This window comes from Emydura macquarii, unplaced genomic scaffold, assembly GCF_026122565.2.
Source record: "Emydura macquarii macquarii isolate MOO-44397 ecotype Brisbane River unplaced genomic scaffold, CSIRO-AGI_Emac_v2 contig_629, whole genome shotgun sequence".
Lineage (NCBI taxonomy): Eukaryota > Metazoa > Chordata > Testudines > Chelidae > Emydura > Emydura macquarii.
This window is the reverse complement of record NW_027130766.1, coordinates 3,911,781-4,050,615: the sequence shown is the minus strand read 5'-3', so window position 1 is coordinate 4,050,615 and position 138,835 is coordinate 3,911,781. Positions and strand designations below refer to the sequence as shown.

General features: G+C 58.7%; 3 protein-coding genes across 3 annotated transcripts in view; 2 read left to right on the top strand and 1 right to left on the bottom strand.

The window, feature by feature from the left end:
- The window catches only part of ITGA3 (integrin subunit alpha 3), a 39,540-nt gene extending 3,035 nt beyond the window's left edge, over nt 1-36,505 (top strand). Inside the window, exons 2-27 of the mRNA XM_067541083.1 lie at nt 16,158-16,285; nt 16,899-16,981; nt 20,719-20,968; nt 21,647-21,730; nt 22,728-22,935; nt 23,206-23,399; nt 23,768-23,856; nt 24,199-24,335; nt 24,983-25,069; nt 25,316-25,383; nt 25,754-25,890; nt 26,461-26,607; nt 27,714-27,811; nt 28,110-28,275; nt 29,120-29,188; nt 29,576-29,655; nt 30,278-30,355; nt 30,924-31,026; nt 31,135-31,345; nt 31,644-31,663; nt 31,720-31,803; nt 32,341-32,454; nt 32,916-33,014; nt 33,207-33,332; nt 34,904-35,058; nt 36,371-36,505. Coding sequence (XP_067397184.1) covers nt 16,158-16,285; nt 16,899-16,981; nt 20,719-20,968; nt 21,647-21,730; nt 22,728-22,935; nt 23,206-23,399; nt 23,768-23,856; nt 24,199-24,335; nt 24,983-25,069; nt 25,316-25,383; nt 25,754-25,890; nt 26,461-26,607; nt 27,714-27,811; nt 28,110-28,275; nt 29,120-29,188; nt 29,576-29,655; nt 30,278-30,355; nt 30,924-31,026; nt 31,135-31,345; nt 31,644-31,663; nt 31,720-31,803; nt 32,341-32,454; nt 32,916-33,014; nt 33,207-33,332; nt 34,904-35,014 — 2,971 coding nt within the window. The 3' untranslated portion in view covers nt 35,015-35,058; nt 36,371-36,505. The remainder of the gene's footprint in view (nt 1-16,157; nt 16,286-16,898; nt 16,982-20,718; nt 20,969-21,646; nt 21,731-22,727; nt 22,936-23,205; nt 23,400-23,767; nt 23,857-24,198; nt 24,336-24,982; nt 25,070-25,315; nt 25,384-25,753; nt 25,891-26,460; nt 26,608-27,713; nt 27,812-28,109; nt 28,276-29,119; nt 29,189-29,575; nt 29,656-30,277; nt 30,356-30,923; nt 31,027-31,134; nt 31,346-31,643; nt 31,664-31,719; nt 31,804-32,340; nt 32,455-32,915; nt 33,015-33,206; nt 33,333-34,903; nt 35,059-36,370) is intronic.
- Nucleotides 36,506-42,717: 6,212 nt separating this feature from the next.
- On the top strand, nt 42,718-59,672 carry PDK2 (pyruvate dehydrogenase kinase 2). The gene is made up of 11 exons (XM_067541082.1): nt 42,718-42,918; nt 45,524-45,665; nt 48,219-48,290; nt 50,565-50,749; nt 51,894-51,983; nt 52,581-52,658; nt 53,011-53,087; nt 53,688-53,786; nt 54,400-54,507; nt 54,849-54,962; nt 58,137-59,672. Exons 1-11 carry the CDS (start codon nt 42,798-42,800, stop codon nt 58,275-58,277), a joined length of 1,227 nt encoding a protein of 408 aa, XP_067397183.1. The 5' UTR covers nt 42,718-42,797; the 3' UTR covers nt 58,278-59,672.
- A 2,846-nt stretch (nt 59,673-62,518) lies between these two features.
- PPP1R9B (protein phosphatase 1 regulatory subunit 9B) lies at nt 62,519-134,101 on the bottom strand. Its single transcript, XM_067540958.1, has 19 exons — nt 132,380-134,101; nt 113,990-114,122; nt 111,275-111,395; nt 107,204-107,308; nt 105,570-105,705; nt 102,856-103,008; nt 101,626-101,679; nt 100,321-100,550; nt 99,311-99,407; nt 98,027-98,077; nt 78,808-78,859; nt 68,552-68,709; nt 66,610-66,931; nt 65,939-66,017; nt 65,274-65,348; nt 64,694-64,847; nt 64,300-64,419; nt 63,863-64,018; nt 62,519-63,353 (listed from the first exon to the last, which is right to left on the bottom strand). Exons 1-19 carry the CDS (start codon nt 133,742-133,744, stop codon nt 63,195-63,197), a joined length of 3,720 nt encoding a protein of 1,239 aa, XP_067397059.1. The 5' UTR covers nt 133,745-134,101; the 3' UTR covers nt 62,519-63,194.
- Between the last annotated feature and the right edge of the window lie 4,734 nt (nt 134,102-138,835).

Here is a 138,835-nt window from a genome sequence, read left to right as displayed (position 1 = left end):
TGGCCCGGACGTGTTGCTTGTCTGACACGAAGATGCTTCTTCCTTTATGCGAAGAGGAGAACTGATCACTTGGATCCTCTTCCCTGGCGCTTTACAGACAGACTCTGGGCGTCTTTCTCGCTGCCCTGTGGCACCACAGAGGGTCTCCTGAAATCCTGGCTTGGACTCAGAAGGGACAGCTGGTTCTGCTGCTGTCTGTGCTGAGCTTCCAGGGGAGCAGTCTGACAAAGATGGGAGAGGCTGCCTGTGTGGAGAGGGAGCATTGGCTCTCTGAACCATTCATCCCCTTGTCAGCCACATTTCCAATTCAGCTCATCATGTGCATACTAAGGACGTACAGTCAGCATGCTTGATCAGACCAGTGGCCCACCTAGCCCAATAACCTGTCACTGACCATAGTTAGCAACTGCTGCTTCTGAGGACGAAACCTTGGAATGGATAATTATGAAACAATCTGCCCATAGGGGAGGTTTCCTCCTGACCCTTGTCGGTTTGCAGCCGGTTTATGCCTTGAAGCATAAGTATTATGGCTCTGATCCAGCAAAACACTTAAACACATGCATATGTCTTAGCTCAATTCATGTCAGTGAGACAAGCCACATTACTTAACATTACGCCTGTGTTTAGAGTGGCTTGCTGGATTGGGCCTGTACTAAGATGCACTTTCATCCACTTGCATTTTGTTATCTTTTTAATTTCATCCACTGTCCTCTTCTTCCTTTTGCTGGGGAAGAGGGAAAGTAGAACTGACAGGTGTTCTCTGCACCGGTCCTTATTTTCTTAACACTTCTGCCATGTCTCTTCTGTTCCCGTATTAAATAGCGCCTGGGGAAAATTTCCTAAAGCACCTAATTTGAAAAGTGACGTTGGCATTTAGGAGCCTGATCTTTACTGCTAGCAGAAGTGCAGCTTAAGTTCACTTTTGAAAGGGACATCATAGATTCCAAGGCCAGCAGGGACCCCTGTGATCATAGTCTGACCTCCTGTCTAGCACAGGCCAGAGAGCTTCCCAGAATAATTCCTACAGCAGATCTTTTAGACAAACATCCACCCTGGCCCTTCGTAAGTTGTTCCAAAGGTTAATTACTCTCTCGCTGTTACAAATTTACACCTCATTTCCAGTCTCAATTGGTCTAGTTTCAGCTTCCAGCCATTGGATGGGTTGTGCTGTTCTCTACCGCATTGCAGAGTCCATTCTTAAATATTGGGTCCCCGAGGGCCGAAGTCACTTCAGGCACTCTGGGAAATGTTACCCTTCACCTTTTCAGTCTCTCCTTGCATAAAAGCCACTGATGCCTCTGATCAGTTCAGCTGCCTGTCCCTGGACCTCTTCTGTTTCTAGGTGGTCTTGTAATTAAAGCACCGGTCTGGTATCCAGGAGTCTCCTGGGGTCTCTTTCTGACTGTGTCGCCGAGCTGCTGTGTGACCATGGGCAACTCACTTAGGCCTGTGTTTTCAAACCAATTCATTAAGTTTGGTTGCTTCCACTGCTGGGTGCCCGCTCCGAGATACCAAAGGGCTGGATTTGCAGAGGTGCTGAGCGCCCCCCGGTTGCAGCTGACGTCTGTGGGAGCTCCAGGGGCTGAGCCGCTCTGGAGATCAGGCCGTCAGCATCCCAAGCTGGGCGCTCAAAGGCAGAGGACGCTTCAGAAAATCAGGCCCATAGCCTCCTTGTTTCCCCATCCGTGAGATGGGAATAACACCGCTCATCCCCTGCTTGGTCCTTCCCTCTCTGTGATGCACTGTGAGACCTGAAGATGGGCTGGGTGACACCTGCTGCCAGATGGTGGTGGTATTTTGAGGCAACCTAAACCAAACACTCTTGGGGCAGGCTGGTTCTCAGGTGGATCCAACAACTTCCCAGGATGTGCCGAGTTCATTCCCGCCCTCCAGCGGCCCGAGCAGACACCTGCCTTGACCCATCTGTGATGAGGTCTGCTCATGGTTCTGGACCGGTTGCCGCTAATCCAGAACTCCCTCTCCTGCCGTCTTGTCTCCACTGCTCCCTCTCTAGCTTGCCTTACGGACGTGGCGGAGGTACAGATTTGCCAGGGTTTAAATAAGAGGTTCAATGACAGGCACGTCAGAGAAAGCTCGGGGCCTCCGCGCCGGGCTGGATGGTCACCTCCCCGATTCGCCTTGAGGAAGGGTGGCCACGCAGGTGCACGGAGCAGAGAGCCAACCGTGACTCCCCGAACCCATAGGGGGTGTTCGGAGCTGGGGGTCGTTAACCTGGGTTCACGTTGCGGCGAAGACACAGCCACTCTAGCTTGAACGGGAGCCGCTAACCCGTGTTAAGAGCTGAGTTGCCCCGTTGCCTTCAAGGCTGTTTGAATCCAAGTTTCAGAACGCTGTGTAGATGCAGCCTGAGAGTCTCCGTCCCTCCCTTGGTTTGGATGATCCCCTTCCCCCCCTTTTTATACAGCAGCTGATGCCCCAGTAAGTGCCCAGCCAGCTACACTGGCCAATGAGTAGAAATTGGTGGAGCCTGGGCCCCCTCACCCCTCCCAGGGTGGAGGTCATGGCGTCCTTGGGCCTTGCACAACCAGTCTAGCTCTAAGGAAATGGTTCTCTCGAGTCTAGGCGTTTGGTATCTCCAGTCCCCCGTCGGGTTGTGCTCCCCTCCCACCCCCACCAGCAGGTGGGCTGGTGCCCAGGGAACCGCTGCGTGGAAATCTGCTTTCTCCACAGCTGGACTAGAAATGCACATCTGGATCCCGCCTCCGGAGCAGAGTGAGGGTGTCTTGTTTGCCAGGGCCCTCCCCTTCCCTGCCCACCCTGGGGGAAGTTGGGGGGGGAGGGTCAGGCTCATTGACCGTAATTGAGCCTCAGGCCTGCCCTGAAAGGCTAGACTGGGCAGCAGCAAGGATAGCTCTCGCCTTGTTGCCAACTGCCCGGGACACAGAGGGTTTGCTCCTGTGGGAGCCAGGCCAGTAATGTGCTGGGGAGGGCGTACAGCTGGGTGGCCGAGCCTAGAGACACGAGCTTGGCATTGCTTGTGCTCCAGGCAGTGACATCCTGTGTAGGGGAGAGGCTCCCTCTCCATGTGGATATCCAGCTGGTATCCAGAGGGCGCGTTGGCTCCATTACCCCCAAGCTGTGAGAAGTGAGGCCTATAGATTTGGAGGGGAGGGGAGGGACAACCCAGGGATTGCCCAGCTGGTCTGTCCCAGTCTGTCTTCCACACTGGAGGCTACAAAGGAAGGTGCCCAAAAGAAACCACAAACCCTAGTGCGCCCGACGTGTACAATGCTAGACAGTGCATCCAGGAGGAGGGGAAATTCCTGCCTGACCCTATGCCCTGAACCATGAGGATTGACACCCATATAATAGTCGCTGTAGATTTCTCTGGTCCAGTCCAATAGCTTAAGCTGTTAGACCTTTGCTTCCTTCTAGAGAGACAACGTAGCCCAGTGGGGAAGGCGATGGGATGGAGGAGACATTGGACAACCCATTTGTCCTCTGTGTGCCAACGCTTCCCTCTTCCCCCTCCCCCACGCCTTTGGTCTCGACCATTTAGACCGTGAGCCCTTCAGGGCCATCTCTTACTATGGCTCTGTACGTGCTGGGGCCCTGATGTCTGCAGAGATACTGTAATATAAATAATAAAAGTGAACATGGGGACGCAGTGTCTGGTCGTTGCAGAGGATGTTCTTTTTTGTATCTGGAGTAGCAGAAATTTGTTTAATTTCTCCGGAACAGCACCGCCTCCCCCACCCCCAAGAGAATCTTGCTAATTCAGGAAATGCTGTTACAAGCCTTTTGCAAACAGCCAGAATTCATGTGGCTGTCAGTCATTAGCCGACATTTCTCACTCCCACCTCTTCTGGGGCCCGAACCCTCTCGAAAATCGCTAGGTGCTTAAAAAGCTGCTCGTCGTCTGTCTTCCAGCCGTCTCTTGGCTTGTCGGCAGGCCGGTAATGCGTCCTTTCCAGTAATTACAAAGCCTATACATTGATTCACTCTCTTTATTGTTGCTCCGGGATAGTGACAAGCAATAGTGAGCTTCAAGGAAGATGCTTTTTTTTTTTTTTAATTCCTTTTAGAGGAGTGTGGATCCGTTTATTTCTTTTAACGGCACAGATGGTAAAAGCCCCAAGAAAAGCTCTGCAAACACAGGGATGGGTTGGAAGAGGAGGAGGAGGGAGAGAGAGTGTGTGTGTGTGTGTGTGTGGGGGGGGGGGGGTCTTAACTTGCCCTCTGGACAGCAGGCAAGGGAGGAAAAAGACCTGATGAGCTAATATGCCAACTCTGTGGGCAAAGCAGCCCTGGACTGTTCAGGGTGCTATGATAATGGGATCAGATGGGTGCTGGCTATATAGCCCTAGTAGACATGGGTGGTGAGACTAAGGCCTGGTCTACACTGGAAAATTAGGTCAGCATGACTACAGCCCGCAGGGGTGTGAACCGAGCCCAGCCCTGTGCGACGGGCGCTCGCCCGTCCCTCGTTGGGTGGGACAGTCCCGAAATGGACATTTCAAGTCCCGGTCCCGGGCTGAATGACTCTGCGACTGCCTTTCTTCCGGATTCCCTGCTCTGCACCAAACCCAGACGGAGGCTCTGGGCGGGGACGGTGGAGTGGAGCTGAGGTGGCCTAAGCCGGAAGCTGGAACCGGTGGGGATCCCTGGACCTTCCACCTGTCCTGGGAGGCAGGGACACAGGCCGTGGGCTGCTCGTGGATGCACCGATCCCCCACCCAGGGCAGCAGGAGGGTCCGAGGCGCCCCACAGCGGTTCCCTGCGCAGTTCTTACTACTGCCTGGCTCTGGCCTGGCTGGGTCAGGGCTTCGGGGAGGGGGAAGAGGAGTAGCAGGGGCAGGACTGCTACATGTGTCCCGCTTTTGCAGTTTGAAAAGCTGGCCACCTGTGCAGTGCATTTAAGCTAGCGCAAGTCCCCGTGGGGACGTCGCTCGGTTAGAACCTAAGAACGGCCACACCGGGGCAGACCAAGGGTCCGTCTGGCCCAGCGTCCTGTCTCCCGACAGTGGCCAGTGCCAGGCGCGGCAGAGGGAATGAACAGAACCGGCAATCGTTGAGCGCGGGCAGTGACCCAGTGTGTATTTCCACAGCAAGGCACCGATCCTGCCTGGGTGCTGGGCCCAAACCAAAACGCCTGGCTCAGATCCCGCGCCAGATTTTGGGGAAGTCCGCCTCTAAGCTGAGCTAGGGCCTGTCTAATTTTAGATAACCTCGTTTTCTCTTTCTCTTCCCTGTCTGTCACTTTCCTTCCCACTCGCTTTGGCCTTCATAGCAACTGGCAAGTGAGTATCTCCTGAGTGATGGATGAGCTGCGGCTCTGAACCCTGGCAGACGCTGCGTGGGAGCCCAGGCTCTCCAGCCGGCCCTTCGGGGATGCATGGAGCAGCCGAGACCCTGCTGCCGCCTTTGCTCTGCATTTCCTCCTCGCCCCTGTGCGGTCGGGTCTGTCACGTCCCCGGGAGCCTCAGGGTAGCTGAGTGCGTTTGATGGACAGGCACTAAAGATAAAGGAGGCTGGGGTGGGGCTGCCTTCCATCCCTGCGGTGTGTCCTTGGCAAAGGGGAGCTGTTGAGACGTGCCGCTTGGATCTGTCGTCACCTGGACCCAGGCTGTCAGGGTTGGGGGGCACAGTCCAGGGTAGCTGGAGGCCTCTTAGAGTGGGGACTGAAAAGTAGCCCTCAGAGCTGCTGAGGCAGGGGCTTCAGGGCCTGTGGCAAGGGGATGGCAGGGATTCCGGGGCCCTCCTGCCCCATTGTTCGCTCAACCCCTTGGCTTCCTTCCAGTCCACTTGCAAGCAGGCGTGGCTTTGCCCCGGCTTGTGCGCGGAGGGGGAACGCCGCTCAGTTTAAGCACAGCAGGGACGGGGTCATGTGCGCGGTCTCTGCTTCTGATTTCCTCCGGCCGGGGCTCTTGTGAGGTGGGAGAACGCTGGGCTGGCACCCCCGAGGAATTGCAGACGATAAGGGAAGAGATCGCAAGCCCGGTGTAAGCACAGATCAGGGTGTCCAGGCCAAATCCCAGCTGGGTCACTTGTCCCCCCCCCTTCTGAGTGAATACAGCACTGGCCAAAATGTGTACACACACCCCCCCCACGCCCCCCGTTTGGGGGCCCTGTGTCTGCATCTTGCTGGCAGGATTGCTGTTTGTCAGGTGCATGGGGTGGGGTGTAAGATGTTAGCACTGGCAGGGGGTGCTCGGTCTCCGGGGTGGATGTGGCTGGCTCACCGGAGAGCCCGGCCCGGCAGTACGATAGCCATCTGGCTGCGGGGTCCAGCCCATTGTCCTCCTGCTGACGGGGCTGGCCCGACCCACGCCCCTTCGGCTACTCCGATGCCCACGTGCTCGTGGCTAATCTGGCGCTCCAGACGCTGTCAGGTGTTGGGTGTTTGGTTTTGTTTTTTTTTCTAGCCGGGAGCTATGGGGAATGTCAGCGGCTGAAGCGTGCGCTGGCCTGCCGGGGCGGCACCCAGCCCGGGCCTTGAGCGGGAGTCGGGAAAGAATTCCATGGGCTGGGGCCAGATGGGAGCCTTGCCTCCCTCCCCGAGCCCGGGCCGGTGGGGGAGTCCACGCCGGTCCCTGCCGTACCAGCCAACACGGGATTGAGGGCAAGGAGTGGCTGGCGCGAGGGGGGAGGCAGCCTCTTGCATTCCTGCCTGCTCTTCCAGCCCGCTGAGGCCCTGCCTGCGTCAGGATGTGAGCCACACCCCGTCTTCCCCCTCCACCGACCTGCAAATCCTTCTGCAGCCTCCCCCCAGATCTGTGTGTACCCTGACAAAACCACCGGCACTGTCTGTCCTGACGTCCCTGCGCCCCTCGGTGCTGGAGGGGTTCCCGCCTCTGTCCGGCCCCCTGTGAAAGCAGCTCATGCAGGAATCTGGTACGCTTCAGGAGGCCTGTTTAATTCATGGGGAGCTCACCCCCTAAATATATCGGAGGCTTCTTGGAAAGGTTGGATCTGGGTCCAAACTCCTTAACTGGGCCGGGCTCCCACTGCCCTGCCAGAGCCAGGACTAGAACCCAGGCATCCTGGCTGTGTCCCTGCTGCTCTAACCACTAGACACTCCCCTCCCCCAGCCAGGAACGGAACCCAGCTCTCCGGGCTTGTCCTCTGCTCGGAACCCGTCACGCTAAAGGCCCAGCTCTGAACTTGGGGCCCAGAGGCTGACGGGGACTGGCCTAAATCATGGCTTGTCGCCTGTGTATGTTTCCCTGCTGCCCTCTTCCTCTGCACCCCCACTCTGAAGCTGGGGCTTCCCCATTCCCGGAAGGAGACCTACGAGCTTTTGGGGCCGGGCAAAGTTTTAACCTCCTGCCCTTAGGGAAGGCAGTTGGGTTTTCCCAGAACGCCCTCCCCAGCGGCACTGCCAGAGGGGAAGAGCCGCTCCAGGCCTCCCTTGGCTGGGAGCTGGGCCGCAGGAGGCGGGCTGTGTCTGCATCCGTCCCCAATGCACCTGCACTCGGCCATGTGCCCCCCGGGGCGGCCGGTGGCCTGGCTGGAAGGGGAGCTGGCCTCTGAGCAGCAAGAAGGTCTCTCTCTCCAGAAGGCCTCGTGCAAACGGCAGCCTTGGATCGGAAGGTTCCTCCCCCTGCCAGCCTGTCGGTGGCCCCGGGGATCTGTTTATAACCGGGAAAGGAGTGAATGATAGTCCTGCAGCGGGGAGGAATGCGCTCGCTCCACGCCGGGCTGCTGTCCATGCCGCTCTACCGCTAGATTCCCCTCCTCCCAGCCAGGACCACCCACTCTGGGGGTAGGAGGGGAATTCAATCCCTCACCTTTGCACAGCCTTGAGATTCCTCCTCACGAGGCCCCCCACCCCCTCCGCAGGGGCGGGAAAGGAATTTGTGATGTGCGACCTTTTGAGCCTTATTTATCCTCCGTATTGTGGGAGTGCCGGGGAGCCGCCGTGGTGGGCCATGCCCTGGCCCCCGCTGTGCTAGGCGCTGTACAAAATGACAGCTTGGGGCTCCAAGTGCCAACCGAGGCGATCCACATGCATTCAGTCTTGTTTGCCCTTCTCTTTCCACTCTCCCTCCCAGTGGATCCCATCCTTCCTCTGCAGAGGCTGCTCCCTTTTGGGTGTGGGGTGGATTTGTTCCTTTTCAGGCTGGTCTTGAGGGCAGAGGAAGGGGGGGAGCCAGAGGCAGGCAGGTGTCTCCTGAGCAGGGACATGGGTGTTTCTCTGGGGGAAGGTGAAGAGGGTCTTCTGTCTGAGGGGCTTCTAGGGCCTCCATCAAAGCATCCAGGTTCCACATATTTATCCCCCAATGTGAGACAGGGCAGGACAGGGCTATTATCATCCCCCATTGCAGAGATATGGGGGCGGGGGATTGGGGCCAGAGAGATTGAGTAACTTGCCCAAGGTCAAACAGGGAGTCTGTGGCAGAGCCAGGGGGTTGATTCCAGGCCTCCTGGGTACCAGAGTAGTGCTCTAACCACTGGACTCCCCTTCCCCCTTCAGTATCTTTCTCTTGAGGGTTAGTTTAATCCCTGTTTATGCATCCCGCCCCCTCCAGCCCAACTCACCCCCAACTCCAACCGTGCCCCTTTTCTCCCGGGGATGGGAGGCGATCCACGTGCATTCAGTTGTGATTGGTATTGTCTCTCCACCCCACTTTTGGCAGTGGATGCCGTCCCTGTGCTGCAGAGGCCCCTTCCCCCCCAGCATTGACCCTAAACCTCCTCCTTGGACTCCCAGCTGCCTGGGAGATATCCCCCTCCCATTCCCTGGGTGAAGTAGTCATTGTCCTTTGGTGTGTGCGGGTGGATGAGCCCTGGGAGGAAAGGTTCCTGTTTTATCTTGCCCTGCCAGACGTGTGCCCACAAGTTCCTGCGCGGACGGCATCCTTCCCCCCTGACATCACTGCCTGTGCTCTCTGAGCCGCGTGGCTCCTTCTCCTGACAAATGCCCCACTTTCTGCTTGGGGTATGTGAGTGGACCTGAGGTTAGTGGCCTCGATCCTCCAGCCTGGGCTAGGGGTTAGAGCAGGGGACTCCAGGACCCTGGGTTCTAGTCCCAGCTCTGCCACTGGCTTGCTGTGCAACCTGGGGCAAGTCCTTTTCCCAGCTCTGTGCCTCAGTTTCCCCTTATGTAAAATGGGGACGATAGTGAGCTACCTCCCACAGATGAGGGGTGGGTGTGAAGCTAAAGTCCTTAATGGTGGCAAAGGAGATTCTGGTATGGAAGCAGCCAGAGATGGACAAACTGCCTTCTTGCCTCCCTCCCCCCAACCCGCTCAGCTGCCCTCAACCTGTCGCCTCCAATCTCTACCCCAGAGGGTTTCTCCCCAGCGGGGTGGCGGAGTTCGAGAGCTGGGGTGTAGGGGTGAGGAGCCACACTCCTTTCTCAGAGGAAGGGCGGGGGGTGACGGCTCTTGCCCAGCGGATGATAGGCTGATCTCCAAGCAGATGTGGTAATAACTAATGACGGCTGGCGTCGGGCCACAGCCCAGTGCCTCACTTCATGCCCAGGGCTTGGCCTGGCCCCAGGGCTTGATTTGAACAGTTCGCTCCTGGCTTCGCTCCTACCGGGCAGCCTTTTCAGCCCGGCTCTGCAATCGGCTCTGCTGAGAAGATGCCCTGGAGGTTGGCCTTTCTCCTTGCGGCCCAGGAGGTGACCACTGACTCCTGCGGGCTGATTCTCACTCCATCCACTTTCTCCTGCTCTGGGGGGCAGCGGGCATGGGGGATTGCTTCCCTGGGGAAGAGAAGGTGTGTGTTGTGGGGGGATGAAGACTCCCCGTGGGTCCCTGGCCCAGCTACTCTGGCCCTGGCACCTCCAGGCCGCCCGTCTCCTGGAACGGGAGGGCAGGAGCTGTCACTTCCGTGCCTGCTGGCTGTGTTGGTGCCAGGGCAGGCAGGAGCTGCCTTGAGGCTTCGCATTCCTGCCCTGAGTCAGCCTGCTGGGAATCTGCCTCTGCCATTCTCCACCCCCCACCAGAGCTCAGAGCGTTGCATTGTTCTGCCCCTGCCCCTCCTTTGGCAGAGCCGCACCCCTGGCCTGCTGTTCCAAGGCTGCCGCCCGCCTTCCTGCAAACCCAACCCCCCCCCCGCCCGCCGCTCCCCAGGAAGCACACGGGGCCCATGGCAAAGCCTCGGGCGGGGCTGCATCGGCGGAGAGGCAGGGCCCAGGCCAGCCTGGTACTGATTCCCATGGGGAGGGGTGGAGAAGAAGCAGAGGGTACCCGGGAATCTGTCTCAGGTGCTCTGGGGTTTTTTTTGGGTAGACCCTAGAGAAAGGGGATTCAGGGCCTGCCTGGCGTGGGGCTGCTGGAGCTTGATTTCTGTGAGGAGTCTGACCCGGGGGAAAAATTCCTTCCCAACCGAAATGTGGCGAGCAGACCCTGAGCGTCTGGGTGAGACCCACCAGCCAGACACCTGGGAAAGAATTTGCTGTAGTAACTCCGAGCCCTGCCCCGTCTAGTATCCCATCGCGCCCCCTGGGAGATGTTTGCTGATAGCTGTCAAGGATGGGCTGTGTGATGGCCCGTTTATCTCCATTTGTTCTTGTGCCAGCCGGGGCCCTTCACTTAAATAACTCCGCTCCCTCCCTGGTGTTTATCCCTGGGATGTATTTATAGACAGCAATCGTATCCCCTCTCCGCCTTTGTGTAGCTGGGCCGGACAAGCCACGTTCCTGAAACTCCTCTCGAAAGGGAGGTTTGCCGTTCCTTTGAATAACGTTCTCGGCAGCTGTTGCCCTTCGTCCCCTGAAGCGGTTTCTCGGCCAGTTGAGGGGAAAGCTGCCCTCGGCGCTTGGTTTCGCCAGCACGTCTCACCCTAATCTGCAGGGGCAAGATGTGGGGGGCTCAGTTCCCTGTCCCCGTTCAGTCCTCTCTCCCGAGCCTGACTCGGCGGGGCCCATTAATCCCAGCTGCAGTGACGCTGGAGGAGTTTCATCTGGAGACTTGCCCAGCCCGGGTTGACCTGAGAACCCGCAAATTCCTATCACCCCAGAGCCGTCAGACGGGAGCAGCCGGCAGTCACGACCAACACCGGTTACATGGGGAGTGGGGCCAAACAGAGGCTCCAGGGGCCAGTCCCCTACCCTGGTGCTCCCTCCCTGCAATAGGGATCTGTCCTGGTGGCTTCCCCGGCCTCCACCAGTCACTAGAAAGATCTCTTCCAAGCCTGCAACAGTGGCTGGGTGCCTCTGTGCTCTCTGTGTCCAGCTAGCAGGCAAGGCTCCCGGGTATGCAGTGGCAGGGGGCAGCAGACCAGGCTGTAAGAGCGGCAGGAATGAGCCGCCCATGGCTGGCTGGCCGGCCCATGGACGTGGATCTGCTGGGGAAGCAGTGGAGGTCGGGGCTGGGGCTCCTCGCCCTGAATGGCAGCGTGTTTCCTGTATTCTCCAAGAGCACAGGGCCTATGGACTGGTACTGCAGGGGCAGGGCTGGCACCGGAGCTGTGAGGATCGATCTCCTTCGTAGAGAACCCTGGTGCTGGCCGGTGGCTGGGTCCTGCCTGAGACAGCCGCCCTGTGGGCCTGTCTCATGAAGCTGAGCTCTGGGTCTGAAATTCACCTTTGGCCGGGGAGGTGGATGATTCAGGCTTGTTGCAAGTCCCTCCAGTGGTCAATCGCTCTCTGCTTCGCTGTCCTGGGGAAGCCGCGTCAGCCCCCCTGGCAACCCCCCTGCCTAGGTGCAGATATCAAATGTTGTGCTAAGGTTCCCGGCTGCGGGAAAATAAAGATGCATCTGGTGCATCTTGGAACAAATTCATTATGGACTCGGAACTGGCCACTCCCCTCTGATGGTCAATTTCTCCTGCAGTTGGTGTCCCGGGCGCCTTCCTTAAATGGCTCTGTGCTACTGATCTGAAAATCCCAGTAGCCCCTGGATCCCAAACACCTCCCTCCTTGCCTTTGTGATCCCTGCTGCCATGAGGCCCTGGCACAGGGAAGTTGACTCACTCCGCTCTGACCCTGGTATCCTGTGCCTGTGGAGCTGGAAGTGGAGTGACTTATCAGGAAAGTATTTCCCCTCCTGGATCGCGGGCACCTGAGTCACTGGATGAAGCAGGCCGCTGCTATCTGGCCGTGCCCGCGGCCCTGTGCCCACAATGGACGTGTCTGGACTCATGCAGGAAAGGGAACGGCAGGTGAGTGAGTGGGGGAAGCTTCTCACCTCTCCCGTCTTAGGTGACCGGCTCTGACTCAGAGCCGGGCCGCACCCCCTGCTGCTCCAGTGCAGAGTCCAGCGTGGCTGGCTGTGCCGTTCGGCTGCTTTCCCCTGGCTCTGGCAAGATTTAAATTGACACAGCAGACCTGTGGGGGGATCGTTTCCAGGCTCTGCCGCAGTCTGTCCGTGAGACCTTGGACAAGTCACTTCATCTCTCTGGCTTCTTTCCCGTTCCTCCAGCAGGGTGGGTCTGTCTGAGAACCTACTCCAGCCCAGCTCCTGCCATGCCAATATCTCTCAGCCCCGTTGAGTGTCCGTCTCGGCTAGAAGCTTGTTCCTGTCATTTTTCCCCCCCTCCTCCGCCCCCTGTTATCAACTCTTTGTCTTTCATTGGGCTCACGCTTGTGCGAGATACAGCTCGCAGCAGGGGAGGTGCTGGACAAATCGCAGCTGTGTTGTAAGGAGAGCGAAATTCGCACCAGGCAAGACAGGTATTGCAGAGCAAGGGGGGAGCCGGTGTGTAGCTGCTTAATTGAAATCTACGCACCTGCGAGAACGTGCACACAGACTGGTTTGCTGCCCCACCCTGGTAACCCTATACACGCCCGGTGCAATCGCTGTGGATTAAAAGGCCTGATCAAGAACAAACCAAGTGAGAAGGAATCCCTTGCTAGGGTATTAAATGCCCTGCTCCGCCCGGCTGGCTGGCACCCATGCCAAGGTAACGGAACAGAGAGGAAGGATACGGCAGTGGTCAAGGCTCTAACCTAGGACTTGAGACCCAGGTTCCTGCTCCATCCCAGACTCCTTGTGTAACATGTAGGCTCAGATCCTCAAAGGCATTTTGGCTTCTAACTTCCCTTAGCCTCTCTGGGCCTCAGGTCCCAGCTGTAAAACAATGACAGGCTGCCCTGCCTCCCTGGAGGCTCAGTACAGTACAGACCGTGAGGTGCAGATGCTAGGACGATGGAAGCCATAGAAAGACCTTGGTTAGAAAGGTAGAATTTTAATAACTACTCCCCACACCACTCTAGGCTTCTGCCCATGCCATGGGGTGGTGTGTGATGGGAGGTGGGAGATGGGCGAGGACCAGTGCTGGGTGCTGCCCCTGGGCCGGTTCGTTAGAGCCCTAGAATACTCGCCGTGATCCAGGGTGTTACAGGCAGTTTAGCGGGTGTGGGTTGACCAGGCCATGTGTGAACCAAAGTGTCGATGTAGTGGCGTCTCGGGCTGCCCCTGCTGTTTGGTTCGAGCTGCTGTTAGGTGCCCAGATGCTACGGTAATGGGCACAGAGCAAGCGTTTAAATACAGTGATGTTTTGACTTCCAGTCATGATGTCTGGAGACCCCTTCTCTGCTACTGCCAAGGCAGGGGGCTCTGCTGTGTTCCCACAATCCTTACTCCCTGCCAACTGGAGTCACTTTGGTTGCAGTCAGAAGAGGAGTCTGGCCCTGTTTACACAGCAGACCTGGGTTCTATTCCAGACTCTGCCACAGACTCCTGGTGAGACCTTGGGCAAGTCGCTTAATCGCTCTGTGCCTCAGTTTCCTCATCTCTGTACCGTGTCTAGTAATAGTTCCCTGCCTTGCAGGGGGGGCTGTGTGGATAGCTCCATTTGGATTCGGGAGATGCTCAGATAATACTGATATGGAGTTAGCTGAACAGAGAGAGAGAAATTCCCCTGGTCATGGCTGGGCCAGAGAAGATGGGAGTCAGATCTAATCCCCGCTTGGCTTTGGGCTTGCAAACTCAGAGTGGGATTCTGCAAAAACCAGACCACCATGGGGTTCTTTTCATAGGCTCTTGATCCACAGCTTCCAGGCCAGGCTGTGTGGTCTCCCACCTACCCCCCGCGTTGGAGGAATGTTGCTGGAATCTCTCGAGAACCGAGTGTAGAAGGGGCCCACTTATGCGCAAGAATGTAAATAAAGATGCCCCTGAAGCTGTTGAATATTGGGGATCCATAAATTTCGAAGCAGTGGGGCCTCACCCCACCCTAAATCCTGAGGCAGTGATTTACTGTTTAAAGTGGAATTCTGCCTCCCGAGAAGTGACTGTAAATATCAGCCGCTTACCCTGCCTCATCTGCCCCAATCCTGTGTGTAGCGGAAGCTGAGAACAGAAAGTTTGAAAGCGATATTAACCGTGGGGCTATGAGGCTTCAGCCGTTCTCTAACTATTAGAGGTCAGAATGAGATCTCCCTGTGGGGCAGATTACCCCACAACTGCCTATTCTCTGGATCTTGCACCTTCCTTTGGTACGGGGTTAGCTAGCCCTTGGATCTCATCCAGTCTGCCTGTTCCCCTGGTCTCATCTGCAGAGGGAGTTTAGTGCTAGCCCAGAGATGGCGGTGCAGAAACGGATCCAGGGAGGGCTGAAGGTGCCTGTCTGTGCAAACCCTCGCTGTCCAGCATGGGGCTGTCCTTCCGACTAGATGGATGAGGTGCGATGCCACCTGCCGTCTTGCATAGCAGAGGGGCGACGAACTCCTCTGAGGGCCAGAAATGCAGATGGGACCGAATCTCAGCTTCTTCCCTCCTTCATGCCTCGTCCCTCTAAACCCTACACAGCCTCCTAAGGCAGGGACACGGGGTGGTGGGGGGAGATTATTTCGTAATGTCCACACCCGATTGCGCCCCTCTAGCCGGGACCCATTCGCACATCGCCTTGGCAGTGGTAGCTGCTCGGAAACTTTTGTCCTGATCTGTTCCTCAAGGAGGAGGAGGATGGTGCGAGGCAGGTTGGTGTTTTGGGACGTAGCGCGTGAAGACGCCTCGGAGAGGCGAGTGGCCGGCTGAAGTGTTGTGAAGCGCGACTCGGCTGACTCTCGCTGAGTGGCGGCGGGCAAGGCACTCAGCCGGCGGGAAGTGGGGAGGGAGAAGTGAGCTGCGGTGAATTAATATTGAGATGGTGCCCCCCCACCTCCCCCCCATGTGCACACACGTAGATAATATGTACGCATGGCAACACGGCTTCCTGCTGCTGCTGCTCCTGCTGAAACCGGGAATGAGTGAAATTATGTAAACGGATCGAGTGTTTATAGTAATCTCAGCCCCTGGTGACGGACTGTCCGACTGACGCTGGGGCAACGGAGTTTGTGGGACAAGCCCTCGGTGACGGACTGTCCGACTGACGCTGGGGCAACGGAGTTCATAGGACAAACCCACTGTGATGGACTGTCCGACTGACACTGGGGCAACGGAGTTTGTGGGACAAGCCCTCGGTGACGGACTGTCCGACTGACGCTGGGGCAACGGAGTTCATAGGACAAACCCACGGTGATGGACTGTCCGACTGACACTGGGGCAACGGAGTTTGCGGGACAAGCCCTCGGCGATGGACTGCCCGACTGACGCTGGGGCAGTGGGGCTCAGGGGATAAACAGTCAGTGACAGATGGTCTGATTGACACAGAGGAGCTGTTGACAGGAGAACGCCCAGCTGATCCTGGGGCGTCGATATCAGTGGGCAGAGCGGGCTAGTCTCCCTCCCCTTGCCCCCGCAGGCTGCATCTGGGAAGAGTTCTCAGGGTGCTGGTCCCCAGATCAAGGCCAGCGTGGGCTTTGGTGTAGATTGCCGTGGGGCCTGCGTGCAGACCCTCCAGCCTGCCTGCCGCAGCTACTGCTGGCACGGCCTTGCGACAAACAGCCCAGCCATGGGTGGGCAGCCGTGTTCCCTCCAGACCCATCTCTAGCTAGGTGTTTGTACAGTGCCTAGCACAGTCTCAGCTAGGGGCTTGAGGCGCTACCATAACAATAATAACAGGGGTCCAAGGTCTGCCCCTAAGCTCCTTGTCCGTTGTGCGGCATTGCTGTGTGCTGTTAAACAGCAGCCATGTTCCACCCCAGAGGTGGCTGCATTTTGCTGATGAATGAAGTTGATTCTCTTTTGGCTGCCTCGGCGTGAGGGGTTTGCACGGAAGGATTTAACGCTTGCAAAGCGCTGTGAGATCCCGGGGTGGGAAGCGCTGTGGGGAGGGTGCAAAGCGTGACGGTCACTCCCGTAAATGCTGAGTAGAGTCCCACGGCCCTGAGCCCCTTTGCCCCCTCGTGTCTTTGGCAGGCTGCTGACCGGAGCACCCAAGGATGTGGAGGCTGGGACGGTGAATGCCACACGGACGGGAGCCATGTACTCCTGCCCCCTGAGTGCCTCCATAAACGACTGCGAGCGAGTGAACATAGAGGAGAAGAGTACGTGAGCACTTCCCAGCCCCCTATTCCCCACCCAGGGCAACCCACCCCTACCCTGACTAGCAATGCGGGAGATAGGGGCTAAACACCATCCATCCTGGGTGCTGCCTGCCCCTCTCACTTCCCCCCCACTCTCCCTCTCCCGGTGATGTTGCTGTCTTCAGACTCCTGACCCCCTGCTGTCGGCTCTCAGCTGGCAGATGGGGGAGCCGTGGGGTGCATGGAGGGTCCTGTTAACCATTTCAGAGTTGAAGGTGGATAACAGGTTGTCAGGGATCGGGCTTGCCGAGGGGAGGAGAGAACAACCCCTTTCTCAGTGCATACATATCCCCTTCTCCACCCCTCGGCTCTGCCAACGCTCCCCCAGCCCTGCCCCATGGAAACATGCTCTCCTGGGCGGACAGCCCCTCGTTTTCTCAGTCCTGGGCTTCCCCTGGGCACTCATCTGCTCATTCACGGCAGTGACACGCTACAGAGGGCTCGGAGACCCCAGCCCTGCCCCGGAGGGATCCATGCCCCGGTTGCGTCATTGGAGGGCGTGCGCCAGGGAGGTCACCACGCATTCTCGGGCGGTCACTGCTCTTGCATTGTCTCCTCTGCTCTGTGTGCCCAGGTGAACCGCGGGATAACATCGTTGAGGACATGTGGCTGGGGGTGACCATCGCTAGCCAGAGGCAACCCTCGGGGAGAGTGCTGGTGAGTGTGACCTGCTGGGATACCTCGGGAGTTTTGGTGGGGGAGCTTTCAGGAGCCTGAGCATCGCACCTAAGACGCAGTTCACCATTGCACGGGCCGTGCACAGCGTTTACGCCCGTGCAAAGCAAATACAAAATGACAGGGAAGGGAGAGCGGCCTTCATGTTTAGAGCAGGGATGCCGGGCCTGATTCTTCACTGCCGGCCTCTGTGTCAGCCTTCGTGCCTGTGCAACATGGGGGTGAAAAGCCCCCAGGTCACTCGCTGGTGGTACTTTGCACAGGTGTGTAACTGGCAAGACAAGGTGTCCAGTGATGGGAATTACACCCCAGTGTGTCAGGACTTCTGGGTTCTATTCCTGCACCGACCTGGACTGCGGTCAAATCACTTGCCTCTGTTTGCCCATCTGTAAAATGGGGCTAGCGATACTGACTCCACTTCAGGGGGTGGGGGCGCGGGAGGCTGAATTAATGAATGGGTGGGGAGGGCTGCAGAGGAGCAGAGTAACGGAGCAGGTTGCAGCTGCAATTTCACTTAGTGTAAAGGTGAAGCCTGTGAAGACTACAAGTCCCAGCATGCAATGCTCCTACGTGCTTTGGAGGGCCTTCTGCTCAGAGCAGTGCATGCTGGGATCTCTGCACACTAAAGGTGAAGGCAATTATCCTTTAGTTGCAGAACCTGGTGTCGTTTTAGTCCCCTTGGGGTTTGAACCCATGCATCTGCTGGCATCTCTCTGCTCCTCCCTCCCCATCTCCTCGGCTTCACTCCCAAAGGACCCCCCTCGCGGCGTGTGGTGGTTTTCCCCTCCTCGCTCCTTTCCACTGGGCTTTCCCCGCAGAGTCTGGTTTCCAGATCGCAGTGGCAGCCTGGAGGAAACCGAACAACGGGCAGCAGCCCGGTTGCCGGCAGTAGCTCAGTCCCTGGCCACCGGCTGAGGCTGCGTGGGAAAGAATGCGAAACCGTCCAGCGCTAAAAGGGGAACGCGGCCCCTGGGGGATTCGCAGCCGAGTCAGGCTTAACCATTGCCTGCCGCACGTCTGCTGAGGCTGGCCGGCTGCGGATTTCTCTCCGGCCTCTCTCTTTCTCTGTCAAACCGACGGCCCATCACCGTGGTATCCGGGCTGAGCGGGAGCCTGTGGGTCTGGCTGTCTGTTGTCCAGCTGTTTGGACCGGGCAGATGGCGCCCGGTCTGATTTGTGGTAACATCTGACACCCGCTCTGCGCTGTGTCGTTAACGCCTGAGGCCCAGGGCGATGGAAGATGCCCAGGCAGCCCCGTTACCTCGGTGATGGGCTAGGGACCGTTCACTCGCTCTCTGCTGCTGGCAGGGGGCCCAGGCTGCTCCTGACCTCACGGTGTCCGACTGGCGCCCCAGCTCAGATGCAAATCAGGGGTGCCAGACCCAGCGGGGGTCAGGGGGAGGCTAGTGTCCCTGCAATGGAAATATTGGGGGGGGGGAGGAGACTCCTCCTCTTGTCCCTCCCCGCCCACATTTACAGGAAACTTCCCCGCCTGCCCCCCCACCCCCAGGGAGTCTATTTCCAGACCCAACTGCCTTTTTTTCAAGCATGTTTGCTGCTGGCATCACGCCGCCCTGGGGACTGACATCTGTGCAGTATCCCCAGCGGGCCACGTCCCGCCCCGCCCCCGGCGTAACGCCGTGCGCTCCCTTGAGGGCAGCTGATTCCCAGGAGGAATCTGACCCAGAGCAGAGGGCGCGGAGTGTCCACATCCCCCCCCGCAGGCTCCATGCCGATGTCTCTCTTCCCCCAGTGTGTTCACACTCCACGGTCCTTCTGCCCTTGGCTTCCTACTGTGGTTGCCATTCTCGCAACCACACAGCCAGTGCCCGCCCATACTTGCCTGCACACACGTCAGCAGGCCTAGGTACGCACGCACCCCGATTTATGGCACGTGCGTTCCCACCTCTGCCACGCCCACGGGCACCCAACCCACCCCCCCTTGCCCCTGCACACGTCAATACACGTGCATCCCTGGGCACGGCTTCTGAGCAGTGGGATATGGGGTTATGTGGACTGAGCATCCCAGCTTGCACACAAGCCCCTCCTTGTGCGTGCACGCAAACACCCCTGCTCGTGTACATGCCCGTCCTTGTGTGCCCACCCCTGGTGCCTCACCGGGCAGATCTTTGCCTGGCTCGTGGAGCTGCGGTTTCCATCTCCCCCCGCCCATCTGCAAATCCTCAAATGGGTCCAAAGGCCTCAGTTAAATTAGCTGAAATGCGAGAAGCCACTTTGGGTAACAGGAGCTATGTCTGCAAAGCTGGGGGTGAGAAGGGCAGGTCCCTGAGGGGCAGATTGGGGACGTGAGTGACTCTCCTTATTGGCGGTGAGCGAGCAGACGGTTCCACCCCGAATGTCCCTGAACCCCATTGGCTCCTCAAGGGGCTGAGGAGAGATCTCATGAGACGGGAGAGGAGAGGCAGGCTGGCCAGTCGTTAGGGAGACCTGGTTTCACCGGCTGTGACCTTGGGCAAACTGCTTAGCCTGTCGGGTGCTCGTCTGTTTTGATAACAGAGCTGCTCTACCTCCTGCGGGAACCGTGAGGATCAATAGACTAATGGGGTCGCAAAAGTATCCTGGCTGGAGAACCTGCCTTCTCCAGAGACTGCCAGAGCTCTCGCTCCATGTAACTGGGCCCTCCCCTGGCTACGTGCGGGGATCGAACCTGGGAAGCGGCTACATGGATGAGCCTGCACGGCTTGTGCTAAAGCACCAGCCTGTGCGTGTCAGGGCCGGGCTCAGACCTCTGCAGGTCGCCCTAGCCATCCCGGGGCAGCAAAGGGCCACGCTGGGTTAGCGAGGCTCACGGGTGCTTCCCCCTCAGAGCTGCCTGAGATCAGGAAGTTGGGAGGCACGTGAACGCCGAGAGGGGTGATGCAGCTTTTACCCGGGACGCACAGGGCTGAATGAGAATGGCCTGGCGATTAGACTGTTTGTTTGTTCTGGTGCAGACCCGGCACAGTCGGGTCCGTGGCTGGGACTCTGGGAAAACAAACAATAATAAATGAATTCCAAGGCTCTGATGAACCCCATGCTCCAGGGCTCTCACTGATCATGAGCTGGGGTCAGGAAGGGTCCCACCGTACCCCAGGGTACAGCACTGCTGAGTCTCACGAAGGTTTTAGGCCTTCTTCTGGAGCCGTGGCCACTTTAAGAGTCAATGGCCTGGACTAGAGGATCTGATCGGATATGGCAGGAGACAGGTCTGATTTCTGGGGGCAGGATGCTGGAGTAGGTGGACCCCTGCTTTGGTTTGATGGGAGGTGGAATATCAGGCTAGCAGTGCTGTTGGTTTGATCTGGTACAGTAGGAGATAGGATGGATGACGGCTCCAATCTGGCAGGGCAGGAGGTGGGGAAGCAGAGAAGATGGACCTTGGTCTGACCTAGAGTGGCTGGAGATGGGATAGGGGGTATATAGACTGCTGCTCTCCTGTGATCTGGTGGGAGGTGACATATCAGGGGTATATGGACTATTGCTCTGACCTGAAGCGGCCAGAGGTGGGATATTGGGGGTATACGGACTGCGGCTCTGAGCTGGAGTAGCTGGAATGGGATATCCGTGTATATGGACTGATCTGGCAGAAGGTGGGATGTCGGGATGTTGGAGGCGGCTACCGCTGGCCCATTGGTCTGACCCAGAAACGCCAGCCCCTCTGCAGTAGCCCCGGCCCGCAGCGTGCTGGCCCCTGACCCAGGCTGCTCTCGGCTCCCCAGGCCTGCGCTCACCGGTACACCAAGGTGCTGTGGGTCGGCAGCGAAGACCAGCAGCGCATGGTGGGGAAATGCTACGTCCGCGGCAACGACCTGCAGCTGCAGGTGGCCGACGACTGGCAGACGTACCACAACGAGATGTGCAATTCCAACACCGACCTGGAGGTGACGGGGATGTGTCAGATGGGCACCAGCGCCGGCTTCATCGCCAACACCCTTTACTTCGGGGCGCCCGGCGCCTACAACTGGCAAGGTCTGCCGCCCCCACCCCGGCACCAGTGGCATATGGAGGGTCTCCGGCACCCAGGGACCAAGCCTACATTTGTGTCCCCCCTCCCCTCCTGCGCTGGCCTGGGGAGGGGGGCTGGGCCACCCATCACGAAGCGCTGGGGGGGCCGGATTCTGCAGGTGTGTGTGCTCCGGGCCAGCCCTTCATGGAGGGCGGGACCTCAGAACCTCCTGCGCCCCCCATCTCCTGCGCGTCATGAAGGGCCGGCCCGGCACCCCTCCCTGCAACCCCACCAGGCCAGCGCCTGGGGGCCCGGCCCTCCCCCTCGCTCCCCCCCTTGGTACACCACTGCCCGGCACCGCCCTTCCCCCAGCCCATCTGCCTAGACCAGTGTGGCCTCTCTGGGCATGTCTGCACAGCAGTAACAGACCCGCAGCTGGCCCAGGTCCACTGACTCAGGCTGCGGGGCTAGAAAATTGTAGTGTCAGTGTGTGGGCCCGGGCTACACCCGGGGGTTGAGCCGCTCTGCTCGGGGCGGAGGGCTGGTGGGGAGGGAAAGGGGCCGGGATTGCACCGCTGGGGAAGCAGCACAGGCAGGGAGGTGCTGGTGCTGGTTGGGGAGGGGAGATGGTGAGTTTTCCGTGCCCCCCCCCCCAGCTGCCTCTGGCTTTAACTATTCCATGTTTCTCTCCCCGGCCGCAGGGACGAACTACGTGCTGCAGCGAGAGAGCTGGGACCAGGTCGACTTCTCCTACCCCGACCATAACAATGGCAACATCTACATAGGTACCTTCCGCGGCGCCTCCGTGTCTCCCCTTACCCCCCGTGTAACGCCCATGTGGGGGGGATGGAAGAGAGGTTAGAGCAGGGCACAGAGACTCAGGAGATCTGGGTTCAAGTCCCAGCTCTGCTGCTGCCTCCCTATAGGACCCCTGGGCAAGTCACACAACTGCTCTATGCCTCAGTTTCCCCACGTGGCTCCCTGGTTCCTCATTGTTCCTACGAGGGAGTTCCCAGGGCTCCCTGTGTCTCTGAGTTATGCCAGTCGGGTTGAGCCGAGCCAGGGGCTTCCTCCGTTGCTGTTAGCAGGTTGGGAGCCAAAGGGGATCCCAGTCTGACGCCCCTTTCCTCTGCTCTGGTTGTCCCCTTTTCCCCTCAGGCAGATGCCGAAATGGGAACTGGAACGGGGAAGCATCTTTAAAGCCCAGACGCTTTCCTGACCCTCTGGGGCCTGCAGCCTGGGCGTGAAACCTCCCCCTGGGTCCAGCAGGATGCTGGCAATGGTGTCTCTTGTAGCCTCCGTGCCATGAGTTTGCTGGGTCTCAGTCCACTTCCCAGCATCCTCAGCGCAGAACCCACTGCTACTAATTGCCCCCCCCCGGCTGTCAGCCTCAGCGAGGAGGCCGGGGGCTGCCTGGACCAGGCAACGTGCCCTGCTGTTAACCAGCCGACCCGTGCGCTGGTGCTGCTGGGAGGGCGTCAGCTGGCCAGGGGGTCAATCTGGTGCCCCTGAGAAGCATCAAGGGCCTGATCTAAAGCCTATTGAAGACTCCAGTGAGTTTCGACGCTCAGGCTCACCCCACCCCGTGCCCGCCAACGGTCCGTTCAAGTTTGAGAGCAGGGCTAGCATCGGTTCTTCGTCCGTGCAAAGGCCCACGCTCCGGGTTGTGCAGCCATCCATTGCTGCTAGGCAGGCTCCTTCCCAGCTGGGTGTTGGCCTGGGGTCCCCGTTGCACGGCACTCCCCCACAGGGAGCGTGACACCCATCCCCTCCTCTCTCCAGGCTACACGGTCCAAGCCGCCAGCGCTGTCCTGCACCGGAGCCAGGTGACCTTTGTCTCCGGGGCCCCCCGCCACCAGCACGTGGGCGCCGTGTACCTGCTGACGGACGTCTCCCGCCAGACCCTGGAGAGGAGCCTGGTGCTGCCCGGGGAGCAGGTGGGCTCCTACTTCGGCAGCTCCATCGCCCTGGCTGACCTCGATAACGATGGGTGAGCTCTGGAACCCTGGGGGCGGCCGGGGGAGAGGGGCGCCTCTGCGCCACGGAGAGCTGCATGGGGTTGTGATGCCACCAGGAGACGCGGGATCCCCATAACTTTGGGGCAGGGGGTTCCCAGAGCCCATACCTTTGAGAGGGGGCGTCTCCGTAGCCTGCGGCTTTGGTGGGGGATCTGCGTAGCCCATCTCTGGCCGCGTCTGAGCCACTCGGCCCCGTCGTTGCCCTTCGGCCCTGACCCCGTTCCTCCTGTCCCCGCCGGCAGCTGGCAGGACCTGGTGATCGGGGCCCCCTACTACTTTGAGCGGAAGCAAGAGGTGGGCGGCGCCGTCTACGTCTACATGAACGAGGCCGGCAGCTTCCGCAACCGGACCAGCCTGGTCCTGAAGGGACCCAGCAACTCCGCCTTCGGCTTCGCCGTGGCCAGCATCGGGGACGTCAACCAGGACGGCTTCCAGGGTGAGGGGCGCTGCCCCCTTCCACGCGAGGGGCTGCCATGAGCAGCCCTTGGGGCTCACTGGATATCCGGGGGGGGAGAGGGGGGGACACTGGAGTGCCATGGGGCTAGGGTGGTCCACGGATGGGTCTTGGGGTGGTGTGGTGGAAGAGGTAACTAGGAGTGGGTTGGGGAGCTCAAAGAGGGATTGAAGGGCTCTGGGGTGCATGGGGTTTTGTGGGGGGTATGGGATGGTTCTGGGGTGCACTGGGTGTGTCGGGGGGCTCCTGAGTGGTGGGAATTTAGTGAGGGGGCTGGAGGGGGCTTCTATGGGGCTGGAGGAGCTGGGGTCTCTGGTGGAGCCTGTGCGACCCTTTGCCTCTCCCCGCAGATATCGCCGTCGGGGCCCCCTTCGAGGGCCATGGCAAGGTCTACATCTACCACAGCAGCTCGGGGGGGCTGGTGCCCAAGCCCCGGCAGGTAAAGGCATCTTGCGCACCCTCTGCACCCCCCCTTTAGGGGGCGCTCTGCAAAGGGAGAATTCCAGTGGGAGGGGCCAGGGAGAGAGGTGCGGGGAGGGCAGCCCCACTTGGCACAGTCCCCCCTCTGCCAGGAGGGGAACGAGCTAGAAAACCCTCCCCTCCCTAATTTCCTGGGGGGCTGGATGGTCCTGGGGGACCGGGGGAGATGCATGGGGGAGGGGTTCCCGGGATCCAAGGGCCTGCCCAAAACCCCACTGAACTGGGGCGGCTCGGGGGGTGTGATGATGGTGGAGCAGCCGTGGGTGACTCTCCCTTTCCTCCCCCACACGCCGCCCGGCAGGTGATCAGCGGGGCAGAGCTGGGCCCGTTCAGCGTCCAGACCTTCGGGTACTCCCTGAGCGGGGGGCTGGACGTGGACGGCAATTCCTACCCGGATCTGCTGGTGGGGAGCTTGTCGGAGCAGATCGCTCTGCTCAGGTAAGCCGGGGAGACGGGCGGGGCGTGCTGCCCAGGCAACCTTTCAGCTGCGGGGTTCGTAGGGGCGGGTGCTCTTCTGAGGCTGGGCTCCAGATGCACAAGTACCGGGAGGTTGGGGACCCGGGGAGAGGGTAGCTCCGGTGGCATCAGCGGGGATTGAACCTGCGACCTTCAGCAGAGGCGCCGGCCTGAGCTAGGAGTCAGTGCCAGCTGTCGGTGCTGGGTCTGGCCACCGGGGGGAGACTCGGGGTATTACAGAATTGCCCCCTCCAGGTGTGAGTGGGGCGTTCGCGCTCCATGGCCCGTTTAGTTCTTCGCTAGCCGTCAGCCCTAACGGGTAGGGCCGGTGCCCCGCGTCCCTCCAACCTCATGTTACCCAGGCCTCCTGACCAGGCAGGGGGCATCTTCCAGCCGCTCCTCTCCTGGGCTGCCCTGGAACCAGGGGAAAAGGCTCCATATCCCTCTGCCGGCCCCCTGAGCCGTCCAGCTCTGTCCCCCAAGATTGTGGGTGCCCCTCCGCTGCAGCCCCCCAAATCTGCCCCCTGCTGGGCCCGCAAGGCAGCTCCTGGCGCCGGTGGACGGCGGGGCCGGCAGGTCCTGATGGGAAGGAGGCTGGGCTGATCTCTTCCCTTTCCCTGCCTGTCCAGAGCGCGACCTGTCATCAACATCTTGAACAAAACCTTCCTGGTGAGCCCCAGCGTGGTGGATCCAGCCAAGTGCACCCCAAACTCCTGGTAAGGGTCCCCCACCCTCAAAACGTCATCCGTGCCCCCCGATCGGCAGGGCCCTTGGATGGCACCCCTGGGCTCAGCCGCTCCTGGCGCGAGCTCTGCAGAGCACAGCTGTGGTCCCTGTGCCCACAGCACCCCCGGGGGCTCTGCGGTGGCTGCCAGAGCGAACGGGTCGTGTCTGGGACACGGCCTCTTGGTCCCGCCCCATCCCGCTGTCATTGACCCCGGCCTCTTCTCTCGCTCCCGCAGCATCCAGGTGCAGATCTGCTTCTCCTACAACCAGAGCGCGGGGGATCCCAAGTACAAGGAGCAAATCAGTGAGTGGGCTGGGAAGGGCGTGCGTGCGTGCGTGCACAGCAACGGTGTGTGTGTGTGTGTGTGTGTGTGTGTGTGTGTGTGTGTGTGTGTGCGCGCGCGCAATGGTGTGCATGTATGTTCAGTGATGCACGCACATGTTTGCATGCCTGTGCAATGGGGGTGTGTGTGTGTGTGTGCGCGCACGTGAGCATGTGTTCACATGCACTTCTCGTGGTGCATGTACAATGGTGTGCGTGCGTGCATAAGGACAACGTGAGTATCCGCGTATGTGCATGGCCAGCATTTGCCGTGTGTCTCCATGGGGCGTGGCTGCCCTACTGCGGGCAGAGTTGTCTCTGAGCTCACTCTCTGCTCCCACCCCCTCCCCAGACCTGCTGTACACCCTAGAGGCTGACCGAGACCGGCGCCCGGCCAGGGTGAGGTTTGCCGGGACACACTCTGCCGTTTACAGGGGCGTCTTCACCATGCCGGACACCAAGTGCTCTGACCTGCAGCTCCTCCTGCTGGTGAGCAGAGGGCAGTGCGACGCGAGCTGGGCTAGCGCAGGGCGGCAGGGGGTGGTCGCTGGGAGCAGGGGAGGATGTGACTGTCCCTGGCGTGGCAGCAGGTGATGGACAGCTGAGTACCTGGGGCCAGCTGTCCGGTGGAGCTGGGGCATGGAGGAGCCTTGCAGAATCTGGAGATAAAGAGCAAAGGGAGGGTCCCACAGGGGGGAGATTCTCCAGCCAGGCAGACACATACGTCTCTAGTCTGTGCCGCTGTGGCGACCCCAGGTTCTCATCCCCCAGTAGGCGCTGAGTGGTCCGTGTGATGAGTGTGGTGGGGCTCAGAGCTAGTGGCTGGGGGGAGCACCGTGGCCAAATCCATCTCCACGATTGCCCCCTCCTGGCTGGCAGCAGAAAAGCCAAGGACCCCCTGTCTAAATCAGGACTCAGCATCTAGGGAAGCATGTCCATGCTGGGGCATGGAAGATCTGGCCCCGAGGGAGCCCCAGTAGCTGGGTCTGATCTGCGACGGCTGGGGTGGGATGGGATGGCCATCATCGCCGGCAATGCAACCTGCCATCCGTCCTTCAGGAGAACATCCGGGACAAGCTGCATCCCATCACGCTGCACATGAATTACTCCCTGGAGGAGAAGCCCAGGAGCTTCCAGCTGGGGCTCCGCTCCCTCAACGCCTTCCCCGTCCTGAATGAGGCTCAGTCCCGGGAGAACCACACTGAGGTGAGATGGCCTGGCTGAGCGGCAGGGAACAGGGATCTGGGCTGGGCCGAGGGGAACGGAGCCTGCGCAGCGCCTGCTTTAAGGGCTTTGAACTTGTTACCGCTGCGGGGTGTAGGGTGGAGAGGCTTGTGGGAATGGGGTCTGAGCAGGGGACTGGGAGCCAGGACTCCTGAGTTCTAATCCTGTCTCTGAGCGTCTCTCTGTTACCCTGGGTAAGTCTGTGTGCCTCAGTTTCACTACCTCTAAAATGGGAACAATAATGCCGCCCTCCCAACCAGGGGCCGGATGCTCTCGGCTTGCTCCTGAGTGGAATTTCTTCAAAGTTCAGGGTATTCCGAGCTGAGGTTCTGGTTCAGCCCAGTATGGAGATCTGGGCCAGCCGGTGAGTTTGCCTCCTGGGCCAGAATCCCGCCGAGATCAGACCTGACGCTCTGATTTTACACATCTCTTAGCACCCGTCTCCCAGGGCGGAGAGTTTCTGCCCAGCAGCTTTGAAGATGGCCTGTGCTCTGAACGGGGCATGGAGAGTCAGGGTCCTGCTCTCTCTGCTCTCATGGTCTGGGAGCACCGAGGCGCCCGTGGGTGCGCGTGTGATGAGACACATTGCCCTCATCTGCACAGTTCCCCCCAACCCCAGGAGGAGATTCCCTATCTACCCTTCTCTCCTCCAGGCTCGATCCTGGATCCTGGGGGTGCGGCTGAGTGGGTGAAGCTCATAACAGCCGTGTCCTCTGGCAGTGACATCTGTCTACTTCTCTGCCCTTCAGGGTAGCATGTTCCTGGCTCTCCGGGAGGCGCCCGCTGCCGACCTGCCTCCAAGTCTCTGCGGCCCTGCCCCACTGTAGGGAGATTTCTGATGGAAACATGTTTCCATAATCCTCACCAATGCTGGGGTTTGCCACATCCCCCACTAATAGCCGGACAGCAGCAGGATAACAACCTACTGCTGCTGCTGGGTAATGGAGCGACTCCTTCAGCTCAAGCGGCAGAGGTCCCGTTGCGTTCCTGCTGACGGTTTTGGGGGGAGGGGCAGGGTTGTCCTTGGCTGGCCTTGGACTCGGCTGCTGGTCCGGGGCCGCGTGAGTGAATGAACGCTGCCGTTTCAGGTTAACTTCCAGAAGGAGTGCGGCCTGGACAACAAATGCAACAGCAACCTGCAGCTGCAGTGCGCCTTCGTCAACGAGCAGAACCAGCCCCTGCCCCGGTGAGAGAACGGCACCACCTGCCCCCCGCCTGGGCTCACGGACCCCGCTCAGTGGGGGGGACAAATGTCCCTGTCTGCCTCTGCCCATTCGGGGCTGAAGGGGTCCCAGCTGGAGGACAGGGGGGTTCCTCTGTGGCTCCCCCGGAGGGTGGGTCTCTTTCCCAGTGGGACCCAGAGAAATCCCCCTCTTGTAGGCGCAATGTCAGAGAGGGGATTGTCACCCCCTGCCCGTGTGGCTGGGAGCGGGTGCCCCTCCGGGGGGCAGCCCGGGCTGACCGCTGTCCATCCTCGGGCGCAGGCTGAACGGGACGCAGGTGCTGCAGTACAGCCGGGATGTCAGGAAACTGCACCTGACCATCAATGTCACCAACACCCCCTCGACGAGCGCCGACGGGGAGGACGCCCACGAGGCCCTGCTCAACATCACCGTGCCCCCCACCCTGCTGCCCTCCTCCGTCCGGCCCGTAAGACACCCCCTACCGCTGCCGTCCGCACTGTGAGGAACCCTACCCCAGCATCCTCCATCCAGCCCCTGAGCATCACCCCCCCACACACTCCGCTCTGCCCTCCCCTGGCAATCTGCACTGGGAGACACCCCCCCCTTCCCGGCTGTCTCCTCCGCCTGTACCTCCCCCCCCCCCCCCAAAGTCCCTTCTGGCAGCCGTGCCCAGCCCAGGCACATGTTGGCGGGGCGGGGAGAGACTTGGGACCGAGCCCAGCCGGGTAGGATGCAAAGTGTGTGTTGGGGTGGGGATGGGGGGGCCCTCCAGCCATCCACCTGTCCACTGGGCCCGAGGGGCGGAGGGACCCTCTGTCTGTCCGTCTGTCCGAGCCCCAGGTCGATTTCTGTCCTGGTTTAAAGCCCCTGGGGAGGGCAGGAGGGACACAGCTTGTCCCCACCCACCACTGAAGGGTGCTGGGCCCCATTAGGGCGGGCGAGGGACATGGCAGAGGGTGGTGGGCTCTGCCACCCCCTGGGGCCAGGTAGCGCAGCGGGGGTGGGCAGCCTGGAGACCAACACCCGGGGTATGGGCTGGGGGGGGATAGGGGCCTGGCTTTCCCCCCTCTCAGTGCATTGCTGCCAGGATGGGGCAGGGGGCACCCTCTGGGGTGGTGGGTATCACGGTCCAGGGATGGCCCTTAGGAGCATCTTTCTGGGCTGGGGGGGATGGCAGGGCACAGGGACGGTGCAGCCATAGGGCACGTCCTGCTCCAGGCGCTTGGATGGGGGGTGGGGAGGGGTCTCTCTGGGGCAGGGGCTGGGCTTGTGGGCCAAGCTGACGGTGACTCCCCCCGACCTCCCCACAGAGCGGCGCCTGCACCTTTGAGGAGACGGTGCTGTGTGATCTGGGGAACCCCTTCAAGAAGAACCAGAGGGTGAGCGGCGTCTGGCCCCACACGCCTCGGCTCGGAGGGCGGGGTCCTGTGGGGGGTGGGGCAGGGATACAGCCGAGTGGGGCGGCCTGTGGGAGCGAGGACCAGAAGCCCCACGGGGCAGAGCGGCCTGTGGGCACTGACAACCTGGGTTCACTGCCCCAGGCTCAAGACCTGGGGTGGGTGCCGGGTGTCTGCAGCTCCCACGGTGGGGGATCACTGGACACTCCCCTGAGATCGGAGCTCCCCCCGCCCTAGGATTCGGGGTCAGGCTGTGGCAGGGGGTTGTGGGGTGCTCTCCAACGGGGCCCAGCCCGTCTGGTAAACCCCGTGCTGGGCACAGCTCCTTGGGGACCTGGCCTTGCAGCTCGTCTGTCCCCTCCCTTCCAGGCGGAGCTGACCATCACCTTCGAAGCCATTGGCATCACTCTGGACACCCGGGAAGCCACGGCTCAGCTGCAGCTCTCCACGTGAGTCGGGTCGGGGGATCTGTCTGCGAGGAGGAGGGGTGCTGGGTGAGTGGGTTAAACCAGCCTGGGAAGCAGCTCAGCTGGCGGGGGAGAGAAAGCAGGAAGGAAGGCCAGGCCTTTCCATCGTGAAAGATCCCCCACCCCCCAACGCACACACACACACACGGCCATCGATGCACAGAAAGGCAGCTGCCTCTGGGGTGGAACTTGGCTGTCCGTTAACAGCGCGCAGCAACGTTCCGCAGCAGTCCCGGGAAGGGAGCGAAGGCGAAGGCTGCAGCCAGCTGACACTGCAGGGTGGGTGGAATGCAATTTACCTGAGTTATGCCAGGACACGGGGTGCCCCGAAGTGCCACGTGGGGTCTTTTAATGAGCCCAAGGGGTCAGGAACCAGCTCTGAAAAACGGCACCCACAGCACCCAGCGGGACATGCCCCCTACTGAGCCACCTGCACCCGTCCCCCCCCAGCACCAGGCTGGCGCATTGGAGTCAGCATCGGCTCAGGGCAGAGAACGCCCCCTACGGACTCTGCGGCTGATGGGATCGGGCCGGAGACCCTCGGATGTCTCTGGCAGGGAGCGTGGTACAAACTGCCTCCTCGTGTTCTTTCTGCCCCTGGCAGGCTGAGTTACCAGGAGGATATGCAGCCCGTCTGGGCAGAGCTGCTGGTGGACTACACCATCCAGTCATCTCTCTCCATGTGCGTAGCTCCGGGGCTCGTGCCCCCCCCCCTTTTCCCCCTGCCCAGCGGGTTCCCGGCTCCCCGAATTCCCGGCCCTGGGAGGCGTCTCCGTCTCTGATGGGAACCGGGGTGCAGGGAGTGTGAATCGGGGTGCCGGGCTCCATAGTTCCCCCCACTCGCGGCCTGGCGCCCCATAGGTTCTCCTACAGCCGCGTGCCCCTGGGCTGGCCCCACTGACGAAGAGACCCAGACTGGTGTGTGTACCTCCAGGCATTGCTGCCGTCTACCCAGCCTTGGCTACCCCTGGGTCTAGGCCTTCCGTGGCCAGTTTTGCCCCCCTCCGCCCCCAAACCTCCCACACCCAGCCCAGCACCTCCCCCAAGCCCAGCCTGCCACGCCCAGCTCTGGGTCTGGTCTGTTCCGACCCGCTGCCCAATCCTCTGCCCCTTTCTCCTGCCAGGGTTCCCTGCCTGCCCCACGTCCCTTCCCCCAGCAGGCGTATCCCCTGCCCCGCCTGGCTTCCCAGCCATGGCAGCTCTGGCCCTTGCCCCGCCCCGCTGACCCCAGCTGCTCTCCTCCCGGGCAGGACGTCCCCGCTGCTCCGTACGTACTTCAGCGGGAAGGTGATGGGGGAGTCGGCCATGAAGAACGATGTGGACGTGGGCAGCCCGCTCAGGTTGGATTTCCAGGTACGGAGGCTCCCCCCGGGCGGGAGGGAAGCGTGGGCAGGGCGGGGCCGGGGGGAGGGGGGGGAGGAGAAGGCAGCATCCGTGACCCATCGGGGCTTTGAGTTGCAGGTGAGCACCAAGGGGGAGTCTCTGGGCTCGCTGGGCACCATCTTCCTGGGCTTCGAGTGGCCCTACGAAATCCACAACTGCAAGTGGCTGCTGTACCCCACGGAGATCCTCGTGGGCACCAACGGGAGCCGGCGCTGCCGGCCACCGGGGGGCGTCATCAACCCCCTCAACCTCACCGTGAGTCAGGCTCTGCAGCCCCCGGGGGGCCAGCGCGCCCTCGCCCTCGCCTTTCGTTTCTCTTCTCTCCCTCTCCCCACCCACCCCGCGACGGCACTTAGCGCCCCGCGGCGGCCCGGGGAGCAGCGCCAACCCAGAGCGCCGGTGGGCAGCCGTTGGAAGGCATGGCTCTGCCCTGGGAACCTCTGGGGAGAGGGATCAGGCCTGCGGTTCCTGTGTCCTCTGCCCTAGAGAGTTGGGGGGCCAGGTAGGCTCTGTGTCTTGGCGAGGGGTCCCCCGCCCATGCGCCCCTCTGCCCGGCCCCGTGTCCTCGGGTGCGGGAGAGCGCTCAGCCTCCCCCCCCCCCAGAGGAGTGTAACCGGCTCTGTTCCTTCCCAGCTCCTGGACGGCGGCGCCTCCGCCCGGCAGAAGCGCGACCTGGAGACGATGTCGCAGGCCGAGGTTCCCGTCACCCTTGCTGCCTCCAAGAAAGCCAAGTCGGAAATGCTGCTGGTGAGGCCTGGTCTCACGGCACCGCCGGCCCTGCCCGGGAGCAGAGCTGGGTTCACAGAGGCGGGGTCCCACGATGCACACGCCCGACGCAAGCCGCACTGCCCGTCTCTCACGCCCCAACTCCAGAGATGACGGCTGCGGATAGACCCCAGCTCCGCCTGCTCCAGAAGCCCAAGAGTTAAGGGGGAATCTCTGCTAGCTGGTGGCAGTGTGGGGCCTATGACACATGGTTGAGTACTTCCCATTGTGCCCACTAGTTGTCTCTCTCATCTGGTACAAGGGTGCGGGGTCAAATGGTTTCAGCTGATCAGGCCTGTAACTGACCCATGTTCTGCATGTGGTGTTGGGGCATAAACCTCCAGCGTTGATGATACATTTTGGGAACTGTTCCCACACCCCGACTCCTCCTCGCAGGGTCCTAGGCCCAGCCTCGGCTGGGTGAACTGCTGTGAAGCAGACACTTCCCCTAGAGACCCCCCCACACGTCCACCTGGACCTGCCCACTAACACGCCGGCTTCTTTGTTTCCTGCCCCCAGAGCTGCTCCAAGGGGACAGCCCGCTGCATCTGGTTCGAGTGCCCCCTCCGGGACATCAGGCACACAACCACGGTCAGCGTCCGAGCGCGGGTGTGGAACAGCACCTTCATCGAGGTCAGAACCAAGCCGCCCAGGATCCCCAGCTGTTACGGGAGGGTGGATTTTATCAGCTGGGGCTGGAGGTGGGGGGAAACCAGTGATGAGATATTTAAAATTCACGAAATACTTGTTCATGCGAAGCACAATCAGTCTGTGGAACTCACTGCCACAAGATGAAACTGAAGCCGAGAAACTTAGCAAGATTCCAGGAGGGCTCGGCCATTTATATGGATAACAGGAGCATCCATCTAATGCGAACAAAATGTTTGGGAGGGACCTAAAACCTCAGGCTTCGGGGCTTAGGTCTGAATTACCGCACGTCAGGGCCAAGGGCAGAATGAGCCACAGGGGCCGAACTCGCCTCTTGCCCTGGGGGAAGCTCAGCCAAGGACGGAGCTGGGCCTGCAGGGCTGTCGGGGTTCGTTACAAGCTGCCCCATTTCACCTTCTTTCCCCCTCCCCGCCCGCCCTGCACAGGAGTTCAGCGACTTCGACCGTGTCAAGGTGGAGGGGCAGGCAACGCTCTTCCTCAAAGCAAACGTTCCCACCATCAACATGAAGAACCAGATGGTGCGGGTGAGTCAGCCCGGCTTGCGTCTCGGGGTGCAGGTGGGGGGGGGGGGGGTGTTTGCCCGCTCATCCCTCCAGCGCCTCCTGCTGGGAGAGGCTGGGACTGTGGTAACTGGGAGCTCCCCCCCAGCCCTGAGCCAGGTGCTCGGTTGCACAGCTGCCGGCCCATCCTGTCTGTCCATTGCGTTTGGCTTCCAGTTCTTCGTGGACATCGACTCGGAGCTGGTCGAGGAGCAGCCGGCGGAGCTCGAACTGTGGCTGGTGCTGGTGGCCGTGGGGGCAGGGCTGCTGTTGCTGGGGCTGATTATCCTGCTGCTGTGGAAGGTGAGAGGGGCTCCTTCGTAGCCGAGGGCGGGGCTGAGGGACTCCTGGCCTCTGTCTACGTGAATACGGGAGCAGCTGGGAGTGAGTGATGGAGCCGTGCTGAGGCCTGGCACGCTCAAGGCAGCGGTGGACCGCGATCCCTGTGACCTGGCGGCTAAATCTGTGACGCGCGTTGGCACCCTTGATTTCAGCACCGCGAGGACCCTTTAGATTGCTGCGTCTCGTGAGATTCCCAGCCCAGTTTCGCAGCCCAGATTGGTTCAGGCTGGGCGGGGGACTTACCGTCTTTCATCAGGCAGGGTCCTGAAGCCCTTTGCAGACTACACACCGAGATCTCTTCCCCTGCCACTGAGATGCAGCCCCCTCTGGGGTGGATCGTGGCCCCTGTTTAACAGCACGCAGCTAGGCTGTCACACGATAGCTGTGCTCTTCCTTGGAGCTGTCAGTTCCACTCCGACCTGGCTAACCCCCACTTAGCTTGACTGAGTTCTAGCAAATTGGGATAAACTGCAGTTTTGGGGCGGGTGGGGCTGAGGAATTTTGGGGCTTATCCGAATCTCCGCTGGCTTTGGGGCTTGTCCATCGTGCGTTTGGAGCAAGGAAGGACGCGAGCCTCCCCTGGGACCCATTGAGCTGCGTAAATACCCCCTGGGATGCCACGTCTGTTGTTCTGGCTGCCTTGCTAGCAGTGCCCTTCCAGTCTGGAAAGCGCCTCTGCAGACACGTGGCTCTGTGTTAGCCTCTCTCGGTGATTCCCACAGTACGCTGTTTGCTTCGCAAGATAGGGGCCCTGATTCTGGGTGGCACAGAGGAGCCAGAAACCTCAGAGATCACCCCGACTGGGGGCTCCCCCCCAGTTGCGATGGGTTGGCAGAACAGCATTGCTGCCCCCACTCTCCCCAGCACTGGAATATGCTAGGCACATGCTCCAGGGCGGAGCGGGCGTGTGGCTGCATTGATCTGCACTCCAGGATGGTCTCTTGGGGTGTAAATTACAGCAGTCCCATGGGCTGCTCGACCTTTATCCCACCAGCCCCAGAATCCTGGAGGCTAAAAGGTGGCGTAAAGCCACCTTTGCCTCTTCTCCAACCCCACTGGGCTGCTCCAGATTCTGGGAAGGTCCTGGAGTCCCAGCCCGGCAAGTTCCACCTGGCGATCTGAGAGTCAAGCTGGGTTTTTTTTCCTTCAGTTCCACAGTCAGAACTTAATTGATGATGCGTGATCCGGAGTAGAATCCGGATTGCTGCCTCCGCTCTGCTGAGCTAGCAGGCATGAACAGGTATTTCAGGCGCTCCGGGGGAAAGATGTGGGGAGCGGAGCAGGTGAGTCAGGAGCAGAGCAGAGTTCAGCCTGGGCTGCTTCAATGGGAAGCCAAAGGGAGCCAGGTGATTACCAAGCACGCCCGCCTCCCCCACCCAGCCCCACTTCCCAAAGCACTTTATAAAATCGACGCACACAGAGATCAGCCCAGCTGTCACCGAGAAGCAGCCACCTCTGGGCTGGAGCATTTCTTCCCCCCGGGATTCCCGGCCACCCGTCGCCCCTGACCGGTGTCACCTGCTTCCTCGTAGTGCGGCTTCTTCCGGAGGGCAAACACACGGGCCATGTACGAGGCCAAGGGCCAGAAGGCGGAGATGAAGATCCAGCCGTCTGAAACGGAGCGGCTGACTGAGGACTACTAGCTCGGGGCTGCCCCTTTGCCCTGACAGCCCGCTCCATCCTCTTGGTAATGCACAGGGGGGCGGGGCAACACACAAGGGGGCGGGGCCTATGGGATATTGGCTTCTCACTCACTCCCTGTCTCTGTCGCCTTCCCCTATTAACCCTTTCTCTGCCTTGGGCTGCATTTGTCCGATGAGGGCCCCGCCGTGTCTGTGTGGTCTGGTCTGATACCCTCGCAGCCAGGGAAAAATCCTCTGACTGCACTTCTTGGAAGGTCGTCTAGCCCTAATCCCCCTCTGCTTTTCCCTGGCTCCCCCTGTCCCTGCACCCACTGCTGGGTTCTGCACATGGGAGCTCTGTGTGTGTGTGTGTGTGTGTGTGTGTGTGTGTGTGTGTGTGTGTGTGCGCTGTTCCACTCCGTGGGATCCAACCGGTGTCTGTGATTGTCTCCTTCTTTGCTAGTCAGGATCTGCCCCCAGAACTGGGCCGTAGAAGCCTTGAGGGTGTGAAGAGGAGTACCTGGGGAGCACAGAGCACCAAAGCTGGGGGGCGGGAGGGAGAAGGCACTGCCTGTTTGTGGCACCCCAGGACTGTCTGCGCTCTTTGCACGGCTGGATTAGTGACGCCGAAGGGGCGTCTTGTGCCTGATGCGTCACTGCTCCTCTGCCGGGTGGCTTGGGCTGAGCCTTGTGCACGGGACAGGTGCAGAGTCAGAGGAAACCCTACTGGAGAGAAGGGCAGAACGATGGCCCGCGCTGCTGTTGTGACGCGAGGGGGCACTGAGGCACGCCAGGCCCTCACGCGGGATGAGGCAGTCTCATGAAGGACCAAACGGCCCAGGGGCCGCCCGCTTACTGCCCCGGGGATAGAACCGCTGGCAGGAAGGAGAACCAGCAGTTACACACGCGCCGTCCAGCTGCCTGTCCGTCCATCTGTGCTGCGGTGTAATTAACACTAACCTTTGTCTCCCCCTTTCCAGCTTCACTGACCAAATGTTCCTTCTGGAGTCAGTTGTGTCTCCTGCTGGGGAAAGTGTCAAAGTCCGTCTGTCTGTTTGTCTGTCTCTTCTCCTTTGCACTTCTTCTTTTTGTTGTTTGTTTCTGGTTTTCTGATCTTTTTCTCTCTCTCTTTTCTTTGGTCTTTTTCTCCCTTTCATCTCTGAGTTTGCTCTCATTTTTCTCTCTGATCTCAGGCTCTGTCTCTGATTTCTCTCTCCTTGATTTCTCTCTCCTCTGATTTCTCTCCCTGATTTCTCTCCCTGAATTTGCTCTCTGATTTCTCCCTTTCTGATTTCTCTCTCTCTCTCTCTCTCTCTCTCTCTCTGGCCACTCAAGTTTGATGCTAACCTCCATCCCACTCCTCTCCCCTCTGCGCAGTGCGACTTCTTCAAGCGGACCCGCTATTACCGGATCATGCCCAAGTACCATGCGGTGCGGATCCCCCAGGAGGAGCGCTACCAGCCTGTGAACGGCTTCCTGCCCCGGAAGCACAAGAAACACTGGGTAACAAACTGGCAGGAGGCGGAGAAGTACTACTGAACCCTCCTTCCCTCTCCCGCCACCCCATCTGCTCGGCTAGCCCCTGTGACCACGTCGCTGCTGTGTGTAAAGAGCCCAGGGACCAGTCCCCCCGCCAGCGAGGGACGTGTTATTTATCCTAAGTTATATCGCATAGAACGACAGCCCCCGGAGCTTTCTTGAGGGGCGTGGAAGCAAGCTACACATCCCGAGGAGCAGCCGTGCAACACGAGACCCGGCAGTGGGAACACGAGGGGCTTTTGGTTTTGCACAAGTGGATTATTTCACATCTCTAGACACTGTCCGCTACAGGGCATAATTGCTGTGTGACCCCAGCTCTCTCTCACACTCTGTGCACAAACAGTGTGTGGTCTTGCACAACCCCTCTGTGTCTCTGGCAAGGACTTGTGCACACACGGTTGGGCCTTGTGCACGCACGGCATTGCTTCACCTGCTCTCCCCGCCTCCCCCAAACAGGATCTCTCACACGCTCAAGTCCGGGCGCACAGGCGGCCGCTACCGCTCACGATTCTCACAGCGTGTTGGCGGGGCTTGTGGCACGACCCCAAGCCGCCCACAGACCCCGTGACCCCCTTGTCACGTGCTCACATGCAGGTAACTAGGGCCCGGCCCCTGTTCTCCCCCTTCAACTCTTTGCACACGGACGCTCATCCTCCCCCCTCTGCTTGCACGCATGGCCACGCGTGCATGGACTCGCACTTGCACTGATTCACTCGTGTGGTGGCAGATGCGGCGCACAGATGCTCACCTTCCCCTGTGCGCTCTCTGATGCACGTTCGTGGTCACCGCTTCTCCGCGGCCTGGGCTCCGTTTCTTCCTACTAAGCCCTGATCCTGACGTACATTCTCTGCAGCTCAACAGGAGAGGGGAAGTGGCTCCAATACTTGGAACCCCCTTGAGGCCCCTGACCTTGTAGGGGGATCAGCTAGGGCCGTGTCTTTCAGCCTCATCGCAGGCCCCTCTGAGCTCCGCACTGGACACTGGATGTTTTGCCACTGGAGTTTCTTATGTGAGAGCTACTGGTACCTTTCCCTGCTTGTCCCCAAGATGTTCTCCGGGGGGCAGGGGGGAAGGAGCTGATTGTTACTGTGATTCAGTGGGTGGAGAGCTGTGCTTTTGGTTTGGAAAGGGTGGACGTTGTTGGGAGGGTGGCAGGTTTTGTCCTCACCGCGGGGTCGGCGCCGTTTCCTCTCTGAGATGACACGAACGTAGCAGGTCTTGGCTCCCTGCCGAGGATGGCTCAGTTAAACGGCTCTTTTCACCCAAGGCTTTGCTGCGTAACCAGCCAAATGGATGGGTTAAAAGCTGTCGGATCCTCATCGAATCCTTCTAAAGACTCAGCCCCACCCTCTTGGCACTGACAGGGTGCAAAGGGCTGCAGGCCGGGATCTCACTAAGATTTCAAATGAATCTATTGCAGCCTTGATCTGCGTCGTGCCTCACCTACTACCTTACCCCCACCACCGAGCTGCTCCTGTCAGCCTGGCTGGAGCCGATGCAGCTACAGAAGAGCCGGACTCCATGTGCAATATCTGTCCGCGCCTGAGGAAGTGCTAAGGGGGAACCTCACAGCTCTTTGTATCATCTTAGCTGTTGGAGATCCCAAGGGGAGTTGCTGCTGCTGGCGCTTAGTTTTACCAGGCTGGGCAGGTTTGCTCCGGAATCAGCAGGTTGAAATGAACCAACAAGCCGGGTGTTTGGATGCCACACGGGGCTGGGAGATGGAATCCCATGTGCTCTATTCCCAGTTTATGGGCTGCCACGCCAGCCTCTGCCCCTCCACATTCCCCACTTTCTGGTGGCTGGATCTACCTAAGCCTGGAGCCGGAGGTCCCCTCTCCAGCCCCGCCTAGGCGGTAGCACAGGGCCTGACCACAGGTGTCCTACGCCAGGAAAGGCCCGGCATGGGATGCTTTCCCAGGGTTACCGCTGGTCCTGCCCCCCTATCGCTGCTCAGCTGTGAGGTGCCACCTGGGTCCTGCCCCAGTCAGCGCTCTGCTTGCTGCAGGATCAGCCCACACCCCTTTTCCCATCCCGACCATGCAGCTGAGTTTTCATGCTGTAGCGCCGTCAGTGGGAAGGATCCACTGGCGTGACACATTCCATTCCCAGCGCCCCCCAGTCGCCGAGCACGTTCCACTCCCACGCTCTTGCTTGGGGTGGTTCTTGCAGGCATCAGACAACGCTTTAACAGGGGGCGTCACCAGGGGTTACAATAAAGGAACCTGCAAGGATGACTGTGTCCCCCCTGTCCTAGGCCGACCCCTCTCTGACACTGCCTCTGTGCCCTCAGCGGGGGGTATTAAACGGTGTATTTGGCTGTTGGTCACTGGAGTTTGTTCCTTTTATGGTACTGGAGGTCTGGAGTTACTGCGCCGTGATGTGAATATGCTTGAGCAGCTATGATGGTGTCAAATAAAAATTGCTCCTTGATTTGTAACATGCAGTTTCCTACCGTCCATCTTCCTTCCACCCGCCCGGGGTTAAACACAGATGCATGCTCTGGGTACTAAGCACCTGTCACCAGTAGATCTCAAAGCGCTTTGCAAAAGAGGTCAGTTTCGTTATTCCCATTTTACAGAAGGGGAAAGTGAGGTGCTAGTAGCAGGGCCGGGCCGAGGACCCAGCGCTCCTCAGTTCATTGTTCCCTCCATTCGGCCACGCTGCCCTTCTCTACCAACCACCCCCTGAACTGTAAATAGAACTGCAGCTCCGGGGTGCTCAGGACACCGGCTCCGATTCGTCTCTCGTTTCTGCCCGTACAAAGCCAGAGCACCGCTGTCTAATTCACATCTGCTTTGGAAACCGTGTGTTCTAGGCCAGGACCTGCTTGGTGATACTGGGCAGCAAAAGTGGGTTTTTGGGTTGCCTGGGAACCAGAGAACACCTCAATAAGGGATCCTCCTTTGGATTTGTTACAGCCAAACCGTGGAGGAAACTTCACCAGCATTCTGGGAAACAGAAGCTGGCCCGCCGGGTGCTCCATTAACCCATTTGTAAACTGCATCACATGCAAAGGAAAGAAGCATATTTTTGTCTTGGTGACATGGGGCTCTAAAGATGCAAAAACATATGGTAGGCTGCAGGACTAATAAGCCATAGTCCCTTGGCCTGGCCCCTCGTCTCTTTTTGTTCTGTGTTTGTACAGCACCTAGCACAAGGGAGTCGTGGTCCGTTGGGGCTTTTAGGTGCTACCCCACTTCCGATAGCACAATAATAAAGATCTGGTTTTGTCCTGTGGAGAATCGGTCCAGGAGCAGTCATGTTTTCTTTGGCCACCAGGTGTCACTGCAGTAGTTAGGTATGGAACCGATGGGGGGGGGGGGGGGGGGGCTGTATATGTGCAAGGTTATTGCTGAGGTCAGTGCAGTGCTGTTGTGGGGGTGAGCCTGTGCGGGGGGCAGGCTGGCCAAGAGAATTTAGGAAGGGCCATGCTGGGTCAGACCAAGGGTCCGTCTAGCCCAATATCCTGTCTTCCCAAGGGGGCCAGTGCCAGGTGTTTCAGAGGGAATGAACAGAACAGGCAACCAGCAAGTGATCCGTCCTGTCATCCACTCCCAGCTTCTGGCTGGGGACACTCAGGGCCTGGTGTTCCATCCCTGCCCATCCCGGCTAATAGCCATTGATGGACCTGTCCTCCGTGAACTTATCTAGTTGTTTTTTGAATCCAGTTATAGTTTTAGCCTTCACAACATCCTCTGGCAAGGAGTTCCACAGGTTGACTGTGCCTTGGGTGAAAGAAATACTTCCTTTTGTTCATTTTAAACCTGCTGCCAATTCATTTCATTGAGTGCCCCTGGTTCTTGTGTTATGTGAAGGGGCAAATAACACGTCCTTAGTCACTTTCTTCACTCCGTTCATGATTTTATCGACCTCTATCACATCCCCCTTAGTCATCTCTTTTCCGAGATGAATAGTCCCTGTCTTTTTAATTCCCCCTCATTGGAAAGCTGTTCCATGCCCTTAATAATTTTTGTTTCCCTCCTCTGTACCTTTTCCAGTTCTAATATGTCTTTTTTGAGATGGGGTGACCAGAACTGCATGCAGTATTCAAGGTATGGGCATAATGTGGATTTATACAGTGGCATTATGAAATATACTGTCTTATCTATCCCTTGCCTAATGATTCCTATAACTGTTAATTTTTTTTTTTTTTTTTTGGCCATTGCTGCACGTTGCGTGGATGTTTTCAGAGACTATCCACAGTTATCCACAGTGACTCCGTCTCTTTCTTGAGTGGTAACAGCTAATTTAGACCCCATCATTTAATATGTATAGCTGGGATTATGTTTTCCAATGTGCATGACTTTGCATTTATCAACAGTGAATTTCATCTGCCATTTTGTTGCCCAATCACCCAGTTTTGTGAGATTCCTTTGTAACTCTTCGCAGTCTGTTTTGGACTTAACTATCATGAGTAGTTTTGTATCATCTGCAAATTTTGCCATCTCATTGTTATCCCCTTTTTCCAGATCATTTATGAATATATTGAACAACAATGGTCCCTGTACGGATCCCTGGGGGACACCACTATTTTCCTTGCTCCATTCTGAAAACTGACCATTTATTCCTCCATTTTGTTTCCTGTCTTTTAAGCAGTTATTGATCCAGGAGAGGACCGTCCCTCTTATCCCCTGACCACTTACTTTGCTTAAAAGCCTTTGGTGAGGGACCTTGTCAAAGGCTTTCTGAAAATCTGTGTACACTATATCCACTGGATCACTCTTGTCCACGTTTGTTGACCCGCAAATAATTCTAGTGGATTGGTGATGCACGATTTCCCTTTACAAAAGACATGTTGACTCTTCCCCTAACAAATCGTGTTCATCTGTGTCTGATAACTCTGTACTTTGCTACAGTTTCAACCAATTTGCCTGGTACTGAAGTTCGTTTTACTGGCCTAAAATTGCCAGGATCGCTTCTAGAGCCTTTTTAAGAAATTGGCATCCCATGAGCTATTCTCCAGTCATCTGGTACAGAAGCTGATTTGAGTGATAGGTGACGTACCACGGCAGTTCTGCAATTTCACATTTGAGTTCCTTCACACCGCGTGGGTGGATACCATCTGGCCCAGGTTCCATTACTGTTTAATTGATCAATCTGTACCCAAACCTCCTCTCTTGACACCTCAATCTGGGACAGTTCTTCAGATTTATCACCTAAAAAGAATGGCGTGGGAATCTCCCTGACATCCTCTGCAGTGAAGACTGACGCAAATAATTCATTTAGCTCCTTCACGGGGATGCTCGAGGGCTCCTTTAGCACCTTGAATCATCCAGTGGCCCCTTCCTACATCTGATGCACTAGTCGGGGGGGTTCCTCGAAGGGATCTAGGTGCCTAACTCCCCTTGACTTCTATGGGCATTAGGTGCTGAAATATCTTCGAGGACGCGGGCCTGCGTCACGGCTGGGTGGGTCACTGAGTGCAGTCCCTGCTATCACACACAGCCCCGGTGTGTAGGCATGTTAATCAATCTGTCTGTCTCCGTTACCTTGTTGTCCCCGCCCACCCCTGCGGTTGGGAGGCTGCTGTGGAGCTGCCCTCCTTGGGGGTTTAGAAACCTCATTTGCAGCCTCAGTTTACCCGGGGGTCAGTTTATCCCCATTTGTTCTTGAGCCAGCATTGTCCCTTAGCTCCAGCTCCCATCCGCACAGACAGCCAGCAGCTCCCCCCTCGGACTTGGCTGGGGCAAAATGTTAGTGCCCTGGGGTGAGCTCAGCTCTGACCCCCGCCCCCCCCCCCATTGATTTAGCAGCCCGGCTCTGCCCTGGAGCCGTGGCTGAAATCGTCTTGCTTGAACCGGCAGGACCAGAACTGGACAGGCCAGCAGTGCTTTTGTGGGGCGGGGCAGGGAGGGGGGTTAATGGGGTTGGGATGGGTGGCAGGGCCCTGGCCAGGGAGGGGTTAAGGGGATGGGGGGAGGGCTGTGGGGCTCCGGGTAGGAAGGGGTCAAATGGGTAGCAAGGGGGGTGGGAGGGTCTAGGCTGGGCATCAGGGCCGCAGGGCAGGGAAGGGTTAATGGGCGTGTCGCGCTGCTGCCCCACGTGGGTCCGCGCGCACCCCATTGGCTGGCGGCGGCAGGAGGGAGGGTTGTTTTTGAATATCGATTGGCTGGGGCCGGCCGGGGGGGGGCCTGGCCGGAGCTGATTGGCCGGCCGGGCCGCAGAGCCTGGTAGCGCAGCGCAGCTCAGCGCAGCGCGGGCCGCTGTCGGGTCCCGCAGGCAGGTGCCGGGAGTCCCGGCGCGCGGGGCGGCCCCGGGCGCGATGCGGCTGGTGCGGGCGCTGCTGGAGAAGGCGGGGCGGGCCGCCGGGGCCCCCTCCTACATCGAGCACTTCAGCAAGTTCTCGCCCTCGCCGCTCTCCATGAAGCAGTTCCTGGATTTCGGTAAATACCCCCCGGCCCCTCCCCCACCCGGGTAAATACCCCCGGAGCACGGTCCCTCCCCCGGGTAAATACCCCGGGCTCCTCCCTCTCCGGATAAATACCCTGCCCCCCCTCCGCCGAGGGCTCAGTCCCCCCTCCCCTGCCGGGTAAATACCCCCTTCCTCGCCTCTGCTGGGGTAAATACCACCTGGTACGTGCAAGCCTCCACCTCTGGGTAAATACCCCCTGGGCGTATCTACCCCCTCCCCCAGGGGCCTTTCCCTCCCCAGAGTGCATTGACCCGCTGCCTCCCGCCTGCATAAATCCCCCCCTGGGTGCTGCCTGGGTACTTACCCTCTGCCCGCCCCAGGTAAGTGACCCCCAGGCCTTGTGGGGTCACTGTCCCTCTGTCTGTCCCCTCCTCCCCCCATATTCCACTTTCCCTTTGCCCTCTGGGATGTCTGACTGGTACACAGAAACCCTGAAAGGATCCCCCCCCCCACCCCGGAAACTCAGATTCTTTGCAAAGAACAGCAGGCGACGGGGGTCCCACCATACTGTCTAATCCCTCCCTCTCCAGACAGCCGCAGCCCGCCCTTCCTAGCCTCGAGCAGGGGGGCTCCTGGGTTCTGGTCCAGTCCTTGCTGTCGACTCCTTTCCTGGCTCTGTGCCTCAGTTCCCCATCAGTCGCGTGGGGGGAGCCAGACCGAGCCATGCCCGAGGAGAGGGTGTGAAGATGGATTCACTGGCAGATCCTTGGTCTGAAGGAGACAGGGAAAGGCCAAGGGGTTTATTGCCGTAAAGTGGCTGAGCAGCACAGCAGCAACCCCTTCCGTGCTGGCTCCCCTTACGCTGCGCTGAAAGGGGTGTGTGTGTGTGTGTGTGTGTGTGTGTGTGTGCGCACGCTCATCTTGTATCCAGGGCCCTCTGTCGCGTCCTAGACCCACTGGCAGCTCCCGGCACCCCCTCCCCACAGCGCTAATTGACCCCCGGCGTCCCTCCGTTTCCTGTCACTTCTCTTTCCAGAGCATTCGATAAAGTCCCTTCCGTGGCATGCCTGGCTGGCTTGCGCTGCGTGGCAACCTGCTGACACGTGTGCTGGTGTGTGTGTGTGTGTGTGTGTGTGTGTGTGTCCGTGCATGCACCTTCGTCTCCTTTCCGCTCGCCTTCAGAGCAATCTGTGCCGGTGTTTAGCTGCCGGTGGTGCGCAGACGTGCAGTAGCTCAGGTTACGTCTGTACTTTGTATGCGAGTGAGTTACACACACACACACACACACACACACACACACACACACACAGTGTCCACTCCCCTCCACGGAGCTATACCCTTGTTTACCGGCCTCCCATCTGTTCTCTTCCCGCTGCAGTTACTTTATAACCCTGCTGTGACCTTACTTCAATAATCAGCCCCTTGACCCTGGTGGTTTTTCTGCTTCAGACCCTCCTTCAGTATTTTGGCCCATCTGATGGCCCATGTCCCTGGCACCAGGGGTGCTTTTGACTGTGGGGTGGGGGTGTTGGCTGGATTCCTCGCAGAACTTGGAGCTGCTGCCAGCGCGACTGTTAATTTCCTTTCGGCCGGCCTGCGTTGGGAGTTCCCCCCCGTCATTAAGTCTCCTAGTCTGTGCCTGTCACTCAGTGGCAGGACAAACTTCTCTTTCGACAGCCCGCTGTGCTGTGCTTAGCAAAGCACCGGGCACGGCAGAGCTTTGGGACACGCAGCAATTCTTCAGGACTGTGTGTGCTGAACGCTGAGCGGATCACTGGTGCCAGGCTGTGATCCACCTGGTGCAGCAATTTCCGTGGTACCTGGGGACCCCCCTGAGTTCTCTATTGCCACTATCCCCCCTGTACAGATGGAATGACGTGTACGGATGGAGGGACCTGAGGCACGGAGAGGTTAAGTGACGTGCTCAAGGTCACTCTGTGACTCAGTGGCAGAGCCAGGCACAGATCCCAGAAATCCTGATTCCCAGTCTTTTGCTTAAATCACTAGATGACCCCACCTGCCTTGGAATAATAGGCTATTCCCTCCCCATTTCCTGTGCTGGTTAGGGCAAGTTGGGCAGTAATACTGCTCACAGCCAGCATTGCAACCTGGGGTTCGCAAGCGACCTGGCCTCCCTTGTGATTTTCCCGACCAATATCTCCTGCTGGAGCTTAGCTGTGGACAATCTGACTGACAATTCCTCCCCACCCCTGCCACCCCCATCCTGAAAATGGTGCCCGAGACCCAGACGGAGTTCAGTCTGTTGGAAGGGAATGTGGCCTAGTGGTTAGCGCTCTGCTCAGTGGGGGAGTGCGCTGGGGCTGTGGTGGGGTCCTGAGGGGTAATGTTTATGGACCCCTATGAGATCCTCTGATGCAAGGGGCTGTGGAGCGGTGAAGGGTAAGAAGCCAGTCGGGGCTGGAAGAACCAGGTAAACGCTCTGGATTGAGCGGGCCATGAGCACCTGCTCCCCAGGGAGTCCGACTGGTGGTCTGATGTACCACCCTGCGCTGATATTGGGGGCAGGACAGGTGGGGTTTCTGGAAGGGATGGGTGCCTCCCTCCCCATCTTCAGGCTCGGGGGTTGCTGAGAATCCTGCTCTTCGACCTGCTAATGGTGGGGCTTCCCTCTCTAGGGTCCAGCAATGCCTGCGAGAAAACCTCTTTCGCCTTCCTGCGCCAGGAGCTGCCCGTCCGGCTGTCCAACATCATGAAGGAGATCAACCTGCTGCCGGATCGGGTGATCAGCACGCCCTCGGTGCAGCTGGTGCAGAGCTGGTGGGTAGGATGGCACTTTCGAGGAGGGCACGCAGCACTGCCAGCCTGCTGCGTGTGCACACGTGTGTATGTGCGCACGTGTGTGTGTACCCTGGACTGAATCCATTTGGGTTTATCTGAGGAGCAGGGAGATTTCCAAACCGCCCTTGGCTTTCTAGGGGAAGTGGATGCTGCTGGTGGGTGCTGTGCCCCCCACAGGTCATGGGGCAGCGAGTGTATTTAACCCTTGAAAGCCCCCTGGCCCTGCAGCTTCATGCTTGGATTTCTTCTTCCTCCGTGTACCGGTTTTGCTGGACCTTGTTGTCATTTCACAGGCATCCGCTGCTGTGCTCTGGGCAGGTCCTAGCAGGCCAACAGGAGGGTGAAGAAAGGGGGAAACGTCCCTTTAAGTTTCCCCCCAGCTCCCGGCCCCTGACTATCAGACAGCAGCAGCCTGAACTTTGTCCTACTTTCCGGGCTTGCAGGATCACGTGACAGTTTGTTTGTGCAATTTCCTCCTTCCCCCGGCCCAGACCAGCTGGATCCTGCGGGCTGGGGGCAGGAGCCGAGTTAATAGTGACTTTTCCCTCCAGGACTGTGGTCAGCTGCTGCCTGGAATGTGTCCCCCTGAAAGGTGCATTCTTGCACCGGGGATCTCAAGGGGCTGCCCGTTAACCCTTGGCTGCCTGCTCCAGTGGCGGGTGGGCAGGGGCTGGCTTTTAACCCGTGCTGCTCCTTGACCCCTTCGTTATTAATCTGCAGGGTCTAAGCACCCGGAGATTGGCGGGCCGTGAAGGAAGCGGGGGCTGGTTAAGGTGATTGTCACCTGGGGGTTGGTGCATCTTCAACCCTGCCGACTTTTCCTTCCTTCCCCACCCCGTGTCTCTTTAAGCAGCCCCTCCTCAGGGGGTCGGGTAGGTCCCCGGGCTGCACCCCTCTCCAGCATAGCTCTCTGCTGAGGGGGTTCGGCCTGGCAACCCCACCGCAGCGCCCCGTGCGTCAGGCGGTGAAGTTTGCTGGTGAGCAGCTTATCCTGCCCCCCTGAGCCTCCATACCAGGCATAGCTCTCCCCATGCCCTTACAGCCCCCCCTGCTATTCTAGCCCTTCCATCCTGCCCCCGTAGCTCTCCTGCTGTTCCCGCCCTGGGCTCCCTGCATAGGACTCCGTCCATGCGCCTCAGTCCTTCCCTGCAGCCCCCCGCCCACTATTCCAGCCCTGGCCATCCCACACCCAGTTCTGCCAACACGTGTGCAACATCCCTTCTGTTCCAGGCCAGCCTTCTTGGCCAGGGTCCCCTGCTGCTCCAGGCCTGGCTTCTCTGGCGTAAGACCCGCATCGTATTGGGTTGCACGGTGGCTCTGGTGACGGGGGCCCAAATGAGCACTCGCCTTGTACCCCTAATCCCCTGGTGGCGGGATCAGCCCCCTCCGCTCTAGGTGAACAGCTCCTGTACTCCTCCTCCTGCACCCTCAGGATCCCGGGGGCGCACTGAGCAAAACTTCCTGCTCTTCCAGTCCTGGTGCCTTTGCAGCCGCTTCCCTGCAACCTGAATTCCCCGAGGCAAATGTAACAAAACCGTTCTGTCCCCGAGCGTATAACCAGCCTGCTTAGGAATTTGCCGCTGTCATGGGGCCCTCTGGAAAGAGCTGTGTGTCAGGAGGGAAGCTGTAACGCAGGGGAGGGAACAGCTGACCGGCTGCTTGCTCCGGCCTTGACTGGCAGACAGGCCTGGGAAGCTGAGGCTGGGGGGGGGTACGGTGCACCATGTGTCCCAAAGCCTCTGGCGTGGTGCAGGCCGGGGAAGTCGCTGGCCCGTCCGATCATGCAAGGCTCCGGGCTAGGCCTGTCTCTCCTGTCCCTGTGTGAGGAGGAGGGCTGGATGCCAGTGCTCTAGGGGAGGGTGGGAGAGCCCCACTGCCTGGGCTGGGCTTCCAGGTCAGGCCAGAGATGGACCTTTGGAATATGCAGTCGGGGGTGGGGAATGCATTTGATGCAGTGAGTCCAAGCTGTGCTGGCTGCAGGTTCAGATCCTGTCAGGGGCAGCTAAGCGGAGTTGGCTTGGTGTCTGCCTGGGAGAGCTTTGCAGGAAGCCTGGGTGCTGCTGGAAGCAGCGTTCATGGTTCTGCAGGAGGCGCCCTTCCCTCTAAATCAGGCGCTGCTGCATTGCATGAGGTGGTGGCGGGGGGGCTGGCTGAGTTTCTGGAGGTGCCAAGCAAGGATCTTGGCTGTTAAAGATCCCAGAGTGTTCTTCGCTTCCTGTCCTAAACTGCTGCGGTATGCGTGTGCAGCTGCTGCTTCCTGCTCCAGAGATGGCTGCATGTCAGCTGTGGATGAAGCAGTTCCTGTTTGTGAAGTGCTGTGCCTAGACTTTGTGGTTCCTCTTCCCCCTGGAGAATCAGTAGGTGGGTGGTGGGCTATTGCCATGGCACATAATCTCTCCTGAAAACGATGAAGGGAGCAGCCGGGGCCCCAGTCACTTGAGCGCCGGGATGGGACCACTTTGCATTGATCTCCCAGCGTGTGGCTGGTGGAATATAAATGGAGCCTGCATTCCTTTTCCGTCCCCCTCCCAGGTATGTTCAGAGCCTGCTGGACATCATGGAGTTCCTGGACAAAGACCCTGAGGACCAAGGCACCCTGGGACAGTAAGTTGGGCGTGGGCTGACCGGGTTTGTAGACAGACCAGGAGGGGTCACTGCAATCCTGTCGTCTGACCTCCTGTCTCCCCAAGCCCAAGGGACTTCCCCCAGAACCTGGATTGAAGCGTATCTTTCAGGTCTCTGATCTCTTAAAGACCCCAAGTGATTGTGAGGCCACACTCCGTTGAGCTGTTCCAATATTTAATTGCCCTCACGTCTAGGAAACCGCATCTTATTTCAAGGCTGAACTGATCTAACTTCAGCTTCTAGCCATTGGATCTTGTTATGTCTTTGTCAGCGAGATCGACACCCCATCTCCACCCAGCTTTCCCGTGTGTAGCTGCCTACGCACGATCAAGTCACCTCTCAACCTGCTCTTTGATCAACTGAGTAAGTTGAGCTCCTTCAGCCTCCCATTTCCAGCCCCTGGATCACTTTTGTGGCCCTCCTTTGAAATCTCTCCAGTACGTCCACCTCCTTCTTTAAGCATGGACAGCAGAAATGGACACCGTATTCTGGTAGTGATCTTACCGATGCTGTGCACTTCTCTTCTACTTCTCTGTGTGTGCATCCCAGGATCCCTCTAGGTCTTTTAGCGACAGCGTTGCACTGAGAGACTATCCACAAGAACCCGACTCCTTCTCTGCGTTACTGCTTTCCAGTCTTTAGGCGTAATCTACTTCCTTTCACCCCAGACGAGTTACCCTCCATTTGGGTGTATTCAAATGCATTTTGTTTCGATTGTGACCATTTAACCAGGCGACTCAGATAACTCTGTAACATTAACCTGTCCTCGTTATTTTTGCTCCCCCACAAATCTGCGTGTCCTCTGCAAACCTTACCAGCAAAAATTTTATATTGTCTTCTAGATCGTTGATAAAAATATTGAATAGCGTTGGACCAAGAACCAGTCTTTGGGGGGGCCTGTTAGAAACAGCCCCCCTCGTTGATATCTCCACACTAACAGCGAGCTGTTGTGCTCTGTAATTGAGCCAGTCTGTAATCCATCTCATGAATGCCTTGTTAATTCCACGTCATAGGAGTTTTTTAATCCAAATGTCATCTGGCACTAAGTCGAATGCCTTGATGAAATCGAAGTATACCATATCTACGCAGTTCCCTTTCTCAATCAGACCTGTAATCCCGTCAAACAACAGGTTTGTTTGATCAGACCTGCTTTCCATGAAACCATGCTGACTGGCTTTAATTGTACTGTTAGCCTCTAATACGTTGACAGAGTCTCAGATTAATCGTTCTCTTGTTTTGCTTGGAGTCGACATCAAATCCCTTTGCCCCTTTTAAAATATTGTAACGACAGTGGCTGGCCTCCAATTTGGAATTTCTCCTGTTTTCCAAGATTGGTTAAAAATTACCAGTAGGGATTCAGCTGGTTCGGTTAAGGCCCCGGGGGTCTAAGTTGTATGGGCCTGTCGATTTGAAAATGTTTAATTTTAACAGCTGCTCCCTCACGTCTGCCGTTGTTCCAGACGGTAAATTTTCTATTCCACCTGCCACATTGTAGGTGATGGAGACGCCCTCTTGCTTCGTTCCGGATACAGACGAGAAATACTTGTCCAATGTTTTTGCCTTTTCTGTATCACTGTTTATGGTGTTTGCCATCAGCATCTAGCAATGGACCGATACCTGAGTGAGGGTTCCTTTCGCATGGCCGCATTGAACAGGGCAGTCATCTTTCTTGCTGCCTCCCGTCTTCCAGATCCTGGCAGGGACCTCCACTCGGGCTGGGTTTGGGCTCGATTGTCGCTGACGTTTTGTCACCCATCTCGAAGATCCAAGCATCCTCCCCCAGCGCTCCAGAGCCGAATCCTAGCCACGCCACTTCCGCCCATCTCTAACGCGACCTGCCCCCGAAAGATCCATGTCAGCTGTTCAGTGAAATCTGCTCTGGGATTTCCCAGGGAGCGGCAGGCTGTTTAAAGCAGCGGTTCTCAGCACACCGCTGCAGCCCATGTGACATCCTCAGGGCCATACAGGTAGTGCATATACTGTGTGGACGCACAGCTGCATATGCATCCCACGATGGTAAATAGGTTGAGAACCACTGGTTTAAAGCCTGCGTTAGGGTTCGACTGGGGGAGAGACTGGGTTACTCTGTATCCCTGGAATGGGCTATGTATCGTTGCCCCTGGCCTCCTTGTCATAGCCTTCTGGTTCCAGTCTTGGGGGAGCTGCTGTATCCTCGCCTGGCTCTAGGATGAGCTGACCCCATCTCGCATGGACTAACCCCCTCCCCTCGCTCTGCCTTCCTCGTCTTGCCAGGTTCACGGATGCCCTGATCACCATCCGTAACCGGCACAACGACGTGGTGCCCACCATGGCGCAGGGGGTGATAGAGTACAAGGAGGCCTACGGGGACGACCCCGTGTCCAACCAGAACATCCAGTACTTCCTGGACCGCTTCTACCTGAGCCGCATCTCCATCCGCATGCTGATTAACCAACACAGTGAGTGAGGGCAGCCCCGCCGGCTGCCTCCCAGGGAGGGAAGGGGCGAGAGGCTGGGAGATATGATTGCTGTCTATAAATACATCAGAGGGATAAATACCAGGGAGGGGGAGGAATTATTTAAGTTCAGCGCCAATGTGGACACAAGAACTAATGGATGTAAACTGGCCATCAGGAAGTTTAGACTTGAAATTAGACGCAGGTTTCTAACCATCAGAGGAGTGAAGTTCTGGAACAGCCGCCCAAGGGGAGCAGTGGGGGCAAGAAACCGAGCTGGCTTCAAAACTGAGCTTGATACGTTTATGGAGGGGATGGTCTGATGGGACAGCCTAGTTTGGCAACTGACTGATCTTTGACTACTGGTGGTAGATATGCCCAGTGGTCTGTGATGGGACATTTGAGGTGGTGGGTGCTGAGTTATTACAGAGAATTCTTTCTTGGTGTCTGGCTGGTGAGTCTTGCCCACACGCTCAGGGTTTAACTGATCGCCATATTTGGGGTTGTGAAGGAATTTTCCCCCCGGGCAGATTGGCAGAGGCCCTGGAGTTTTTCGCCTTCCTCTGTAGCATGGGGCATGGGTCACTTGCCAGTGGATTCTCTGTACCTTGAAGTCTTTAAACCATGATTTGAGGACTTCACTAACTCAGTCCTAGGTCAGGGTCTATGACAGGAGTGGGTGAGTGAGGTTCTGTGACCAGCGTTGTGCAGGAGGTCAGGCTGGATGATCATAATGGTCCCTTCTGACCTTACAGTCTGAGTCTGTGAGAGGAAGGGATAGAACGAGGGCGAGGTGGGCTGCAGAGGAGAGGTGGAGTGAGGCAGGGATCCGATGCTGTGATGAAGGGCACGGTCTTGAAAACGTACATGGGCTGGACTAGAGGGAATCAGGGAATAGACACTGTGAGCGGGGAGGTCCCCATTAGGGGACGGGCAGAGGGATGGAATTTGTGGATGGGTGAGGAGTGATGGGGCAGGAGAGATGGAAACTATCACGCCTGCTCTTGATCCTTCTGGGATCCCCCTCGTATGTTCCGGTCTGTGCTGAAGCCCTCCACGCGCTCTCTCTGAGGCACACACACAGACACCCCACCTTCGCGTTTCCTTCCCCTGTGCGCCCCTCACCCCTCCGTCTCTTTCCATGCAGGCTTGCTCTTTGACGGCAGCACCAACCCGGCTCACCCCAAGCACATCGGCAGCATCGACCCGCACTGCGACGTCTCCGAGGTGGTGAGAGGTCTGTGGGTGTCGGTGGCCCGCGGTGACGGAGAGGCGGCGTCCCCGCCAAAGGGTGGCCCCCGGGTGGTGGAGCGAAGCAGGCGAAAGGGTCTTGCCAAGACGAGGTTGCGCTAGGGTCTCGGGGGGACTGGCTGGCTCAGGAGATCAGCAGGGGGATGTGGACCAGGTCGCTGGTTCTGATCCATGCCAGACCAGCGGGGGGCGGAAGGCTGTTTAGTTTGGTGGATCACAGCCTGGGTTACCGGAGGGCGACGCATTCACATGACAAATGTCAGACTGCCCTTGGGGGTGTCCCGGAGAAGCCAGGCACTGGTGGGCCGTAGAGACTGAGCTCCCCTTCTCCCTAAAGGGGAGACCCTGCCGAGCAGGGCACACTGGCGGCGCGTAGCCTGGGGGAAGCTCGTCCCGCTAATGCCCAGCCTGCCCCTGTTCTGGGACCAAATAGCGTGCTCCTGTCGGCCGTTCCCGGCCCTGCTGAAATTCCTTCTCTCCCATCGCTTCACTAAGTCCCGAGCCTGTCTCAAGGGGAAGCAGGTGCTGAGCTCCGCTCTCTTGGGCAGCGTCTGAGCTGACCCCGCCTCTGCCCTCTCTTTAGACGCCTACAACATGGCTAAGCTGCTGTGCGACCAGTACTACATGGCTTCGCCCGATCTGGAGATCCAGGAGGTCAACGGTGAGTCGACAGGGACCGGCAGGCTCCGCGGACAGAGGCAAACGGGGGGTGGGGGAGATGCTGGAGCATGTGGGTGCTCGTGGGAGAGCCATTGATAGATCAGCGCGACTGACAGAAGGCTCTGCGGGAAGCCAGGTGGGCCCCGTGGGTGGCAGTAGTGCAGGGGTTTGCACGGGGGGTGGCTTTGCCTGTGTGTTACGCTGGGAGTTGGGTATCTGAAGAATAAAACCTGCGCCCAGAAGGAGGGGCCGGAGCAGTCCTGGGCCTCGGTCCTTCCTGGGCTGGAGAAGTCAGGCCAGGCAGCTTACGGGAGCGTTTCCCTTATACGGCCGCCGTGTTCTTTCTCTTGCAGCCAACAATTCCAAGCAGCCCGTCCACATTGTCTACGTCCCGTCTCACCTCTACCACATGCTCTTTGAGCTCTTCAAGGTAAGGCTTCTGCCTCCGTGGTCCTTCGCCTGTCGAACTCCTCGCTGTGCCGGGAGGTTACGAAGCGGGAGGGAGCCACGGGAGAACTTGGCAGCCTGTCTGCCTGACCCCACCCATGCAGTAGGTACCGGCGTTTACAACTCCTGCCTCCGGCATTGGGAGAGGTGGAGGCAAGGGAGTACATGTACGAAGAGGGGGCTGTGAATACATCAGTTTTTCTTCTGGTTAAGGGATGGGTAAAGGCAAGCACTTCCTCAGCCACAGTGCCGTTAACCTGTGGAACTCAATGCTGCAGGATTCTTGTTGCAGGAAGTAGCTTAGTAAAAAATGTTAGAGAAGGAATTGGCTAACGTAAGTGCAGGGCCATCAGCACGGGAGAAAGGACCAGCAGACCTCTGCTTCAGGGCATCTGCAGCTCACCGGCTTGAGGTCAGGAAGGCACTTCCTACCCTTACAAATGCTGCACAACTAAGTGCCTTTTGGGGGTCGTTCTATCTTCCTCAAGCATCAGGGTGAGCAGGAGGCAGGGTGCCGGGCTGGAGGGGTTGACCGTCTGTCATCACAAAATCCTTGATGACCCTTGCCTTTCTTCCCTTGCAGAACGCCATGCGAGCCACTGTGGAGAGCCACGAGTCCAGCCTCCGGCTCCCAGCCATCAAGGTGATGGTAGCCCTGGGTGAAGAAGATCTTTCTATCAAGGTAGGCGACCTGGGCGGTGGCTGAGGGTCTGAGAGGGAGGAAGGGCCCTAAGCGTCAGCTGTAATGCGGGGCACAGGCTGATTCCCAGGGAGTTCGCTGCTGCGGAGCCCCCTGCAATGCAGCGGGAAAACAAAGGGAGTGTGGCCTAGCGGATAGTGAGGGAGGCCAGAGGATCCTCTTGAGTTCTGTCTGACCGACCACGGGCCTGAGTCTTTGGGGAATATGCGTGTGGGTGTTTAGCCCACACCCCCAAATGCTGTCTAGCTTCCCTTCCCCAATGGAGCTCCTCTCTGGAGCTGTCTGGGATGCCCAGAGCCAGTCCTTGCTTGAGAGTTTCCCGCTTGAACCCTGAGACTTGTTCCCCCGCTCCTCTCCCGCGGGGCCTGGCCTCTCTAGGGCGTTTCCTCCAGCCAGGAGGGCTGGACAGCATGCCCTGTCGTGGCCTATTGATGCTTCCTCTGTCTCTGCCAGCGGCAGGCGCTGCGGGGCTCCTGGGATTTTTCCCCGAGTGCGTGGGAAGGTGGGAAGGGGGCCCGGCTGACACTGCGGGAGCCGAGCCGAGCGAGGCCCGTGGGGAATGGCCGGGCTGCTGACGTGTGTTTCCGTCGCGCAGATGAGCGACCAAGGTGGCGGGGTTCCGCTGCGGAAGATCGAGCGGCTCTTCAGTTACATGTATTCCACGGCGCCCACCCCCCATCCTGGCTCGGGCGGGACACCCCTGGTAGGTAGCAGATCTGGTCAGGGGTGACTTCGTGGGGTGGGTTGTGGAATTTGCTAGGTACTTCTAAGTAATCACCTTCCCCTGCAAACAGGCCCTCCGGAGCTCTGTGCAGAGGATCTCTGTAAACAGCCTGCATAGATACCGGTCTATCAGACCATGTGGCGGTGGTGGAGGGCCTTTGTCTGACAGCCTGGTAGTGGGAGGAGGGCCTGGAGGGGTCCTGCTGTGTGACATCTGGGTGGGTAGGGGAAGTGTCGGAGGAGCGAGGACCCTGATGGCTGGGCCGTCTGCAGAGACCTCTGCCACCGTAATCCCCTGTCCTCTTCTCCCCTCCCCGCCAGGCTGGCTTTGGCTACGGCCTTCCGATTTCCAGACTCTACGCCAAGTATTTCCAAGGGGACCTTCAGCTCTTCTCCATGGAGGGTTTTGGGACAGACGCAGTCATCTACCTGAAGGTGCGTAAATCATCCCTCACGTCTCTCCTTCTCAAACCCACTGGTTCAGGCATCCGCTCCCTTGACTCCTCCCAGTCCTGTCCGTGGCAGGGACCTCGTGTGGAGGGGGAGAGCTGAGAGGAAGGCTGCCCAGTGGTTAGGGTGCTTGTCTAGGACTTGAGAGGCCTGCGTTCAAGTCCCTGCTCTCCCACAAACGCCTTGTTTGACCTTGAGAAGGTCCCTTAGGGCTTGTCTATACAGGACGTTCTCACCAGTTACACCAGTACAACTATACTCCTATGTTCCCTGTATGGACACACTTATACTGGAATAAGAGTGTCCCCAGGGGAAGTTCTACTGGTCTAACTGCATTCGTTTAAATTCAGACCTTGGCTTATTCTGGGTCTCATTTAATTGCCATCTGGAAAGTGGGGATGGCGCCATCGCCCTACCTCACATGTGGGCTCTGAAGATAAATTAAAGGTGGTGAGGTGTGCATATGGTACCACAGTGGGAACCAGAGCTGGAAGATTTTGCTGACAGTCTCCCGTCTCCTCCCCCCGCCCCCCGGCTTTTCCTCTTCCTTTGTAACAGAGAAGAAAATGAGCCCCTGGCCCATGCACTGACATTGGGTGGGGTCTTCATAACTTACAGGCTGGTCCCCCATTGATGCTGTCCCTCCATGTGAAGCTCACACTGGTCAGTTTCACTCTGTTCCTTGTCAGTTTCACCCCCATTCTGCACTTGGCCCAAGGCAGTTCTGGTAATGATGGAGAAGTTTTAAAGCCCCAGTTCCTCATTGCCCTGAACCTTGCAAAAGTCGCATCCACTTGGCACAGGCGTGTGCCTATGGTTGCTAAATCAGAACGGGCGGGAGGCTCGGGGCTACCGCTAACGCCCGTTTTGCGTTTGCACTGCACCGCTATAAATGACCCAGCGACTGGGCTTCTGACCTCCTGCCTGCACTGGTGGGATCTGGGCAGGGCGTCTCCATGGACTTGGGTGGAGCAATGCCTGTTTCTCACTGGGGCTGAATTTGGCCCATTCGGTTCTGTGTTTAAAAAATGAAACACAAGAGGGGAGCTCAGCGCGTTATTGGCCGCCTCCCTTTAAATCCCCTCCCTGTGTAATCCGCAGGTACCTCCTGCTGGGGACACACCCAGTTGATATTGCTCCTTTGCCCTCTTGCTCTGCTAGGCCCCATGGTTCTCATAGAGCTACCACAGCTAACACAGGGTCTCATGGCCCCTGCTGGTCTCTCTCCCTGCTGTGGTGAGACTCTAAATAAACCCAGGTGTTTCGGAGTTCAGTTAGCAAATCCGCTAACCTCCCCCCCGAGCACTTCTTCCGTGGGCCCCTTGCATGCGATTTCCGGCCCCATGCCTGTGTGATTGTCTGGTTTCACCCACGTGGTGGTTGTTGAGGCATTGGATGGACTGGATGAGGTCACTTGTAGTGATAACCATATAGAGGACCCCTGAATTTTGAAAGTTGTGTTGCGGGGGTATTGATCCTGGAGCTGTGTCTGCAGGTGCTGGCAGGAGCTGGTGCTGCTTTGAGTTGGTCTGTGGGAAGCTACAACAACACGGCATAAAATCTTTGTCAGCTCAATTGCCGTGGTGTTCACAGTGAAAAGATATTTAGACTTTTCAGTACAATAAAAATGTTCTCAGTGTTGGTTATCCACACTGGACGACGTTTCAAAAACAAAGAGGAACCTAAAGTTAAAAATCCCAGAGCCTAAGTAATTCAAGGACACCTGTGCCATTGACCGCAAATCCTGGTGGAGGGATATTAGGTTGGTTGAAACATTTCAGCTTTCTTGACTTGTGGAAATTCAACATATTGGAAGTGGGGTTGGCTGCAACCGTAGTGCGGGGTATCTGTTTATCACTGTTGTGTCTGAGTGTGTGTGCTTTCCCAACACAGATGGGCATTTTAAGTGTGAAATTTTAGTAGAAAAAAAATCTTTGCAGAATCTGAAATGCTGCTGACAACTAGGAAGCGAATTAAGAAAAGATACAGAACCTCCACTTTAGACAACTAAAATGGGGAGAAAGTAACGAACTAGCAACCCACAAAATAAAAAATGATTAAAATGTTTAAAAATGGTGATTTAGAGCAATTAAAAAAACTCATGATTTTTATTCACTCAGCTGTAGCTAACCCCGTATAAACACCCTGACTTGATGCAACTTCTCCTGGCTTCACTCCATAGCTGGTGTATGAGCAGGGAATCAGAAGCGCTGCGTTCAGACTGGCCCTTACGCAAAAGCCTATGGGGACATTGTCAAAATCTTGTGGCGGGAGCCGGGGTGAGGAGTTAGACTAGCGCAGCCTGGAAGTTTTCTGACAAAACTCAGTGAAATGTTTCGCTGACTCTGTTACAGATTCAACTACACCTTTATTGAAATATAGGCAGACTTCGCTGCCTCTTCTCTGCTCCCTTCCCGCTCCCCAAACTCTGGGAGCTGGGCAGCGCCTCTCTGGCTCCCAGAGCTGGGGGGTTGGCAGAGAGGCAGAGGGCTCTGCGCCCCCCTTTCTCCCCCCCCCCCCCCCAGCCTCTGGGCTAGAAGCCTTCTCTAAGGCCAGCTGGGAAGATTCCCTTTTGGGTATCCCCAAATGGAATCTTTCTTTAAATCCCTCCCCGTGGAAAATGTTCACAGATTTGACATTTCGTCCCCAGTCGAGAGGAAACTTTTTTCCCCCCCCCCCTGAAATGTGAACGTGTCCATGGGAAGCGATTCCCTTTTTCAGCCAGCTCCGGCGAAAGCCCTCCGGAAGCAAATCCAAGATTTGACTTGCAGAGTCTGCGTCCCCCCCCCCCCGCCTGCCCTTCTCTTAATGCAGATTGCCCCCCAACGTGTACACTCCCCCCCCCTTCCCCGTGGCCAGGAAATGGAAGTGAAGAATCATTAGCAGAATCTTTAATGTCAAACTCCTGTATCAAGAAGGCAGCCTGACGGTCAGAGTGGGGGCCTGGAAGGCAGGATTCCTGGGTCCCTTGGGTGGAAGGCAGCAGAAGAGGGCAGAAAGTTGCTACCAGACACCTCCGAGCCATGCTTCTCAGTGGCTGGCTGTGCTGTTGGGAGGGTGCCTGAAGGACGTGGCGCCTTTCGGGGCGGATTCACTGCAGAGGGGGGCTTTTCTCCTTTCCGCTGATGTGCGGTGACCCGGTTGCCTTGCGTCCCACAGGCCTTGTCGACAGAGTCCGTGGAGAGGCTGCCCGTGTATAACAAATCAGCCTGGCGCCACTACCAGACCATCCAGGAGGCAGACGACTGGTGCGTGCCCAGTACAGAACCAAAGAACACGTCCACCTACCGGGTGCCCTAGGCCTGCCCCGCTCCCGGGGGTGGCCAGTGGCACTCAGAGACGGAGAAGCCGACGGGCTGGGAGGGGGAGAGAGAATCTGTCCACAACATACACACGCAACGTGTCAGGAGAACTTGAGCGATGGACTCTTTCTAGTGACCCGTCCGGCTAACGCTCCGCCGAGGGAGGAGCGTGAATGATTTCTTTTCATGGTATGTAGCATACAGTAGCCCGGGCCGAGCACTGCCCGGCATCTGCTGGGCTCCCCCATCCTCACCCTAGAGGGAGCCGGGCAGCCTCTGGGCATCCTCCATTGTTGAGAGTTTTACCCAGACTCCTTTTATTCAGCATGGAGCTGTCCTTTGCCCCCCCCCACCCCTTGCCACTGGGAGGAGGACAGGAGTCAGGCTGCGGAGATGGCTTTTATGGTGATGGGGGGGGGGGGAACCATCCCTCAGGCCGAAGAGTTTCAAATGTGGGGAGAGAGTAGGGGGCAGCCTTGTAGGTTCAGGTGCGGGGGCCCTGCGTGATGAGCCAGGCACCAGAACGGCCAGTGGGTCCCTAGCACCGGCCCTCAGGTGTGGGGAGAAGTCAGGTGTGTGGTGTGGGGGAGGTGTGGGGAGTCGGGGCATCCGTGCGGTCCAGGGGGCTGCCGGGAGATCCAGCTGGGGTCGCCCTTCTCTGAGCGGAGACAGTGAGATGGTCTCAAAGGGAAGGGGTTGTCGTCAATCCTACCCCGCTTGGTGGGCATTAGAATAGCCCCCGGGGGCAGGAACAGCTCCCCCTGGTGCCTGGGGGGGGAGGGAAGGGAGATGGCAGTGGCGCCCCTCCCCGATTCCCAGAGGGGGTGCAGCAGCCGTCTCTCCCGGCGTGTTTGAATGCGAGGCACTGTGGTGCCTGCCCGGCTCGGAGCAGCTGTCTGGGTCTGTCAGAACGCGGGACCCCTTCCCCTCCACCTTTGAGTTCCTCCTTCCTGCCGCCCCCTCGGCATGGCGCTGGCTGGAAGACGGCAGAGGCGGGCGGTGTCTAAGGCAGGCGGGGTGACTTTGCCATGCAGAGGAGAAGCAGGTGAGGACCTTACGGGGCCCTGAGGTGCGAGGGATTGTAACTCCCTCAGCATTGCGTGAGGCCCGGGCTCTGGCCGTGTCCTCTTCTCTCCCCCCTTCTCTTCCTGACCCCGAAGCTCCCCTGACACCTGCTGCTCCATGTATCTTCACACTGCCACGGTGCCGGCCCGCCCTGCATGCCCCACGTGTGGTTGATTTCCATGGCATGCTTTCACATCACTCGGACAGGATCTGCACCGCTGCAGTATTTTTGACGGTGTGGGCGGAACCCCGCTTCTGCCCCAGACACGGTGGGTCAAGTGGGGGCGTTTGTCCCGTTGTCGATCAGTAAAAATGACGTTGTCCAAGACCGGCCTGCCCTTGCTGCTGTTCTCTTTGGCTTTCGAGGGCTCCCGGCGCGTGGGGAGTAACCCCTGGTGTTGGATTTCACGCCCCGCCTCCCGCAGCGGCCCCCAACCGCTTAGTAAGTTGCCTGTTAAAACTGGACCCAAGAACCTCTGCAACCAATTAACCCTTTCAAATGTCTGTTGGGTAAGTAACCTTCCACGCCAGGCCGGGGCGCACGGGGCTGGACAGCGACAGCCCTGGATTCTATTCGCGGCACGGCCACTGACCTGCTGGCTGAGCGTGGGCAACTCGTGTCTGCCCCGTGCCTCAGTTTCCTCTCCCACCTGCTGCTGTAATAAAACTACCCGGACTCCTGGCTCCTCAACTCTGCCCTGGACTTGCTGTGTGACCAGGGGTAAGTCAGTGTCCCTCTCTCTGCCTCCGTTTGCCAGCCGTATGACGACACAGCTCCCTGAAGGTGGGTCACCCCCTGCTCCTAGAGACAGCCGGCGGAGCGGGACATTAAGGAGCTGAGGCCTGTCTCCAGGGCAGCGGAGAGCACCTCACGCTCGGCTTCCTGCGCCACTCGCCCGTTGCACGGCTGCCGTGTCGACTCAGGCTGTGGGGAGCTGACTCTGCATTTTAAACCCTGGCAACCAGCTCCTCTGTGCCCTTGAGAGGACGCCTGCCTCAGCTGCGTGGGAGGCAAAAAGATGGGAGCGGGGCGGTGGCTGGGACAGCACGTCCTGTGTGAGCCATCACCCCTTCCCCAGCCAGTGGCAGAGGGGGAGGGAGGGCTGGCAGGCTTTGCTCTGTGGCTGTCTGCGTCTGCAGGGGCTGCCCCCTCCTCCCCCAAACACACACACCCTGCCAGCAGCCCCCGTTGCTTTCTGTTCTCTCTTCGGGCACCTGTCGGCTCTGCTCCACCAGGCAGTTTCTTGACCATGCTACAGCTGCTGCCAGGCTGGGGTAAACGAAGGCAGCTGTGGAGCCGGGGGTGGAGGATGATTTACTCCAATGGCGGATCTGTCCAAGGCCTGGATCCAGCCCTGCATTCTGCCATAATGCCGTGGTGGGTTGCACTAGCTCACGCCCTGCTCCCTGCATGGCGCTTACCCTCGTCCATTTCCGCTAGGTACAGAGCAGGCCTAGGGGGGCAGCCCCACGCTCGGCTCTTGCAGCGCTCTGTCCCTGCCCCATGCAGCAGGGAGGGACCCTCTTCTCTGCTCAAGCGACAACGTGACACCGGCGGTGTGTTGCCCCGCTGCTCCGCCCAGCTGTGCACGGCCCCTCGGGCTGGCCGAGAGGTGAGCTGCTTTCCTCAGGCTCGGCTTGCCCCCAAGGGGAGGCCGATCAGGGCTGAGATGCACCCAACGGGGTGCACGCTGGCAGCTGCTGGGCCAGCAGGGCCGTGTGACTCCCGGCCCCCCACATTGCACTGCGCTTGAATGGGGCCACGTACAAGTGAGCTGCTCTGCATCCTCTCCCCTGAGGCCTCCCTCCACCCAGCTTCCTTCAGGAGGAGGGGTGGGGAGAAGGGCTGTCCAGCCCCCCAGTCTCTCTCTGCTTCCCAGATCGCCCCAGTGTGAGACCTTCAATTTAGGGGGTGACCCACAGAACAGTCTCCCCGCCCCCAATCCCTCCTGCCCTGGGGCTGGGCCGCGGCAGCTGGGGGGCCGTAAGCCCAGGCTGCCTGCTGACTTTTCCAACTCTAAAAATAGGAGGCGGCAGGCTCCCCGGTCGGGTTTCATCCAGGCTGCCGGTGGGTGTTGGCGTGACTGAGCACAGCCAGGGCTTCCCAGCCTGTGGGAGGGGAGCAGTCTGGGGCAAGCTGCGTGGGTCGTCTCTAGATTCCCTCTGCTTCGTACCGCTAGAACCAGGGGGGATGGGGTATTGGGCTGGGGGCTCTCCCCCTTCACATGGGGGACCAGGGGGCAAGCCCCAGCCACTGCTCTGGCTGGTGGGCAGGGGATCACAGGCTCCATGTGCCCTGATTTTAAATAAAAGGCTTAAAACATCCTTCAAAGCTGTGGCGGAGCGGGGGCTGGCCCCGGCTACCTGTGCCCCAACGGAGCGGCTGAGTCTGGGGTGGTGCTCCCCCCACCCCCCCGGGAGTGGTGGAGGTTACAGCAGGCCTCAGCCGGCTGGGGTGAGAACGCAGCGTCCTCCTGCCCCACTTCACCCGGCTGAGTCAGCCCAAAGAAGGGAAAAAGCAGCCGCCCGCCCCCAGCGCCAGGGGGGGGAGGGGGGTTGGAGCAGAGCCCAGTGGGCCGCAGGCTGCAGCTGGCGAAGGCAGGGCGTGGGCCCGGCGCCCAGCTCCAGGCAGAGTGTCCTAAAATCAGCGGGGCAGTGACAAGGGGGCGGCTGGGGTCAGGCATTGCACAGGGTCCCTTCCAGCCGCCCCTCGGGGCTCAGCTGAGCAACTCATGCCAAGCCCAGGTATTCGATGGGGGAGGAGAGGAGACACTCCGCTGGCCAGTGCGTAACTCTGGCGCCCCCCCCCCCCATTTCCCCGCCACGGCCCCCCCCATTTTAAAAAATGCCTGCGTGCTCTGCCCTAGAGGGACAATGGGGGGAGCCATGTACCATGAACTCAGCTACCTTAACAGGTGGGGCTGACACCTTAGCAAAGACATCCTGTCTCCACCGTGTGGGGCAGGCATGGGTGGGTGGAGCCTCCTGCCCCCGAGATGCAGACCTCGCATGCCTCCCCCCCCCACCCCAACTGGCTTAGGCCATCCTAAAGAAGCAAACAGGCCCGATTTGCATCCGGGTGCAGGTTGCCCCTCCCCCCGGTTCTCGGCCCCCCAGCCCGTGGCAGGCTGGGCCGGCTGCGTGGCACAGAGCGGAGCCGGCGGCTCATTGCAATCGGTTTTATTTCCGTGGGGTTTCTCCCTGGCTGTGTGGGTTGGTGGCTGTGATCTCGCACCCGTGGGCTGGGCGCGGCTTGTCCAGGCTGTGCAGCTCCTGGCCCCCGGCGAATGTCGTCCCCCCCCCCCCCCCCCAGGCTCGCTCGTGGGTGGGGGCGGGGGTAATGCCATGCAGTATTTCCATTCTGCGCGCCCATCGGGGCCGAGCCGTCGGTTTCAGGAGGGTGGAGGGGAGCATCAGTGGTGCCTATGGGCTAAGGGAAATGGGGGGGGCGTGGGGAGGGGGCGGTGAGGCAGGACAGCCAAGCCACACGGAGCAGGAAGACGTCTCAGTGACGGGCACGACATTGGGCTCAGCCGGAGGTCAGCAGGGAAGCCGGGCCAGTTGCGGCCCACAGCTGCGGGGCCGGGTCCGCCAGTGCCAGGAGCCCTGGGGCAGGGTGGAGGAGGGGGTCTGCTTGTCTCTCTGGGCCAGCGGGGATCCAGGCGGCCCAGGCTCTGCCGCCCCCAGCCAACGGCTGGCCCGGGGGGGCACCGAGCTTCCTCAGCAGCGGCCGCCCCCGTTTGCCCCGGCTGCGCCCCCGTGGGGGGGGTCCGGTGCCTCTCCCATCCCACGCCCGGGGCTTCCACCGTGGTCCAGGCGCTCCTGGGCTCCGTCTGCCAACTCGCCCGGCCTAGCTTCTGCGCTGCTGCTCCTGCTCCTTCTTCTTCTGCTTCTCCCGCTGCTTCTCCACCTTCTCCTGGGCTTTCCGCTCCTTCTCCACCGCCGCGCTCAGCTCCTTCAGCCTCCGCTTCAGCAGCGCCCGGTCGTGGGAGCCGCTAACGCCCAGGGCCTGGAGGGGACAAGGCGGGGTAGGTGTGTGTGTGGGGAGGGGGATCTCACCGTTCCAGCCACGGCCCTCCCACCCCATCCGCCTGGGGGGGCTGGAATCACAGCACCCGGCTGGGGAGAGACAGGCTAGCGGGCATCCAGGGAGGGAGAGCTGCAGGGGCGGGGGGGTCCCGAATGCCGAAGGGGACCCTGATGAACGGGACATGGATTAACGCCGCCCCCCCCCCAGCCCCTGCACGGAGCAGCCCCTCGGGAGGCATGGCTGGGCCCATCTAGGTTAGTAGCCATTGGGCCAGCGGGGCGTCCAGCCCCCCCCTCACCCCAGGGCATCAGGCCAGGTGCCTTTGACCCCCGGCCCCCGGTAGATCAAAGGGATCAGTCCATCTTGCCGTGGGAAGGGCAATTCCGCCCCCAAATTCTTGGTGGGCGGGGGAAGGGGGGTATTTGAGCAGGGGGCGAGGCCGGGCCCCTCTCGCAGCTGCAGCAGAGCCCCAGGGCGCCCCCCCCTACCTTCAGCTTGGCCCCGTCCAGGTGCAGCAGCTGCTGGCCGTCCACCCCGCGGGCCGCGAACTCGCCCACGTACTGCTCCAGGTTGAGACTCTCCAGCCACTGCCCCACTTGCTGGCTGCTCCATCCCGTGGCTGCGCCGAGGGGCTCGTCCAGGAACTGCAGGGGACGGAAAAGTGGGGGGCGGGGAAGGGTGAGCCCCAGCGGGGACCCCGCAGCACCCACCCCAGCCTGGCGAAGGCCGGTTCCGAGGCGCGATGGGGATCTGGGACCTGCCGCTCCCCGGAGCCCACGGATGGAGCCAGCCCCGCCATGGGGCCGGGAGTGGAGATGAACCCACTGCAAGCGGCTCCAGCACTGGGGGAAATCCCCTTTTACACCCCCCCCCCCACACGGGGCCTTGGCCAGCCAGCTCCTGCTGGCCCCCCCGCCGGACTCACCTCCTCGGAGGACTGGGACAGGGTGTGGTAGGGGTAGGAGCATTTCCTCTCGCTGGCGCCGCTGCTGGGGGCTTTGGGGCTGCTGCTGGGTGGGCTGGAGTCGTCGCTCAGGGTGGATTCCTGCCCGCAGGGAAAGGCCGAGGCGTGAGCGAGGGGCCGGCCCCGCAAAGAGCCACCGCGGGGCTACGGCGCGACCCCTGGGGCAGCGTGGCCCCGGCCTGATAGAGGCTCGACCCCACTCCTATGGCAGCGCTGCCCCAGCCCTATAGAGAACCAGCCCCACCCCATGGCAGCGCTGCCCCAGCCCTATAGGGAAGCAGCCCCACCCCATGGCAGCACCGCCCCAGCCCTATAGGCCAGCCCCACAGGGACAGATGGGGATGGGAGAACTGACCTGGGAGGCGGATTTCTTGGGGCTGAAGCCCTCGTTCTTGGGTGAGCAGGTCGGGGAGATGGTGCTGCCGGAGGAGGCCGAGCCCTTCCCGCTGTCCGTGAACCAGGAGAAGGGCATGAACGGGGACGAACGGCTGGAGCCCTCCACCAGCTCCCTGGGGGAAGAGGCGGCAGGTGGGTCAGCAGCCTCACGCCCAGGGGACCACGAGCTGGGCCGGGCTCCCCAGGGCATCGGAGCTGCCAGAGGTGGCCAGATCCCACCCCGCAGAACCCAACGGCAGCAGGACCCGGCTCTATCCAGGGTGCCCGGACCAGCCCCCCCCCCCCCCCGGGTCTTTGGAGACCAGGCTGCACTCCTGGATCGCAAGGGCAGAGGGGTGAGCACCTTTCTTGGGACATGGGGCAGGGCCAGGGGCCCCCGGCCAGAGAAAAGCCAACAGGGTGAAGGGGGCACACGAAGAGAGGTGAGGCGGGCGGGTGTGGGTGTGATCATGGGGTCCTGGGCGGGCCTGTGGACGCCGCCCCAAGGCGTGGCTTGTGAGAGGCTCCAGATTCGGGGCGGAAGGGTGGCTGCCCCCCACCTGCTGCCCATGGACAGTCGGTTGCTCCCCTTCTCTTTCCTGCTTTTGCTGGAAGATGCTCGTCTCAGGGTCACCCTGTGGCAGAGAAAGGAGGCTGGTTAGTGCCCTGCGGGGACGCCTGTGGGGTGGGAAGAGACCGGCACAGGGCTCTAGGAAACACACGGGGGGGGCAGAGCAGAGGACGGGGCACCAGGATGAAAAGAAAAATTCAGACATACAGCAGAGCATCTGTCCATCCATCCCCATACACCCCTGTCTGGCCATCCATCCCCCCCACACCCCTCTGTCTGTCTATTTTCACACACTTCCATCCATCCATACACCCCTTTATCTATTCATCTGTCTGTCCTTGCACACACATTTCTATCCATCTGTCCTCATACATATCCCTCTGTCTGTCTGTCTGCCCCCATACATACACTTCATCCATCCATCCATTCATCCGTCTGTCTGTCCGTCTCCATACACACCCCTTTATCTACCCATCCATCCCCCCACCTCTGCTATCTGTCCATCCATCCCCCACCTGCCCCGTGGACCGGGGGAGACATGCGGGTTCATGGAGTGCACTGAGCACAACAACGCAGAGCTTAGATGGCATAGGAACCAACCTGGGGTCCTACCCAGGGCGCCAGGGCCTCCATGCCAGAGTTCAAGGGACTCACCCCAAATCCAGGAACTTCCTCCGGGTCTTTTTGTCGAGCCCGATGGTGGGGCTGCCAGGCTCCGGCGGGCTGGCGTCATCTGGGGCAGAGGAACACGCAGGGAGCGATCAAAGGGGCTGGGGGAACATTCTCTCCCCTCCTTGCCCCTGGGCTGCTGGGGGTCAGGCCCAGGCAGGACCCTGCCAAGGGAGATCTCCCGCCGGTTTGACAGGAAGCCTGGAGACCTGGGCCATGGGGATTTCACCAGCTCAGCGAGAAGGTGTTTTCCCATCGCAGGCACAGGCAAAGCCCGGCTCTGTCTTTATCTGGGTAAAAATGGGCTACGTGACCCCCCCAGCCCTGCCTGCACAGCCCAAACCTCAGCGTTGCCTGGAGGATGGTGCAGGAGCGCTGGCTGTGGGGTGAGCGCCCAGCTGCCGCAGTCCCAGCCTCTCCCAGCAGGCGGCGCTGTGGGGGGTGGTGCAGGAGCGCTGGCTATGGGGTGAGCGCCCAGCTGCCGCAGTCCCAGCCTCTCCCAGCAGGAGGCGCTGTGGGGGGTGGTGCGCCCAGGGGTGAGCGCCCAGCTGCCGCAGTCCCAGCCTCTCCCAGCAAGAGGCGCTGTGGGGAGCAGGCCAGGCAATACTATGGAAGAGTTTCCTGTGCAAAGGTGGCTCCCCCCAGCCAGCCGTTACCTTCGCTGTGCCGTTGGGCCCGGCGGTCCCTCCGGGTGTAGATGGGGGAGCTGTCCGAGCTGTGGCAAGACTTGGGGGACGAGCTGGTGGGGGTGCAGCCCAAGGCCTCCTGGGAGGAAGCGTTGGTCAGGGGCTGGTAGCGGATCAGCGGGGACGAAGGCTGCTCATCCTCCTCCAGCGTCCTCCTGACAACGGAGGCATCGAAGGAGAACTCGGTGGCGCGGAGGAAGGGGGAGGAGCCGGAGAGGGGCGAGGAGGCCTGCAGGGAGGCGTGCAGTGGGGATCTCATACGGTGCCGCGGGCTGCCATAGATATCAGCCACCTGTGGGCGGGACGCAGGGGGATCAGCAAAGGGAACCCCCGTCCCAGGGAGCTGCTGCATTGACGGGGGGACAGTTATGCCCCCATTCATGCTCAGTGCTGGTACAGGGACAGGGCGAGCTGCTCCCCCCCCACCTCCACCACAGACGATCTCCAACCCGGACCCACAGGGACAATCGCTATGGGCTGGTCAGGGAGCTGCCCTGCCACGGGCCACTCCTGGCCACTGAGCATCTTGTCTGGTATCCCCCTCCACCTGCCACGTTGGATCAGCCCATTGCGGGTATCCCCCTCCACCTACTACATTGGATCAGCCCCTTGTGGGTATCCCCCTCTGCCTGCCATGTTGGATCAGCCCCTTGTGGGTATCCCCCTCCACCTGCCACGTTGGATCAGCCCCTTGGTGGTAACCCCCTCTGCCTGTCACATTGGATCACCCCTTGTGGTATCTCCCTCAGCCTACTACGTTGGATCAGCCCATTGTGGGGATCCCCCTCCGCCTGCCACATTGGATCAGCCTTTTCCTGGTATCCCCCTCCTTCTGCAACACTAGATTAGACCATTGCTGATATCCCCCTTCACCTGCCACATTGGATCAATCCCTTGCTGGTATCCCCCTCCACCTACTACATTGGATCAGACCATTGCTGGTACCCTCCTCTGCCTACTACATTGGATCAGTCCCTTGCTGGTATCCCCCGCTGCTTGCCACGTTGGATCAGCCCATTGCAGATATCCCCTTCCTCCTGCCACGTTGGATCAGCCCATTGCGGGTACCCCCCTCTGCCTGCCACACTGGATCAGCCCATTGCGGGTACCCCCCTCTGCCTACCACATTGGATCAGCCCATTGGTCCAGCTCATCTGGTATCCCCCTCTCACTGCCCATTGAATCAGGCCATTGGTGGATCTAGGGTGCCCAGACAGCAAGTGTGAAAAATCAGGATGGAGTGGGGGGAGGGGTAATATAAGACAAAGGCCCAAATATCGGGACTGTCCCTATAAAACTGGGACATCTGGTCACCCGAGGCTGCTCCAACCCAGTCTCCTGCCTCCAACTGTGGCCAGGTGCAGAAATGCTGCAGGAGGCAGTTCTGGGACCACCTGCCCTTAAGGAATGTTCCCTCCTGACCCCCATCTGCTAGAGGTCAGCTCTTGCCCTGAAGCATGAGGATTTATAGCCCCACCCGGTAACTCTGCCGAGTCTCGTTCTCTGTGTCCTGTCCCGTCCGGGACTCTGCCAAGCTCTTGGCCTGTACAGCACCGTGGTCCGTCCCGCTGAAGCAGTAGTCATTGGCCGTTGGCTACTGCGCCAGATGAGCCCGTAGTCTGACCTGGTGGGAGCAGCTGGCCGGAGACCCCACCGGGACGGCCCTTGGATCTGTTACAGCACATGGCGGGATGCGGGATTTGATGGTCTGCCCCAGCGTGGCAGCTGCTCAGCTCAGACGGCAGAGGCTCAAAGGAGAGGGGACGGAGCAGCAATTCTGGGGGTGTGGGTTGTCCCCTTTGCTCCGGAGCTACAGTCACCTAGTGCACGCCCGTCCCACCTTCTCTCACATGCGCTCTCTGCCGTGACATAATGTGGCTGGTGTGCCAGCCCCCGCCCGGCACGCCCTCACCTTCCTCTCCAGGCTCTCGTCCCCCTCCGCCGAGCTGACGCTGTCTCTCAAGCGGGACCGGGATGGCCGATGCCGCCTGCCCTTGGCCGACAGCTGGGCTCGGGCCTTCTGCAAACTGCTGTCCAGCCTCTGGGTCTCTGGAATCACATCATTAAAATCTGGGAGTGAAAGAGAGAACAGGGATGGAGAAGTGGGAGCGAGAGAGAAGGAAGACAGACGGACAGGGCAGTGAGGGACACACAGACAGGAGGGTGCAGGGACAGGGAGCGCAGGGGGTTAGCAGAGAGCGGATGGGACAGAGCAGGGGGAGAGGCGAGAAAGAGAATGAAGGGAGAGTGGGATGGAAGACAAAGGAAGGGAGGGGCAGAGTCCCAGCCAGGGACAAAGAGGAGGAGAGGGTGGAAGAGGGGAAGAAAGAGAGCGTGTTCAGAGAAGAGACGCACAACGTTCATTTCATCCCCCCCCGCCGCCGCTCCCCTCAGAGCCATGGGCTTGTCTCTCGCTCTCCCCCCCGCTGGAGCTGGGAGCTGCTTGGGCCAAGGTGCCCTAGACCCGTGGGGCTGGATTGCCCCTGGTGCTCAGGGTGCATGGAGAGGTTTGAGCGCTTTGGAGAATCCAGTCGCGTGGGCGGAAGGGCAGCTGAGCTCTTCTGAGCCTCGGAGCCGCAAATATTTGCACCCCAAGCCGGGAAGCAGCCGGCCGCAGGCCACTGGCCCCCCCTCCCGTGGTTTCTAGCTCAGCGAAGGGGCTGATCTGTGGGGCAGGGAAATTGCTGCTCAGATGCCTCCCATCTCGCTGCTGCTGCCCTTGCTGCTCTTTGCCTGGGGAGAGCCGACTGACAGCTCACTGCTGACGGACACCTTCCTCGCCGACAAATGCCCCCAGTTACTCCCCCTTCGCTGACAGCAGCTCCATCCCTCCGTCACCTTCTTTAAAATCCACAGCCCCAGCACCTCCCCCTGCCTCTCAGTCCATGGGGCTGGTCTAATTTCCTTACAAAAGGAACGGCAGGTGGAATTGCGTTGCAGTGCCTCTGGGGACCATGTGGGGGCACCGTGCACTGCAGGGAGCGAAGAGCAGAGCCAGGGGAATGATGCCACGGCAGACCTGACTTGGGTGGGGTCATGCCCCTCTTGTATTTGCTTTTTCCAAGGGCGACTGCTGGTGCATGGCCATGCCGGGCCGGGTACCTCATGGCCCTGCATGCCAGCCACTTGCGCCGGTGCTCTCCCAGCGAGTGAGATTGTCTCTCGTGTGCACGGCCCTCGCTCATCAAAGGAACACAGATTGTTGGATTCGCGCTGAACGGCCTGCGGAGCTGGGCTGATTCGAGCAAGGGATCTGCAAATCGTTTGGCTGAACCGAGACGCTTGCAGGCTTGGCAAGCTACTCCCGGGGGGCACGGAGAGATGGCAGTGACTCTCCCACAATCACAAAGGGAGGCGTGGGCAGAAGTGGGAGTTCAACCCAGGAGTCCTGCCTCTCGGTGCCCCCTGTTCTAACCATTACACCACACTCCCCTGCCAGAGCTGGTTATGGAACCCGGGCATCCCAAGCAGAACCGCCAGCATTCCAGCAGTGAGATGGGCTCTGGAGGTGAGTGCATGCGCACAGCACGAGCGGGCGGTGCCTCTTCACGGCTTCGGCAGAGGGCACCCCCGGCCTGATTCACAGGTGGGGTCGCCCCAGCCTGCCTTCAGCTTTCACGTCAAGCCAGTTTGCCTCCTTGTGCTACAGCCATCCAGGAAACGCCTCCCCACAGAAGCAGGCGGGGGGCTGAATCCTGCTGAAATCAGGGTCAGAGCTGGTTGATCACTGCAAAGACCAGCCACCAGCATCCACACCCACAGCTCACGGCCTCCTGCCGTCGCTCCTTCGTCTCACCTTGATTTCCCCAGTTTTTTCCTCCCTCCCTCGCTCACACAGACACAGGCCCCGGGCCTCCCACTGGTACTTGTACAGTCCTATGCACATGCATTCACTTCACTGCCCTTTGCATACTCAGGCACGCAGACGTTTACACACACAAGTGCATGGACACTCAGAGACACGCACACGGGCACATTCCCACACACACATATCCGCTCAGGTAAAGGCACACGCGTGTAAATGCTCTCGTGCACACACAAGCATAAATGCACTCGCATGCACGCGCACACACACACACGAATGCACTCACATAAATGCACTCACACACACACATACACACATATAAATGCACTCACATGCACTCATGTAAATGCACTCCCACGCACACACACACAAATGCACTCACAAACACATGTAAATGCACTCCTATGCACACACTCATACATACACACCCACACCTAGCTACTCCACACCTAGGACCCACAGCAACTGTCCCTATCCCAGGCTACTCAGCGAGGCCCTCTCTGGTTGCTCACGGAGTTGACTGGCTCAGTGCCCCACGGCATGGGGAATTAGTTGTCAACCAACTGAAGCTGCCTTTAGCCAGGGCAGCAGGGCTGCGAACCCGGATCAGCGGCTGCTCGGATCCTCTCGGACAGAAGCACCATCAATCCCTGACGGTTAAAAGGGAAGCTGTGGAAACGACAAGCTAACTTTAAGGCGTCTTTCCCCAGCTCCCAGTCCGGGAGCTGAGCGCCGGGGAGGGGGGTTGGTTTACAGGCAGAGACGATGGAGTCGGCAAATCTCCCTGAAAGAGAAGTGGTTGGGGCTGCCTTATTGTTAACAGAGGGCCCTCCCCAGGGTGGCCCTGTGACCCCTTTGTGCCAGTTAGACGGGCACCAGAGGCACATCGGGGAAGCATGAGGGCACGGTGGGAACTGTGGGGAGGAACCACGCCTGGGAGACAAGGCAGAGGAGGGAGCGGGTCGTGGTCAAGGTGAAGCTTGCTCCAGTCATTCTGCCCCCTGCCATACCCCACTGGGGCCAGTCCTTTGGGGCACAGCCCATCTTCTGGGCCAGGACTGAGGGAAGAGAAAACTGCCCAAGAGAGAGAGCCAGGGTGATGTGTGAAGGCTGGGGGTGTTGGTGACTCACCCCACGACCCTTGCTGCCTTCTCAGGAAGGCAGGTGCAGCAGGCCAGCACCCGGGTCAGCGGATGGAACCTGCCCGCCGTAAAGTTTTCCTGCTCGTCCCGACCCGGCACTGGGCAAGAATCTACCACTTGCATCTGCAGTAAAGAAAGGCTTCACCGTTAAGAGGCAATTCGGGCCCAGTGGCTCAGGTGAGGGGGGCTGGGAGTCGGGCCTCCTGGGGTTGTGTTCCCAGCTCTGCCAACGCCCCTCTGTGTGATCTGGGTAGCGTGGGGCACGGCTCACCTGCTGGTGGATTCTCTGTGCCTTAAAGTCTTTACACCATGCTTTGAGGACTTTCATAACTCAGCCATAGGTCAGGGGTCTGTTACAGGAGTGGGTGGGTGAGGTTCTGTGGCCTACGTTGTCAGACTAGATGATCATATCGGTCCCTTCTGACCTTAGAGTCTAGGAGAATCTATGATCCCGGGCGCGTTGCTTAAATGTCTCTGTGCCTCAGTTTCCCCATCGGGGAAATGGGGCTAAGACGCTCTCCCACAGGGGTTAGCTGATGCTTGTAAAGAGCTGCGAGCGTCAGGGGACAGCCACGACACAAGCGAAAAAGCAGTTCTCACGCCCTCTGCTGTCCAGCGCTCCACGCCCCTCGCCCAGGGCTCTTCTCTCTCTGACCTCGCCTTGGGCTGGCGGTAGCTGGGTTGGCTCCGTTCGCATCCCAGAAAGAGGCAGATTCCAAGGCTTGAAAGAGAGAGGGAGGCGTCACGGGCAAAGCGAGAGGGTGAGAAACAGGGATCTGAGCGCCACAAAACCAGCCCTGACTCTCCCTCGTCCTGCCCTGAGCCCAGCCAGTCACACTCGTGCCCAGGGGGAGTGATCTCTGTCACACGGGTTCGGGAGAACGTTATACTCCCATTGCACTGTGTAAATGGTTACACATGGACAGGGAATCAGGCCCCAGAGACACACCTAGAAATCCACTCCCATAATTAGGGCTCTGGCAAACTTGCGGCCGTGAACAACACTTCGCGGGCCTTGAAAACTGGTCCCCCCCTGAAATCTGGTCCTCTGTGTACTTTGACCCGACACCCTACTCTGTTGTACAAAAGTACACAGCATTTCTCAGACTGGGCGTCCCGACCCAAAAGGGGGTCACAAGCCTATTGTAGGGGGGTTGCGGTATTGCCACCCTTACTTCTGCGCTGCCTTCAGATCTGGGAGGCTGGAGACGGGCGGCTGCTGGCCGGGCACCCAGCGCTGAAGGCAGCAGCAGTGAAGAAGCAAGGGTGGCATGGCATACACAGTGCTATGAACACAGTCACCAAATAAACGTGTTAGTTATGCCCTGACCAATCGAAGCAGACCCTACCTAGCTACTGCGATGGGCCTTTGTCCTTAGACAAAGGATCTGGACAGACAGATAGACGAGCCACAACAGATAATTGGTTGCATAAAGCAGCACACCCATTAGTGCCCCGCAAATACCGTCTCACACTTAACCCCCCCCCAACACATTCAGATATTTGCACACTTAAGCGTGATCCCCTTTGCACCTCTAATAAGCGTGCGGACACGCCCCTTCGCTCACACGTAGGCTGTTTCACGCCAGCCACTTTCAGAGCCGTGGCACCCCTTGACAAAAGCCGCTGCAGGAGAGAGGGTTGGCCAGAGAGAACAAGATCTGCTGGGTGCCGGTGGAACGACAGGCCCGGAAAATCCTAGCACGGAGCAGGCCTTTGTTAGACGCATCCAGACCGGGAGACACATGCTCACGCTCCTCCCATTGTCAGCACCACACGGGAGGTCACCCAGGGGCTTGCAAGCCCCATACAGGGGTGCGCACAGAGACGACTGGCTATACAGCACAGCTCGGCAGCGTTGCTCAGTAAATCCAGCCCCGCTCCCCCTGGCTGACGAGCCAATTTACAAAGCAGCAGCAGCCGGTGTCCAGCCATGATAGCCCATAAACCCGTTGTCTCCAGGGGAAAGGAGCTAGAAGCTGGTGCGAATGGGGGAAGCGGCAGGGTTTGAACAAGGATTCCCTTCGGTCCCTCCCAGGGTCCTTTCCAGAGCTGTCTCCCCAAAGGGATGTCTAGGATTTTAACCATGTCCCCAGCCCCTCCCCGGCAATCAAAGCCAAAACCCACATGCCAGTGTACCCTTAGCTTTTGTCCTGGGCCCCGCCCCGCCCCCGTAGCCAGAAATACCTGCTTCCCACCCAGAGAAAAGCTCAATCTTAAAAACAATTCGTGAGGCCCTTTCTTTGAGAAGCCCTAGCACTCCCCATGCTTGGGAGCAAGGACCCAACCCTGGACAGGGCGATCGCTTCCAGGCGCCAGTCCAGGCCCACTGGGCCAGGGGCTGTATGAACACACACTGGGAGATGCTCTCTGCCTCCAAAGAGCCAGCCATCGAAATGGACGCGAGCGAGGCGGGATGGGAGAGGCAGGCTCGGGGTCACGCAGCAGATCAGTGGCAGAGCCAGGATGGGGAGCGCATCCCCCCGCCCGTGCTTCCCACCCCCACCCCGTTTGGGCTGATCACTCAGCATTTTCCCTTGGGCTTTTCTCTGTGTGGGGAGTAAGTATTTCGGGGCAGCTCTCTGGCCAGGGCTATATAGGAGGGCAGATTATTAACGGTTCCTTCTGCCCTTGGATCTTTGAAAGTGGCAGAATGTCTGATCCCCCCATGAGATTTTTCTGGTTTTCCCAGCATTAATGGTCAATTTCCCATTTCCTGGGGACGCGAAACACGCCCCAGCCTTCTGCAGAGGGAACAGGCACTGACGCAGGGGCTGGGGAGCTGGGCGTACGAGTGGAAATGTCTGCACGCTGGAGCGGGGGGTGCATGACAGTCACACGGAGCCTTTCCCCCGGCTGCAGGCTCAGCCGTCCCTGGCATTCAGCCCACTGCCTGCTAGGTATTTTCCATCTCCGTCCTTTAAAGCGCGCTTGCATTAGTGCGGTGGGGGCTGGGCCCTGCCTGCAGGCTCCCTGCATTCGGGAAATGTTCTTTGCTTCTAATGTGGAGCATGCAAAGTGCATCTGGATGCAATGGGGCCGGCGACCCTGGTGACCGCGAAGAGGCAGCGCTTGGCCGGGCTGCCTGTGAAAGGGGGAATCTGGACGCACGCAAGGCCTGTGATTCTCTCAACTGGCTACCCCGGCCTGGAGTCGCCCCACGGGGTGCCTGTCCCCGGTCCCGGCCTGGAGTTAGCAGCGATGCCCCTTGCGGTTGGGGTTAGGACAGCAGGCTCCATAGAGAGCAAGAGCCAGTCCCTGCCCCAAAGCGCTTCCAAGCTGAATGGACAAGACAGAGATTGGGTAGCGCTCCTCCCGCTGGTTCTAACTGGGGAGCGGAGGCCGGCGTGTGCCCCAGATCATGCAGCCGGCCAGTGGCACAGCTGGGGATTGTTCCTCAACCTGTTCAACCCCAGGCCAGTGCAGTAACCCCAAAGCCGTCCTTCCGCCGCCACCCACTGGCCTTCAAATCCGCCTCGACTAGGAGCCAGGCCAGAGGGTCCCGGCCTCGCAAATGAGCTTTGGGGGCTGGGGTCCCCTCTCTCCTTTGAAGCATCCAGCGTCGGCTTCGGCAGGATACCGGCGGCGAGGGGCCAGCGCCGGTCTGATCTACTCCAGCAAATGGGATGAGGGGAAAGCCGGAGCCCAGCGCCACACTGGGAGTGGGGATCCATCCCCCACCTCCTTCGGTGTGCGGCGCAAAGAGGCAGCCGGCCAGTTGTAGGCTTTACCCTCGCCCTTGTTTCCATGCCCTCGTCCAGCACACCCGGGGCCTGGAGCAAAGCAACTTCAGAAGAAACCTGTCCCCCTGTCTCCATCTCTACCAGTCACCTCCCCAATCAGCAACCTCAGGCTCCCATGAGAAGCCCGTCTGCTCATGCCCATTTGCCTCTCTTGCACACATCCCCTGACAGCTTTTCCCCTCTCCCGCGCCCACCCAGGCGGCAGAGGGGTCTCTGCCCCGCCCAGACACCAGGTGGGGGAAGTAGCGTCTCTTGTTGGAGCAGCTGCTGTTGGTTGAAGGGACGCGCCATCAGAAGCTGGTCCAGGAACAGATATTACCTCACCCACCTTGTTCTGGTACCCAGGGGCTGACGCGGCACCACCGCCGGAGCAAACTCCAGCCAGAGCGGTCATCTGGGGCCAGCCTCCCTAGGAGAGCAGGTCCCCGGCATCTCTTCGCTCTTGTCTACGCCAGGGAGCTCGGCCTCGCTGATCCCTGTCCCAGCCCGGCCTGCCTGGAACACACACCTGGCACCCACCTGCAGAACGGTCTCTGCGCCGCTCAGATCGGGCCTGCGCCGGGGCAGGTTCCCCGCGCCCGTCTGCGTCTTCTTTCCTCCCGTCTGTCCCCAGGCCCGCCTCCCGCTCACTCAAGGACCGTGCTTATGAGCCCTGTCTCCTTCCCTCCCGCTCCCCGGGAGTGTTAATGGGCAGCTGATTCTGAGCTTCTGGAAGGCTCAAGTGTGCATGCGTGCATGCACACACGCACAAACGCACACACGCACAAACGCACACACGCACCGCTTCTCCAGGTCTTCCTGGACAGGCCTGATTAAGTATTCATGACCTGGCAAAGGCCCCTCCTGTTCTGTGTGCTAGGAAGGCAGAGGAAGCTGGGATGTGAGCTGGCAGACTTCTTTGTGAGTGTGTGTGTACGTATATAACTGTGTGTGTGTGTGTGTGTGTGTGTGTGTATGTATATAACTCTGTGTGTGTGTGTGTGTGTGTGTGTGTAGGGGAGTGTTTGTAGTGGGGGAGGTGTGGAGCAGTATATGTTTTTAGTGGTGTGTGTATATGTATGTTGTGGGGATGTGTATGTGTGTATATGAGTGTGTGTGTGTGTGAACCTCTTCCCTCCTGACCCTCTCTGCCTGTTTCTGTTTTCACTGGAGACAAAACACAGTCTCAGTAATTAACATCTCATCCTCCCAGCCCTTCAGGAGTATTAACCAGCTGGTGCAGTAGGAGAGGGGAAACTGAGGCATGGAGCGGTGCTATGACTTGACCACGGTTACAGAGAGGAGCCTGTGTCTGAATTGGGGTGAAGGCTCAGGGGATCCTGACTTTGGGGTGGAGACCTTCCTCTCCCCTCCCCTCCCCCTCCCCTCCCCTCCCCCCCCCCTTCCCTGTTCCATTTGCCTCCCCACCCCCAATTTGAATCACCCATTGACTCAGTGCCTCTCAGGGCAGGGGAAGGGACGCTGGCTAGTCACTGACACCCCCAGCCTCACGGGGTGAGTGCCCAGGGTGCCAGGATTCTCTGGCAGGTCCCCCTAGGTGAGACCCCTCAGCACTGTGGCTACCTCAGAGGAACCGGCTCCGTGGCGGGGGCAGGGGTAATTCCCTCCCCGGAAGTCCGCGTAGCCACCTGCTGCTGGCGCACGCGCTGGCACGCTCATTCGCCCGGGTAGGCGTGAGCGTGCGACTATACCTCTGTGCTCCTGGATCGATGGCCTGCGCGGGCGATGTGGGGTGGGCAAAAGCCACCAGCCGCGCAGCCCGGGCTGCAGCATGTCCCCAGCGCCCGCAGGGCCGAGGGCGTTGGCAGTGAAGTCTGGTCCCAGATGCCCCCTATTCCCTAATTGCGTCAGTTACTGCACTCCCACACTGACACCCAGCAACTAACGCAACCTCCGCTGCCTGTTCCCTGCTCCTACGCTCCAGAATCCACCAGCTGACTGTCCAGTCCCCCCCAGCCCCACAGCTAGATGCTTCCAGCAGAAGCCTCTGGGTAAAGAGGAAAAAGGGCAAGAGAAACAGAGAGGCAACTTCTGACCCCTTCCTGCACACAGTGAGCGTAGCCGAGCATGTGGGCATGTGCTCATGGCCATTTGGTATTCTGCACACGTGCGGTGTGCAGCTCCACGCTTCGCGTGTGTGTGTCTGGGTAACCACGGGTGCACACAAACGTTGGCCCAAGGGCATTTGCTGTGCTCGCTCGCCGATGTGCACCCACGCCCCAGTGCAGGCCGAGGTGTACGCTGGGCATCTCCGGCGTGAGAGGTTTATTTACGAACCGGCTAGACGAACACCTGTCAGGAATGGTCTGATTATTCCTGAGCCCAGACCCCTGCACTCAAGGCAGGCCCAGGTGATCTAGTGAGGTCTCTTCCAGTCCCGTGCGTCCGTGTGTGTACTTACACAGTCACAGCAATGTGGGCGTGCGGGTCTGCACACAAATGTGTGCGCACACGTATGCTCTAACTTTGGGTGCCTTCCCCCTTGTTTGCATCGGTGTCGCCTCCCCTTGGGAATAATCTTCTTTAATCTCTAACGAGGAGATAAATGACCACGCTGCCACTCTCCAGCCTTCGCTGTGTTTTCTTTGCTCACCTCCGCTCAGCCCAGCTCATGCATTATACCCACAGCACACCACCGGGGTGTCAGACCAAGCGGGGAGAAATCAGAGCCGTGCCTTGGGGACATTCATCTCCCCCCGCCTGTTCCAGCCGCTTCCTTCACCTTACTGCTCGTTGGTTTCTTTTTTTAGGGTGACATTTTTTTCTCCAGCCCCAGCTGGGAACCACTCCCTGCAATAATGTCAGCAGCCAGCGCGTGGGCCATGAACTCCAGCCTGCTAGGAGTCGAGAGAGTGGCATTTGCAGGGTGACAGGGGTCAGGATCCTGTTAACCACAATCTCTCTCCTTCTCACACACACACACACACACACACAGAGCAAAGCCCTGTCTATACTGGGTTGGAGTTGCATTCTTTTAGCTACCGCAGCGCAAACCACGTGGACGCGCTGCACCAGTGTAAGATGGGGTCATGCTACCATCCCCCATGGGACCAGCTACACAAACGCAGCGGGCGTGTGCTAGGAGCGCCATGGGTGCAAATGGCCCCAGTGTAGGCAAGCCCCGACAGACGCAAACACGGGCCGGGCCTGATCCTTGTTTCCTTCCGCACACAAAACCCTGCTTGACTTTCCTGAGAGGCTCAGGCCCCCCGAGGGATGCCGGATCAGGCCCTGAGGGGGGTGAGCAAGGCAGATTTTTTTGACCCCATGGCGGGTGGATGGGAAATCGAGGCAACGTAGGAGGCTGCACAACGTTCTGCCGCCACCTGGCTGCTTGCTGGAGTGGGATCAGCGGCAGGCCACCAGCTCTGGTTAAAGTCTCCCTTGGCTGGCGACGCTGGGGACGAGCTTGTAGCAAGAGGCGCTTGGGGACACGGGCTCCCGAGAGACAGGGGGCGGGATCGCGCAATGGACTTACCGAAAACCTCGTCCGCGTCTCGGAGTTTGGAGGACGACATGGCGGGGCAGCTCTGCGGAGAGAAGGGGGAGGCAGGGTCAGAGCGGGGGCAATCCAAAGCCAGCGGCTGGCACAGGTATCTAGGGGGGGTCGCCCCAGGGGTCTCCCGGCACCCACCTGAAGGCGCATCCCCTATATCTGGAGCCAGAGAGGGCTCTGTGGCGGGACGGGCTGGGCAGAGCCAGCTGGGCCTGGTTATACTCTCCCCAGCAATGGCGTCAGGCCAGGGCACTGTGTTGCAAAGAGGAACAGGGCAGCCGATCAGGGTTGCGCCAGGGCTACCCATTGCCCAGTGCAGCCATCCCACTAGAAGTTCTTACTGCTTTGCTGTAGCTGCTACACGGGCTGCCCACCTGCGCCGCCCCAGCCCCTCACACTGGATATGCCACTCGCGGGCACCTCCGGTGGAAGCCCAGATCTAGCTCTTACATGGGGTTGAGCCCGGTGCACGGAGCTGCAGCAGCGGGACCCGTTGCACAGCTGTCCCCGGCGACCGTAGGATCACTACAGAAGTAGCCTTTTCCCAGAGGTAGCCAGGCTCTGGAGTTGTACCAGAGCCATCAGGACAGACATTTTTAGCAGTTATGAGCGGATCTTCGGCTGGAAGTCCAAAAGGGCCTGTCCCATAGCACAGCACTGCTGGATCCTGGGGGCAGTGGGTGGGAGATGGTGGCAGAGAATCCAGTGGTATAGCAAGATCCTCCCTTATCACACACTACTTCTCTCCTCCCCCCCCCACACACACACCTGATCTCTACAAAAGGAAGTAGAATGGATGATGCAAAAGATGTGGACATAGACTGATTGCCTGTAAGTGTCCATCTCTTTAAAGAGACAGGTGGCCCGATTCTCCTCGCCCTTCCCCAACTCCCTCAGCTTAGTGAGAGGAGACGCCGGCCCATGGCTGGTATTTTCCTGACGGGTGGGGTGAAGGACATACTTTAGGGACGGGGTGGAAATGTCAGTTGTGCAGGGGTTTTAGAACTGGATCAGCCTGATGAAAGGAAATGCTTTTTCCATACAACCCCCAGTTAGCCTGAGGAACTCATTGCCACAAGGTTTCATTGGGGCCAAGAACTGAGCCGGACTCAAGAGTGCACTGGCTGTTTTGGTGGAGAACACGAGTATCTGGGGTCATAACAGAAAGAACATCCCGTAAAGGGGTGTAGGAGCAGGCACATTCCCCCACTTTACTGGGGGCTCCCCAGATAGCCCCACTGCTCCCCTGGGGGTGGTGCCCTGCCCCGCCCTTCCCCAGGCAGAACCCCTATTGAAGCAGACGGGGAAATTTGCTTTTACCCACAGCAGCCTCGAGTTTAGAAGTGGGAAGAAATAGACGCCCCTGGCTCTACGGCCCCGAACAGAGCACAGCAGGAAAGTGAAGGGACGGCGGCGGTGGGGAAAAAGCCATTTAATGACCGGGGGTGTTTATCTTCCCTATCGCTAGGAATCCACCAGTGTCCTACTGTCCCTTGTCCCCTCCCGATCAGGAAGACACCAGCCCCGGGCCGGATTCTCCTCTCGCTCGCATGAGGGAGAACAAGGAGTAAGACAGCATCTCGCCCTGTCCGGTCGGTCCCAAAGGAATTTACAAAGCTCCTGGGCGCCTGTGCAGGGGGAGCGGTAGCAACATCCCTGTTTTTCAGCTTGGGGAAACTGAGGCACCGAACGGCTCTCTTTAGACGCCCAGCTCTTTAGGGCAAGGAGTGTTGTTTGCTAGGCGTGTGTCACATGCCCATGTCCACTAGAGAATAGCAGCTGGCTACTGCTAATAGCTACAGTGCTGTGTCTTTAGCTCCGGGGGCAGAGCCTCGTGCTGAGAGGCCAGGGTTCAAAGCCAGGCCGGGGACGGTTTGACAGTCATGGCTGTCTCCACCCTGGCAGTGGAGCCTTTATCTGGGTTCGACTCTACGTATCGCTCCCGCTGCTGCTAGCGTTGGGATGCCAAAGCGGAGACGTTCCCGTGAGACCTCAACACAACCTCATTGGTGCTGGAACCCACCAGCGGGAGAGGGAGATGCTTCAACGACTGCGAAGGTTTCCCAAGAGCCAGGCCCCAGCGGCTTGGTAACCCGCCCCCCTCTCATCGTCCAGCACTCGACTCCGGCTGGCCTTTGACACGCACCGCTCAGGGAATCCTTTCAATCCAACAAAGATTGGCACCTTCCCTCCCTCCTCCTGAATGTAAAGCTGGGTCTCTCCAGCCCCCGCCTCCCTGGGACCCGGCTGCAAAGTCAGCCATGGGGCGTGTCAGCTGACGAACGGCTCAGACAGAGAAAAGATTCCTAACGGCCCAGCGCCTTTGTGCAGCAGCTGCACAGGCATCAATGAGCCCAGGGGCAACGGCTTTGCAAGGAATGGTGGCCACACGAGGGGCTGGTCAACTGAGTGCAACAGCTGTTCTGGAACGGCTTCCCATGTGGTCATGCTAGTCACTTTTCTTCCAGAATAGCAGCCACGTGGGGAGCTGTTCTGGACTAGCTGCTTTATTCCACAATAACTGGTCTGGTCAATTTCTCCACTTAGACCAGCCCTAAATCTTTCCGCTAGGGCCTGACGTGAAGACTGGAGCGACCCGACTAAAGGAAACCATGGGGCAACCGAAGAGAGGGGTGAATCTGCCTGATTCAGCCCAGTAAACTCGGGGCTAAACTGGTCTTTGTGCCCTTTAATAATTAGATTTGCATTTACACGCTTTCCATCCACGCTTTAGATGCTAAGGCCAGTGAGATCATCTGCTCTGACCTCCCGTGTGACACAGGCCTAATGGCTTCCCCACACCACAACCTAGAGCAGAGCTTTTCAAAAAAAGCATCCGATCGTGATTTGAAAAACCTGGGTGATGGCGAATCCACCACGACCCTTGGTAACTTGTTCCAATGGTTAATTGCCCTCCCGGTTAAAGACGTACACCTTATTTTCAGTTGCATTTGTCTAGCGTCAGCTTTCAGCCACTGGATCGTGTTATTCCTTTCTTGGCTATATCCAAGAGCCCATTATTAAATATTTGTTCCCTGTGTCGATGCTTATGGGCTGTAATCAAGCTCCCTCTTAACCCTCTTTAGTAAGCTAAATAGCCAGAGCTCCCTGAGTCTGTCACTGTAAAAGTAGCTTTCTTAATCCTTTAATCATTCTTCTTTGATTGATTCTCTTCTCTGAACCCTCTCCAGTTTATCAAAGCACTTCGCAGAGGCAGCTCAGTATCGTCTCGTTGTACAGATAGGGAAACCGAGGCACGGAGCAGGGCAACGACTTGCCCAAGGTCACCCAGCAGGTCAGTCTCGGAATGGCCGCAGCTGGATGCGTTAGCCCCTTGGGCATGTCGCTTTTTTTTTAGCATCCACCATTCAGTGCGGAAGATCGCCCGGCCTTCGGGGAGCCCTGCCGGGAGCCCCGCAGAGCCGAGAAGATGGGTGAAAACCAGACGTCTGGAGCCAAATCCTCAGTGGTCCAGCAGCACAGCGTGGAACTCAAGAGAGCCTCGCCGCTTCACGCCCCTGGTCTGCGGCTCAGCATTGCTCGCCGCAACAGCCAGGCGACAAGGAAGAATCAGCAAGAGATGGAAGCTGCAGCTTCTCTCTTGGCTGGTCTTCTCTCTCCCCCTGTGCCTGGCTTTGTCTTGTTTCTCTTAAGGAAGCTGGACCAGACTTCAACAGCTCCTGCTCCAGCTCCCGCCCCTCTCAGCCAGCGTCACTTTTCCCCCAAAAGGACAGAGATTCCCATCTTTAATACCACCTACAAAGCTGCGTCCCAGCACTCCATGCTGCCACCACAGAGAGCTCTGTCTCAGAGCAGACAGAAGCAGAGGGGCAGCGTAGCCTGGTGAACGGGACCACCTGGATTCTATCCCGGCCTCTGCCACTGAACGGCTGCATGATCTTGGGCAAGTCGCTTTGCCTCTCCGTGCCTCTGTTTCCCCATCCCCACTCGTTGGCGAAGGAGAGGTCACAGCTCGGGGCAGGACTGTCTCTCATGCTGTATCTGTGCAGTGCTCAGCCTAATGAGGTTTCAGTCTCCATTGGGGCCTCTGGAGTGAAAACGCAAAGAATAAGGACAAGCAACAGCTAAAGCCAGGGACAGCCAATGGGCCAAATTTTGCCTCTGTTGATTTCAGTGGGATTGCCTGTACTCACACCAGTTAACCCAGCCTTCTAGTGCTTCTACAAGTTCCCGAGGCAGCTGCCATGTGCCTAGAAGGACATGAGGCCCGTGCCCTGTTCAACCGGGATCTGATAACAAGGGGATAATCAGCCTCCAGTGAGACTGTGTCTTTAGGGGACAGACACCTGCCTGCTAGGAAAGGGACAGGCCCCATCAAATCACCCCCCCACTGGCCTCCGAGGAGCTCCCCGCCAGCATGGACTTTAAATCCCTGCTGAGTTGTTTGAACCACTTAGGCTATGTCTACACTGCAATTCTACAGCCCTGCAGGCCAAGCCAGCGGACACGGGCCAGTCACGGGTGCTAAACTGGTCTCCTACCCCCAGGCTCTTAGCGATGCTCCGAGCCAGCCAGTCCCGCCGCCCTGCGCTCTGGGATGGTGTTTGGAAACGCGTGTAACAGAACCTCTTTGGGCAAGGGCTTCTGCTGCCCTGCCACAGCCTGAGTTCGCAGACCACGTGAACAGCTGAGTCCCAAAGGAACCAGCTGCAGGGATGTTTATCTGCCCCTGGAGGATGCTGCTTTTAAGGGCCCAGCCAGATCAACAAACCCATGTTCCCAAATGGGTGCAGGGATATTACATTGAATATTCAAATTGCGACTCTAGCGGGGAGAGCAGATGGACTCCAGCGCTCTATTCCCAGCTCTCAGAGGGAAGGTGGTCCGCTGGCTAGGGCACGGGACAGCCCGTCAGGACTCCTGAATTTCGTTCCTGGCTCTGCCACCCGTTCACTGTGTGATGCTGGGCAAATCATTTCCCTCTCTTGTTTCCCCTTCGGTTTAATGGACATAATGAGGCTTGGAAGGATGAGCTTGTTATCGATAAATATCAGTAAATGTCAATTTCACACCCACCATATTTCCATGAATAATAAGCAAAGTGCACAGATAGGCAAAGAAAGGAACATGCCGCTTGAGAAGGGACAAGCGGTTCATTGAACGCTATTGACTTTGTATATTTCTGCACCGGAGGCTGACCATGTGTTTTAATGGTTGCAAAGAGCTTTCGCTTTTTGAACCTCCACATCTATTGGTGTTAAATAATTATCCTGTGTCGTCCCCCCCCCCCCTTCCCCTCCCATAATTTCCCACAACTGTGAAAATTTAAATAAAAACAAAAGCTGCTTAAAAACACTAAAATATTATCCCCCATCAAATGATACAAAAAATTGAGTTCTGCCACACTTATGTACAAGATCTCCCCTCCAGAGGGCAGGGGTTATGAGCCGTAATGCATTCATAGTTATAAAGGACATCACTCTCCTCAAATGGAAGTCCCTCTAGCCGGACAAAGTGGTCAGTTCTTTTACCTGATGAAAGGGCCTTCTGGTTAATACTTGTGCGTGAGAGGAAAGATTGATCAGTGTTACAGAGCTGGCTTTGCCATAAGGGACACAAATAAGATGGGCCCAAACCCCCTAGACAGGCGAGGCTCCATTCAGTGCTTCCCATTGCCCCAGTAAGGGTAGCAACACAGGGCTCGGAGGAAGAAGGGAGGGCCCCAGACACCACGACACCCAGGGACAGAGACGACAATGCCAGTTCTGCAAGCAGCCCTGAGTGTAGGGGTGAGGAAGGGTGTGAGCGGGGCAAAAAGGGAATTCAGGGGCCATTCCAGATGGGTAGGAATGTGGCCAGCGTTGCCCTCCACTTCAGTGATTGGCCAGCCCTGAAAAGCCCCCTAAGAGCCAGTGGAGTAGGGGTGGAAGTTAGACCCAGGACTGAGCGGGCCTGAGAGTAGGGTAGGGCCATATGCTTCCCCTTTGTCCGTGCCCCACTGCAGGCTCCAGTCCTTGGCATCATCAGAAGCCAAGCATCTAATGCCACAGGGGGATTTCTGATCGGTCGGCACTGCATTACCAGGAGGCATGTCAACGGGAGAAGGGGCCTTTCTATGCCTATGGATTTTCAATACCCAGGAAGAGCAGGCGGGAGGCAGAGAGAGACAGAAAATTACAGCCCGGCAGCTTTGGCAGGGATTCATATCGATCTCAGACAGCCAGTTCCCCGAGGGGCAGCGTGGTTCACAAATGGAGCTGCATCATCCGCCACTGAAATGCAGCCACCTCTGGGGTGGCGGCGCAGCAGCTGTGTTAACAGCAGCACAGTGAGGCTTGCCCAGCCGTTTAGGACAGGAAGTGGAGAATACTAGATCCAGCTGAAAGCTGCAGCGCACGTATCAGGAAGAAGAATGTAGTTTATCTAAGGATTTAAGCAGGACCCAGGGGCTAACGTCCCTGACTCCTAGGGGAGCTCTAATGACCGAGAGAGGACCAGGATCCTGGTTTTATGTCTCACATGAAAGTCCACACCTCCAGCAGCGGGGCCTTGGGGTCAGTACGGACTCGGGGATGGGGGAGAATCACCACCCCCTCAGCACCTTGGGTCTCTCTCATCCAGCTAACGGCTTCCCAGAACACCTTTTGCTTTGGGGAAGGCACAAGTTCGCAGGCTCAGCGGAAGGGGAGTCCCAGCCCACCACTGACAGGCAATTGTCCTTCTCTTCCAGGCGCTTTTCCATTCTTGTGTTGCAAACTAATCACAGCCCGCCCAACGGCCCACACACAGAACCCAACCCCGCTGCTCTTCCCTCCCCCCAGCCCTGTAAGTAATCATCTACCAGAGCCTCCCTCCAGCCGTACAAACAGGCGTATGCTAGAGACACCCTGCCCCTGGGGGGCAGAGGCCAGAGCATTTGTCAGGGTCCCTTCCTGGGCCAGAGAGTCAATTTCAGTTCGAGCAGAGAGGGGAAGGATGAGGGCCTGTGTTGGAGGGAGGAAGTCTATGCATGTTAGCCACGGGCCGAATGCCTCCAAAGGGCAGAAAACCTAACCACTGTGGGCCTGGAGCTCAGGCCGAAGGAGGAAAGAAAATGCCCAAGAGCCTGTGTGGAAAGAGAGGTGGGCGAGGACGTGCGGTGGGCAGAGGGGAGGGCAGGAGGAGATGAAGGGGAAGACGTGGGATCCTGGGGAATGAAAGAGAGGAGAGGAGAGAAAAGCGGGGTGGCAGGAGAGGACGAGGAGAGGAGATGGAGGGAGCACGGGGCAGCAAGGGAGCGAAGGGCAGGATGCAGGCAGGGTGGAGGAGAGCAGGGGAAAGGTAGCAACGTCCAGAGATAAAACAAACCAAGGCAAGCAGGTATGAAACAGCGAGGGGCCCCGCATGGCGCAGGCTCTCTGGGGTCCCCCCGGGCAAAGGCCACCCACCAAGCCCAGGCACCCACATCTGCCACCGAGGGGCCCAGCCAGGCGTGTGGGGCTGCAGATCCCTGCTCCGTCAAGCCAGAACTCAGTCTTGGGACGGTGGCGGAAAGGCGACTGCTTCGGCCAGCCAGCTCTGGGGCAGGCTCGCCCTCCAGGGGAGAAACACGACCCCCCCCAAGACTCCAGAGTGGAGAGGGTCGGGCTTAACCGCAGCCTGGATGTCAGATCCCATTCGACTATCTCGAGGCCCAGGCCAGGAAGGGTTAAAATGAAATCTCAGATAACTGCTGAGTGCTGGCTCAGAAGAGATGAGCCGGGTTGTTGGGTTTTTTTTTATATTATTGGGGCTATTCATTTATTGATCGCAAACAGGAGAGCCAGGAGCGAGCGAGAGAGCGGCTTATGAATGTTTAAAATGTTGCTAGCATCATGCTGGGAGGGGAATTATAATAAATCGAGGGGGGGTGCAAACCTGGGCAGCAGGTTGGGCTGTACCCAGCACAGCTGACTGCATATGCTCCCCCACCCTGTCTTTCAGCTACGATTACAAACAGCGTAAATTAAAAAGACTCTTTCCACCATAAAACATCCCCCCGTATCCCCCTCGATCCCTCTGTTTCCACCCCACTGACTGACAGGAAAACACAAATGTGCAGCTGTCCTTCCCAGATTGCATCCAGGCTGGGTGTGTGTGTGTGTTTGGGGGGTGATAGGGACTGCATCCTTCCAGACCACTGAGATCCATGCAGCCTAGATTCAGGCAGGGCTGGAAATAAACAAACAAGGAGCAGCCAAGCGGATCAGAGGAGGAGGATGTGCAGCCCTTTAGCCCTGACATTAGAGACGCTTGCAATAAAGTCTGGCTGGCCAGGCTGACACTGACACGCACAAACATGGGCTACTCACCGAGGGGACCCTGGCATCCTCAGACCCTTAGAGGCGTCCTAGTGCTTCCATGCTGGGCTCCAGAGGTGTCTCTTCTCTCCCCCCCCCGTCCCCTCCCTCCCTTATTTTGATCCAACAAGCTTTCAAAAATTCAAGCCGGGAGCCGAGAGGATCAGGAGCATCCGGAGAGGTCTGCAAGGAAGAGGTTCTGCAGAGATAAATTGCATACTGACCTCTAGATTATCCAGGCTGGGATGGTCCCAGGGACTGGAGGGAAGGGGAGGGGAGGGAAAAGCAGGGGAGGGGGGCAGGGGGGGATTCACAGGAACCCGGAAGCAGCTCAGGCAGCCTGGCTGGAAGTCAGGAAAGGAGGATGCAGCACCTCCCAGCTGCTGGCTTGGCTTGGCTTCGGTCTGTGAGTCCCTGGAGTGCTGCTGATGTGATGATGCAGAGAATGAGAAATTACAGGCTCCCAGGGCTTTAAAGTGCACAGATCTCCAGAGCGCCTTCCCGCCTGGATGCCAGAGCCACAATATTCAGAGAGGGAGGCTGAATGCTAGGCCCTTCTCTCCCTGATTGAGGCACCTGAACAAGCAGCAAGATTTTCAGAGGCGCTGACCACCCACCGCTGCCACCAGGGTCAGTGGGAGACAAGCTGCCCAGCACCAGCAAAGGAATCAGGCTGAGTATCTTGGCGCCTAAACACGGAGTGGGGGGCTTGACTTTATGGACCTGGCCGTGAGCAGTTTGGTTTCCCTACAGTTGCACCGGCCCTCTCTAAAATGCAGCCACCCTTGATCTCACGCACAGAAACTCCGGGGGATCTTTACTGCCCAGGCAGAGCAGAGACGGTCTTGGGTTTTAGGGTCTCATCTGAAACAAAGCTCCAATAATCTGCCCCCTCCTCCAGCCTGGTTCTGGGATTCCATCTGACACCTTGTTTGCCAGAGCCGTCAACCCGCCGCGTTCCCCGAGTTACAAGCCATTTGGGAGTTTTGAAAGGCAGGTCAGAGGGTCTATAGATGGAGCATCAGGGGCTGGGGGAACAGGACTGAAAGAGGATGCAGGTGTGTGGTGTTATTCTGGACATGGGTAGTAACCGTTGAAAAAGGCACTGATGGAGCTGGCAAGCGGGTGTAGTGGGTGCAGTGACGGTCTGGGGCTTGTGAGATACGGGTTCCAATCCTGACGCAGTTAATTTGCTTCTTTGTGCCTCAGTTTCCCCTCCGCCTGCCTCGTTTGGAAGCCAGTTGAAGCAGCGAGCGTCTCTCGCGAAGTGCTGGCGAAGCGCTTTGCATGCTGAGGCCCGTGCTGGGGGCAGGATAGAAACAACATCAGAGACCCGCACCTTGCCAGGACTCCCCCAAATCTCCATTGACGTAACCGCCCCTCGGAGGGGAAAGGATCCTCGTCCGAGTGGGGAGGGAGGCGAGAGGCAGATGTGAGAAGGAGCTCGCCTGGGATGTGCAATGGCTGGTGGTGCTGAATGGACAGCTCCGGGAGCCTGGCTTGATTGGGGAGGCTCCTGGGTGGGAGAGCTTGGGATGGAAACCGCCTCCTTCCAAGGGTAGATGGGTTCGGCTGGAAGGTGGCGAGTTTGGAGAGATTTTTATCACACACAGGAGGCTATTGGTTCAATGAGCATGGCCCCGTCTGAGGCTGGGGCAGATCTGGCCCTCCCGGGGGCAAGGGAGACCCAGAGCTGGCCCCATCGTAAGGGGAGAGAGGCCTAGAAAATAGGGATTTCTCAAGTTTCTTTGAGTCTCTCTTGGAAGAAGAGGGTTTTTTTTTAAGAGGGGCTTAATGTGGGTGGGGGGCTGCAGCCAGGGAGGGGGTACCTTGCCTGGAGCACCAGGTGGCCATCAGCACAGAGGAGATTGTGGCTGAAAGCTGACAAACCGGCAGGTGAGGCTGGGGTCGCTGGCTGAGCAGAGGAGAAGGAGGGTGTGTGTGTGTGTGTGCGCGCGCGGGGGGGTCGGTGCTCGATAACAGAGGGGCAGAGCTCGGCACAGCTGTGAGATGGTGGCGAGAATTTGATGCCACAGTGAATGGGGAGTCAGGGGAGGGGTCCCGGGGCTTGGGCAGAGATGGGTCCCTGCTGCAGTGAGCGATGCAGAGGCCACCCCATCCCAGGGCGGGGGCAGAACGGATGTGAGCAAAGGTCCCCGGGACCCCAGCTGTGTTTTTGCCAGCTGGTCCTGAGGCCTGCAGGTGTCATCTCTGCACGTTTGATACCGGGCTAGAACCTGAGACAGAGGATTCTCCTCCAGCACAACCCAGCCCCCCCATTTCTGCCCCTCCCCGGGAGCGATGGGTTGCCATCCCTATAGCAGCAACCGCACTGCCTGGATTAGCAACATGTTGAAGCACGTCCTGGGCTCAGTGTGTGTTTCTTTCTCTCTCTCTCTCTCTCTCTCTCTCTCTCTCTCACACACACACACACACACACACACACACACACACACACACACACACACACACACACACACACACACACACACACACACACACACACACACACACACACACACACACACACACACACACACACACACACACACACTCTCTCCTGGCTCCAGCAGTCACAGCAAGGAGGCTGCCAGCCTGCGGGCGGACGGGAGACAGCACGGGCACGGTCTGGTGCCTTCACCAACCCGACTGCAGAAAGTAGGGCAGTGAGAGGCCACGGTCCCTGTGCCAGCCACTCTCAGCCTCGCCTTCCAGTGCCAACGTAAAACAGCCGGGCAGAACAGGCCGGAGAGATCGCGTCCAGCGCATGTTACTGTGGGTTACAATGCGGCGGAGATGGTTAAGAACAAAGCTCAGTTTGGTGCCCATCTCGCTTCCAACGTGGAGATCGGTGCAGCAACAGGGACATCCCCATGTCCCGTCCCCCCACCACCATTGCCCCAGGCACATTCAATTTAAAGGGACAGGACCTGCCCAGATACTACGGTGATGGGCGCTTCAAAAAGACATTCTAATTTTAGCCGGGCTGGGAAACCGTTTCCCCCATGAGAATTTTTGAAACATTTCCCCATTCCAAATGGGGAGAAAGTCAAAATTGCAGAGGTTTTCCAAGACCAGAAAATAAAATAAAGTAAATAATGGGCTCAGGTCGACTGAAGGATTTTTTCCCCTTAAATCAACTTCAGTTTATAAATGAAAAATGGTTTTGAACTGAAAACCAGACTGTTTTGCCCCCAAAACTTGTTTTTCAAAAGTCTGAAACTTTTTAAATTTCCTTTTTCGAAATGGGATATTTGCCCAGACCAACCCTTTCCCGCAAACTGGTTTGGGTTTGATGAACTGACGTTTTCCGATGATATGGTGTTGAAAGAGGCCTGATCAGCTTTAATTATAACTTAATCTGAACATTATCCTGAAGGTGAGTTCAAGACTCGGTGCCTTCCTCAACGGCTGAGCAGTGCCTAGGACAGCGGGTACGTTCCCAGCAGAGAGAGGTAAGGAACAAACACGCAACAGAAAATAAACAGGCAATGCAATAAAAATGCAATGCAATAATTACTCAGCAAGAGTCATGTACTTATAAAAGATGAGGGTTGGCAGGGACCTCAGGAGGTATCTAGTCCAACCCGCTGCTCAAAGCAGGACCAACCCCGACTAAATCATCCCAGCCAGGGCTTTGTCAAGATGGGCCTTAAAAACTTCTAAGGATGGAGATTTCACCCCTTCCCTAGGTAGCCTATTCCAGTGCTTCACCACCCTCCCCGTGAAAAAGTTTTTCCTAATATCCAACCTAGACCTCCCCCACTGCAACTTGAGACCATTGCTCCTTGTTCTGTCATCTGCCACCACCGAGAACAGCCTAGCTCCATCCTCCCTGGAACCCCCCTTCAGGTCGTTAAAGGCTGCTATCAAATCCCCCCCCACCAGCATTCTTCTCTTCTGCAGACTAATCAAGCCTAGTTCCCTCAGCCTCTCCTCATCAGTCATGTGCTCCAGTCCCCTAATCATTTTGTTGCCCTCTGCTGGAATCTTTCCAATTTGTCCACATCCTTCCTGGAGTGGGGAGCCCAAACTGGACACAATACTCTAGATGTGGCCTCACCAGGGCCGAATAGTAATCTTAGCAGCCAGTGGAGGAGACCCAGCAGAGCAGCTGTTCCTTCTCTTGCTATTAATTATTATTATTTGTTTTGCCATAGTGCCTCGGAGCCCAGCTCTGGAGGAGACCCCGGTTGTGTTAGGTGCTGTACAAACACAGAACAAAAAGAGAGTCCCTGCCTCCCTGAAATAGGATCATTTCCTCTCTCTGCCACCCAGTCCCCACGCAGCCCGGCTGGGGTGACAGCGTAGCTACGGTGCTTGTTTCCCACCCATGGTAGCCCCCAAAGATTATAACGGAGCGTTTCCATCAGCGGGGTGAGAGCTTCCTAAATATCCCGCTCTCCGGTGGAGCTATTGCTGGCACCTGGCATACGTGGTCTGTCTCTACAGCCCCGCTCCTCACACCAACCATCCAGCCCGACTGTCCGAAGGAACTTGAGGGGGAAGGAACACTATGCAGCTTCAATGGCGTGGCCAGTGCTGTGCACTTCCTCCAAGCAGGGCCCTGTTAACCTGTTCACCCCTAAATTCTTTCACTGCCGCGTGCAGAGCACACCCCACCCCTGAAGGGTTTTCAGCCCAGCCCAGCCTGCTCCTAGCAGGACCCTGTTAACCTCCCCCCCCCCCGGCAGATCTAACATTTCACAGCACCTCAGAGCCAAAGATCTCAACGCACTTGACGTCCATCATTGGGGCCTTTTCCCCAGCCCGGAGCATCCCTTTGCGCCCATTTTGCTGTCCCGGAAATTGAAGCAGAGAGAGGGAAAGTGAACTGTCCAAGGTCAGTGGTGGGGAGAAGGGGGAAAACTAGCAGCCAGGCCTCCTGGTTGTTAGCGCCACCCGCTAACCCCCAGAGCCATGTGGAGACAGGGGGGATAGGGGTCTGGGCAGGGGCGCTGAGAGCCATCGAGCCAAACTGCAAAGCCTGGCTATGATGCTAACCACTTCAAGCCAGGGGATGTGACAGCATCACCAGCACACCTAGATCCAGCCCCTCTGCATAGGGGTGAGGTCTCCAGACACCCCTTTCTTCACATGGAAAAGCAGGAGTCACAGCCTGGGATGGGGGGGTCTCTGGGTGTGAGAAGGTGAGAGAGTGGGGGCTTGAGTTCCAGGGATGTGTGTTTTTAGGTCTTTTTGTGTGTGGGGGTGGGTGGGAGGGTTTGTATATGGAGGTATTCCTGTGTGCATAAACACAGGTGAGTGGGTGTGTATAAACATCTGTGTGTATAGCTGTTGTTTTCTGTGTCTCTGTAACATACATGCATGTGTGTGAGAGTTTGTGTGTATGCAGCTGGGAGCTGTGAATGCATGCTGGTTTGTGTGTGTGTGTTTCTGGGTGTGTGTATAGCTGTGTGTGTGTGTGTGGTAGTTTGCATATATGGTCTGGGTTTGTGTAGGGCTGATACCCTGGCGCCTGTGTGGAGTAAGCTGGGTGAGGTAATATCTTTTATTGGACCAGTGTCTGTCGGCTTTCCCCAGGGTCACAGCTGAAGGCCAGGTGGGACAGACTGGGTTTTAGGTAGGTGTGTGCAGAGGCGGCTCAAGACACTCTGCTCTCCTAGGCAAAACTCCAGGGTGCCATTGCCCCCCCCAATGGGTGAAGCATGTACAGTGGGTGGGGCCGTATGGTGCAGGGGGTGGAACGCTAGGCAGAGTGGGCAGGGTTACATGGTATGGTGGGCGGAGCTCTGTGCAGGGGGTGGGGTGCTAGCAGCAAGCCCATTGATGGGGAACGTGTCAGGGACGGCTCTGAGGGCATTATTGGCAGTGGCAGGTGGAGGCCGGGCCAGGCCATGAGCATTCAAAAAAAAAAAAATTCCCCTTCCCAGAAATCAGCCACCCTAGGCAGCTGCTGGATTTGCCCATAGCTGGCATGGCCCCTGGGGGCAGTGTAGGTGTCCCCGTTTGTGCATCTTAGACCCATCTAACACTGTGTGTACGTACGTGGGCAGGTGTGCCTGTGAGGCCATGTGGCTGGGGGTGCGTGTCGGCTGGGGGTGTGAGTTTGTCTGCCAGGTCCCTGGAGCCTCAGCCCAGGGCTCTAGCCACTCAACAACGCTACCCCTCACTGTCGCTTAACCAGCCATCTGGAGTGGAGAGGCTACAGGTAGGAGAGGGCATCAGAGCCATCGTCTCCGCTGCACCCGCCAGCGGCCACCCGTGAAGGAGGGAACTGACACACCACGTTATCTGCCGTTCAGCTCCTGGAGGCAGCTCCTGCCAGTCCCCGGCAGGCGATCAGTTGATCCCCTTCGACGCAAGGAGCGATAGACCCGGCTTCATTCCCCTCCTGTGGTCCTGCTCCCAGCTGGTCCCCGGGGTGCAGCGCGGTGACAGCTGACGCTTCCCCCTTGGCAGACACCGGTAGCTGGAGGTGGAGATTTGACCCGCTGAGTGGTTTCTCCCACCCGGCGGCAGAGCCCCCCCCACAAACGGTCCAAACAGTGTTTGTCGACCCCCGTGTCAGTGCCCTCCCGGGCTGGGAGCATACACACAGCCTCCCGCCCACCCCGGGACATCTCCACAGACGTAAGTGACCAGGCTCCACAAACACAGTGTTTATTTCAGTAACAAACTGGAACAAATAATGGCCAACACAGAAGCACTGGAAGACATGAAGGGGAGCTCGCGGGATAAACCAGTCCATGCCCCTCTCTCTCTCCTGCCCTGATCCTTGTAAATCCTACTGTAGCCTGGGGTCTGGTCCAGCCCCGTGGTTGTGGCTCTTCTTCAGGCCCCGGCTCAGAGGAAAGCCACTGCACCTTCCTACAAGGGGAAGGTTAGCTTCGGATAGGAGTCTGGTGCCCCAGCCCTCAGGCAGGGCGGGCGAGGAAGCAGTGTCCTCAGGATTGTAAAGCAGGGGATGATAATCACTCCCTGGATGGCAAGGACAAGGGGGAGGAGGACGCAGGCCCACCCGACTCCACTGCATCCCAGCCCAGGGCCCTAGCCGTGGCAAAGGCATTGCCACTGAGTCAGCGGGGCTCACGCTGCAACACGCCGACGGGGGCTTGTCCCTGTCTCAGCCACAGCTATGGCTGTCCCTGGGCCACTTCCTCCCCGTATCCCCAGGTACCTGTGTCCGCCAGGTCCTCAGGGTCATCGCTGGGGTGCACGGCCCGGGGTAGACCCGCCAGTCCCTCCTCATCCACCGGCGGCAAGGCAGGGAGCTCCTCGGCGAGGGGCAGCTCCTCCAGGTCAGGGCTGGCCTCGAGGGGATCTCCCAGCCCTCAGGCTCAGGAGACTCAGTCCAGTCACTGGGGCCCAGGCCCAGTCCTGGGGGCCTGTAGGCCTAGGCCAGTCTAAGGGGCCCAATCCAACTGTCAGGAGTTGGTCACTTGGGCCACTCCCAGGGTCCTTGCTCCAGGAGGCACTCACTTGGGGCAACAGCCCAGCCCTTTGCTGCAGCCAGCAGCACCTTAGCCCTCTCTGAGCTGTGAGGCCTACTTTTTATACTCTCAGCCCTGGCTGAGGCTCCGCCCCTCTGTTTCCGGATTGGTCGGCCAGCAGGACCTATCGCGAGCCGGCCTCCCTGTTGCCGGGCAGACTGGGCTGCCGGCCCTTTTACTGTCCGGCCCCGTGGTTGTGGCCCTTCTTTGGGCCCCGGCTCAGAGGAAGGCCACTGCACCTTCCTACACCTACACTTTTGTCCTTTCCCCCTAGGAGTCTCCCTAGGAACACAGGCATTGCGGGACCGGATCAGACCCCTGACCCACACTTGCCTGGATTCAGTCTTGCCCAGCACCCGCTGCATTAGAGGAAGAAGCAAAAACCCTGCAATTGGCAGTTATGGGATAACCCGCTCCTGGGGAAATGGGATCTGACCCCAGCAGGGAGAGATGGGCTCACACCGAGGAATCCTTCCCTCCCCTTCCCACGCTGAGATGGGCTGGCCACTTTCTCTGGTTCGCATCTTACCTCCCCCGATGCCCGGCCTTTCTGAATGCCGCTCATGTCAGCCCCAGGGGGCGCGGGAGAGCAGACACGCGTCTCCCCTTGAGCCCAGAGGCGTTCTCCCAGCCACCCAGCCAGTCGAACTGGTCTCCCAGCAGGGCCGGGGAAGCGCCGGATGAGATTAGCCATTTGAATAACGGAGCCGCAGGGACAATGAGGGCCTGTATTTATCTGATATGATCTGATGAGAGGACATTGCAATACAAAACCAGAAACAATCCATCCATCCATATATATATATATATTATATACATACACATTTATACCTGTGTAAGGAGATTAAATAAAAATTTAAGACAATTTCCCACCGGCCTGTCCCCCCATGACATTTCCAGCTTTTAATACTTCCATTTCACAGCTAGACTGTTGCTTCTCGCAAATTTCGGAGGAGCTCGCTGGCGACTCTATTCCACATTGATCCCCCCCCCCCCCCCCCAAATCTACAGTGTGTCTTGCACCAGCCTGGCCCAGTCTAGCCAGCAGAGAGCGGGCACCCAATTCCCCCACGTCCAGTCACTGTCGGAGACACCGCATGTAGGGGCTGCGGCAAACAAAGCAAGAGTGCAGGTTTATACCCAGCAGAAGGGCAACCAGGAGAGGGGAGGAAGGGCAGGGAGGAGGAGGAGGAGGGTTGGCTGGACCCTGTTAATCCTTCCAAGAGAGTGAGGGGGCGAGAAGGGGTTAATAAACCTTCTTACCCTCCTCGCGCTCTCCAGCTTACAAAGGGAAAAAAATTCTCCCGGCCCCATATAAATACTGCCATTTGTTTTCTATTTACAATTTTTTAAAAGCGCTATTTTGGTTTTTAAAACTTATTTCTTTCCGTTTGTCGTTGTTATCGCTTAAAAAAAAAAAAAATTCATCTGGCCTCGAAGGGCGAGACGGGCTGCGGCGGCCCGAAGACCCACCCGCCAGCCGTGCCCATGCCATGCCGTCCGGGAGGTGTCTGGCAACACGGCACGGCTCCCGCTGGGTGCAAGATCGGGACCAGAGCCCGCCTCAGCAGCATCTTCCCTCCAAACTGTGGTAACGGGGAGGGGGGCCAGGCCCACGCATCATTTGTAACTTGTAACCCGGGCCCCCTCCCACACACATACCCATGGGGGTTGCAGCCTGGGCCGGGCCCCCCCAGGGCCTCCAGTAAAGTGTACCCCTTTGGGGAGCCTGATAGGGGGCATGTATGAATGGTGACTGGTTCAGAGGAGGATGCAAAGGGCTCACTTTTCACAAGGCTTTGGGGAAGCCCCTACCGCTTTCCCCCCCACCCTATAAATAAAGGGGAGCTGCTGGCTTCCTCAGCAACTCCCCCGTGCGCCCGACGGCAAAGGAAAAAAAGCTCGTTTCCCCAGAGGAAGAGGGGAGCATGGGGAGGCCGCAGCAGCCGGCACGAAAAGAACGAAAAATGAAGAGGAAGGAAGGCTGAGACGGAGGCCTTGGCCACACGAGAAAATTGCCCAGATGTCACTTGTCTAGAAACTGGGGTGGTTACATGGGTGCCAGGCCCCCATGCCCCGCTCTGAGTGCGCCGATGCGCACCCCCCCCCCCACGCACAGGTGGGGGCGTGCTAGTGCCAGGCCGCTGTGCGTGCGCCAGTTCCCACGGTTCCCACGCTTGACCCCAATACGCAGCTGACCCCAGGTAGTCGCCGCGGGGCAGCCCTCTGCCGTGGCCAAGGCCTGCGTCTGGGTCGTTTGCTCCCCCCCAGAACAAGGAAACAGTGTGACCATCCCGGGCCCCCCTCTCGCCGGCTCGTCATGCAACCAGCAGCCAGCCCCGGCCTGCAGACTGGTCCCTCCTGCCTCTGCGGAGCGAAGAGAAGCGGTTTTCCTCCCATCGAGCAGCCGGCAGCGTTGTCCCACCCCTCAGCCTGTGCTTCTCTGTGCCCATCCAGCTGTGGGGGAAAAGGCAGATGCCAAGGTCTTTCCCCGGCAGGCTGCTCCCGCCCCAGGATGGGAGGATCTCTCTGTTCCAGGATCCCCCCTCCGGCACATGCTGTTTGGGGAGGCGTCAGTTCAGCCGGGAGCTCGCTGTAATTTCCTGAGATTCTCCAGGACAGACTCGTACCGGAGAAACCAAGGTGCCGATCCCTGAAGTTATCCGGGGTTGGCGGGTAAGGGTCACCCACAGGCATAACCTGTCCCTCTGGGCACAGCGCCTGCAGCTTCTCTGTCCTCCTGGGTCCCAGACGCTGCCTGGCACCGGGCCGAGGTCTCCCCACCCTGACCCTTAAAACACAGACACGCTTCCCCACGGCACACGAAACACAGAGCACAATGGATTGCCCCAAGGCAGGGCAAATGAAGAGATCCGCCCTCCCCGCGAAAGTCCGTACACCGCGGTGCCAGCTTCGCCTCCCTCCTCCAGTGCCCCCCCTCTGCAGAGCGGGTGCTGCCCACACAGCCTCAGGAGGACGCTGCGTGGTCGGCGGGGGAGCTGGCGCCTTGCTGATCCCGGTCCGGGGCCGAGAGGCGGGCGGGAAAGGCTCATCAGTGGGGAGAGCTGGGGGGCTATTGGGGTGGGGGCGGGATACACGGGGCAGGACAAACCCCGCCCCCCCACATCTGTCCATCACCTTAACACAAAAGACTCACATGAAGAACAGAAATGAACGAGGGGTCCCCTGTCCCAGCAACATACGGCCTCCTCCATGGCGCCCGGGGCCCAGCCAGCCTGAGCCAGTCGCCCCACCCCAGCCCTCCTCACATATCTCTCTCTCCCCCCAAAGGACGGCGGCGGGGATGGAGGGAGAATTGTTATTCGTTTCATAGTGGTTTCCATGTTGTGTCTCTTCCTCCCCCCCCCCCGCTGACGGGGGAAAGGCAGGGGCACAAAGGGGGGGTGGGAAGGTAAGGAGAAAGTGACCCTCCGCCCCCGCCATTGCTTCGTGTTTGTGTGTGTTTTAAGTCGGGTTTGAATTTTTCAAGGTCTGCAGCTTCCCCTCCAGTTCGGAGATCTGAAAAACAGACAAAGGGATAAACGTCTCAGGCAGAGAAACAGCGGGGCCATCCTGCAGCCGGGGATTTCGGGGAGCCGGGGGGGGGAAATCGCTGAGCGGGGGGAAGTGCTGCGAGGTGACTGGCCGGCGGCGGGGGGATGGATGGGCGTTTACTGTGGGGGTGGGTGCTCGGGGGGCGGGGGGCGTATTGGGAAGCCATCAGCTTCTTCATGCCTGGCAATGTCTTCTAATGGGGGGGCTGGGAAGGGCGGGGGCAGCGAGGGAGGAAGGAGAATGGGAGCCAGCAGGAAGCCAGATTGCCGTGCGCACGGACCGGATTCTGTGCAGCCACCCCCACCATGTGGGACTGAAAACGCATCCAGCCTGCAGCCCCTCGGGGGCCGCACGACACTGGGGCATCCGCGTCCCACCTCCTCCCCCCCATTGCCTCAGCCAGGGACACGTGTGCCCGCGAGGGGGAGCAACGGTTTTGCCGGGTTCCCTGCAGAACCAAGCATGAGCACGGCAGGGGCAAGGCCGGCAAACGGCCCGCTAGTCACTGGGTCTCCCGCTGAGCGGCTACGGTGGCATCTGCCTGCCTGCACCCGTGCTGCCCAATGGGGGGCGCTGTGTCTGCACCGCGGCAGTGGAATAAAACCCCCTTGGGGCCACTCCCTGGGGAGAGAGAGAGAAGCAATCATCAGGAGCCCCAGGAGACGGGGTGCAAGCCTGACCCCCCCATGCTGCCCTCCCCCCCCCCCCGTCCTCTGCGGCAGGGAACCCCACAGGCACACACAGGCACACGCACACACATCCGTGTTCTGCTTGAAAACAGAGCCCCGGAGTCTCGGCCCGGTGCAGGGACCGGCGTGACCCAGTGCGAAATCCGGTGCGATCCAGCAGCCAGCGCGGGATCCGGAGTGCCCCACCGCCAAATCCGGTGTGACCAGCATCACCCGGCGCGGGATCCGGCGTGCCCCGTCGCCCGTCGCACTGGCCCACCGGACAAAGCGAATCAAGCCCCCGCTGCCATGGAGAAGGCTGAGCCAGGCGGATGGACCCCCCTCCTCGGCCCACCCCCCGTTCCTGCCAAAGCCGGCTCTGGTCTGCTGGAAGTCCCTGTGGGTGGCACGGCCATCCTGCCCCTGCGCTGCGTCCGGAGCCGTCCAGTCACAGCAACGGCCCCTCTCCTCTGCAATCTCCCGCTCCGCTGTCTCAGGGGAACCCCGCGTCCTGGTCCTCGGTGCCCACCTTCTCCTGGAGCTTGTCGATTTCCTCCTTGTGGGCCAGCTCTGACTCCTCCAGGACGCGCCGCTGGGCCGTCTCCTTCTTGAGGAACTCGATCTCCCTGCAGGGGATGGGTGAGGAGTCAGGCCAGAGCCCAGCCGCAGGGAACGTTGCTCCAGCATCTAACCCGAGGGACTCCCTGAACTGGGCAATGGAAGGCAGGATACAGATCCCCGTCCCAGGGAGAGCCATAGGGATGGGGATCACAGATCACTAATCCTGGGAAATCCTTAGCAGATGGGGATCCGGGATCACTAATACTGGAAGATCCACTGGGGATTTGGGATCACTAGATCCACGAGATCCCCAGTGGATGGGGATCTGGAATCACTAGTCCTGGGAGTTCCCCAGTGAATGGGGATCTGGGATCACTAGTCTCGGGAGATCCATTGGAGATGGGGATCTGGGATCACTAGACCCAGGAGATACCCAATGGATGGGGAATCTGGGATCACTAATCCCGGAAGATCCACTGGGGGATCTGGGATCATTAGACCCAGGAGATCCCCAGTTGATGGGGATCTGGAATTATTAGTCCTGGGAGATCCCCAGTGGATGGGGAATCTGGGATCACTAATCCTGGGAGATCCACTGGGGATGGAGATCTGGGATCACTAGACCCAGAAGATCCACAATGGATGGGAATTTGAGATCAGTAGTTCTGGGAGACCAATTGGAGATGGGGATCTGGGATCACTAGATATCCAGGAGATACCAAGGAGATACCCAGTGGATGGGGAATCTGGTATCACTAATCCTGGGAGATCCACTGGGGATCTGGGATCACTAGATCCAGGAGATCCCCAGTGGATGGGGAATCTGGGATCACAACTCCTGGGAAATCCACAGGGGATGGGGATCTGGGCTCACTCATCCTGGGAGATCCATTTGGGGATCTGGGATCACTAGATCCAGGAGATCCCCAGTGGGTGGGGATCTGGGAGAGCCGCAGGGGGTCGAGAACACATCCATACTTCTGCTGGTACTCCTTGATGAGCCGCTTGGCCTTGCTGTACTTCCGCTCCAGGGTCTGGTACTGGGCTTGAGTCTCTTTCAGGTGCTCGTCCACTGCCTGGCACAGGTTCTGGGCCTCCATCCAATAGCCCTCCAGCTTCTCCATCCTCTCCTTGTTCTCCTCCACGCTCTGCTCCAGCTGGGCCTTCTCGGCTCGCCAGCGAGCCTTCTCCTGCCCAATGGACTGCAGCTGGGAGCAGAGACACGGCGCACAGGGTTGGCTGGGGGACGGCAGGGTGAGGGGAGGTGGGGGACGTTTGGGGAGGGAGGGGGCTGCATAGGGAAGGAGATGGGGCAGCACGTGGACCCCCGCTGCAGGGAGTGTTGGGAGCAGTATGTGTGTGTGTGTGTTTGTGTCTCTTTGGGGCTGTGAGGCTGTGTCTTCGGTTGAGTGCATGGTTGTGTGCTGTTGTACCTCTGCACGTGGTTATGTATCTGGGCATGTACTTGTGTCTCTCTGTGTGTCTGGTTGTGTGATGTTGTATCTCTGTGTGTGGTTGTATATCTGTGCTTGTGCTTGTGTCTCTCTGCGTGTGCTAGTCTCTATCTGGGTGTGATTGTGTGCTGTTGTATCTCTGCATTTGGTGGTGTATCTGTGTGTGTGATTGTGTCTTTCTGTGTGTGCTGGTCTGTGTGTGGTTGTGTGCTGTTGTATCTCTGTGTACGGTTGTATATCTGTGTGTGTGCTTGTGTCTCTGCATGTGCTGGTCTCTGTGTGTGGTTGTGTGCTGTTGTATCCCCATGTGGTTGTGTATCTGTGTGTGCTTGTCTCTGTGTATGGCTGTGAAATCGTGTGTATGTGTTTGTGCGCTGTGTGTGCGGTTGTGGGTGGGTGGTTGTGGGTGATTATGCTCGTCTGTTTGTTTGGGTCTTTCTGTGTCTGCACGCGTGGTTGTCTATGTGTGCCGTTGTGCGCTACTGTGTGGTGACCTCCGCGTGTGTGGCTGGGCCTCTCTGTGCACTCGTGTGCGTGCCCGCGCGGTTGTGTGTCTCTGCGCCTGTTGGTGGCTGGGCAGTGAAAACAAGGGGCACACGCCGAGCGAGGAGGAAAGCGGAAGATCCCGACACAGCGGGGCTGGGACAGGGAAAGGAGGGAACAGAGGAGCGGGGCAGGCGGCCGCCGTCCTGCCATGATCCTGCGGGGGGAGCCAATGAGTTGGGAGAGCTCAGCCCCTCGTGGGACCAGGCCCTGAGCGGGGATGGAGCCACGGAGCCGACAGAGGGGACCCCCCAGCACCCACACGGTCCCCATCTCTGGAGCTCACCTTCTTCTTCAGCTGCTGGATCTCGGCCTCGGTGACGGCGTGTTTGATCTGGAGCTGACAGGGAGCGACACAGCGGTTATGCCCCGCGCAGGGAGACCCCAGCACCAGCCTCTGCCCCATGCGCCCGACTTCCACTGAGCCCCCCGTTCTCCTCCCGCCGACACGGGTTTGGCAGTGACGTGACTCCCCTGGCCTCAGCGGAGCGGCACCGCTGGGAGCAGAGAACCAGGCTGGCGGGGCCAGATTGCCAAGGGCTCAGCGCCCGCGACGGGCATCAGCACCCACCATGCTGAGCTCTCTGGGAAATCTGGGGCCTTGGGATCCTTCACTGACAGGCGCTTAGTCCGGGTGAGCTGTCCTGCCTGCACTGGGAGCAGAGCAGAGCAGCCACGCCTCAAAACCCAGGGGCCCTTTGCACAAGCGCTGGAGCCAGTGTGATGCCGGCACAGTCCGTGCACACAGCCCTGCGGCCCCAGAGCTGAGAGAGGGTCACCACCCGCCCTGCAGAACGAGGGACGCCGCTTTGCTTAGACACGGCCGCTGCGGCGTGCAGCTGAGAGCTCACAGACACAGCTTCTCGCCACTAGAGGGCAACATACCCACAGGCGTGTAAAGGAGCACACACATATGCATGCACCCCCCACACACACTTTTGTACACATCCACATGCATGCACCACCCCACACACACTTCTGCACACATCCACGCACCCCCCCCGACACATATATATGCACACCCCCCATGCACTTGTACATCTGTACATACCCCCACTGACACAGATACACGCACACACACACCCATTGACACATATACATGCATACAAGCCCAGGCACTTGTGCACATGTACAGCCCCCCACTAACACATACATGCACGCACACCCATGCACTTGTGCACACAACCACATGCATGCACATACACACATTAACCCATGGCACATATGTACACATGCAAGCACGCACAGATATCCTTGCACTTGTGAATGCTTATGCACGCCTAAACACACACACACGCAGACCCCGTGCACACACATGTGCACATGTATGCACTGATGCACACCCATGCACACATACACATGCACCTGCATTCACACATACACACTCACACAAGAATAAGCACACACACACACACACAGGAGCACGCACACCCAGACCGGTGCTGTACACCACTTCTGCCTCCCCCACACTCTGATTCCAGGTGTCCGCTGGGAGTCCCCCCTCCCCCATCTTTACCTCCTTAAACTTCTGCACCAGCTTCTCGGGGTCCATCTCGACAGGGGACAGCATGTCCTCGTTCTCGGCCAGCTCGAAGACCTCGATGGCCATCTCGCTGCTGGGGAACATGGGGCTCATCTCCTCGTCCTCGTCCGTGGCGTACTCGCCTGTCTGCCGGCACAGAACCAGGAGCTTTGGCCAGGTCTCCTCCTGTGATCCACCCCCACTCTGAACTCCTAGCACATTTCAGACCAGAGCCATTCCCAGCACCGGCAGTACCCCTCGCCATCAGCGCCGCACCCTAGAAACCCCTAGTGCAGAGCCTTAAAACCCAGCCCCCGCCCCAGACTGCAGGGTCCGGGCAAAGCCCCTGCAGACACAAAGGACGGCCCGGTGGTTTCCGCACTTGTCTGGCACGCAGGAGACTCAGGGTCAGGTCCCAGCTCTGCTGCTAACACCCTGGATGACACACACGGGGCACGTTGCTGCACTTCTCTGGTCCCCATCTGTAGCGTGGGGGGTAACAGATCTGCCCTGCCTCTTGAGAATGGGATCTCCTGGGGCCAGGTGCCATCTCTTACCCCGTGTGTACATACAGCGCCTTGCACAATGGGGACCCAATCTCAGATGAAGTCTCTTGGCGTGTGCATAATACACATCGTTATTACCTGTATTCCCACAGCGCCGAGTGGCCGCACTCCTACACCTGGACCCGTTGTGCCAGGTGTTATAATTGCTGGAGAATTCAACAGAAACCTCCAAAAGGCCCTGGACTGTGCCCCTATCCCTCACAACACCCCCTGCGAAGCAGGGAATTCCGAATCCCATTCTACAGGTGGGGAAACTGAGGCACTGAAGGGTCCAGCAAGCTGCCAGTGGTCACTCAGCTGCCGAGAGAACTGAGGACATCCTGACTCTTAGCCCCAGGTGCTAGCCCCTAGGCCAGCTGTGTGCCTAGAGCATTATTTATTATGGCGGAGAGATTTTTAAAGGCGCCTAAGTGATTTAAGTGCCCAATCCTGCTGAAATTGAATTCGATGGGAGTCAAGTGCCTAATTCCAGTAGGCAGCTTTGAGAATCCCGGCGGGGGGAGACAGGAGCTGGCAGGAGAGAGCGGGGAGCTGTGTCGGTTGCGATATTTCATGGGGGGAAGGGAGGAGCTGCACTTTGACTCGTTATTAGCGTGACGATGGCTGTCTCACTTCCATCCTGTTCCAGCCCCCCGAGACCTCTGACTCGTGTGCTGCGGAAATCAAACCAGCCTCCTAGCCCAGTTAATACCAGGAAGAGACTGGAGGCTCTCTGGAGCTGAGAAAATAGATCTGTTAGCTCCGCACAGCACCTGGAGCAACAGGCCCTGGGCCTGGCTTGAGGCCTCCCGTCAGCCCCGGCAGTGCAGTTATTTAACAATAACAATAAATGGGCCAGAGCCCCAGGTGAAGCCGGTTAAACCAGCTGACGATCTGGAGCAAGAACAAAGGAGCTGGCCCGAGGCAGTGTGGCCTACCGGATAGAGCATTAGACTGACTCAGGAGGCCTGGGTGTGCTTGGGTCTATCACTGGCTGGCTGGGTGACCGTGGGCAAGGCCCGCCCCCGTTCTGCGCCTCAGTTTCCCCGTACGTCACATGGAGATAACGAGGCTGAGCTCCATCGCAAAGCGCTCCGAGATCTATTGTTGCGCAGAGCTAGCTAAGAGCTGGAGTTATAATTAGACGTCGTGACACTTTAATGGATCTAATTCCTTCGTTTTCCAGTCCTCTCCCACACAAGCCAGTCCCACCAGGGACCCTGCTGGGTGAGCCCATGAATCCCGGATGCTGCCGCATTCCAAGCTAAGACTCCCTGCATTGCACCTTCTCTCTGCTGCCTGGCTGGGTACCTGGCACCATGCCCAGAGCGACAGGGGCCTGATGCTCCAGTGCCCTGCACCTCGGGCATCACTAGCACCAGAGCAAAGTGCTGCCAGATGGAGTCCGGGGCGCTTCACCCCCGCTTTGCCCCGGTGCAAATGACAACCCGAGAGGCCAGGCGACAGCTGCTGGTCTCCAGGCTTGGCGAGCCAGTTCTCTGGGCCTCGGAGGGTCTTGCTGAGCAGCCCAGCATGTGGGGAAGCACAGGAGTGAATGCACGTGAACAGGGCAATCCCCGTAGGATACGGCTGGTAGCCGGGGGCAGGGGTGGAGCAGTGCGAAGGGATGTCTGGATGGGCCTGGGCTTGGAAACTGAATTCCCTCCTCATGTCATGAGAAGCTGGCCCAACCAAGGTAGGATCCCGGGTCCTTTGAAGGATCAGTGTGCTTGTTGGGGGACCTGCAGAGGCGGCAGTGTGGACTAGCGGGTAGAGCACCGGCCCGGGACTCCAGAGACCTGGGATCTCTACGCTGGGAGATCTTGGGTGAGTCACTTCCCATCCACCCTCTGTCTGTCTTGCCTATTTAGATCGGAAGCTCTCTGAGGCAGGGACTGTCTTTCACTCTGGGGACGTACAGCGCCTAGCACATTAAGGCTGTGATTGAGGCCGTTGAGGTGCTACCACAATCTAACTAAGTATGGATGAATTAGCATCAGGGCCTGGATTCCTCTCTGACCCCAGGGAGGGGGTGGGAGTCTCCCTGGGGGGGCCTTTACTGGGGCGGGGGAAGATGGAATTGCAAGGACATGGCGCAGAGAGGGCACCCGGCCCACCCTGCCCAGGGACGACCGGGAAACGCCGCTCATGAGCTCCTCTTACTTCTTCATCCTCTTCTGTGTACTGGGTGTATCTCTGCTCCATCATCTCCCGCTGCCACCGCTCCTGCTCCAGCGTCTGCTGGATCAGCTGAGCGACCTCGCTTTGCTCGCCCGGCTTCTCCCGCCCGATCAGGAACCTGCGACAGGAACGGGCAAGAGACCTCGGGTCAGCCCCAGACGACACCCGCGCCCGGGAGGGAGCGCGGTTGTTCTTTTATCCCAGCAGACCCCGGCCTCCTCCAGACGCAGCTCAGCCGGGTCTCTTGACGCCTGCGGCGCTGAGCCCCACCCCTTCCTTCCACGCTGGCGCCCGTTGGTCAGCTGGAGGGTGCTGCGGTGACTGCGGTGCCCCGTGACTGCCCGACCCCTTTCCCCATCCCGTGGCTCCTTTTGGGACCGTTACCCATCCAGCACCCCTGAGTAACCGGCAGGCGACCTACAGAGAGGGAGCGGGGTCTGCACTCCGGGCATGGCTGCTCTGTCTTGACGCCGCAACTACGCCGTGGCGGTGGGCGGGTTTATTTCAGGCAGATGATTTTTTTTTTTTTTTTTTAAATATATATATTTGAAAGAAAACATCCGGAGCCGGATATCGGGCGCAGAGCTGGGGCGGCGCCCGGTCCCTCGCGCTGATCCCTGCCAGGAAGGGCGGGGCCCGAGATGCCCGGAGTGAGATAAAGGGGTCAGCAGGGCCCCCCCCTTGCGAACAGACCTGCGGCGAAGCAGAAACGCCTGCCAGCCCTGGCTTCCGCTCAGCGGCTTTAGCCTTGCTCGCTTCCTCTTTCGCTCCCACCCCCTGCCAGGGGGGCAGCGCCTGCCCCGCCCCGCTTGTTCGCTTGTTTTTCACTTAGCAAGCACTCCGCTGGTCTGGGAGGGCGCGATGGAAGGGACGGGAGCGCTGGGGTGGTAGGGTTGTTACCTCTGTTCCGGGGCGCACTGGGATATTTCCTGGGGTTCACAGGAGATACCCAGAGGGGGGCTATGCGGTGCACAGTGGAGTTTATGGCGCTATGGGAGAGGACCATAAGCTATGGGGTGCACAGTGCAGTGCTATGGGGTGCACTGGAGGTTATGGGGCTAGGGGAGAGACATGGATCTGTCATGACAGGCAGACGCAGAGTAGGGTGCAAGGAAAGGGAGGGGATCCCTAAATTTCTGCTCAGGTCCTAGGGCCCTGAGTCTGGATCTCGGCAGGCCGAGGAGGGTAAACTGTCCCCATGACCTGCAGCGGGCCGTGTTGACTCTGAAGCCTAATGATGACGTTTAAAATGTCAACTTTGTCATCGCCGATTGTTTAAAAAGAAAAATCCAGCTTGCCTGGAATTGTGGGGTGGGGCTTTGGGTAGTGGGTGGGGCTTGATGAGAGCAACATCCCCCTTTTACACCCTGCCCAACCAGTGGGGGAGGGGACCCACCACAGACGCGTGTGGAGACCCCACCTTTACGCCCAGGGGGCCAGGCTAGGGAAGATCAAAGACGCCACCGTGCTGGCGGCAGGGAGCGGCACAGCCCAGCACAGCCTGCCCCCGGGGCGCCTGCCAGCGGGGCTCTGAGCGGCGGGATCTGCTCCCCTGGGGCCGCCCGTCCGTCCTGTTCCCCAGCTCATGGCCAGCAGGCAGCACGCCGTTCCCCTACCGGACTCTACCCTTGGTGTTCCTCAGCACCGAGGCCGCGAAGCTCTGGGTCACGCCCACCAGGCTGGTGCCGTCCACCTCCACGATGAGATCATTCACCTGGATCCTAAGGGAGGGAGACGGGAAGTGAGAGAGGAAAAGGGAGGGCAGCGTCTCTGGCAGAGGGAGAGGTGGACTCGGGGAGGGGGTCCCAGACCACTACAGGCCAAGCAGCTGTCTGAGCTGATGCTGCCGCCCTCCCCCCATCAGATCTCTTGCCAAACGAGGTCGGCTCATTGGCCCATCCAGTCCCGGCACTATCCCAGCACCGGCCAGCCTGGATCTAACCACTGGCCCACCCAGCCCCGTATCCTGACGCCTGCAATAGGGGCTCAAATCACCGGGCCGTCTAATTCACCGTCATGCCTCCTGTCCCGCTGACGTGAGCGATTCTCCACCTAGCCTGGAACCCTGCCTCTCATTGTGCCCAGCTACACAGGAAGGCGTAAAATCCCCACCCACTGTCCCAGTCCCGTGCTGCCCTGCGGGGTGATTTCCTTCCTGACCCCTGCCCGGCTGGTGATCAGATGACACCCTGAAGCATGAGGGTCAATTGCCCATGGCATTTTAATCCTGGATAGTGTAACTGCAGCCTCAGCACCCTAGTGCTGTGCCATCTGCTTCCACCAGGGCCCCCACCCACTGGGGTTGGCCCCTCCTCCCCGCCCGGGAAAGGGTTAATCAAAGATTATTCTGCACTGGAGAAAGAGGAAGGGAAATTCTGGCCCTGTCCTCCCAGTGCTCAGGAAGCTGAGCACGGCCAGCGCAGTTGTGGGCGAGGGGGCGGGGGAGAGGAAACTCCCAGCTGCTAGGTTAAGTGGCATACACAGATGCCGGCACCGGGTCTCAGAGAGACTCTGAGATGGTGCCAGCCGCGAGCGCTGGGCCTCACGCCTGCCCGTCAGCAGAGGGGGTGGACCTGCTTCCTCCTCCACCCTGCCATCGCCAGGCCCCGGCCATGCCAGCACCCCAGCTCTCTCCCACCACCCCTGCCTCCACCTGCCCTCCCGAGGGCATGGCATCCTTGTGCCCCCTCCGCTTCTACCACCCTCCCAGCCCTCCGGGGAGGGCAGTCCCGGAGGCCGTGGCCCAAGGGGGAGCCGATGGGTGGGACAGCCCTGGACGGCAAGGCTAGATCACACTGGTCTGGGGAGGATGTGTGGGGCGGGAGGAGCGCCCAGCTGGAGCCGGGCAGGCCAGCCGGATGCACAGCTGAGCCTGAGAGAGATGGTGAGGGGCGCGGGGGCCAGTCTCCCCCACCAGCTGGGCCTGTTGGCTCCAGAAGAGGAAGGAGCTGAGCCGGGATCCCTGGTATAGATCACTGATGCTCCCTGGTATCGGGGGTGAGGGACCAGGCTACACACCCATGGGGACCCCCAGCGCGGGCAGTGACCCCCCTGCTGGAGCCCAGGCACCGGGCAGCCCCGAGGAGCTCCCGCGCACTCCAGCTGGGATTTCCTTCCTCAGGACTGTTCTCTCCCTTCCGGACCCTGGCCGAGTCTGCACCGGTCCCCAGCCCACAGGCTGCTGGTGAGGATCGGGAACACGCACTGTGCCCCGGGCTGTCTCCCCGCCCCGCAAAGAGGGCCTGGCTGGGGCCAGAAGCTCACCCACCCCACCAGCCGCTCTGTCCTGTCCTCAGAATTAACTGGGCTTGGGGCTCGGCTTTCTAGTCAGCCATGCCCTCTGCACCCTGCTCTGTGCATCCCCCCCGCCCAGTACGCAAACACACACACAAACACAACAGACATGCCCACACACAAAGCACACACCCCGACGCAAATACACATCCACCATGCCCAGGTAAGACAGCCCCACAAACACACCCACTCCTACACAGGCATACCCAGGCCGGCAAATACGCAGCCAGGCGCAAACCCCTCCACCTACAGTCGCACAAATACACACTCAGCGACACAAACCCACACACATACACAAAAAAAACACCCAGACTTCAAGGCACAGGCCGTCGAGCTGGCGGGGACACGTCGGCCATGGCGCTTCCTCTTTTAAGCACCCAGCCACAGAGCGGCTGAGGTTTGGCCCAGCTCAGTCATGGCCCAGGCGAGCCAAATCTGAGCGAGCGGCGTGGTGACCCGGCCCTTGAAACGGCGCGCCGCAGCTCGAAGGGGTGCAAATGTATATTAATGCAACAACTCCCCAAACACCTCCCTACCCCCCCAATACACCTACACCCAGCGTAACACGCACAGGCAGCCCGCCGGGCTAATCTGACTAGGCCGCTGGAACTGACGGCTCGGTCTCCATTTTGAAAGACGTTTCCCCTTTGCTCTGCAGAACTCTGCATTGCGAAACTCACTGTGATTTCCCAACGCCTGCGGCCGTGTCACACGAGGGGCTCGATCCTGTCTGTGGGCTGGATCCTTCGTCGCCCCGGTCCCATGTGCCCTCGGCAACCCCCGTGCAACACGAGAGCTGCTCTGCGTGCAGTCACCGGCACGGTTAAACTGGCATACCTGGCTGTGGTTGTGAGTGTGTGTCTGAGTGCCTGTGTGTGTGAGCGGAAGTGAATGTGTGTGAGCAGGAGCCTGTCTTTTCCGTGGGTGTGTGTGTGTGTGTGCACTGGGGATTCTTGGTGTATGTGTACCATGGCTTTATGTGTGTACTCGCAAATGGGCATGTGTGTGTCGTATGCTTCTGCGTTCGTGTGTGTGTCTACAGGTGTGTGGATGAGTTGCCATCACTTTATATCTGGTCTACGTTGGTTTAGCTTCACCGGTGTGAAGTGACCTGATATAAGCCAGGTTTAAATCCATGTCAGCAAAGTAGCCCTGGGAATTTTGTGAGGCACTTGGCCTGAGTGTTCAATGTCACAGATCAGAACAGGCCCACTTTGCACGGGTGTGGACAGCACCACGAGTTGCAGGGGAATGGAAAATCCAGCTGAGACCCTCCTGCGTTTGATTGTTTGGGCTGCACTGAAGACGGCTGGAAAAAGGATTGTCTGATTGCACCCTCCCTAGAGACCCTTCTGGGAAGGAGGCCTGGGTATTGTGAAGCTATTAATGGCTTCAAGTCAAGTCTCATGAGTTTAAAGCCAATGTCATGATTTCTGGAGGCCACATGGTGATTTACAAATGCTTGGGGCTTGGCAACATTAACTGCATCTACAACCACACAACCAGCATAGAGACACACAGAACAATGTACACAACAGGGATACACATAGGCTTGCCTACCGCACCGACTGTACAGAACTCAGGCTGCACGCACAACCAAGCTAGACACACAGAACAATTAACACAACAGGGCTTTGTTAGCAACTCATTTGCCACCCACAGTCTGCACCCGCACACACAACCAGTGTCGCACGCACATCCCTGCCCCGCGACCGCTTCGTACGCAGTAACGCAACTAGAACACGCAATGCAAAAAGCCGCCCGGGTACGCAGCGCTGCAAAGCGAAACGGAGAGTGAAGCAAACACGGCAATCAGCCGACAGACGCGCCAACAGCCAGCCCCACACTTCACGTGTACACACAAACCGGGCACACCACCAGACTGGTGCGCAATATACATAAACCCCCAACCACACCCTTCTGATCTATTACGACATACACAACATTTCAATAATTCCTAGTGGGAGAGGCTGGGTCTGGGGTAGCTGGGAACCCCACACAGCCAGCGCTCCTGCCCCGATCCCTATAGCACCTCCTGCTGGAAGAGGCTGGGACTGCAATAGCTGGGAGTGCCCCCTACCGCCAGTGCTCCTGCCCTGTTCCTTACAGCGCCCCCCGCAGGGAGTGAAGGGAGCAAACAGACCGATGAGTAAAGAGGGGCCCCACGTATTCTGGGGCTGAGCATGACGGGAGGAAGTTCGGTCTGGGGGTTAAGTCTCTGGTTTTGGGACTCATGAGGTCTGGATTCAGCTCCTAGATCCGCCGCCGACTCCTGTGGGTTTGATGCCGGCGTCGCTGGGCCAGGCTCTCGGGCCTGTGCTAGGCAAGGGCTCAGACTAGAAGATCGCCCCGGTCCCTGCTGGCCATAGCGTCTCTGGCTTCCCCAGGCTTACCGGCCGTCCCGATGAGCCGCTCCCCCTTCGGTCACCGTCTTGACGAAGATACCAAGTTTCTCCAGGCCCATGTCAGCGCCGGCACCCATTCCGATTATACTGATGCCCAGCCCTTCGGAGTCTGTAAGAGAGAGAGACCCGGGGTCCTCCTCTCTCTCCAGCCATCCCAACAACCACACCCGGCGAGCACCGGGGCAGCCCCCGCCGGGGCAGAGGGTAGCCCGTGGCTCTGCAAATACCAATGGACGGGCCTGGCCCAGAGGGAGGGATTCTGTGCTTGCCACGACCGGCCCCGGGGGGCGGGAGGAAAGCGAGGAAGCAGCAGGAAGGAAGAACAGTGTTTATTACAGTGAGAGGAAAGGACAGATGGCAGCTAAATTACGGGAGGCAGCACGCGTGGGAGGGTGAATGACTGTGTGAGAGAGAGGAAACCGGAGGGTTGAGTGAGTGTGAAGAAGAGCGCCCAGGATGGGCCGGGCCGGATCAGCCCCGATGGCACATCAAAGCCCCATCGCCTGGTTTCCCTGCCACGTCCGAGTGGGGGGCTGGCGAGCCGGATTTCTCACCTCCTGCCATAGCGGATCAGAAGCCAGGCCCAGCAGGGCAGGGTGGCCTAACCCATAAGGCTCGGTGTTGGGAGACCTGGATGCTATTCCCCCCGGCCTTCGCCAGGTCTCTGTGCCCACGCTCTGTGTATTTAGACTGCAGGTTTCCGAAGGCAGGGTCTGTCGCTCGCTCTGGATGTACAACACAATAGGGCCCTGATCTCAGCTGGGGCCCCTGGGTTCTACCCTCAGACACATAATCAAATTCTCTTTAGTAGCCAGACGGGATCCAAACGCTGGCCCACCACAGCCCGGATCCTGCCTCCCGTAGCAACCCACACCCGATGCTTCAGAGCGAGGTGAGACTTCCAGCCCCTTGGGCATTGCACCTGGCCATGCTGCAAATCCCCAGCCTGCAGGCGATCGGCGTGTGCCCACAAGCAGGTGGTGCGGTGCCCCTTGCGTTGTGGATCTTAGCTACCGATGTTATTAGTGCTGCACACATTCTCCACCCTCTGCTCACCTGCCCCGCTGAGATCCTGCATCTGCAGGACGCAGGCTCTGGGGGATGAGGGGGCAGCGTTTCCTGCAGCTTCTCCTAGCCTCCCCAGCTCCTTGTTTCCCCCACATGCCCCTGGCTGTGGTACTAGGAGGCAGTGTGAGAACAGGCACTGACCCCACTAGCAACCTCATCAGCTTCATTCCCTTAATCCAGCCTCCTCAAGTTTGTCGTCCCCCCAGGTTCTTCCAGACGTGGGTCCCCTCGACTCCTCTTCCTCATCAATCCCCCCCAGGGCGCGCGCCGCGCTGAGACACCGACGCACCACAGTCGGCGTGGCAATGCGCTGTCTCTCTCCCTCCTGGAGCCCGGAGCTGGGCATCCTGTCTGCTCTAGGGCCAATGGCTGCGTGCTGGGTGGACGCCATCACTGAGCGACCCTGGGCCCGCCCTGGCCTGCTTCTCCCAGCATCCCGCAAGGGCAGAGAGAAGAGCCTTCCTCTAGTGCATTCACTTACACTCCGTGAGTGGGTGTGCAGGGCATGTGTGTGAACTGGGGGGCGTACAGTGGTGTTAGTGTGTGAGTGTGCAGGGGACGTGTGTTAACTGGCGTGTGTTTGCACTGTGGTGTTAGTGTGTGAGGGTGCAGGTTGTGTGTGTTAACTGGTGTGTCTATATGTGTGAGTGAGTGTGCAGGATATGTGTGTGATCAGGGGTGTATGAATGCATGCAGGTGTGTGTGGAGGGTATGTGTGTGGATAGGTGTGCAGGCATGTGTTTATGCACACAGAGGTGTATGTATGTGTGTGCATACAGGTTTGTGTCTGAATTAGTGTGCAAGGAGGTGTGTATGTGTGAACGGGATGGGTGTGCATGCAGGCACACGAGTGTGAATGAGCGTGCAAGGGTGGGTAAGGTGAACTGGTGTGCAAGGATGTGTGAGTGCACAGATGGGTGTGATTAGTGTGCAGGGGTCTGTGTGTGCAGGAAAATGGGACGGAGTCTGTTTGAGGGACTGAATGTGCAGTTTGGAGAGGAAAAGGAGTGTGTGTGAACGGACTGAGGCAGCAGCTTTGAGTGTATGAAGGGAACAAGGGAATGCATGAGAACAGCGAAGGAGTGAGCAGCTTTGTGTGCGTGGGAGGAGAATGTGTGGGGCTGAGGGGGTGAGTGCAGGGAGGCTGAGTGTGCACATGTGCGTGAGGGGGTGTGCGTGAGGGGGTGTGCGAGGTGAGGGGGGATGAGTCTGTGAGTAGGTGGATGGATAAGTGTGTAAATGTGTGCATTAGTGTGTGTGTATGAGTGTGCGAGTGGGGGGTGAGTGTGCGAGTGTATGTGGATGAGCGGGTGGGGGATGAACGTGTGAGTGGGTGCAGGGATGGGTGAGTGAGTGTAGGGTGATGAGTGTGCAAGCATGCGGGAAGCAAGGGCCCAGCTGTGCCCCAGGCCAGCTGGAGCTCACACCCAGGCCGTTCAGCGCTGCTCTGGCCATGCAAAGCAGCCTGGATCGGATCGGACGCGGAGCCGGCCCCAGAACGGCAGCAGCCCCCGGAACCTCTCCCCCCATCCTCGCCCCGCGCCCGGGGACGGGCTCACCGAGAACCAGCCTCGCCCTCTCCCCGGCAGCGCCAGGCCTGCCCGCCCTGACAGCGCCAGCCTGCCCCCACCTCACCTTTCTCCAGCTCCACCGGGAAGAGGTCGAGCCTCTCCACCCGCTTCTCCAGCTCGTACTCGGCCGAGGCAGCCATGGGGTCCACGTCCTCGTTCCGGCGGTCGTACTCCTCGTTGGAGTAGGTGCTGAAGACCTGCGGGGGGCAGAGAGGAGAGCATTAGGGGCGCCTCCGGCGAGGGGGGGGCTGCGGAGGAGAGGGGCCCCGGCACATCCATGGGCAGCGGAGCCTGCAGCCCCTACCCCCAAGCTGGGGGGTCCTGTAGCCTCTGTGCCTCAGAGCTCCGCAGAGGGGAAGGGCTCCCCCGTGTCCCCCACCGGCAAGGAAGCGCCCCCATATCACAAGGCCCAAAGCGTCACTTTGGCGACCAAGCGGGAGGCTGGGCTTTGTGTGGTGGCTAAGGAGCCGGGGGTCAGTTCCTGAGTCCCTGTGTGGCCCCAGGCTGGTCCCCTCCCGTCTCGGTCCCACGCCCATCACGGGGGGCTGCATAAAGCAGCTGAGTGTTTATCTCAGCCACAGCACCTGCCGGGCCACGCTGAGCTCCAGGCCCCGTCCCGCTCATTGCACAGACCCAGTCTCTGCCGCTAGGAGCTTCCAATCCAAGAGGACGAAGGGCAGGAGGGGGAGCAGTGCCACAGGGAGAGGAAGGGCCAGGTCCTCAAAGGCACTTAGGCGCCTAACTCCCATGGACGCTGTGGAAATCGAGGGGAGTTAGGCACCTGGCTCCATTTGAGGATCTGGGCTGAAGCGACTTGCCCGCAGGAGCCCTGACTCCTCCCCACCGGACCACGCCGCCAGAGGCAGGGTGAAGGCAGTCAGCCACCTCCCCGGAGAGCTGCCCGGCCACCCCTGCCTCAGCACACGCCACACGAGGCGGGGGCCGTGCCGGATTCAAAGCCCCCAGGGCTCGGCCGGATCGGCAGCAACCGATCTCCCCGCTGCGAGCTGCCGTGCCAAGCCTCCGGGTCTCTGGTTACCAAGAACCCGTGTAATCATGAATAAATTACAAGGTGTTCTCCTCCCGGAAAGCCACCGGACCCACGTCTGTAATTACAAGGGAAGCGGATCGTCTGGCGGTCACAGGAGCGCTCTCCCGCCGCAGCCTCCTCCTGCTGGGTCCCTGGAGGCCTACGGCTGCCTGTCCCCTCCCTCCTCCCGGCGGCACCGTGATCCTGCAAGCCCCACGCCGCCCCAGGGGTGGGGACAGCGGTGCGGGTGTATGAATGAGCGGGCAGGGCAGCCGGGTGCCCGCGGCGTGCGACAGGCCAGGGCAGCTGCTGAATGGGATGCCCAGGGGTGGCCGGGTTTGTAAGGCAATGCCAACAGGCCCATCGGGGTGCCTCCCCCCCCCACCTTTCGCTCTCTGGCCCTGCCCGCACCAGCCAAGGGCCCTGGCTCCCTCACCCCAGCAGGGGCCTCTCTTGACATCCATCCCAGCAGGATCTGGATCTCCGGGGCAGGGGAGCTAACGGTGGAGGGGAGACCAGGGAGGCAGATGGACCCCCTCACGCCCTTACACGTACACGCCTTTGAGCGCCACCAGCCCTCTAGACTGAGGAGGTGTAAATCAAGTGTCCAGCCACCTGGCCAGGCATTTCTACCGGTGTCAGGGCTGCAGGCGGGAGGCGCTCGGTGCTGTACGGCTCCGGAGCAAACATTTCTTATCTCCTACTCTGGGCTCCTAGTGACTTCGACGCCCCCCCCCCCCTCCCTCCTGCACCACTCAGGGCTAAGACGGCCTGAAACATTTCCATGAGCTGCCTTAGCATTGCCTCGGCCATGCTCATGCCAGCTTCAAGTCTGCTGCCAGGTGGGTGCCAGCAGCACCCACAGCTGTGCCAGCCCTCGCTGACTCCAGCAATGGGGCCAGCTTTGTAGGCAGAGGCCCCTTCGCAAGCGTCACCTCGGCAACTGGTAAATTATTATTTAACTTACAGTAGCCTCGACAGACACTGCGGGAGACGAGATCCCCACCGTGCTAGGAGCTGTACAGCCAGAGAGATCAGATCCTCAGTGTGTTAGAAGCTGTGCAGAGAGAGATCAGATCCCCACCGTGCTAGGAGCTGTACAGACAGAGATAAGATCCCCACCATGCTAGGAGCTGTACAGACAGAGATCAGATCCCTGCCGTGCTAGGAGCTGTACAGACACAGAGATCAGATCCCCACCGTGCTAGGAGCTGTACAGACAGATATCAGATCCCTACCATGCTAGGAGCTGTACAGACACAGAGGTCAGATCCCCACCGCGCTAGGAGCTGTACAGACACAGAGGTCAGATCCCCACCGCGCTAGGAGCTGTACAGACACAGAATGAAAGTCAGCCCCTGCCCAGCTGAAATCAGGACTCCCCGGGGTGAGGAACGCTCTGTCCACGTGTCTGCTGCTGCAGCCTGGCGTGGTGGGGCTGGACAATGCAGGACAGCTGGAAGATCCCAGCGGAGCTTTCACCAGACTCGCACGGTTCCTGACGAGCGTCTGCCACGCTCACGGTGCCAAAGCTACGCAGAGCTTTGCCCAAGCCAGCGTGAGCTAAACAGCTCCTAAGGGACACCCAGCGTAGGGTACCCCCCCGAGGGCTCTCTCTGAGATTAGGGTGCCAGAGCACACCTCTCCCTTATGGGCCAGTTTCAAGAGGCTTCCCTGGCTTCCTACAACCCCCAGCATGTTTGGCTTGAGGCCTTCCACTAAAAGGTACTTCGCCCTCCCCGGCAAACTGCCTGCCCCTCCGCCGTGGCACGCGGAGAAGGTCTGGGCCCAGGCTTGTGTGTGGATGGGTAGGGTGGGAGGGGGCAGGGGCCGCAGAGGAGCCAAGTTGGAACGGGGTCAAGCGGAAGAAGCTGATGGAACGGCAGGGGGCAGGGAGGAAGGGAGGAAGGAGACGGAACCGGGACGCTCTCTTGAAGTTAGACCTGGGGGTCTCGGAGATGTGAGATTGCAGGGTGGAGGGACCGCACGCAGCCTTAACAGAGCTAGAAGGATGAGGGGGCAGGACAACTGGGGGGGCGGACAAGCGTGCGTGTCGTGCCCGGGCTTCGCAGGCGACATCCGTGCTGGGGAGGCCCGGATGGTGGCAGGCAACGGCCGCGCTGGCAGATTAATTAGCACCGTCCTGGGCTTGGCGAGGAAGAGTTTTCACGCTTCGTTTCCCCTGCGACAGCCTGTGGGGCTCGATTACCGGCTGGAGCCAGCGTGAGACACAGGGGGGGTGGGGAGAGCGCGACGCCCGCAACTGTGATACCCAGGGAGCCTGGGAACTGCGGGGTGGGGGGAAGGGTGTGACAGGAGCCACACAGGGCAGGCGGATGGGGGGAGGTGTGGCGTATGGGGACAGACAGAAAGACGTGCATGCATGGGGACAGACAGCTAGACAGATAAAGAGCTGAGGTAGGCAAATGCATGGACCGTTATTTACCTAACTAGAAAACCCTCTTTCGGGTCCCAGTGCGCAGCCTCTTCCGGGGCAGGGGGGGGCGGATATTTGCACAGAGGCTGGGGGAACACGGTTTTCAGAGGCCGCAGGTTCCTATCCAGCCCGGCTCACTCGGGACGGGAAGTCGGGACCATCTGGCGGCCGACGTGAAACCAGTTGGCGTCCGAGCCTCATCGGGAGTGGGGGAGGAGTCCGCAGCTCCAGGTGGAGGGCGCGCTGGGGGTTTTAACCACAAAGGGTCGGACGCCCGCTGTTGTCTCCTGGATCACCGGAGCCCAGCCACCAGCTGGGGTGCTGGGGCGGCACAGACACGCACGTTACACAGCCTGATCCTAAGTCAACAGGAGCCTTTCCAGGACCTTCCCTGGGCATTGGACCAGGCCACAGCAAATAACCAACAGCTTTGGCAGCTGTCTCCTATCCACAGAGTGAGCCCCCTTGCCCCCCCGAGAGATCAGGAGCCCAGCCGGTGGGGGCACAAGGTGGGCACTGAACTGGGTCCCGGAGCAGCCGTGGGGCTGAACTGCTCCTCTGCGTTACCCTCGCAAGCAACCCAAACAGAGCAGAACCACGGCTACCCCGATGATGGCAGGAGACGTGCCGCCAGCCAGGCCTGCTCTCCCGCCCTGGGAAGATCCCTGTGCACTGCAGACCCTCCCTATCCTGCGGACGTGAGAATCAAAGCGAGCTGTACCAGCAGCCCAGCCCACACACAAGCTGCCAAGCACTCCCAGCTAGGGAGTTAATGGATCTCTCCAGCGCTACAGGCTTCAGAGTGGCGGAGCACACGCATGGGAGTCATGCCTGGCAGTCATCTGAGGAAAGCACACGACTTCAGGCCAAGATTTCCCCGTGCATGTGTCCAGCCAGGGAGAGCAGACTAGCGTCAGGCAGGCATACGTTTCCACTGGGCTGTCTATTCCCTGGGAAGAAGAACCGGAGCTGGATCTTTGAGCCCACCCAGACTGGACTCTGGGTTCAGCGCCCCGCTACTGCCCACTAGGAGATCCAGGAATGTCGCGGGCGTGAATCTTCCTCTGGGTGCATGTGCACAGGTGTGAGAGCATGTGCACATACCTAACGTGTGTGTGCCTAGAATCAGAGACGTGGAAGGCTGGGAGAGACCTCGAGAGGCCGGCTGAGGATTACCTACGCCACCCCTGACAGGTGGTCGTCTAATCTGTTCTTAAAAACCTCCGCTGATGGAGATTCCACAGCCTCCCTAGGTAATTTAACGAGCGTTTAACTACCCTGACAGGTAGAAAGCTTTTCCAAATGTCCAACCTAAATCTCCCTTGCTGCAATTTAAGCCCATTGCTTCTTGTCCTGTCCTCAGTGATTACGCAAAACTATTTATCACTCTCCTCTTTATAACCATCTTTTCTGTACTTGAAAATCGTTACCCCGTCCCCCCTCGGCCTTCTCTTTTCCAGACTAAAGAAACACAGTTTTTTCAATCTTTCCCAGTAAGTCATATTTTCTAGGCCTTTAAATCATTTTTGTTGCTCTCCTCTGGCCTTTCTCCAATTTGTCCACCTCTTTCCCCAAGCACAGTGCCTAGAACTGGACAGCCTACCCCAGCCGAGGCCTTATCAATGCTGAGTAGAATGGAAGAATTACTGCCCCTGTCTTGCTTACAACACTCCTGCTAACACATCCCAGAATGATGTTTGCTTTTTGTGCGACAGTGTTACATTGTTGACTCCTGTTTAGTTTGTGATCCACTATAACCCGCTGGTCCTTTTCTGCAGTCCTCCTTCCGAGGCAGTCATTTCCCGGTTTGTATCCGTGCGATTGATTGTTCCTTCCTAAGTGCAGGACTTTGCATTTGTCCTTACTGAGTTTCAGCCTGTTTATTTCAGACCATTTCTACAGTTTGTCAAGATCATTTTGAATTCTAACCCTGTCCTCCAAAGCGCTTGCAACGACTTTCAACTTGGTATTGTCCACAAATTTTATAAGCATCATTGATGAAGACATTGAATAAAAGCAGGCTCAGGACAGATCCTTGCGGGACCCCACTTGAGATGCCCTTCCAGCGTGACTGTGAACCATTGATAACTACTCTCCAAGTACAGTTTTCCAGCCTTTTTGTGCACCCACCTTAGAACAGGTTCATCTAGAGTCTAGGCTATCTTTCCCTAGCATGTGTCATGTGAGACAGTGTCAAGCGGCATCATGTGTGTATGCAAGTATTTGTGCACACGTGGGTGCGTGTGCACACGTACGAGCAGGCGTGCGCGGACGTAGGGCGTACACTCGCACCCATACAGAAATGTGTGCGCACATGCATGAGCGCGGACGCTCACGTGCATATGCATGGCCACGCACGTGTCTGCTGGTACATAGTGCAACATCCCGGCGGCCAGCCCAGCTCCCTGCTGCAGATGGTTAAACAGACGCAGCAGAGACACAGAACCCCCCTCTGCCTTTGGAAACCCAGTTCTGCAGCTAGGCAAGTCCATAGAGAGCGACCTCCCAGCCCCTCGACATCCACCTGCGGGAGGAGAGCTCTCAGATTCCCTTCTGTCTCACCGGCTAACGGGGTGAATGAAGACTGCCAGGACCTGGAGAAGCCCCACGCTCAGGGCACAGAGGGGCCTTTATCCACAGGACTCTGGCAAGCCTCGGCCTGACAGTGCAATGCACGAGGCGTGGGATGTGGAAGACGGCATGGAGGGCGTGAGTGGGTCTCTTTGTTGATGGCCAGGGAGCATCAGCTGGCGGGGAGCCTCTACAGGATGCTTTCGGGCTGACACGGGAAAGAAGGTTTCCCTGCAAAAAGCCTCCAGGATGGGAGCCGGGGTTAAAGCGCTGAGGGTGATGAGGTTCTCTGCAAGCCGGCCAAGGACCAGGGCTACAATGCTCTGTGCCAACGCTCATGGCAAAACAAAACCCGAAGCCCCACAGTCCATATCTGGTGGCTTCTCTTGGAAGAAATCCAGGGATCCCTCACTGCCTTCTCTTCTGCCCAAACACCTCGGCCAACTGCTCCTTCCTCCACTCTGGGCCCTATTAGTCCCCCTATGCCTGGGACCTCCTCCCTTGACACAGTCAGAGCCATGCCCCCTTCCCTCCGTCACGCCTCTCCTGAAAACCCCCTGCAGGGCTGGATTGCCTGGGCCCTAGATCACACAGAGTTGTTCTCTTTGTACAGCACCTAGCGCAATGGGGTCCTGGTCCATGACTGGGGTTCCGAGTCGCTGCAGTGAGGCAAATCATAAATAACCCTCCTCCCCTGGGCACTCATTCTCTGGTCCCAGGGATCATGAGTCAGGCCCCCGCCCCAAAAAATCACGAGAACAACAACAAAACCCTCACGATTTTTAAGCCAAATATGAGACATTTGAGGTTCCTTTTGCCACCTTCTGCTTTTCAGGCCTTTAAAGCTCACCTTTTCAAGCTCTTCTCAGCCAGACCTAGGCGACCCAGGTATCAAAGCAGGGCTAAAAGCGTCAGCTGCTGCAGCGCGAGCTAAAGCGCCAACATCCCCTAGCCTGTGCTGGAACAGACTCAGATTCGGCGCAGAGGAGGGGACCAGCAACACACTGACCCGTAATGGATGCTAAATGGACCTGTAATCGGATGCTAATCAATTCGCAGCAAGCTGGGGTGTGAATCCACCTTGCGCTAGCTTGCCGTGGACTGACTGTCCATGTAGACCCGGCCGATGTACATTAATAGTTTGTTAATGGGCTTTGATTCGTCCCGTTTCAAAGAAGACTGGATCAAAGCACATGAACAAACTGGTGCTGCCTGTCAGCAGGGTCCACATGGCCAGTTAAGACAGTGGCAGGAGAGGGCAGGGTAAATTCACACCCCAGCTTGCTGCAAACTAATTATTTGGCCTGGTTTACACTTAAAATTTAGAGCAAGTTAGCTACGTCACTCAGTGGGAAAAAATTCACACCCTTACGCATGATAGCTAAGCTGACCTAATCCCAGGTGTAGATGTGGCTAGGTGGATGGAAGAATTCATCCAACTCCCTAGCTACCACTGCTCAGAGAAGTGGCTTACCACACTGATGTGAACACCCCTTCCATGGATGGAGGAAGCGTCTACATTACAGAGATACAATGGCATCGCTACGGCCCCAGAGACGTGTTTATTTTTAAAAGAAAGCTCAGACTCTCGTGTAATCACATGAGTCCAGGAGCTGGGGATTTACAAACACGCCCCTCCCCCCCAAATAACGTGAGACTCACGATCAAATCACAAGAGCGGCTCTGTACGTAAGACACAGTACGAAGAAGCTGCCAAGATGGGGGTGGCTGAGATCTGCCCATCTCCTTAAAGAGTCGGAGCGAGGGGCACAGACTTGACAACTGCAGAGATCTACTGGGCAGGCTAACAACCCCTGGCAAGGGTGTCTTTGCTACAGCCCGTGCAGCTCCCGTATGCTCACGCCTCACGGCCAGTTGTAGCCACAAAGCCGTGGAGGCTGGGGTGGGAGACACTTCTTTCACACCCAAGGAAGGAAGGAAGGAAGTGGTCCAGTTTTTCTTGCAGCCCTTGTGCTGGTCAGTTTCCATGCAGTCACCAGGGAAACTAGCAACAAACTGAGAAGCCCATGGGGAGTACATTTTCTCTTTCATTTTTGTGCAGCCTGTGCCAGAGCTGGGGGCGTGTGCACAATACGGGGGAAGACAGGGAGCATGCACGGTACTCAGTCCAGGCAGCAGCAGCCTATAGAGACAGAAGTGCAAGGATCACGCATGGGTGATGCACGCCATGCATTTGCAGACAAACGCCAGGATCGTCGCTAGTGCAGGATACGTTCCACGCGCGATCTCTGCAACATGCCCATTGCGATGCACGGCCCTTTACAACTCGTATCGCGCACGGGTGATCTTCCCACCCTGCAAATCCCATGTGTGCGCCTGGCACCCCTGCACGCTGCATTCTGATCCCAAGCGAGGGCCCTTGATCTCTCTGCCCATCGGAAAACTAGCCTTTGGAAGCTCACTCAGCGACACTAGAAAGCTGCTTTGCTCTGCAGGCCGCTGCTTATTTTACCGAGGGTTTCTAAGATTTTACGTCAGCGCAGAACTTCGGCCCATCGCCCGCTGCTGGCCTCGCGCTTTTACAATTGAAAGGCTCTTTATAGTCTAATCAAGTGACCTCTAGGAGACCTCCATCCAATCCTCCCCCGCCAGCTCCTCGCTTTATTCCGAGGAGGTCCAAACGAAACAGATGAGCGGAGCAGGACACACGGGCACACACGCGCAACAACAGAGAGAAAAAGGGTGGGGGGGAGGCAGAGAAAGAGGATTTATAGGCCAATAATACACACCCCAGACAAAAGGCCAGAGAAGAGGTATTGATCCCACCAGCTGTTCAAAGCAGGAAGATAAAAGCAAAGACACCCACTGTAGCTGGGCCTTTCTGTTCGTATAACACAGTAAATCCCAGGTCCCATTAATTCCCATCATGGGGCAGCTGCTGTCCTTCAGGAGTGTTCAGAGGGGGCACTGCCACAGCTGGATGCTAACGGCTCCGAGGGAGGGTGTAGCTGCTGGTAGGATACCGGAAACGTCCCGGTTCGGGAGTGAGCTGAACGGACTTCGAAACACCTGGCACCACGGCGCAGCTGGCTCTCTTCTGAGCTCCTAGAGGGATGGTTTCCTCTCCTTTCCCGGCACGCAGCAGCGGGGATCCTACGGACTCACCTCACTGCTCCCCCCTTCCCATCCCGCCCCACCCACAGGACAGGCGAGAGCCTCCGTTGAAGTGCGACTGGGCCTCGGCCCGTTGCAGCCCAGCGCTGCCCAATGGCACCCGTGGAGGATTCGCCCCCGCGTCGCCACTGGGAAGGCCCCCAAGGAGCACGGGCGCCGGAGACCCGGCTACCAAAGGGCCAGGCCCCGCATTTTTGAGAATCTGAACTCGCTAGAGCTGCAGCCGGGAGGTGGGGGAGAGACCCAGGCTGCCCCTGCAACACCCCCATAAGCAAGACCCACAGGACTGGGGCCTGGGACCCACGTCTGCCATGGGGCCGACCACACCAGCCTTTCATTTCAGTGCGGCTTCCGGCTAAAGCAGCGGTTCCCAAACTTTTAATGTCAGGCCCCCGCCCCTTACTCTTGTCCATGCCCCGCCACTCCTGGCCGGAGCTGGGGCTAAGGGAAGAGACAGCTGCCCAGGGTGGGAGCAGGCCACCTCTCTTGGGGTGTTCGATCTCTCCTTGTGAGATACGTGCGGACAGTCGACGGCTCCACCCGCCAGGGCAAAGGCCACGTGGGCTTCCTCCCTCGTAGCTCGGGGAACGGTCCGCAATCCCCTCTCGGGGCCCCCCAGACTGCCCACCTTCACCTAGCTGGGAACACAGGCAGAGCAGACGTCAGCTGGAGCCAGCCCAGCCGGGTTCTCCGCTAAAGCATCTACCTCTCCCGGAGAGAGGATTACAGCTGTAGCGGGCTAGCGGGAGAAGGGATAACACCACTCTGCTAAACCCTCGGAACGAAAGAGTATTAGGGATCAGTGTCATGGGATATAGAGCAAAGCCCTGTGATACCCAGCGCGTGCAGGGCCCAGCACAACGGCCATAAGACCAGCTCTTCCGCCCAACTGGGCTGGCTGCTCCGTCTGGACAGGTTAATGTTGAGCTGGAGGCTGCGGGCGGGCAACGGCCAGGGACTTGGTTTTCTCTCGATTAACCAGCTCGGCCAACCTCGGTCATCCAGCAGCAGTGACTGCCATGTTTTTCTCTCCCCGCAGCAGCCTCTGTGGGGGCGTCATGGCACCCAGCTCGCTATGAAGCTCCGAACCGCAGTCACACCGTGGGGTGGCGGGGAAACGTGGGTGCTGGGGAAAGCTGACGCGCGCCAGCTTGCCATTTTTGAGTTTCGTTCTCTCCGCCGGCTGCTCCCTGTCGCGCGGCAGGAGAAGATCAGAGCTGAGGATGTTCGAATCTGAACCCAGCTGCACCAGCGCTGCTTCGGTTTTGGCAGCTTGCTTGATGTGGAAAACCAACAAGCCTCAAAGCGGGTGTACCAAGGAATGCCGCTGCACGGGCGGCGATCACGGGAGTGCTGGAAGCTTCGGTGGCGGGACAAGACAGCCAGCGATGGACATAAACAACGTATACGCTCACACCATCTTCAGCACCTCGCCACAGGTCGATGGGGGCAGCACTTGATTTGCAAGGAGGCCATGTCCCTTTGGGATTTGCCGTGACGATGATGGGCTGAGCGGCGGTGGTGACTGGTGGGGGGCATCTGAGCATAACTGAGACGCAGGTTTTAACCCGGCCTCTCTGCTGACTTTGGGCAAATGGGTTGACCGCCCCCCTGCCTCAGTTTCCCCACCAGTAAGGTGGAAGCCGGCCTCCTCATAGACTCTAAGGTCAGAAGGGACCAATATGATCATCTAGTCTGACCTCCTGCACAATACAGGCCATAGAACCTCACCCACCCACTCCTGTAATAAACCTCTAACCTACGACTGAGTTATTAAAGTCCTCAAATTATGGTTTAAAGACTTTAAGGTACAGAGGATCCACCAGCAAGTGAACCAGGCCCCATGCTACAGAGGAAGGCGAAAAGCCCTCAGAGCCTTTGCCAATCTGCCCTGGGGAAAATTCCTTCCTGACCCCAAATATGGTGATCAGTTAAACCCTGAGCGTGTGGGCAAGACTCACCAGCCAGACACCCAAGAAAGAATTCTCTGTAATAACTCAGCACCCACCGCCTCAAATGTCCCATCACAGACCACTGGGCATATCTACCATCAGTAGTCAAAGATCAGTCAGTTGCCAAATTAGGCTGTCCCATCATAGCATCCCCTCCATAAACGTATCAAGCTCAGTTTTGAAGCCAGCTCGGTCTCTTGCCCCCACTGCTCCCCTTGGGCGGCTGTTCCAGAACTTCACTCCTCTGATGGTTAGAAACCTGCGTCTAATTTCAAGTCTAAACTTTCTGATGGCCAGTTTATATCCATTAGTTCTTGTGTTCACATTGGCGCTGAACTTAAATAATTCCTCTCCCTCCTGGTATTTATCCCTCTGATGTATTTATAGACAGCAATCATATCTCCCCTCAACCACCTTTTGGTTAGACTAAACAAGCCAAGCTCTTTGAGTCTCCTCTCATAAGGCAGGTTTTCCAGTAGTCCTAGTAGTCCAGTAGTCCTAGTAGCCCTTCTCTGCACCTGTTCCAGTCTGAATTCATCTTTCTTAAACATGGGGGACCAGATCTGCACACAGTATTCCAGATGAGGCCTCACCAGCGCCTTGTATAACAGTACTAACAGCTCCCTATCTCTACTGGAAATACCTCGTCTGATGCATCCTAGGGCTGCATTAGCTGTTTTCATGGCCACAACACATTGGCGGCTCATAGTCATCCTCTGATCAACCAATATGCCCAGGTCCTTCTCCTCCTCTGTCACTTCCAACTGATGCATCCCCAGCTTATAACAAAAATTCTTGTTGTTAGTCCCTAAATGCATGAACTTGCACTTTCCACTATTAAATTTCATCCTATTTCTATTACTCCAGTTTACAAGGTCATGCAGACCTTCCTGTATGATATCCCGATACCATTATCACCATGATATTGCCAATACCTCTTAACTTTGTGTTATCCGCACACTTTATTAGCACATTCCCACTTTTTGTGCCAAGGTCAGTAATAAAAAGGTTAAATAAGACTGGTCCCAAGACTGATCCCTGAGTCTCTGAGGAACTCTCTCCAGCCTGACAGTTCACTTTTCAGTATGACCCGTTGTAGTTTCCCCTTTAACCAGTTTCTTATCTGCCTTTCAATTTTCATAATAATCCCCGTATTGTCCTAATAATTCCCCCTCTGGAACTGAATCAAATGCCTCACTGAAATCTAGGTAAATTAGATCCACTGCATTCCCTTGGTCTAAAAAAATCAGTTATCTTCTCAAAAAAGGAGATCAGGTTGGTCTGGCACGATCTCCCTTTTGTAAAGCCATGTTGTATTTTATCCCAATTACCATGAACCTCGATGTCCTTAACTACTTTCTCTTTCAGATTTTTTTCCAAGACCTTGCATACTACTGAGGTCAAACCAACAGGCCTGATTTACCCAGACCACTCTGCGAGGGGCTTCGAGATCCGGGGACGGAAAGTGCTGTGTTATTTATTGTGATGCTCCCAGCCTTCCAAATGCACGGCTCCATGGTTCTGATCCCCACGGCATTTTGGCCTCTGCGCCCTAACCCAGTTCCCTTTCCTGGCAGAAACTGACCCCAAGCCAAGACCCTACAGCTCCCCCAGCTATGTGCGCTGTAACCCAAAGCCCCCCATGTCAACCGCTCCCCACGTTTGCTGGCCAGCCCTATCTGCTCAGCAGCCCACCTCCACCTCTGAGCGCGCGATGCCTTCTGCCGGGGGTGGGTGCTGGTACTTGGGCATGGCATGACTCTGCCCTCGTGGTGGGAGGCTCAGGGCTTCGTACCAAGGAGCACTGCCAATTCTCTCCTTGCAGGCAGCTTCTGTAGGCATGGCACAGATGATGGCATTGCATCTGCTCCTTCTGCTCCACTCACGTTAGGTATTCTAGGTATTTGGATTGTCTGGGGAGGAAGCTGTTTGTGCTGAAGCTCCCTCCCAGGGGCATTTTGGGCGGCAGAGAGAAAAACACGCAACGCCAGCTGATCGGGGAATGTTCAACTCTCTCCAAACACGCCAGACAAGCCCTTGCCATTTCCCCACCCAGCCCAAACAAGCCCAAACCACCCATCGATGTAACGATTGAGCAATGGAACATCAGTCCCCTGAGGAGGGTTCTTCTCCCACCAAACCCTCTGAAGGGGGCCCCGCGGTAGAAGAAGAGCCAAAACAGAACAGCTCCCTACTCTGTGGGCCACACGTGCATAAACATCTCTTCTTGTGCATGTTATGCAAGCCGCTGGTCAGCAAACGTTACAGATCCCCCGCTGTGCTGCTCCACAGAGGTGCTACTGGAGCAGCTATAGCCTCACGGGCATCTAGCGCTGGAGGACCCCATGCTCCCAGAGGCCATGAGGTGATGGCCTAGTGTCGGTGTTTTTCAACAACCGATGCCGGTCCCTGAGATCTCCCCGACGTGGTTTAGGAAGGCAACAAGCCGGTCCCTGGGGTCAAAAAGGTAGAGGAATGCTCTAGGCCATGGGCTTGTTTTACAGCGAGGTTGCGCTCAGAAAAAGGAGAAGCTTCTCGCTACACGTCTTTGCTCCCTGGGTGACCTCCGGGCATGCAGGCTTGGCTGCCGGGACGTTGCAGAGCTGCGCAGCTACAGGAGAGGTAGCTGGATTCTCTCTGGCCTGTGCATCGTCAGCAATACCGTCAGACAACATCGCCACCCCGCCCCCAGGCAGGGGCTCCCGTTAGCAGGGTGGCTCTGAGGGGCAGAGGAAACCCTGCCGGGTCGCTCAGCCCTTGAGCGGGGCCTGCCAGGAGGGCGGCTAGCAGAGCGTCTCTTAGGGTAGGCCTTCACTGCAAGGGAAAGTGATCAGAGCCCGGGCAGGCGCTGCTGTGCAGCTTTAACATAGCTATCCTGGGTAAGAAAAGCAGCAAAAACAGAGTGACACAGGCTAGCTGCCTCGGGACAAGCCCGCTGGTGGCTTGGGACGTACTCACGTTGACAGCCTGCACCGCCACATCTGGATCATCCCCCCGCCCATCGTTGGTCTGGCCTGATTAGACTGCAAATCTCTTTGAGGCAGGAACTGTCTATGTACAGGGCCTAGCATAACAGGGCCTCCAGAAGTACCGTAATATATATAATAGCAACTCCGCAGGGTTGTATGTTTCCAGCCTGGCCCTGATCTTCCTCCCCCGTCGGTATGAAGGGGAGTTTTGCTGCTGATGTCAACGATCAGAGGCTAACGCGCTGTATCCGTATACGACATAAAGAAGCAGTCGGCGGGGAGGGGAGGGACAGCCAGGCATGAAAAGATCTGGCAATGACAGGAAGCAAGCGTGTCCCCTGACTCCCATTCCCCACGGGGGGCACGCTGATGCATCTGTGGGTCCCAGCATGGTGGCTGGCAGTGGAGGGGATTTTAACACCCTGTTGTTCTGGCAGAAAGTCCAGCCTGGCCCAGCTCCCGGCCGCAGTGACTCCAGCATGAGAGAGAATCCCGTGGAACCCAGGCCCAGAATTCGCCCTCACTCCCGATCTGCTGATGGACGCCCTCCCAATTTGAAATGTGCCCCTCCCCCACACAAATGAGAAAAAACACACCAGCGAACAGTTTTGGTAGGCCCTACGATAATACACGCCTGGTGCTCCTAAGCTCCCTTTGCTGCCTGTGCAGTACCATTTCAACAGGCTTTAAAACACAGCACGTGACCATCCCCCCCAGTCACAGTCCTTGGGCTGGATTACCCAGGGCTCAACACCACAACCAGGGCCAAATTTTCCAAAGGGCTCAGATCCCATTTAGGCCCCTAAAGGGCCAGATTTTCCCCAATAGCTCTGGCTGTGACACTGCTGGCGAGATATTCACAGGCTCCCCGCACCCTCCATGTGCCTACTCTGCTGCACTCTGAAAACCCCGGCTGCTTCAGTGTCTGGAAAGGAGCAGATCCCTCGGGGGAATTCTGGCCTGGAGAGTTCCTCAAACACAGCCCACCAGTGACCTGCCCCAGCAACCCACAGGTGCAACTGATTCAGCGACGGAATCGGGGACACGTCTCTATAAATAACCGAATTCACAGACAGAGCAATTGCTGTTCACCCAGTCAAGGGGAATACAAGTGCGAGCAAGTAGCTAATGCACAGAAATAGCTGCATGGCCCCCGGGAGTCCATCACCCCCCCGGGCATCGCCACCGTGCTTTCTGGCATCGCAACCCGCCGGCCATGCCTGGGCCAGCAGAGGGGATCATTAGCAACGCAGCAGGAAAAGGTTGGGGGGGCTGCGATGGCTCTGATTGGATTCTGGACCAGCTAGCACCTCTCAGACGAGGAAACGCCTCCCAGGCTGTGGGGCATCGTCCTACCCATGGGATAGGCTGGTGCCCACAACAGGAGCTTTGTGCCCGACTATCTAAGAGAGCAACCGTGAACCCCTGCTCCCTCCTCTGCCACGGGCCGGCAGGCACAGTCTGCCCCCAGGTCCATCTAGAATCAGGAGCCCAGATGGGCCCCTGCCAGCTCCGGCATGGCAGCTTAGGGATGTGGGCATGTTAACTTCCCTGCCAGCTGACAGCAGGGGAGCCCAGCACCCCTTCGCCACGACACTCAGGCATCTCCCTCCCTCTGCGTCCGTCCCTCCCCCACACCACACACAGGCGCCATGCATCTTTCTGCTCCCCACCTCCAAATCCCGCCCCAGATGGCTGGCGCGGTCGCCCCTCCCCTTCCTCCTCTCCCCGTCTGGCTCGGGGTGATCCTACAGAGGGCCGGAGGCTGCAAAGATATCTCACAGCTCGCTGCGGGGGAGACTTCCCCTTTCTCACTTCTGCTGCACCGGGGCACGTGGTGGCTCAGAGATCAGCAGAGTCCTGATACCAGGCATCCACCCCCCTCCCTTCCCTGCCCCCACATCACTTCGAGGTACATCTCTGCCTTGGAGCTCATTCTCCCCCCTCCCCCAAGGCCCCCGGAGGCGACCCCCCAGGGGAAGAGGAGTACACACTACACCACTGTCTGTTCACTCAGGGACGTGACCGTGGCTAGCCCTTACTCCCAAGAGACCCCAGCTGCTGAGACAAGCCAAACAATAAACGCCAGCAGCTGTACGCCACTGGAGAGAGAGGCAGTCCAGTCCAGTGGATAAAGCACTGGACTGGGATCCAGGAGACCTGGCTCTGCCACAGACTTGCTGGGTGACCTTGGGCAAGTCTGTTTCCCTTTGTCTTTGTCTATTTAGACGGTGAGCTGCGGGGGCAAGGACACCCGCTCTGTGTGCGGCGCAAGCCCCTCGCGCAGCGGGGCCCTGATCTGAGTCGGGTCTTCATTCGTGCTGCCCAGGCAGCCGGGTACTGGGAGAAAGGGTTTTACGAAGATCATCGTCCCCCTGAGCCCAGCATTAGGAGAACAGGCCCAGTAAACCCCTGCCTGTCACTCTAGGATGCTCACTGCAGGGAGGGGTGGGGGGGGGCGGTGCAACCGAAAATCACCGCCCACAAAGCCAAGACAACTCCACCGCAGCTCAGCCCAGCAGCTTAGGCTCCTACTACGCCTAGTAGGCCACTATGGAAAGCCAGCAAACCTCAGCTGCATCCAGTCCGCCTCCCAGCCATGGCAACCCCACAAGCAAAGTCTTTATGGCCGTGCTAGTCTGCTCCTCTCACTGGGCAAAGGGACGGCCCCCCACCCCCAGCAGGACAGTAACGAGTCCTGCTCCGCAGCCCCTGCCGCCCAGACAAGCACGAGCTCAGCCCTCCACCCTGCAGGGAGCCCGCTCAGCCGGACTGCCCGTGCTCTGCCAGTGAGGAAACTGAGGCATCGAGACAGGAGTGGCTGGCCCAAAGACCCCCGAGGCCCTGCCGCCCTCCCTCCACCCAGGCACGCCGACCCCCGGGGCCGCCAGCGAGCCATTGGCGGCCCGATTCCCGGAGCCTCTGCGTCGGACCCAGCCCGGAATGGCTTGCGCACCTGCCACGCGCTGGGCCCCAGCTCGCTCCAGGAGGAAGGGGCTGGGTGGGGGAGCAGGAGCCTGGCTGGAAAAGTCACCCCCCCCCACCACTTCATCAGCAGGGCAAGAATTGCCGGGGGCTCGGGCGGGGGACACAGCAGCAGCAGAGCTGCCGTCTCCTGGGGCCAGGGTGGGTGCAGAGGGTGAGTTGGGCACCACAGTGGCGAGGGCACTGACACCCGGCCCATAGGTACACGCATCTGTCCACTCCCCTCCCCTCGGGCCACCTGGCCACAGCCCACGCGCTGGGCCAAATGCTGCCCTTGGCGTAACTCCAGGGAGGAATCTGGCACCAGATTTTGACCACAGGGTGACTGTAGCCTCTTCTTATAGGCCCCCAGTGAGGCAGAGGAGCAGCGTGGGAGGGCAGCCGAGCCCAGATGTGACTGGAAAGCCCTCCCCTGACAGGATCGGACAGCTGGTACCCTCCCTTCCCCCTCCTTGCCAGCTTCGGGAACTCATCCTTATCCCGAGGCTGTCCCTCCCTCCGAGAAGATGCAGAGCGGACACAGAGGGAGGACCCAGGGCTCTCCAGGATGCTCTCCTGCCCCCACCCCGTTCAGGCCCCACCTCGATCCAGCAACCTGCACGCCCCAGGCCAGACAGATGCCATGACAGACAGATCTGCCTGAAATGCCAGGGGGCAGCTTCCTCCTGCCTGCAGAGAATCGCTGCCCAGGCCCGGCCTGGCTGTGGAGTCGCGAATGGGCGGGCAGGTGGTGTCTGAAGCCTCCCCCGGCTCTGCCGTCATGGTGGAAGAGAAAGGCAGGTTCTGCGTAAGGGGCGACCTAGGTACCGCCACTCACCGGCCTCGCCAGCTCAATTCCTGGCTCAGACCTTCACCGGGGTGGGAGACCCAGACACTTGAAGCCCCCTGGCACTTCTCATCCCAGTGAGGGGTTGGCTCTATTGTACCTGACCAATATTTCTTCGCATCCCCCACCCCCAGCCCTGGATTAGTGTGTACTGAATGGACGCTACCCAGCCACCCCAGCAGTGGCTGCATTTCATCGGTGCTGGTGCATGGAGAACGTATTGGGCACAGAGCACAGCACCCCTAGCGTCCTGCACCCATGGCCAGAGGCCGGAGGAAGACAAAACGTCATCTCACACTGCTAACTTGGGGCAACGGGGAGAAAACCTGGGGAGTCCTGCCCCAGCGTTGAAAATTCCCACAGGCCAGGAGCAATCAGGTGGCCGGGAGGTGGCGCACTAGACGCTAGGGACGGCTGGGTTCCCATCCCAGCTCTCACGCTTCTTCACCACGTGCCCCAGCGCGGGAATTACCTCCCCGGCTCGCATTGTCCCCACAGGGCACCGTTAGCCCCACCCCGGCGAGGGCGTGGGGACGCCTGGCGGCCTACCTGGATGGGAGCCGTGCTGAACTGGATCTTGCGGCTGGGGGCCAGCTCCTCCTCCTCCGACAGCCCCGGGATCTCCACGCAGCTCGACTCGGGCTCATACAGCCCGTCTGCCTCCTCGTCCTCATCCAGCCCGCTCCCCCCAGAATCCTCCCCCAGCCCGCTGTAGGCACTGATGTCCACCAGGTCGGCCTCCGAGAAGTCCTCCTTTTTGGACTCATCGCCCAGGTCGGCCTCCTCCTGCCCCTCGGCCTTGCTCTCCTCCTCGGCGTAGGAGGCCGGGGCCTCGCCGGGTTTCTCGGCGGCCAGGCCACCATTCTCCAAGGCCGCATGCACCGTCACCTCGGCTTGAATCACCTCGGCCCTGTCAGGCCCGGCAGCGAAGCCGGCGGGGTTGTTGCTCGGCTCAGCCGCCGGCTCCTCCGCCGGCTCGGCGGCCTCTACCTCCTGCTCCGAATCCCCGCTCTCCTCCACCTCCACCGGCTTGATCTTCCGCACCTCCTGGACGCTCGGGGCCCGGGGAGCCGCGGCATCTCTCTCGCCCGACCGGGCCGCGCCCGCAGCGCCCGCTTTGGGCTGGGTCTTGTCGCCCTCGAGCTGCCGGGCTCTGCCGGGGAGCGCAGGCCCGTCGCCGCCCCTGGCGTCCGCCTTGCCCCCTTCCGGGGCCTGGAGGAAGACCCGGGACCTCTTGGTGACGATCTTGGAGTTGAGGGGCCCCACTTTGCTGGGGGTTTTGTGCAGGTTGTTCCTCAGGTCGGCCTTCTCGAAGACGGCGCTGAGCTGGCTGACGGTGGGCGACACGGCCTCCGTATCCAACTTGTCCAGGGACTCGGTGCTGCCGTTGAACCTCACCACCACGTCCAGCTTCCTGTCCTGGAAGCCGGCCCTCTCCTTCCTCAGCAGGAGCTTGTTGGTGGTCTCCTTCTCCTGAAGGCTCCTCTCGAAGATCTTCCGGGTCTCCTGGAGCTTGGAGAGCGGCTTGTCGGGCTTGGAGTCAAAGCGGCTCACCCTCTCCGACACGCTGGTGCCCAGCTTCAGCAACGCGCTGTGGTCCACGTTCTCGTTCAGGCTGCTGGCCCTGGGCAAGGAGAGCCGGACGGGCTTCTCCTTCGCCTTGGCCAGGTCGCAGGCGGCCTCGCCCGGCGGGGCGGTCCCCATCTGCAGGAACATGTTCTTGATCCGGTGCACGTTGGACCCATACTTCTTGTTCCTGGCTTTCTTGGCTTCTTCGCTCTCGGCCCCCAGGGCATCCTTTGTGGCTCTCAGGGCCTGGATGCCGGCCTCGTAGGCGTTCCGGTGGGGAGAGGAGCTCCTCAGGCTCCCGCTGCCGTTGCTGGGGCTGGCGGCGTGGGGCTCCGTCTTCATCATGGTTCAGCGAGGCGTCTTCTCCGGCCGCCCACACCTCATAGCCTCGCTCGGCCTCGTCTGGCTGGCTTCTCTCACCCCCAATGGCTCTTTTCCCTGCAGCCGGCTCACATCACCGGAACCCCCCCAGTGCAGCGAGGGGCTAGCCTACACCACAGCTGGCATTGTGCAAGGGAAACCGGGGCGGGAGTGCGGGGGGAGGGGGGGAGGGTGGTTGGCGAGAAGGCACGACTGGTCCACAGCTTGGCAGCTTAGGCCGGGCGCGCTCGATCTCCTAAGGGATCGGCTCAGGCCATTTCCAGCCGGGAGTGATGAGATTCCCCTCCCCCGCCCCTCGCCCCTTCTCCTCCTCTTCCTCTCTCTCTTTCTGCGCCTGAATGGCTGGTGATGGAGACCGAAGGCTCCAACCCTTCTGCAATCGGCACAGCCTACCGGCCCCGGCCTGGGCTCCCTCTGGGTCTTAGGGAGCTCGGATGCGTTGTGCCCTCCTCCTCCTCCTCTTCTCTTCCCCGCCTTCGCCAGTGGGGAAGGAAACGGCAGGGCGATGGCTCCCCGCCCCCCAAACTCCACCTGCTGAATTAATCACCCTCAATCCCATAGGGGGCGAGGGGGGTCTGGGACGACGAGGCAGAGTCCTTGGCCGTTTGCAGCAGATGTGCTGCCCCGCGGGCTTGGGCTCCTTTAAGCCGAGGCGTCCTCTTTCTGCTGTTGATCGGGGCCAGGGATCCATGCCACCAGCTGGGAGGCAGCGCTTCATGTGGTCTGGAAAAAAAGGGGGTGAGGGGGGCATCGTAATCAGGGAGCAGCAGCTTTGGGAAAGGAGGGCTTCAAGCACACCCTGCCTCGACTGTTATTTATCTTCCGGCTCTGAGTCCCTTCCCAGCACCCACCCACCTGGCACTGGCCAGGGGCACCTTCTGCTATGGGCCTTACCAAGGTGGGCCGACTGAAACCCGGGTGGGGATCTGGTTTTCAGAGGGTGCAAATTGCATCAGAGCCAGCGGGCACCAGCCGGCACAGGCCTGCTTTGCCGAGGCGCCGATGGCAGAGGCTGTGGCTTGGTTCCCTGGTGAAATCAGGCCCTTACACACGGCGTTAGCTGCCTAGCGGTAGCCAGGGCCCAAGCATAATTTTTTCGGGCCCGGTACAAACTTGTAACATGGGCCCCTTCCCACACACACACCACAGTCCCTCATCCCATACAGATAATCTCATGAGCCATGAAAAGTTTTTCCTTATGGTAATGGGGGTTGCAGCCTGGGCCGGGCCCCCCAGGGCCTCTGGGCCCCGGTAAAGTGTATCCTTCCCCCCATGTGGGGGCCCTGGAGGTAACTGCGTGAGTTAGAAGACACTGGCCTGTGATCTCACTGCTTCAGCTCAGTCGCTGGTTGCTGCCCAGATGCCAGCAACCCTCCCCTCAGACATGTTCAGACTAAATGACCTGGCCAGTCAATGCCATTGGATTGTGTCCATTCAGCATGAACACAGATTTGCATCATGGGACCGCCAGCCACGGCTCGGCGGGGGCAGAAATCAGGGAGTTCACAGCGTTACCTGGCAATAGAGAGCTGTGAGGGGCCAAATTCATCCCTATGGGAACCCCTAGGTGCCTGGCTTCTCCGCCGCCTTGCCCCTGTCAATCAGGAGTAACTCCACTGTGTATTATTTGTATTGAAGTCATATCTAGAAAGCTCCAATGAAGCCCAGAGCCCCACTGTGCTAGGCGCTGTACAGACACACAGCGAGAGGCAGACTCCAAAGAACTCCTAAGCTAGAGGCACGCAAAGGATGGGAGGGGAAACTGAGGCACGGGGCGGACAAGTAACTTGCCCTGGGACACAGGGCAGCACTGCCTCTGGGGTCTAGTCTCCAGCCAAGGCCGGCAGCATCAATGAGTCATATTGGGGTTCTGTGATTCTGGAAGGATGGAGGCGAGATGCCTTAAAGGGGATGGATTTTCCAAAGGCGCCTGCCCCTTTAAGGGGACTCGACCTGGGCCCCCCAAAACACTGGTCCCCTTGGATAATCTTAGTCCCTGGGATAGGCAGGAATGGGTTCTCCTCCCATCCCCAAGATCCCCAGAACAGGAACCAGGCGGCACCAGGACCCTGAAGATGCCACATGACAAAAGCTCCCCCTCCGCTACGTTGCTTCCTGCATCTTCTGCCTTTTTGTGTATGAACCAGCAGAGTTATACCTCTCCGCTTTTCCTCTGCCCCTGCCCCCCCTCCACCCAAATCCCAGCCCCAAGGCAGCTGCAGAGCCGGCTGGGGAGGGTTCAGGGCCCCCACATGGGGGGGAAAAAGGGTACACCTTACCGGGGCCCGGAGGCCCTCGGGGGCCTGGCGCAGGCTGCAACCTTCATGGGTATGTGTGTGGGAGGGAGCCCGTGTTACAAGTTTGTACAGGGCCCGAAAAAATTATGCTTGGGCCCTGCTAGGATCCAGGGCAGAGCGAGGAGGAGCAGCAAACCAAACCCACAACACTCTGCCGCCCCATGCCAGGCTGCGATTTCTACACCAAATCCGTCCCCCCCCCCCTCCCCCCCCCACTCATCCATCCTGAAAACCCACCCACCTCAAGCCTGGGCATTTAACCCTGGCCAGACAAGGGGCAAAAGTTATATAAAGGAAGAGGGCAAAGGCATGTTATGAAAATCCCACAGGGGCCTCTAACTTCATATGAGTCGCATCCCTCACCTTGATTTATTAGGCATTGGTACTAGGGTAGCCCCGAAAGGCCCCCGCTGAGATCAGGGCCCCATTGTGCCAGGTGCTGTACGTACATATAGCAAAATAATAATAATACCTGGATCTTACATAGGAACATAAGAACGGCCACACAGAGTCAGACCAAGGGTCCATCTAGCCCAGTATCCTGTCTCCCGACAGTGGCCAGTGCCAGATGCTTCAGAGAGCGTGAACAGAACAGGGCAACTATTGACTAATCCATCCCCAGTCGTCCAGGCCCAGCTTCTGGCAGTCAGAGATTTAGGGATATGCAAAGCACAGGGTTGCATCCCCGATCATCTTGGCTAATAGCCATCGATGGACCTATCCTCCATGGACTTATCTAATTCTTTTGGCTTTCACAGCATCCCCTGGCGAGGAGTTCCACAGGTTGACTGTGCATTGTGGGAAAAAGTGCTTCCTTAGGGTTGTTTTAAACCCGCCACCTATTCATTTCATTGTGTGAGCCCTGGTGTGTGTCTCATGTGAAGGGGTAAATAACACTTCCATATTCACTTTCTCCATGCCATTCCTGATTTTATAGACCTCTGTCATATCCCCCATAGTTGTCTCTTTTCTAAGCTGAGCAGTCCCTGTCTTGTAAATCTCTCCTCCTTTCACGGCGCGCTTGTCCTCAGAAGACCTCACAGTTCTTTGCAAAGGAGATAAGCATCACTACCACTATATGGGCAAACTGAGGCCCAGACAGTCCCTGCCCCAAGATGCCTCCAGGCTAAGTAGACAAGGCAGATGAAGAGGAGGCGTGCTGTCCTGCAGCGTGGAGGCAGAGTTGGGAGCAGAACCTTGACTCTGATCCGAGCTTGGACTCCAGAGCCTGTGAACCACAACACACAGGGTTCACACAAGACAAGACAAAGGGGAAACAGTGCGAGGCCATGACTTGCCCAAACAGCAACGGCGCCAGGACTAACACCCGGGGGCCTGAGTTCTAGGCCAGGCCCCTGTCCAGAGGACCCCACTCTAAGGGAGTGACTGCAGGTAGGATTTACAGTCCTACCATGGTCCCTGTGTGCCAGGTGATGTGCACACCCCACAGGTACGTCTACACGGCGGACAAAGGTGCGATCACAGCATGGGCAGGCGCATCCAGGCCAGCTTTAATGAAGCTAGCCATGGGCGTAGCAACGCGAGTACCTACACCCCTCAGCGGGCTTGTACTGGGGGCAGCTCGTCCTCACCGCCACTGCCCCCGGCGTCAGCTAAATTAACGCCCACCGGCACTGCAGAAACCCCTTCATCTGCAGTGTGGACATACCCCTGGCAAGAGGCAGCCCTGCCCCAAAGCGCTTACAGACTAAATGGAAAAAGCACAGGAAGGACGGACCATTGTGTCCCTGGCGAGTTGAGGCCCAGAGAGATTCAGTGACTTGCTCAAGGCTCCCCAGACAGCACGTGATCAAAGTGGGAACTGAACCCAGATCTCCAATCCAGGGCCTGGGCCACACAGCCACCTTTTTTTAACCCCTTACTCCTCTCTCCCTTGGGTTGCATGGGCTTTTCCAGCTCTCCCCGCCCGCCCCAAGTCCCAATGCTTTTCTAAACTGAGCAATACCCAAAGGATCCCAAAGCACTTTTACAAACAGATGTATAATCTACACGCAGAGATCTCTGTAAACCCACTGCTGAAATGCAGCCACTTCTGGGGTGGAGCCCAGCCGCCGCGTAGCAGCAACGCCCGGCCAGACCGCTGAGTCCAATCCAACATTTCCAACTGGAAATACAGGGGGAGAATGTTGACCAGACAGAACGCACTTTTCCAGCCAGGACACCGGCCTCAACAGCCCGACTCTCGTCCAATTGCAATGGAATTGATTAACCAGCACAAGGAGGCAGGAACTGAGCTTCCTGGCTCAGGCAGAGGACGGCTCTTCCAGCAGCACAGCCCCAAGCGGAGGGATTGATTCAGGAATGAGTCAGTGGGAAGAGAAGTGAATCATCGGCCGCGCTGCCTGCCGTGCTCTTCAGAGGTTTCCTTCAAGTGCTGCCCCGATTGGCTCGGGAGGTCACACAGCACAGGCTGGGACGGCTGCCAGGCCGGTCTGTTGCAGGTGTGATGCAAACGCGCAGCGCCCGGCTCCGCCGATGAGCCTCCGAGCTGCCCTGGAATGCTTCTGTCTATTCCAGTCCTTCTGTCCCCAGCTCTCCCAACCCAGGGAGACCTGCTCTTCTAGTTCTGGCACCCCAAGCATTTCACTTCTGACCGACTGCTCTTCCAGGCCTGGGGCCCTGAACCTTTCCACGCATCCACCCGCTGCCACCATCCAGCCCTGGATTCAACCACATCTCTGCCGAGGCCCCTCAATTGTGACCTAGTTATCCCAACCTGAAGGCCCTGGTCAGTACT

Bases quoted from the DNA above. Each gene is read 5' to 3' on its own strand.
- PPP1R9B (XM_067540958.1), bottom strand. From the start codon at position 133,744: ATGATGAAGACGGAGCCCCACGCCGCCAGCCCCAGCAACGGCAGCGGG. The intron at 114,123-132,379 runs GTAGGCCGCCAG...TGCCCCCCGCAG, and splicing joins TCAGCACGGCTCCCATCCAG to GTCTTCAGCACCTACTCCAA. The intron at 64,420-64,693 runs GTCAGTTCTCCC...CCCTGCGGGCAG, and splicing joins CCAAGAAATCCGCCTCCCAG to GAATCCACCCTGAGCGACGA.
- PDK2 (XM_067541082.1), top strand. From the start codon at position 42,798: ATGCGGCTGGTGCGGGCGCTGCTGGAGAAGGCGGGGCGGGCCGCCGGG. The intron at 42,919-45,523 runs GTAAATACCCCC...TTCCCTCTCTAG, and splicing joins GAAGCAGTTCCTGGATTTCG to GGTCCAGCAATGCCTGCGAG. The intron at 48,291-50,564 runs GTAAGTTGGGCG...TCGTCTTGCCAG, and splicing joins GACCAAGGCACCCTGGGACA to GTTCACGGATGCCCTGATCA.